This window comes from Musca autumnalis, unplaced genomic scaffold (genome assembly GCF_047663935.1).
Source record: "Musca autumnalis isolate F117 unplaced genomic scaffold, ASM4766393v1 scaffold_3, whole genome shotgun sequence".
NCBI classification, from domain to species: Eukaryota; Metazoa; Arthropoda; class Insecta; order Diptera; family Muscidae; genus Musca; species Musca autumnalis.
The window spans coordinates 36,632,390-36,739,342 of NW_027411866.1; the positions used below are offsets into that span (position 1 = coordinate 36,632,390).

Consider the following 106,953-nt stretch of genomic DNA (forward strand, 5'->3'; position numbering starts at 1 on the left):
CCTATTCTTATACTACAATACATTTTATGCCAAATATAAAACAGAACTTGCGATTTGTAGGACATATACACCAAAAATGTCATTACATTGCCTTAGCCGGGATTACGTTTCGTTGCATTTCCGAACGCTGACAACATTTATTTTCCTAGGAGACCTCAAATATTGTTGCAGAAGGACTGCTATTAGCTGTTTTCGTTCAAAATTAGAGAATAAAATACCATAGTTAATCGCATCTATCACATTTTTTCTAAGTATTTTGGATTTTCGTCCGACTTTTTATTCATGCAAAATATTTAATTAAATTATCGTTATTTTTACATTTTTCTACAGCAAAGGCACCTTATATGAAGAAAACAACAAAAATTGTTGGCATTTTGCCTCAAAAATCCTTAAATACCACAAATATATAGAGCTTCTAGGTGTACGAATACGAACTTTGCCACCCACACAGGCGCCATCTATACGTAAATGATGGAATAAATTAAAAATTTGTTTTGTTATTTTTAAATCTTTCTTTGTTATAGTAGTCCCTATCAATTGCATCATATTTGCATATAAAATATGGAATTAATAACGATTTTATTCATTTTTGAAGTTTGTACGAATATGAACTTTGCATACTGTATATCAAATATTTACAATTTTTTCTAAAACTATATAAGTACACTTTCACTGGATCAGGCAAGAGAAGTTTTCATGCTTAATATGGTTGGTGGTCCTATATCTCTAAAACTATAGACAACAATTACAAGTAACAATAAGCGAGATACTTATCTCTAAACTAATGTAGACAATTCATGCAATGATATGCTCGTGATATTGCTCATATCCAGTGTGGGTGGTAGGCCAGGACTAACGGAGCCACTGGCTTCTCGTGCCGCCGCCGCCGCACCCATTGGTGACAAACAATTGCCATTGGCAATGGGTTTAGGAGTGGGCGGTGTGGCCGTAGAAGGACGCATCATAAACGAGGAACTTAAGGCCGTCAGGGGATTAAAACTACCATGCGAATGATTGGGTGAGACTGGGGTAATCGATGTGGGATGCAAGAGATTGCTTATAGCCGATTGATTAAAATTCAAGTGCTGCGGATGATGATTTAGGAATTGAACTGGTGGTGTTAGGGGACCAATTTGTGATATCAATGACATGTGCTGCATTGCGGCTGGACTGCGATAGCTAATGGTTTTCTCCTTCTGCCAAACGAATACATTATGGACCATGGCAGCACCGCAAAATATGATGCCAATACCAATTAAGATACTGGTTATTATGGCTGGTGTTGAGTGGAAATGATTGAAGGTGTACAAAATTATGCCTGTAAGGGAAGGGAAAGGAAAGAAAATTTGAGGTTAAGTTTTTAAGTTTATATTTAAATTTTGCCGCACTTACCAGTTAAGAAAATGGGTATGGATATAAAGAAACCACCCACCGCACAAGTGCGACTTGTACTAGACTTTTCCAAATAACGATTGTCCCTAATAAAGAAGAAATAAAATAAAGATCGGGGTTAGGTGTTGTTTATTTAAAAAATCTAACTTCATTTCCTTACCTTCCATCAAACATCGGTGATCTCACCAACTTAACAGCAAACAAAAATTGTATTGCACACACCAACAGGCAACACAAGTTCAAAGAAAGCGATAGGGCACACAGGGCCAGCGTTACATCGTAGACAATAATAAAATCCTCTGGAGAGCTTCGTGTTAGGGCATCTTCTCTGGCATTTGGAGAAATTTTAAGCAGGAAAATTAAGGACAACAAAGCCAAAAGCAATGAAACTGCAAATATTAGAAATAAATTAGTTTCTTAAAACTTAACATAAACTCAAATCCACTTACCCAAACACAAAAGACCCAAACTTGTTAATGCCTCCCTCGGACCAGGACCATGTTTTGACTTATTGTGCATGGTTGTTACATTAGGATTTGTATAATTGGTGTAGTTTGTGTGTTGAGTGGTATTGTGGAGATTTGTGTGGTTGGCCAAGCCATTAGCACTGCAAGTTGCAGTAGCTGCGGCCGAAACACCCCCACCACCGCTACCATTATTGTTGTTATTGTTGCTGGCAGCAACATGAGCCAAGGCAATATGTTGATTTGTATAGGTGTGTAAATTGTTACCAATACCGCTGAGACCATTTGGTGGTGTCAAATGACTATTGATGGGGGTTACAGGTGTTGGTGCAGTGGTATTGCCATTACCATTTCCGGTAATTGTAGGTGGTGGTAGCAGGGGTGGTAATGGTGGTTGCTGCTGACCAGCAGCAGCACCAGATGCAGATGTTGTTTGTTGTATACCACCATTATTTGTAGTTGCTACCACCGATGCAGATGTAGGTGGTGGAGGTAACGGTGGCAGTGAGGCAATATTCAATAACGTCGATAACCTTGGTCCCCCATTTGCATTGGTGGTATTTGTTGGTGTCCCCGTTTTGGCAGATGTCTGTAAACTTGCCGAGCTAAGGGTTGAAATGTTTAAAGGCTGTTGTGGCCTTAAGTGTATACTACGTGCCGGTCCCGTTGATCCATTGTTACCGTTACGCACTTGACCATTAGCAGGTCCGCCGCCGCCGCCAGCATTTGAAGTATGTTTCAGCATTTAGAATGAGCACAGACGGGAGAGAATGCAATCTGGAATGGTTGTTTTCTTATTTCTTTTTTACATTGTGAGAATGGTGAACGATCTGTAAGACAAAAAGATTGGTTGGAGGGGGAGAATGTGAGTAAGGAATATAGTTTAAGTAAGAAATATAAAACAAAGTAGAAATTCCTTGATATCCTTAACATGTTTACATAAGATATTTTTGTCAATGAATTTTATATGACAATTCCATTGAGTGTATGTCAAATAAGAACTCAACTGAAATCCACAGGATTTCGTAAATGTAAACGTATTCTTCATTTTTTGGGATCTATTTAATGTATATGCAATGTAATTGAGAATTTAAACCCACTGGATTTTCAAAATGCAGTAAAATGTAAACGTAATACATATATTTTATTAAAAGGGTATGTTCAGTGATATTACTTCTTTTGATTAGACGCCAAGACGTTCATTAGATCAGTAATATTAGGGAAACACTTTGGGGGACCTTTTCTAAGCTTCGTCTAGGAAATTTCAAAAGACTTATAGAGCTCTTATGTAAAAATTCTTACAAATATTTACTTTTGTGCTGGGGTATGTTCAGTAATATTACTAATAACACTACAAATAACATTGTTATTGAACACGGTAGTGACGTTGAACATTGAGTTATCGCTAATATTGGAAGAAACGTTCTTTGGAATATAAAGACCCACTGGAGTACCATTGTAGTGTCAATACACACATCTTTGTTCCAGAGATCGTTTCATTACAACATTGGGTGTGTTCAGTAATTTTAACGAAACCCTTTGGAGAGTACTATTTAAGCCTCTTCTAGGTAACTTATAGGTAAATGATTGAAACAGATTCTCCTTTTTCAATGAATTTCCAGCGATTTCCAGCAACTTTTATTTGCAATATAAACCTGTATCGAGTGTTATTATAGGTTGGTTTTGGAACTCCTTTTGCGTAATTTAAGTATATTTGCATATTTTGACGGAATATTGTTTTGGGGACCAATAGCAAGAGATTTGCACAAACAACCGTATAATTTTTACATAATTTGTTGCCATAATCGAACAATGAATATGAAATTTTTTGCAATTTTGGCCTTTGAAAAACATTTGTTGTCTAACTGTACATACATTTGCCGTTTGTCTCCCAGATGTCCATCATTTTTGCACAGAAAGTAGGGTTAACAAAATTTTGACATTTTTGTAAAAATTAGTGAGATAATAATTTAAATGTATTGAAAACAAAAGAACATGAACAACAATAAAATATGTGAATGGAAAACAAAAAGAAATCGATGATTTTCATTCATAATTTTACAACTGTTTTTGCAGTTTTCGGGATGGCTAAGTCACACAGGCAAGTTTTGGTTTTTTGACAATCAATATATGAACTCAACTGTCCTGTCATGTGTAAACGCAGCGTTAAGGAATTCATCGATTTGCTCAATCTAGTCTCAATGGAAATTCTAGAGCCTAATGCCTTGTTCATACTGACGGTAATTCGCTCTCTATTCGTTGTTCTTGCCAAAATCATGTATTAATTACTTAATTTTGCATACAAAACCTATTAATTTACATCTACGGAGCAGACCGACAAACAAAGATTTTAGGAAATTTTGGATAGTGTAAATATAAATCTAGTTATTAAACCATCTGCCTTAAATCTCGTATGTAATTGTATTTTCTTTCATCATTCTCCACTTTTGGCATGTAAACTCTTTGTAAGGACAGACTACAATTTGCGCTGTGCACGACAACCATAGCTAAAATGGCAACAATTAAAGTCGTCGGCTGGCTATATTGCCTTCTATGCAACATGCTACCGTTTTGTTGCAGTTTCTATTTTTTCTTTATCTTATATTGCCATAGGCTTGAGATTAGATTTTTGGCAAGGCTTTTTGTAAGTTAGTATGATATTAGGGTGAAATGAGATTATCCGGGCAATCACGAATACTTCCCTCGGAATTTGTTAAAAATATTCCCTTTTTGGACATAAATATGGAAATAAAAAGTTTTGAAATTGGGGAAAGGGACAAAATTTCGCATGGAATTTTTATTTAAGCTGGGTACTCATTATGAGTTTTGAATGACAGCTTTGTTGTTGCTTGCTAGTGTGGCCGTTCATTTTTGTCATTCATCATGCAACCGCAAAATGTTTTGTGGTTGCTGGACGGTTTGTCAGTTATCGATAATTTCGAAATATCGTCATTCAAAACTGACAATGGGTACGCAGCTTTATGCTGGAGTTCATTGTGAAAAACATAGTATATTACAAAGACATAAATACAACAAGATAAGACATTTCTTTTGCTATCATTCTTCAGTGAATGGCTTTTGAATTTAACATAATGTTATGTTACGATATGGTGATATAACATTTTTTTCTTTTATACATTTTTACGTATTTAACCGAATTTACCGATCCAATTGACATGGAATTATTCTTGAATAGATCCTTGAATTCATAAATTTCGTTTCTGATACCATTACATGAAATGTGCCTCCTTGGTTGCGATTTTGAATTAACTGCAACCTGTTAAGGGTAATGTTTCTATACAAAGTTTCGTAAACATTTTTTTGTTGCATGCATTTTGTCAGGTCTTTATTACTTTATGTCTTTGTATATTATGAGATTATAGGTCTTTATACCACGTTTACATATAACAGGATTTAATAAACACACTGGATTTCAAATGGGGTGACGTAGGGGATGGAATATACCAAGGAACGGTCCTGAGCGGTTTTAACATGGTAAAGCCCAGGATTTATCATGGTCCCCCTTTCATCTCAAGTGGACACTGACCTACCGGTGGTGTCACCTGGGGAAATGCCTTAAACACCCGATAAAGGTAGTGAGCTAAAATGTGCCGCGCATTCGCCCATAAGAACGTTAAAAACTTGGGTTTACTTTTTTTTCGGTTTAGTAACCCTCCCCTAGAAAAAACAGCCTACTATGAAAAAACTAAAGAAAGGAAAAACATACCCCTCTAATGTTGACGAACCCCGCAAACGTTTTAAGGACCATGATCTACGAATCTGCACCTGGAATTTTCGCACTCTTTATAGAGAAGGTGCAGTCTTCGCATTGGCAGACGTACTTGAAGAGTACAAGGCCGATATTACTGCCATACAGGAAATACGATGGATTGGGAAAGGCGTGAAAACAACACCGGAAAGGCGTCAAAACAACACCTAAAGGTGACGCACTGTATTAAAGCTGCCATGACGTAAAGCATGAGTTTGGTTGCGGATTCGTAGTTAGTCGGAGACTTAAACATCTGGTATCCAGATTCACCCCAGTGTATGAAAGACTTGCTGCAATTCGAATAAAAGCTAAATTCTTCAACATCAGCTTTATTTGCGCTCATGCTCCCACTGAAGAAAAGGACGAACAGACCAAAGATATATTTTACGAGCGCTTAGAAGCAACATATGACCGTTGCCCTGCTCACGGCATTAAAATCATTCTAGGCGATTTTAATGCCAAAATTGGAAAGGAGAATATCTTTGGCCCAACAGTCGGGAAATTCAGTCTCCACAGTGAAACATCTGACAATGGTATGAGGCTGACTTTACAGCTGCAAAAAACATGGCAGTTAGCAGTACCAGATTTATTCATCTCGATATTCAAAAGGGCACCTGGCTGGCATTCATTCTCCAGATCAGAAAACGAGAAATCAAATTGATCTTGTTGTGATAGATAGAAGACATTCATCGAGCGCGTTGGATGTACGATCGTTCCGAGGCGCAAACATTGATTCGGACCACTACCTTGTTGCAGCAAAGGTACGCACCCGCTTAAACGTAGCAAACAAAGTACGAACAGACAAAACGCGGAAGTTGGACATCGATATGCTGCAAACACAACAGATAGCCACAGCATATTCCACTCAACTAGCCCAATTGCTTAATGAGAGCACTCCTTGTCCCGATAACATAACACCATGGCAAAATATTGCCCACTCCATGCAAACAGCCGCAAAATCCATACTTGGATACCAGAGATCTCCACAAAGGAATTCATGGTGTGACATGAATGAATGGTACGGCATATAGCGCTACTTTACAATCAGTAGCAACACGTAGCGCTCGAGAGAGATATCGGGAGAAAAGGACAGAAGAGAAACGTCTTTTCGGCAAGAAAAAGAGAGAAATGGAAAAGCGGGAGTGTGAAAAAATCGAGATGTACATGAGCCTGAAGTCCGAAAATTCTACCAAAGAGTCAAGCATCAAACTGATGGCTTTGGTACAGTCACATCCTCCTGTAGAAACCAGCAAGGTAATCTGGTAACAGATGCTGATAGCGTGCTCAGGATATGAAAGGAACATTTCTCCTATCTGCTGGTATCCAATAGTAGCGAAGACGATGATACCACAGATCCAATCCCAGAAGATGGTATAGAATGTATACCACCCGGCCAAGTTGAGGTACACGCAGAGAAAAAAATATGATTGATCCAACAATATTCGAAGAGTAAAATATGTATTGTAAAGATATTGTTAAATTCCAAATGTAGTATTGTGATTCCAACAATTGGGTTTTGTTAAATCCAAAAATTGTTTTTGTCAACTGGACAATAGTTCTCTCTTTTCTTCGAAAATTTTTTTCTCTTCTCTCGCTATTCGATGCCGTGTTGAAAAAAACAATTGTGGTGAGTTTTGTTTGTATAACATGATGCCTTTATCTTTGTTTTTGTGTGTATATATATCAGTGTTAATCACCACTGGGCTCGCGAGCCGTGTCTGTGTGAACACATACAATCTCAATTGTGGTGAGTTTGAACGCTACTCTCCCCAGCGATCATCTTCTTTGTTTTAGCAATGAATTAACGCACACGATGTTTATCTATAGAGGGAAATATAATCTCGTGTGTGTGCCCAACACAAACGCAGCGGTTGAATTTGTTGTTGCTGGTGAACACTGATATATATCAACAAGGAGACTCTTGTTTTTATTTGTTTCTGCTTTGTTTCATTCTTCTATCTTCATTGAGCTTTGAGGTTTGGTGTTATACCGGAGTTTGTTATGGTGTTTAATTATTCCTTATGTTGTGGTGGGTGCTTGTGGCTTTTTGTTTGTCTTTGTTGTCAGCCAATGCAGCAAACTATGTATTGTGTTCATCAATAATTGCAATATTATACGCGACATTTATATCCAAGTTATGTGAAAAGTGTATATGAGAAGTATATACACTCAAATCAAAAATTTCTGGGCTGGTTTTCTGGGTTGACAATAGTTTTTGTAAACAAAATTAGATTATGATAGTTCCTACAATCGGTATTGTTAACGATTTTTACAATATTGCGCAAATTCGAAAGTTGTTTTTGTTTTCTATGTTTGGAACAAAAGATGATATTTTTGGATTTGGATTACAATGTTTGAACAAAACAAATACATTTTTGGAACCAAAACAGATATTTTTGTTCCAACAAAAGCTAAAAATATTTTTTCTCTACGTGTAAAGACAGCAATAAACCGGTTGAATAATAATAAGGCAGCAGGAGCTGATGGCCTACCAGCCGAGCTGTTTAAAACCGGAGGCGACACGCTGATAAGGTGCATGCATTTGCTAGTTAGATCCATCTGGCAGGAAGAACGAGTACCCGACGATTGGAACCTGAGTATCCTGTGTCCCGTCCATAAGAAAGGAGATAAGACTTTATGCTCCAACTATAGGGGCATAAGTCTTCTCCCTATCGCCTACAAGATAGTGTCAGGGATATTGTGCGAACGACTAAAGCCAATGATCAACGAAATAATTGGACCATACCAATGTGGCTTTACACCTGGCAAGTCCACCATTGACCAGATATTTACCCTGCGGCAAATCCTGGAGAAGACCCAATCGATTATAAAGCAGCATTCGACAGTTCCCTCCGATCAAAGGTATTCCATGCAATGTCTGAATTTGGTATCACCGCAAAGCTCATCCGGCTTTGTAAGATGACTTAAACTGATACTAGGTCCTCAGTTAAAATTGGAAAGAACCTCTCCGAACAGTTCAGTACCAAAAGAGGTTTCAAACAAGGAGCCTTTCGTGTGACCTATTCAACATTTTGCTGGAAAAGGTAAATTCGAGATGCAAATGTCAAAAGAAATGGCACAATTTACACCAATAGCCACATGTTACTTGCCTATGCTGATGACATAGACATCATGGGACGATCAGTAAAGGAAGTAACTGATACCTTTAGGAAGGTCGAAGCAGAATCTGCGAAAGTGGGTCTGGCGGTAAACGGCGAAAAGACCAAATTGATGGTGTCGACGCGCAAAGCGTCCATAGAGTTCGGACCAACTGTGAAAGTTGGTACCTATAATTTTGAGGTAGTTAAAGACTAGGCCATATCATAAGAATGAGCGATGATGAACCCGCTAAAAAGGCGTATGAATACATGCCACATGGCGGTGCACGCAGAATCGGCAGGCCTAAGCTTCCATGGAGCATACAAGTGGATGAAGAAATGAAAAGGCGCGGTATTCCAGAAAGCGAAGCGAAAACCAGAGAGAATTGGAGATCTTTTCTTAGTTCGGTCTATGGAACAAATGTTCTGTAATGGGTCAGCTAAGTAAGTAAGTAGGATTTCAAATGTCAAACCCATTGCATATACGTCAAATAAAATCTCATCGGAAATCCAGTACTCTTAGTTCCGGTCCACACCATGAAAGTTTTTAATGAAATTCACTCTAGAAAACTTTTACACAACAAATTTGGTCAATTCAGTGCAAAAAAAGAAAAATGCTATAAAACCTAAATGACTGTTTTTGCCTTATCAGTAATTTATTTAACAGATACATATTCAATGAAATTGAGAACTTAAATAATGCGTTTCATTACAACTACTACTTTGATGTAGTCTTGCTCTTTTATTCTTTTTTCAGAAATGACGCCCAACTTCACTGAAACGTTGGATGTGTTTTCAGATTTACAGATTGTTTTAATAGCGTAACTTATGTTATAAATAAAAAAGACTTTGCCTCCACCCTATTCTTCTTCTTCTTTATTTGCCGATCCGCATTCGGATTTTGGCGATCATACAATAACAAATTAAGTATTTTTAGCTGTATATATATATGTTTATGAATATGTTGTGATAAATTATTCAGCAATGGTGATCTCTCTATTCCTCGCATCGTTGATAAGGCTTCTTTCATCTGGTTGATTTGTCCACTCCAAAATGTTTTTAATCCAGGATATTTCTCTTCTTCCTCTTGGCTTCAATTTGATGATTTGATTTGATGACATAATACTTTTCGTTTCTCATTATGTGCCCCATATAGGATATGTTCCTACTTTTTATGACATCAAGAAGTTGTCGTTTAGTGTTCATTCTTCTCAGGACTTCTTCATTTGGTACTCGGTCGGCCGAAGGAATTTTCAGAGTTCTGCGATAAATCCACATTTCAAATGCGTTCAATTTTTGTTCGTCTATTGATTTTATTGTCCATGTCACGGCAGCATATAGTAGAGTGGACCATATATAACAATTTATGAAGCGCATTTTTGTTGTAATGTTGACGTCATGACTTGTTAATATTTTGCGATGGTTAAAAAAGGATTGCCTAGCTACTTCTATACGGCATTTTATCTCTCTCAAGGCATCCCATGGTCATTTATAACGACCCCAAGATATTTAAAACTCCTTACCCGTTCTATTTCGTCATTTGTTATTTTCAATGATGTGTTGTTTTCGTAATTTTTTCTACTTATTACCATATATTTCGTTTTCTTAATGTTAATCTTAAGACCGTATAATTCGCTTTTTTGAGTGAGTTAACCAGTATCTGTAGACCGTATAGGCTAGTGGCAATTAATGTTGTGTCGTCGGCGTATCGTATATTGTTTATTAATTCAGAGTAATTCACCCTTACGCCAATTTGCTCGTTTTCAACAGCTTCTTGAAATATTTTGTTGGAGTATAAATTAAATAACAGAGGTGATAGGATACACCCTTGTCTAACGCCTTTGGATATTGGGATATTGTCAGTGAGTTCTCCATCTACTTGAATGCTTGCAGTTTGTTGCCAATAAAGGTTTTTTATGCATCTTATTTCCTTTTCTGTTATTCCGGTATCCATCAAGATATCCATAATTTTTTCATGTCTGACCGTATCGAAAGCTTTTTCGTAGTCGACGAAACATAAGAATATATCTTTTTGAACATCTCTACATTTTTGAATAAGGACTTGAATACTTAGTAGTGCGTCTCGCGTTCCCATGCCTTCTTTGAAACCGAATTGTGTTCTCCCCATATTTGGCTCACACTTAGGGTAGATTCTTTTATGTAGTATTTTAATGAATATTTTTTGGGGCAAGACACATTAGTCTAATTAGTCTATAATCACCGCATTTTCTGGCATGTGCATTTTTTGGTATAGCTATAAATGTAGATTTTAACCAGTCGTCGGGGTATTGTCCTGTATCGTAAACGTGATTGAAGAGTTTCAACAGTAGTTGTATATTGTTTCCTTCTATTAATTTCAAAATCTCTGCGGGTATTTCATCAGGGCCGACGTTCTTCTTATCTTTCATTGACTGAATTGCCGATTTGACTTCATCTTCCGTGATCGGGTTTCCTGTTATGTCTGATTCAGTATTTGTGTTATTTTCTGGCCTTTCATCATCAGTGAATGTTGTTTTGATATATTTGTGCCAAACACTTTTTATTTCTTTGGTCTCGAAGACAGCTTTACTGTTTTCGTCGACAAGTAGAGCCGGATGAGTTTTGCGGCATATTCCGGAAGCTTCTTTTAATTTCTTGTGTAGGTTGAAATCGTCGTGTAGTCGGTGTAGCCTTTCGATTTCTTCACATTGTTTGTTAAGTTGAGCGTTCTTTGCAGCTCGTGTGGCGTTTCTAAGCTCTTGGTTTATTTCCCAGCAAATTTCATAGTTGGTATTTTTGTGTATTTTTCGCTTTTGGCGAATTTCGAGGATTTCTGTTGTTATCCAAGGTTCTTCTTTTCGGGTGGTTTTTGTCCCTAATATAGTTGAAGTTGTTTTAAAGACAGTTTTCATTTCATTCCACAACTGCTCAGTGCATTGTCTGTTGGCGTTATTAACTAGGCGTTTACACCAGACAGTTTGTCTTCAAATACAACTCTGATGTACTAACACATACATACATTTGTCGTTTTTCTCCCAGCTGTCCATCATTTTTTCACAGACAGTAAGGAAGACAAATTTTTGACATTTTTGTAAAAATAAGTGAGATAATAATTGAAATGGGTTGAAAACAAAAGAACATGAACAAAAACAAAATATGTAAATGGAAAACATTTTCATTCAAAATTTTACAACTATTTTTGCAGATGTCGGGACGCCTACGTCACACAGGCAAGTTGTGGGATTTTGACAATCAATACATGAAGTCGAGTTTGTCTTCGGACGGCTCACAGCACAGACATAAATTTCTATTGAATTCACGCCTACGGGCATAAAAAATTGACAAAATGCCGGTGTTAAGTTCTCGCTTGGCACCCCACGTGTTTTAATTATCAAGGATTTATTCCTAAATATACGATTTCTTCGCAGAAGAAGACTTCGTAGCTTCCAAGTGCTATAAAGCCGACTTTTACAAAATTCACTTAACTATTATATAAAACAACGAAAATTCGTAAAGAAATAAAATCCGATCGGATTAACAAAGAAAAGTAGACAAGGTCTACATAATTGGTGATGGCTTTAAACTCCCGCACAACTAGGGAGTAGGCCAAGGAGAATTATCTCTTAATTTAATTCGGAAAAAAATACATGAAGTCAACTGTCCTGTCATTTGTAAACGCAGGGTAAGTTTGGCGTTTATAAATTCTTTTACCCTTTCTTTTGTGGATGGGTCCTCTAGTTTTTCTAGATTAAGTTTAGTTTTTGGAGTCTTTTTTCTTGGCATTCCAAGTCTTTTTCGCATTTTGCATAATAAAAGATTATGGTCGGAAGGGACGTCCGCTCCGGGATATGTGGAGCATGTTACAACACAAGAACAGTAGCGTCGATTTATTAGTATATAGTCAATTTGATTTCTAACTGGATTTTCTGTACTATCTTGTTGCGTTCTAGGGTGATGGCAAAATAGAGTATTTACTATTTTCATGTTGTGTTCTTGGCAAATTGTATGAGCCTGTCCCCTCTTTCATTTCTGCTGCCTAGTCCAAATTTTCCCGTCATATCCGCTGTTTCTATATTTCCTACCTTAGCGTTGAAATCGCCTTGAACAATCCTGATTTCGTGAGGTTTTGTCATTTTCATGAGTTGTTCAACATCGCTGTAAAATTTTTCTATTTCCTCGGTATTTGAAGCACACGTTTGTGCATAGACTTGGATAATATTCATATTAAGTGGTTTTGCACATATTTTTATCATCATCACTCTATCGGATAATGGGATATATCCATTTATGCAGTCTGCTATCTTATTTTCCACAATGATTGCAACACCTCTCCCGTGAACGTCATCGTAGTTTCCCGAGTGATATATTTTAGTATGCTGTGACCTAAATTCGGTCCGCCATGTTTCACTGATTCCTAGTATATCTATATTCAGTGTTTTCATTTCATCTATGCTGTTGTTTAGTTTTCCAGGTTCGTATAGACTACTTACATTCCATGTTCCGATATTTATATTTGTTTTATTTTTTCCTCCGGGGATTCTTAGCACCCTCGTTTTGCCGGAGACTGATACTATGTTTACATTTACGAAATCCACTCGATTTCATCTGTCAATTCCTTTGTGTATACGTCAAATGAAAACTCATCTGAAATCGATTGGATTTCATTTGACATTTGAGCAATGGAATTGACAGTTGAAATCGAGTGGAGGGTTTCGTAAATGTAAACATAGTATGAGGGCCGTATATTATCTATTGTATTCATTGCATTTGTATGATTTTTCTAGGGATGTTACTTTAGTGGTTTCCCGTGGCCTTTTAAAGGGTTTATAGTTTTCCTTCTTTCGTTCAGCCGCTCCTATGAAGTACAGACGATGTTTGCAGCCGCCAAAACTTGGACAGACGCTGCATTTTTTCTTTTTTTTTTTTTTTTTGGTCCACTTCGCATATTTTATTTCTGGGGTACCCGCCATATCTGATGAGCATTCCCCTATCCACCAAGGCGTCCGATGGGAGAAAAAAGAGGAAAAAAACAACTCCGTACTCCACCCTATTACACACCCTAAAGTGTCGTTGTTGTGTTACACTTTGATTTAATGTTTTTAATTAACTATTTAACGTTACAATTGTAATTTTCTTCCGCTACTCTTTATTTGCAACGAAGACGACGACGACGACGAATACAACAACTACAATCACTTGCCTTAGCATCATTTTCTTTTTTTCTTGGTAAAAATCTGTTTCTTCATCGTTCAATGAGAATGTTGTTACTGTCTCCTCCTCTCCATTGACTTTCATTTGATTTTTCCTGGTAATTTTCCAGTTTTTCCATTAAACCATTTTTTTTTGCAACAACAGCAATCTTGTTTCCCTTTTTGTAGTTGTTTAGTTGGATTTGTTGGGAGAGTGAGAGATTGTTTTTGTTCCCTTCTATGGCATTGTTGCAATTCAACAGGTAATTCAAATGTGTGGCGAAACCAGATATGACTTAACAACAACACCATCAATAACATCAAACAGTGGTTACAATGATCTACCGGTTACGGCGGCGGCGGCGGCTCGGTTATGATCAAACAAGTGCATCCTATATCACGTCTCTGGTTTTGTGCGTGTTTTTTGATATTCCACAGTCAGTCAGGCGTAACTAATTTATATGAACTTGAACTTCAGCGTGAAAATGTGTGGAATCTGTTGTCATATGTTTCCGGTATGGTATGGAATGCATAAAGTACAATTGTAACTTGTAAAGTAGGTGTGAAAATGTGTTGTGTGTGTTTTTGACATGTCAAAATGAATTTCACGCATTCATTTAGTTGTTAGAAGTATTTGTGTCATGTCAATCATGAAGAGACAAAGGAGAGAAATTTTGGTACAAAGTTACAAAGATTCGAAATCTTATTCAGCTTCATACTCATAATTCTAAAGGGCAAAACTCAATGGATCTTTTTGCTTATTTCATCCGCTTTGCTTTCTTGACTAAAGCCGAAAACACAATCAACGTTTCAGTAAAGTTGGGGGGTTATATCTGATAAAAGAATAAAAGAGCAAATGCAATATAGATCGTATTTCTATGTATTCTTTTATCTGAAATGACGCCCAACTTTAATGAAACGTTGGATGTATTTTTGACTTAAATCATTTCTGGTAAAAGAATTAAGAATGACAGAATCAAATTCGAACCAGGTTGCCCATTATCTTTCAGTCTTTTACCAGCATTTACTTTAGGAAATTTTCTTTCCAACAATTGTCAGTTTGTTGGAGAGAGAGGGGGGTGAGGCATATGGGAACCCTTGACCTATTACAAAAATCACTCACCGAAAAACTCACAAAACTGACACAAAGAAAATTGCCTTCAACAAACCTGGACTTTGATGTCAGTGTGAAATGGCGCTTGCATTAGAACTTGTTGCTGCTGGCTTATACACCGTTTGCACTTAAACGGCGTTGGCATTAGAGTTTTTTGCCGGGTTAACCTTCTTTATGAGGATTTATTGACGTTGGCGCTATGGAATTGACATTTGATCCGGTTAAGTGCAAACGGAGTATAAAGACGTTTAAAACCTGCAATATACTAATAGCGCATTTACATGATGTGGTCATGGCTTATGTTGTATAAAGAATGTGATTGGGGAAGGAGGATGGATTGTATGAGAGAGAGGAAGATCGGTTTCGCACGAACTAAAGGCTACTTCTATTCTATAGAAGTCCCCTAAAGGCGACTTCTATTCTATAGAAGTCCCCTAAAGGCGACTTCTATTCTATAGAAGTCCCCTAAAGGCGACTTCTATTCTATAGAAGTCCCCTAAAGGCGACTTCTATTCTATAGAAGTCCCCTAAAGGCGACTTCTATTCTATAGAAGTCCCCTAAAGGCGACTTCTATTCTATAGAAGTCCCCTAAAGGCGACTTCTATTCTATAGAAGTCCCCTAAAGGCGACTTCTATTCTATAGAAGTCCCCTAAAGGCGACTTCTATTCTATAGAAGTCCCCTAAAGGCGACTTCTATTCTATAGAAGTCCCCTAAAGGCGACATCTATTCTATAGAAGTCCCCTAAAGGCGACTTCTATTCTATAGAAGTCCCCTAAAGGCGACATCTATTCTATAGAAGCCCCCTAAAGGCGACTTCTATTCTATAGAAGCCCCCTAAAGGCGACTTCTATTCTATAGAAGTCCCCTAAAGGCGACTTCTATTCTCTAGAAGTCCAATAAGGGCGACTTCTATTCTATAGAAGTCCCCTATAGAAGTCGTAAATTTTTAACGACAAATTAAATTTACCGCAACTTGTTTTAAACATTTATGTTCGATCAGCCGCACATATGCATCTACCCTGACTATTGTGATATGTTTGAAATCAACAAAAAATAAGTGTAAACAACTGGGTGTTTTTCAGGATTTGGTTAAATCCAGTGGATTTCGGAACATGAATGCAAACCAACTATAAGACCCATAAAGACTTTTATTCTATAGAAGCTCCCTTCTACCTAAAGGCCATTTCTATTTTTTTGTGTGAATGCTATTTGACCACACACGTTGTGTCTATTGCATGAAATGCCTTTAATAAAAACAATGCTTGCCATCTTCCGTTCAAACTGTCCAGACCTCCTATGGCCACATCACAATGTGTTTGTTGCATGTATTTACCTAACTTCTAATCAAATTAATTATCAACTAATTAAAATGAAAACTTTCACTTATAAACAAATAACTATGCATGTATATCCAGCGTGAACTGCTTCCCATCATGCACTTGTTGTTTTTCTTCCGAAACAACCTCACCGCAGGTTGTGTTCATCTTCATTCATCAATGGATAAGCTGTTTCTTTACATTTCCCTGTCTCTTTGTTTGCGTGTGTGTGTGTGTGGGAATTGGGAAGTCAGGTGTTATTGATGCTAAATCACTGTTTAATCCAACATTACGGGATGTTGTAAGAGATTGCTTTAAAAAAAGCGCAGCATAACTACAACAAAAACTACAAGGTAGCAGTAGTTTGATAATGCCACAATAAATGATGAATGGAAGTGGCCACAATGTGATGTGTTGTTGTGCTGCACTGTGTGATGATGATGATGCTGCACTTTCAAATTCAACCAAATGGGTGAATGCAGAATAAAAAAGATGTGAATATTCTGCTGAATAATACCAAAGGTTCGTTTTTGTTAATCTCAAGATTAATGTGTCTCTCGTCTGTTTTGCAGCTTCGGAGTTACAAAGGAATAGTTTTTTCTGCTGTTGTTGTAATTTATTTATTTAATAAGAAATGGATCCTTGTTTTTGTATTAAATGAAGTATACAATTGATTACCTGCTTTAGTACCTGATTAAGATAAGGGAATGAGAGATAAAAAGGGAACTCTTTTAAAATACTAGTCCTTGAGCTGATGTTGTATTAACCAAAATTATCTTGATTTGTTAGTTACATATTTCTATATGCACATGCATGTTGTTCTATTTTGCATTTGAAGAGAATTGGCTATTGTCTTATTATTAACCACTCCTTGGGAAGGAAAGGACTATGTACCTTCAATGAGCGAATGAAAATACTATTGAAATATATTTTCAAAGTTAAACGCATTTTACATTTAAAATTTCTTATAAAACATACATCATTTAAGTTGTCAATTTCATACAACATCTGTCAAATAAATGACTACTTAGGGGCAGCAATCAAGGATACTTCGAGAGTTAATGGTCCGTGACGTGAGAGCCGCTTGCCTATCGACTTATATAGTCACCGGTTCTGTAGAAATACCTGCAAGCCCTTTCACAAATGCTACTGCTTTTCTGATAACAAGAATCTCTGTCTAAAAAACGCGAGTGAGAGGAGGGAGATCGTTCTATGACGAGAGACCACAGAGAGATTGAGATTGATTTATATGTCCTGCAATCAGGTTCCAAGAGCCATCTTTGACGTGCCTTCTCCCTGTAGATCTCACGAAGTTTGCCGAGGTGGGTACATTGGTGGCAGGACTGTTTCATAAACTGGTAGATCAATAGACTCTGAGCCGCCTCGAGCTAGTGCCGAAATCCAACAAAGTTTAACGATATTGCGTATGATGGCATGTAGAGCTTTATTGCTATCAAGGATAGTTCGAGAGTTAATGGTCCATGACGTGGACCCTTGACGGCCGCTTGACCTTTCACCAATTCTTCTGCTTTCCTGACAGCAAAAATCTCTTGTTTGGTTTCAAGAGCCATCTTTGAGGTGCCTTGTCTCTGTAGATCTCACGAAGTTTCCCGATGTAGTAGCACATTGGTGACCGGACTGTTCCATAAACTGGTAGGTCAATAGACTCTGAGCCACCTCGAACAAGTCCATATGCCGAAACCCAACATAGTTTAATGATATTGCGTATGGCATGCTGAGCTTTCCTGCAATCAAGGATAGCTCGAGAGTTGATGGTCCGTGACGCGAGAGCCTTGATGGCCGCTTGACTATAGACGTATAAAGTCACCGGTTGGATTAGGATGTCCAGAGACAGACGGCAGCGTTAATTTGCATTAAGAACTGCGTTTAATTTTACCGTGACAGACGGCAGTTTCTGCATTTACGAAACAGCTGATTACTGGTAATCAACTGTTTTGTTGTTGTTTGCTTTGAAAATTGTGTCTCAGAGCATGAATATGCTCTCTCCCTTACATAAATATGGGCTCTCTCCTACAGTATTGCCATATTGAAATGCCTAAATTCAGTTTAAATTCACTTCGATTTTGTGCATTAAGAATGTGGATAATGCACGAATTACTTTGAATTAAAGCAGTTAATGCAAATTAACGTTGCCGTCTGTCTAGGGTATAATGCTTTGTTCCCCAGGGCATGCCACCAAACAAGTCCCCAGTAGGTTAGGATGGGTAGGACAACGGTTACATACAACCAAGGCGAATTTAAGAAGGTGATCCAAAAGGCGAATTCAGGCCGTTGTTGTTGTTGTAGCAGTGTTTTTATTATGTTTATATGTTCGTTCCTCTGTTCAATCTGGCTCTGGGTCTATCTCCAGTTCCAGAAAAATGGCTGCTTCGATGGGATGTAGCCACAGATCCACTGGAGTTAGATGGGTAGGTTTGGCGTGGCAGTTAAAAAGGTGTTGTGTGTCGTGCGGGATCATGCCGCATACTGGGCATATGTCTTGCACGGCGCGATCGATTTCCGCCCATTACGAATTTAGGCGACTGCAATATCCCGAGCGTAGTTGAGCCAAAACTACTCTGGTTTGTCGTGGCAGCTGACGCTCCTCAGCTGCGATAGATGGACGATGTACTACGAGTACTTTATTCATACTATAATTTCTTAAGGCCTTGGCAACTGCGTCCGTGTGAATGCTATTCAATCCTGCTTGATATGCTTGTCCTTCCTGATCTCCCTGAATGGGCCGGGCCTACCCACAAGATGGTGATTGGGATGGCTCACACGATAACATCCAAGCAGGTACTGCAACGAAAGCATCTCATTGTGTTGCTTTACAGGAAGAATTTTTGCCTCCTCATGTAGATGGTCCACTGAAGATTTGAGGAGGCACCCTGTCGCTGTTCTCAAGGCGGCATTCTGGCAAGTTTGAATCTTTTTCCAGTTTGTATCACACAATCTCGGGGACCAGACCAGACTATCGCGTTATACGTGGCCAACAAGGTTTCTTTATCTGCACCCCAAGTGCTGCCGGCAAGGGACTTGAGGACCTTGCTCCTACTTTTCAACTTGTCGCAGATAGCTGTGGCGTGTGTGCACGTCGTGAATGTAGTGTCGAATGTGACCCCTAACATTTTAGGGCAGTTTGTGGTCGGAATTCTGCTACCGTCGACATTCAACTCACGTCCAAACTGCGCTGTCCATGTGGTGAACAGAGTGGCTGTAGATTTTGTGGCGGAAACCTGCATATTCCTCGAATGGAAAAAGGTGGTAAGATCGGTTAAATCGTTGTTCAGTCTCTCGGGTAGGTACCCGACGTCAGGATCGTGCAATCATCCGCGTACGTCACGATCTCAATGCCGTCTGGAGGGGGTGGAATACAGGAGAGGTAGAGGTTAAACAGTTCCGGAGATATCACCCCACCTTGGGGAACTCTCCGTTTCACTATACGGGGTTTGGACTTCTTATTCCTGAATTCCACGTACGACTGGCCTCCACACATATAGTTGACTATCCAACGTTTCAAGCTTGGCCGGAGGGTTGTCTGCTCAATGTCCTCAAACAGCGTGGAGTGCCTGACTGTATCAAAGGCTTTTGATAAGTCAAGCGCCACCATCACTGTTCTATCGCACGGCCGTCTCTGGTTGTGTTCTTTACAGATATATGTGGTAATGGCGTGCAGCGCTGTTGTTGTGCTGTGCTGCTTACGGAATCCATACTGATGATCGGCTACTTGATAGCTATTTCTGATACTGGGGAGGAGCAAGGCCTCAAGTATCTTTGCTACGGGCGACAAAAGCGAAATCGGTCTGTACGATTCACTTTTGCTGGCATCCTTGCCTGGCTTCCGTAGTGGGACCACCCTGTCCATTTTCCAGACTTCGGGAACAACGAGGGTGGCTAGCGACAAGTTGAAGACTTTGGTGAGATACTCGACTCCCGGCTCATCCAGCTGCTTCAACATTACCATTGAGATTCCATCAGGGCCCAACGCTTTGGATTATTTAGCGTTCGTGATGGCATTGGCAACATCATCCATTGTAAAATGTGGTGGTTCATCCTCGGCAGAAAGAGATCTGATGTGACGTAATACTCTTCTCTTCGCCCTGTCACTCTCGGGATGCTCGACAAACTGTCGATTGAAATTACTTGCGCACCTCTTCGGGTCAGTCAACGTAACGTCGCCAAACGTGACTGAGGTCCTATCTTCCCTTCTTCCAGGGTTCGAAAGTGACTTAACCGTTGCCCACAATTCACCTATACCGGCTCCAATGTTGCAGCTCTTCAGATGATTTAACCATTTGTTCCGCTTATGCTCGCCGACCAGCCTGTTAACTTCCAGTGTCAGCTCCCTGACTCTGGGGTCATTGGGGTTAATACGACGAAGCTCATCACGTTCATTTGCTAATCCCGTCGCCTCTGCTGGGAAATTTGGTCTTACTTCGGGTATTCGACCAGCAGGGATATGGCGAGCGGCTGCTGCAATGATGATGTCCCGGAACGTCCTTTCCGCTACCCGAACATCAGAAGGATTGGGCAATTCTCTGAAGCGGTGATTGGTGAACTCTCAGAAACACGGCGAATCAGCTTTTTTATGATTGACGAACGTGCGGCATTCAGAGGTGATGAAGTCGGGTGGTCTGCTAATGGAGACAATTATGGGGAGATGATCTGATCCAAGGGAAATGACGTGTTGCCAGGCGAACTGTGACACTCTCCTCTAATTCTGGTAGGGCGTCCTCATTGACCGTGCAAAACGTAGAGCTATCAATCTGCTCAGCCAGCGCTGTACCCCTCTGGTCTTTTCCGAGGGCCGAATGCCACATCTCATGATGCGCATTAAAATCCCCCAGGACCAGACGATTATGACCTTGCAAGAGCGGGCTAATGTCAGGCCTATAATCAGGGATACAGCTATTTCTCGGCGGGATGTATACATTCAGCAACTCTATCTCGGCAGCTCCACACCTGACTGCTACCCCCATACATTCCATGTACGGGTCATTAGAGACAGGCTCAAGCGAGATAGGTCTGTATTGGACAGACTGGTGCAATAGGAAAACCAATCCCCCACCTCCACTTCTGGTGCGATCTTTCCTCAAAACATTGTAACCATCACAATGCTCTAAGCTGTGGTTGTTGTTCAGCTTGGTTTCCTGCACCGCAGCGACCTTGATGTTCTTCCGACTCATAAAATCTACTATCTCCTCGATCTTACTTTGGAGTCCATCGCAATTCAATTGCAAAAAGGCTGCATTTTCGGGGATTGGGACAACAACGGCTGGTGTGAAAGGCTGCGTGCGGTTGTTGTCGAGGGAACTGCGGGGGAGTTTCGTACTCAGACGACGAGGGAGTCTCGTAATCCGACGACGACTCACTGGGGACTGTGTTCACGCAGCATGCAGCAACTAGTCCCTGTCGTAGTCCCTCACGTGGACGAGTCCAGAGCAACCCCTTAGATGCACCCACTCCTGACATCTATTGCATTTCACCGAAGGTTGGATGTGGGTGAAGATGCGGATGTGACAAACTGAGCACAGATATATTGGGGCAGTCGCTAGTGGAGGGACTGAGATCGACCGTGAACTAGCCTCATTACCATGGGTTTTTTGGCCCTTTGTTGATGACTGAATGAAAGCATTTCTGGCACGATTTCATCAATTCATGCTGATTTTTTGTTATTTAAGGATGATATGGCATGGCATATTTCGTGTAAGGAAGGAGGTGCTGTGCTTATGTCGTCCTAGTTTCGTGATGTTTGCACCTGCAGATAAATTAATTCTAATGATGTACCTAAAGGCGGCTTACCCTTTGAAAATGTTGTATTTTTTCCTTCCACTGAGATTCCTTTTCGATTGTGACATTTCTTTAGTTTGTTGGGTGTTGCTGCATTCTTCGCTTGTCCTGCAATATCATCGGTCCAACATCGTTTGTGGCATTTTTTTAACTTTCTTATCCCGCTCCATGTACTGTCTGTTTTAGGCAAGTTTGGTCGATCTTTTTCTAGTTGGATATATGTATGTAGTTGTGATTTTATGTTTTTCGACTGTTGGATTAACATTCACCTATCGTCGTCTGATATCCGACATTTTCTGGGTACTATTTTCTCCGGTAATAAATTTTCTGATTTTTTTTTGAAATAGTGGTCTTAGCCTTTTTCCAGTATTAATCTACGTTAGTAATTATGATGGTTTGTAATTCGGTTTATTTTACAGTGATGTCCCTCGAGTTTCTGCAGCGCACGGCTTTCTCTAGTAGTTTGGAAACTTCATACCTTGATCTATGTATGATTCTTTGTCCTGTCTGTTTTTATTTTCGCTACCTTAAATGGAAAGTCTCTATAGGTTGGTTGGGCGCCACTTTGGCATCATGGTTAGCAGGCCCGCCTTCCACACTGTAGATTATTGGAATAACCTCAAACAAGAACATCAATACCTTCTGCGATGGGTTTACTTCTAAAAGACTTTTCCTTATCTCCATGGTTTTGAAAGTCTCGATGTTATGATGGTTGGGCGCCACTTGGGTACTATGGTCAGCAGGCCCGCCTTGCACACTGAAAATTATTGGAATAACCTTAGTCTTAAACATCAATTTCTTCTGCCCCCATTCTACTCATCAGTGTAATTATCGGTCATCACTCTTTGATATGAGCGAAGTTCCCCCGCGTCCCTCTTGGTATGCTCGTGGGAAATATGCCGAATGCTAAATCGTGATATAATGCTTTATTAAGAAAGAAAATTATTCCATTAACTTAATTTCAGTTGCAAACTTTTCTTTCTTCTTCTTCATCACAGCTTTGAATACCAAATGTCAGATGGTTTGCAACAATGTTTTTGAAAATTAAAACCGGTACTTTCAACAAAATAGACGCTGCTTTATCTATGTTAAAATGAATGAAGTGGAAGAAGATTGATAGAAAGAGAGAGGGAGAGAGAGAAGCAGTAAGTGACATAGAATGTAAAAAACACAAGGTGCACTCAACATAGTAAAGTGCAAGGTGAATTTATTTTCCCACCCGCTGTAAAAAATTATGCAAAAAAACAGTAATAACAACAAATGTGGAAGGAAGAACCGCAAAAATGAGGGGAAACCATCAAATAAGTATACAAACCAGCCAAGTAATAACACGAAGTTGTACACCTTCCTTACCACCAAAAACTATTTGCTGTTGAGTCCAAAGCTGTTATTATTGTTTTTGTTGTTGTTCATAATAATACAGATGTTATTCAAATACCTATAACGTCGTCGTAAAACAAACAACTTGCCCAAGGGGTGGAAGGAATGAATGAACGAAAGAAATTCAAGACAGACGTTATGGCAAGAAAAAAAAAAACGCGCGCAAATCAACATTCATTGAAAAATTAAGTTTCTTCTTCCACCTTTTCTCCCATAAAAAAAACCTTGTTTCATTTCTTTCACAAAGTTATTGAGGTTCTTTTGACAACAACAACCACAACAACAATTCGCAAAACGTAATAAAAACACAACAAAAGATAACTGACATTTTTGTTTTCAAAAAATTCACAAAGTTCTTTTCAAACATGTTCGAAGTAGGTAGGTTTGGAGAAGGAAAACTGCTGGCGTTGCAAATCAACCCTGTCGGCTAGCTACCATCAAACCCAACACATAGACGCCTATAAACAGCAGCAGCACGAGAGCAAACGACCAACAACCTGAAAAACCAGCAGATTGGAATTTCAATTATATTTTAACTTACCCGCACGACCCGGCTTGTCCTTCCTACCTGCCTTCATGTCTGTCTTGTCTCACCTTCCATCCTCATTCACCATCATCATTCCAATTTCAATTCATTGGATTGTTGTTTCGCGTAAAACTTTGCCGTTTGCGGCATATTTTGTGATGATGACGAAGATCACGATGATGACGGCAACTTGTGTTATTATCCACCATCCCAGAATATAACAACAATAACAAAAGATTTCTTATGTTTGGTGGTCTCCAAAGTATCTCCTCTCTAACATGTCTACATGCCATTGATGCGGTCAGTGTGGTTCCGATTATTCTGCAATAAGCCACCAATCACAGACACACAATGATGCTGTGACTGCGAGGAGAGGTCGTTGTTATTAAAGCTGGGCTGGATGTTGAATGTACAACATTCACCAGGGTTGGGAGGTGAGAAATGTTGCTTACAAAATGTTCTAGCGGAATCAAAAGTTGAGGGAACCCCAACTGTGACCGCCGAAGATACTGACAAGAGATATTTATAGTCAGATCACAAACTTTGAATCTATAATAGGCAAACACGGCTTATAGTACGTTTATATATAACCGGATTTAACAAACCGAATGTCAATTGCATTGCTTATATTTCAAATAAATCCTCATAAAAAGGTTATATGCTGTTTATATTAGAGCTTTTTGCAGGGTTAACCTTCTTTGAGAGGATTTGTTTGAAATATAAGCAATGGAGTTGACATTTAAAACCCAGTCGGTTTGTTAAATCCGGTTATATATAAACGGGGTATTAACCCTGCAAAAGGCTATAATATAAACATGGCCTTATGGACAATGAACGAACGGTGGTAGAAACCTGCGTCAGCATCGCGCTTGTGATAATAGGTACACTATTGTCTCACAAGAAAATTCACAAAGCCACGTGGGTTTCTCTGGATTTTATAAGGAAAAACCAGATAGACTTGGCGAGGGTCACTGTTAGATGTATGTATGTGTAAAAAATGCTGATCTTTTGATAGGAACAGTGAGAGGAGAGAGAGAAAAAAACGATGATCGAGCTACGAAGTTGTCAACCTACTAGAAGAAACCGTTCGCAACAGTTACTCGTGGCTCCTCGCTGCAAAATATGACGAATTACACTCCAAATGAATTACTAACTTATAGTAAGTTTACATTTACGTAATCCACTCGATTTTAACTGTCAATTCCATTGTTTAAACGTCAAATCAAATCCAATGGATTTCAGATGAGTTTTCATTTGACGTATACGCAAAGGAATTGACAGTTGAAATCGAGTGGATTTCGTAAATGTAAAACAAATATTAGATGTATAATTGAAAATGCTAAGACCCCAATTTTGGAAACTGGCTGTCAAAGATTAATCAAATGTGTAGTGCAAGGCGGATATACTAACCAGAGTACCAAAGTGGCGCCCAGGCATAATATAGAGACTTTCAAAACAATGCATAATATCATGGTAGAACAAAGAAGGTAAAGTAAATACTACAACAAATACAACTCAACAAGAACCACAAAGGAATTTGTTTTTGTTTGTAACGTTACTGTCACCGGTACATGTAAACAAAACAAGGAAATGACTATAAATTTTTGGAATTTATAAAACTAATTGCTCTGTTCCAGAACCTGCAAGAAGCTACTATTTTTTACTGCGATAAATTTTTTTCCTTTATGTTATCGGTAAAAATAGTAAAAAATAGTAGATTCTTGCAGTACTGGAAGTACTCAAAATTGCTCTCTGAGAAAAGTAAAGGAACGGAAAAATGGTAGATCTGGTAGCAATGCCAAAAAGAATCATACAAAATCAATATTCGTCTTTTATTTCACAGTTTTTTATTTAGTTTTGTCAGCGTTCGATTTTTTCTTCTGTTTTTCGCCCATTTTTTCTTCATTGTGAAATAATCGTCAAACAAAAGTCGAAAAATCAGTTCTATCATTTTTTACCTGCAGAAATATGTCGAGTAGCCTGTGGTAAGGATCATGGTATGAAGTTGCCAAACTACAAGAAGCCGTGAGTAACAGATAATTGAAGAACCTTGCAGTAAACTATGCCGAATTATAAACCATCAGAATTTCGGACGTATGTAGATGAATACTGGAAAAAGGCTAAAGGCCTGCGTACATAAGCTGCCTCGCCTGGTTGCCTTGCTTTCCTACTTCATTTTTGACATAATAAAAATAAAAGAATAAAGAAGGCCGAGCAAATTTCGAACTGGGTTGCCCTTTTCTTTTTTATTCTTTTATCAGAAGCAAGCAAGGTAAGCAGGCAAGGCAGCTTATGTACTCACCCCTTAAAGGCCTGGGTACATAGCTGCTTTGCCTGGTTGCCTTGCTTTCATGCTTCATTTTTGACATAATAAAAATAAAAGAATAAAGAAGGCCGAGCAAAATTTCGAACTGGGTTGCCCATTTCTTTTTTATTCTTTTATCAGAAGCAAGCAAGGCAACCAGGCAAGGCAGCTTATGTACGTAGGTCATAATGCCGGGCATACACTATGGGCATGTAGGACAGCATTTGTAATAGTATTAGTAAATTTTGAAGTTTTTGTCAATGTATTTGGGAGTAGTTTTGGCAGGATTGAAATCAAAATAGTTTTGATTTTGTAAATGAACCCCTTTAAATCCGATGAATTTTGTTTGTTTTCCAAGTAACCAACAAATAATTTTTAAAAAGAACAAATATTATTTGTGAGGAATTAGAATTTTGGAAAACTTCAACCCAAAATCGAGTTCTGGAGGAAAATTCATCATTTTTGCAATATGGATTGAAGGAATGCCACACACTATTCAATCACACACTTACACAAGGGTTCATGGGTTGCTGTCCTGCATGCCCATAGTGTATGCCAGGAATAAGGCTACAATTTTTGAAACAGCCGTGGAATATTTGACTGTTAGGAAAGTACCCAGAAAATGCAGGATATCAGACAACGATACGTTGATGCTCATCCAACAGCGGAAAATAATTAAGTCACACCTAAATACGGCCAGAAGATCGCCAAAACTTGCCTTCAATAAGTTCGATAAGAAAAAGTGTCAGACACGTACAGCAAGAAATGTATCAATCGATAAGGAAGCTCAGTGGAAAAACCAACATTTTCAAATGACTCGGTACATAATCGACTGGCTTTCTTGATTACGTTATTTTTGATAGAAGTCTAACCCTGCGTTTACACGTGACAGGACAGTTGAGTTCATGTATTGATTGTCAAAATCCCAATACTTGCCTGTGTGATGTAGGCGTCCCGACAACTGCAAAAACAGTTGTAAAATTTATGAATGAAAACCATCGATTTCTTTTTGTTTTCCGTTCACAAATTTTGTTTTTGCTCATGTTCTTTTGTTTTCAACACATATTTTGTTTGCTGTTCGAATATGAAATGTCAAATCCCTTTATAAAAAAATAATTTTGTTGTAATTTCCCCAACAACATAAAGAACATTTTGACATAACATGTTCAAAATTTTACGATGCCACTACCTGGGTAATTTTGCCATGGGTACTACTACTGAGCAAGCAGCCAAACAGCTCATTAAGTGGCACCAGTTATTACAAACATTGAAATGGAATTTCCCTTAATGTGTATGCTACACACTGGACAAATTCTGATACCAGGACCGGGGGGATACTCTGTATTGCGATGCGTAAGAAAAATTGTACCGAATCAAGTAATTGGTACTCTCTAATGCGTTTTCGCATCTAATTTTCGCAAATCTGGTATCACAGCACTCCATAATACGAAAGCGTATGTCAAACTCGTGCGATAAGCGCAAATATCTTGCGTTAACAAAATATCAAACGCAAAGGAAACAAATCATGTAAGTTAGCACAATTAAATGCTTGTATTTATACCACAATTGTTTATTCTTTTAAGTGGGGGTACACACGATCATTTTTGACTGTCAGTTTTCCTCAAAAAATCGTTTGCTTGCCAGTGTGACCGTTTATTTTTGTCAGTCATCAGGCAACCACAAAATATTTTGTGGTTGCTGGACAGTTTGGCAGTTATCGATATTTCCGAAAAATCGACAGTCAAAACTGATCGTGTGTACCCCGCTTTAGGGAAATGTTGTTTAATAATTTAATAAATTATTATTAAAAAAATCAAATTACCTACAATTATTAATTACTTGCGGCTTTGGAAAGTACTCTTCGTCTCATATTTCATAGGTTTTAGTAATAATGATAATACAAGTAAAAAAAGTTAAGACCCATATCTCGGGAAGTATAGACCCATACGAGGGGTGCTTCTAAACGACACTTGTTCCAAATTCTTTATTTGTCACCCAAAGTAGTAGGCAATGCTTATGTTTCACTGTTTTTTTTATAATTCGTAAAAACACTTTGTATAGTTAAATGGAATATTAGCTGTGTCTTTTTACGTGATAATTTGTAATAATTATTACTAATGTTGCAGATTTTGACAGTAGTATAAAGCAAAAGTTGCTGAAAAAATTGTTTCAGCAACATTTAGTAAGTAAAAAGACACACCAATTGTTTGGATGACCAATAGCAAGAGATTTGCACAAGAATTTGTTGCTATAAACGAATAATTAAAATTAACATTTTCAAATTTTGGTTTTTGCAATACATTAGTTGTCTAAATGTACATAACCGCATCTTTATTGAGATGAACAAATTTTTTCTCCTTGTAATCCGTTCCGCCACCGAATCCATAATTACAGTAATTTCTATTTACCTGCATCATTCTTACCTGCGTTTTGGATTTTGCTGACCAACAAACATTTTTTAAGCTACTATTTTCTTTATTCCTCTATATAAATTGCATTTTAGTGCGTAATACATAGCTGCGCATTAGGCATAGCTGCATCGAAAATTTGGTCGTTTTATTTAAATTTGCTTGTACAATTTCTATTTATCTGCACAACAATTTTTTTGCGAACCTAAAATAAAAATAACGTTCAACCACTCTCTTTTTTTGGTATGTTTTTGCACATGAAAAGAGCAGGGAAGCCAAGTTGGTGGTTTTGCCACCACTTGTGGTGTTTTTGATGTACAAAAACCACTATTTAAGCAAGGATGCGCCTTGTTTTGGGTAAAAATCGCTACCGACCTATGATCTCAGTAGAGTTGGCATCCCTGGATAAGAGAATTCAAAGTAGAAAACATTCTCGCATTCTCTCGCACACTCATCGAAAACAAATCTAAGAACACAACAATATAACACATATCTCCTAGACAATATATATATAGAAATTAAAAATGTAAATAAGAAAGACATATGCTTGAAATATACCCAGCAAAATTTTATGGAAGTGGTGCCATGAGATGCCATGATTTCACTGGATCTTTTGCATTGGTTCAAATGAAGTCGTGATAGATCCGATCTTTTCCTCAGCATTTGAACGAATTCCACGAATGATAAATCAACTCGTGAAAGATCCGATCTTTTCTTCAACATTTAAACCCATTCAAAGGAAGTCGTGGAAGATCCGATATTTTCATCGGTATTTGAAACCATTCCATGGATCCAATTGAGATGAAGTTTATTTTTAGGTATATTTTCTTTTATTTATTACACTGTGCAACAAAATGGATGTGAAAATCTGGGGCACGGAAAATTCCTCTTGGGGAAGAAAGGCCTTGATGAGTATATTAAGAACCCCGAAGGACAGATCCGCCGTGAGTCGAACTTACGCGTTGTGGCGTGATGAATTTTTTGCTAGAGGCCCTGTAGGGCATCAGGAATTAGCGTTGTATCTTTGTTCACTGATGTTTTAGCTCTTAAAATAAAGGACAAAAAGGACATTGAAGGAAGCGAGTTAGATTCGACCTATCTCAAAAATAAGCTAAAACAACAGTGAACAAAGATATAACGCTAGTTCCTGATGTATTACAGCGTCTCTAGCAAAAACTTCCTCACGCCATAATGCGGAAGTTCGACTTATGGCGGATATGTCCTTCGGGGCTCTTAATATACTTACCAAGGGCTATCATCCCCAAAGAGAATCGTCCATGCCCCAAAATTTCTGTTCACAGTGTTATTTATAGGAAGTCCCCAATATGGAGCCAAAAATAGAATCGAACTGCACTCGTTGATACTAAAAGAGTTTCCTTGTCTGTGCTAGGATCTTATTTGTAAATACATAAGTATATTTCATAAAAGGTTTTAATTAGTAGTATATCCTTATGCATTTCTTGCAAATGTTTGCTTGAATCCTATTTCAAGTACATAAATATATGCAAAATCTGTTAATTGGTTAAGATGTCATGCCAAAGGGTTGGTAAAGATGACATGCCAAAGCGTTTGTGAAAATGCTATTCAAGGAATTGGTTAAGATGTCATGCCAAAGAATTGGTTAAAATGCCATTCCACGGGGTTAGTGAAGATGACATGCTTAGGATCTGAAAAGGAATTGCATCTTTTGGGGGTCACGCTCTTGTAAAAAGAATGAATGAAGATGCTAAAAAAATGACATTCCATATCACTTGTACCCATTCTTGAATAGCTTCTTTGGCATCGAACATTTTGCTGGGTAAGTGTTGTATTAGCACGGTTAACCGTATATTAAAGAACAAAACTGAAATAAAGAGAGATGCCGCAAGATGCTCTAATTTAAAACTGAAACGCAAACGAAAAGGGTTGTACGATAATACCGAAAAGGCACTTGCAACTTGGTTTGATCAGCAAAGACAAAAAATGCTGTAGTTAGTAGCCTTGTCTTATTGAATAAAGCTAAAGAGTTTTCTATGCATTTTGGTGAAAGCTTTGAACCAGATGCCAGTTGGTTATTCAGATGGAGAAAACGTCAAAATATTAAAGTTGGTAAACTCCATGGGGAGAATACAGAAAACAATAAAGAAGGTGCCAGTGTCTATATTTCTAACATCCTCCCTGATCTTATAAAGGAATACGATCCACAGGATATTATGAACGCTGACGAAACCGCTCTGTATTACAAGCTTTACCTACAAGTACATATTATAGACCAAATGTTCCACCGGTCGGTCATAAAAGCCAAAAAGTTAGGTTTACTTTACTCTTAATAAGTAATTCAACAGGATCCTTCAAAAAAGTTTACGTTATTGGGAAAGCAAAAAATCCTCGTTGTTTGAAGAATGTAAAACCACCAATTCCATACTTTTCTAATAAGAAGGCATGGATGACTACTACTCTGTGGCAAGAAATTTTACAATCGTTAAATGAAGAAATGCGAAAGGAAAATAGAAAAATTATTCTATTTGTTGACAATGCTAGCTGTCATAAATCTAAACATCTAAGCAACATAAAACTTGAATTCTTACCACCAAATACTACGGCGATAATTCAACCCTTGGATCAAGGAATTATATCTTGCTTCAAAACATATTATCGGAACGAAATATGACCATTAAAGATTTTTACAAGTCAATTACATGCCTTGACGCCTTATATTTTATTAAAAGAGCTTGGTGGTTGGTTCAACCTTCGTGCATTTCGAACTGTTTTAAGAACGTGAGAACTTGATTTCGTTTTTTTTCAGAATTTCAAAATTTTAGGCTGGGTTTTTGCTTAATAACAACATCGTCACTGATGAAGTAACATGTCAGGATTTTGACATCATAACAACGGTCGAAGATAGCGCATCATACATTCATTGCGATGATGATGTTGCATGTTACGGGGATTTGTCTGAGGGTGAAATAGTTGCAGCAGTTACTTACAATTCATCAAATGCAGAAAACGAAGAGTTAGAAGATGAGGAGGATGTGGATTCTATAGAGCCACCAACACGTAGCGAAGCATTGTCAGCTCTAAATATATTACAACAATATAGTTTTTATCAAATATTGACGTATCTTTTGATCAGGCAGAAACAGAAATAATAAAAGGTTCGGCAAAGATAGCAAAACAAAAGACTATAACAGACTTTTTTGGAAAATATCTATACTATGTAAATGATCTCATTCCTATTGGATACATATAAACAATATTATGTTCCTTATTTGATTTTAATTCCTACTGAGAAAGTACAAATATTTATACAAATCAATGAATTATTATTTTTTATTACTTTTAAAGTGAATTATTTATTTTATTTTGAATTGTTTTGTTTAATATAATCAAATTACTTAAATAAACGTATAACATATGCAAAACATTGAATAATTCCTCTATAAAATTTTTATTTCAACATTACTTTTACCTGCCCATTATATGCACGTATGTAAAATTATAGATACCTGCTTCGTTGTGCAGATAAGCGAATTTAAGCTTCGTGCATTTTGGGCTTTCCTGCACAAGATGTCGTGCAATTTTTAAATGTGCAGGTAAACAGAAAATACTGTATTTTCTTTTTGTTATAAACGATTAGCAAGTTTTAAAAACGCACGTACCGAACAAAAATTGTTTTAAAATGTTTTTATTTAAAAATTTTTGACATTTCTTTTTCTCATTCTTCGTTATTGTTTACATGGTGCAGCCAGCGTTGCCATATTTTAGGTTTATTTTGCGAAAGCGTTTGCGTTTGTGATACAGAGTACCATATTGTACTCTTAACGCATTTAACTTTCGCATCGCAATACAGAGTAACCCCCCGGGATTTTGTTCAATGCTGGCTCAAATTAGGAGAATGGAGAGCAAAGTTGTTGTAGTCATGTTGTTGTAGCTACTGGTTAACCTTATGTATTGCATCATGTCCATGCTGATTTTAAAGTCTACTAACATTCGCGTACTCCCATCCCTGCTTTGTGAATAATCGTGTTTCGTTTTTTTTCGCATACCTTCTTCTTCTTCGGCACAGCATGAATTTTTTTCTTTCGTGTGCTATTCTTGGTTGTGAGAAGAATGTAAGAATCCCCTTTGGCTATTACTTATTACTTATCATTATTTACTGGTATTTGTTGGTGCTGTTGTTGCTGTTACTTTATCGCGCTGACGATGATATTTATGAAAATGAAAATTTCATAAGAACAAAAAACTTAAGAAAAAAATAATAATAAAGAAAATTATAATGAACCAACGTTTACATATCATAAGAGAGCGAGAGAAAGGGAGGCTGAGTGGTTTAGTTTTGGATCCATATTATGAACTCCATAACTACCTATGAATATTTAAGTAAACAAGCACAACAACAAAAGAAGGGGGACTCCGGTTAATGGGTGGTGACGGCGTTGTGTTGAAGAAAAGATGTAAAAGAAGCTTAGAAGTATCTCAAGAAGTATGGATACTTTTAGAAAAAAAGAAGCAGCATCATCATCATATTTATTTTCATTATGCATATTCGTTGTAAGTGAATTGTTATTGCTTTTTTAATTTTCATTACAAAAACATTATGTATGTTAATGACTCTTATTAAATATTTATATTTTCAGATACCAAGCCGAAGCCTGGCATTTCATTCAATTTAAAGTGTAGCTTAAAATACAACATTGTTGAATCTTATGGTCTGTTCCTTTACTTTTGAAAATGGTAAAACCGGCAAAAGTAGCAAAAGTTGTAATCTGCTTCTATATGAATTGTATGGTGTCTGAAGTAAAGGAACGCTTTTCGAGTAAAAAGTTGTAAAACTTGAAGATTCTTGCACGTAAAGGAACAGAGCTTTAATGTTGTTTATATCAGACAAGTTTGGCGAATTCTTTTGTGGCCCATATTAACGATAACGCTAAGCTACATATAAGATTCACTTTGCAAAGTGATTTGGAACGGAGTCATTGTTGCATTTCCAGCCAAAAGAGGAAGATGGAACACAACCAAAGGCACTTGAGCAATTAAAGGAATTTGTATTGCCTCAGATAAGCCACTATGTCGCAGAGAAATTATTTCTTTTCGTAAAAAAAAACAACCTGACATTTAAAAATTCCGTTGATTTGAATATTACTATGATTGGGAAATATTATGAAAAACTTTATACGATAAGTATATGGAATCTTCCATTGGGAGATGTTAAACAACATTTAAAGGTCTCGGTACATAAGAAGCATGGCATTTTAGCACAAGTCATTTCGTAAAAAAGAATAAAGCACGGTCAAGTGATAAAATATATTTGGTGAAGGACTAAAGGCATGCGTACATAAGCTGCCTTGTTTGATTGCCTTGCTTTCGTGCTACATTTCTGACATAATAAAAATAAAAGAATAAAGAAGGCCGAGCAAATTTCGAACTGGGTTGCCCTTTTCTTTTTTATTCTTTTATCAGAAGTAAGCAAGGTAAGCAGGCAAGGCAGCTTACGTACTCACCCCTTAAAAGGCAAAGAGCAACCTAGCTCGAATTTGGCTCGGCCGTTATTTATTCGTTTACCACAATTGGCGTATACCTCGTTTGTACTTAACCAGATTTAATGACCCACTAATACCCCTGTCAAAGCCACTGATCAAGAAAAATTATTTCTTTTTCATAAAAAAACCAACAACCTGACATTTAAAAAATTCCGTTGATTTGAATATTACTATGATTGGGAAATATTATGATAAACTTTATATGATAGGTATATGGCATCTTCCATTGGGAGGTGTAAAGGCCTAGGTACATAAGCTGCTGCGCCTGATTGCCTTGCTTTTCTGCTTCATTTCTGACATAATAAAAATAAAAGAATAAAGAAGGCCGAGAAAATTTCGAACTGGGTTGCCCTTTTCATTTTTATTCTTTTATCAGAAGCAAGCAAGGCAAGCAGGCAAAGCAACTTATGTAGCTAGGGCTTAAAACAACGTTTAAAGGACTCGGTACATACGAAGCATGACATTTTAGCATAAGTAATTTCGTATAAAAAAATAATGGACGGTCTAGTGATAAACTGGATGAAGGCTACGGTTCAAAAGCGGCTGGCTTTCTCGCCTAAAATATTTCTGGTGAAGGCCTAAAAGGCAAAGGGCAACCTAGTTTGAATTTGGTTCGGCCGATATTTATTCGTTTTCCACAATTAGTATAAGCAAAAATGCTATGCTTCTTATCTATCGATAACCTAAAGGGCTGCCTTGCCTGCTTACCAGTTCGAAATTTGCTCGGCCTTCTTTATTCTTTTATTTTTATTATGTCAGAAATGAAGCAGGAAAGCAAGGCAACCAGGCGAGGCAGCTTATATACCCAGGCCTTAACACCCTATGCTTCAGTAGTGGAATTCTTTAACTCATTTTTCGAGTTACCTACAACTATCGGTAAAAGCAAAAAGCTTGTAATTTCGGTAATTAACAAAAATTTTCGGTAAGTTAACAACCAAAATAAAGTTGTGGCTAACTCCTACCGATATCAACAGTGTTGTCGGCTTTTATTGATACTTTTCATTCATAATTTTGGGTTTTAATTTTACCAATTTTTCTCGGTAACTCAAAAAATGAGAGGCTTGTAACACGCTTGGCTACCTTATAATTTTCACCTTTAAATAACTTCAAAAAAGAAATCTAACATTCAACTTTTGATATTTATATTCAATAATTAATGTAAATATCTATGAATATGTATATGTTTGTATCTTCTATATCATCAAATTTTTGATGTTTGTATTAGTAAAAATTGATAATTATTTAATGCTAAACAAGTAGAAGAATCTCCGCCATTTATACAATAACATTTTTATTACATACCTATATTCCGTCGTTCGTGTTTTGTTTTGATGAAAATGAAAATCAAAACTTGTTTGATTTTTATTGCTATTTAAGAGGTTGTTTACATGTTACCCCTGCTACCCCTCCGACAGCTAACTAATTTTTGTTCAAAATTAATTATTTAACACTTTCAACACCATAGAATTCAAATAAAAAATCTAACATTCCACACTTAAAGCCCCTGGTTGGATGGATGGATGGAGCCAAACAAATCTTCCTCCATTCATAATAGCCAGTCACAACAGCTTTTATAGCGGTTTCAAACGGTTCTAAAACACAATTAATTTTTATTTTCATTACAGCATTCTTGTGTGTGAGTGGCTGTCTGTCTGTCCGTGCGTCTTTGTGTCACTCTTGTGCCAGAAGACAAATGACTTGTTTTTTAAATAAATTCCCACAGATCAATAGTTTGGGAAATGCTTTATGTTGCCATTCACATCTTTACAAGAGTTTTTGTTTGATTACTGATTGTCTTGGTAAGAACGTCAAAATTGAAAATGAAAATTGACATTAGAATGACATGACTTGAGGAAATACCTTGAAAATAATCTCTTTACATCTTAGATAAGAAATAAGTGAGTGGGAGAAATGTAATTTGGTTTAAAGTTTTCATTACTTAATAAATAAAAAATAACAATTTCGATGCCATGTAAATGATAAACGGTATATTTAAGAAAGATGAAGTAATAACAACTAAAAGGTACTTTATGTTCCCGAAACTATATATCAACTTCCCACAAATTCCTTTTCATTTCACAGCATCCAACATCGCATTGTGATATACGCTGTTAAATACTGTCTGAGTTTCCCGGTCTATGTAAAAAGGTAAAGGCGACATACATCCCCACAGCAGGGGCTGGATTCTTGTTCTATGAAAATTGAAATGAAAAATAATTCCTTAAAGGCCTGCGTACATAAGCTGCTCTGCCTGATTGCCTTGCTTTCCTGCTTCATTTTTGACATAATAAAAATAAAAGAATAAAGAAGGCCGAGGAAATTTCGAAATGGGTTGCCCTTTTCTTTTTTATTCTTTTATCAGAAGTAAGCAAGGTAAGCAGGCAAGGCAGCTTACGTACGCAGGCCTTTATAATTTTTTTCATTTGACAGTTTTCTCCTTTATAAAAGCTTTCATTTCAATTTTTCATAGAACAAGAATTGAGCCCCAGGAAAACCGAGTCACATTTGCAGCTCATGGTAGAACAAGAAAAGGTAACAGCAATACCCAGCTGACTGAACTTGGCTGTAATGTTAGTGTCAAATTCCATACGACATTTTATATATTTATTTCTATGTTCGATGTATATTAGGGATATATTTTTTTAAGAAAAAATTTATTCATCAGAAAAAGAACTATTTTCCATAAATACTTCTTCATATCATTGACATGTGACCTCCTTCAAGTCCGAACGACGTGCCGCAAACTAAAACACCGCTTATAGAGGCGGCACAATGTTACAATTTGTTTATATGTGTGGTATTTTGTTAAACTTGAAAAAAAAAAAAATAAAGCCCTAATAAACGTGTGCTATTTTGATGGAAGCAGCTTCTCCTTTTTCGATGAATTACCAGCGACCCCAAACATTTGCTCTGTTCCAGAACCTGCAAGAAGCTACTAATTTTTACTACGATAAAATTTTTTCCTTTATGTTATCGGAAAAAATAGTAAAAATTAGTAGATTCTTGCAGTGCTGGAACAGACCAATTTTTGCAAGAATTCTACTTTCTGCGAGAAATTATGCATTTAGTGGAATGATATGGCAACATTCAAATTGAAAATCTAACGAGTTTTCATTCATGTTTTTCACAATATTTAATCAAATAATTTATTGATATTTCCTTGTTTTGTTTACATTTACCGATGACAGTAGGTTAGGTTAGGTTGAAAAGGGGGGGCGAATATAAGAATCGCCACATGCCCGTATGGGACATACACGTAAACCAGTATAGGCCTGTTGTGCGCTCTAATTGCGGAAGCCTAAGGGGAATACATTTCTTTATTGCTTAATTTATTAAAAAGAAAATAAATTTATCAGTTAAGAAATTCTGTGCCATTGACATAATCTCTTAAGTTTTTGAACTAGCTTGCCCTAATTTGGTGGAGTTCTAGTATGGTGTTATTTCCTAGAAATTGGTTACTTAGCGTCGCGAAGGCTGGGCAATGACAGAGATAGTGTTCCAACGTTTCGTCGTCCTCTCCGCATGCTCTGCTTTCTGCACAACAAATTTTGTGCAGGTGTGCTTGTAGCTTGTCTGCTAATGTCTTTTTTACTCATTTGAAGGAGTTCCTTTGTTTTATCCTCGTCTGAGTTTCCCCAGAGGATTTTTGTATTTTTCCCTTTCTCTTCAGTATTCCAGAGGGATGTATGGGTGTTTTCTGTCCATGCTTTTAAATCTAGACGCGCCGCTTTTAAAGGCTTATCTAGGCTTATCGTAGTTTGCTCTCTGGCTTGCCTTGCTAAGGAGTTGGCTATCTCCTTACCCCTAATCCTTTTATGTCCTGGTACCCATATAATGTTAACAGAACCATGGTGGGAGTGGTCGTTGATTGATTTTTTACACTGCAGGACAGTTTTTGATTTCACCGTCTTGCTTGTTATTGCTTTAATTGCTGCTTTACTGTCCGTTAGGATGTTTACAGTGATTGACCTGGTGTTAGCTTTAACCCAGTTCAGACACTCTGTGATCGCTCGGATTTCGGCCTGTAGAATCGTATTATGATCCGGCAGTCGAAGGGGGATTCTAGTTTCCTGGTCTTCGATATATAGACCCAAACCCGTTCTCCCCCCTAGAACGGCCCCATCTGTGAAACCACAGCTTACAGTTGGCATCCGTTCCAGGGTTCCATCGATCCACATGTCCCTGTCCGGTAATAAAATTTCACACAAGGCGGATTCAATTGTTTCAGGTATACGGTCTGATACAATATGATCTATTGACTCACCCGTTGTAACCTGTAATATGCCTTGGTGGTATGTTTGGTGGTCTCTTACGATCCATCGACTTAAGTCTTATAGCTGCGATGGCTGCCTCATACCTTACCTGAATTTCTATTGGTTGGACAAATAAAATTGTCTCTAAAGCCCTAGTTGGTGTAGTCCTCATTGCCCCGCTAATACTTAAGCAGAACGTTCTTTTGACTTTTTGCAGTACTTTTACGTTGCATTTCTTGTCCGTAGTTGTCCACCATACCACAGAAGCGTAAGTTACAATCGGTCTAATTACGCTTCTGTATAACCGGTGTGTCATCCTAGGATTGAAACCCCATTTTGAGCTTATAGCTCTTCTGCAGGTTGGCCAACAACTGTGGGCTTTATTAGCCCTTTCCTGAATATGGTCGCTCCATTTAAGTTTCCTGTCTAGAATTACTCCCAGGTACTTAATTGTTGGAGAAATGTTTATCATCTTATCTAGGAAAACGGGTTCTTCGTAAGCTACTATTTTCGATTTCCTAGTGAATAGACATAATTCTGTTTTTTCCGGTTTGACATTTAGACCTCTCGGTCTAGCCCAGTTGTATGCTATTTTTAGAGACGTTTCGGGCCTTCTACAGAGTATATTTGGATACTTTCCCCTAAGAAGTATTATAACGTCGTCTCCATAGCAGATGAGTTCAAATCCTTCGTCGGTTAAGATCCTTAGTAGACTATTTATGGTGGTAACCCATAGGAGAGGTGATAGTATTCCTCCCTGTGGCGTCCCCTGACCAACTTTGTATCTTTTTGTTACGTCTTGCAGCGCGCAGCTTATCCATCTATTCCTTAGCATGTGGTCTATCCAGTGCCTCAAGGCCCGGTTTACCTGAAACTCGTCTAAGGAGTGGATTAGCGTTTCGGTGCTGACGTTGTTGAACGCTCCTTCGATGTCGATGCAAACTGCGAGAGTATACAACTTCATTTACCATTTCTTTATTTTATCCATCTTGGCTTGAGTTGCCGTTTCGCTCCGATGGAGGTTTATCTGGATGACCTCAATCATGAGTCATCCAGTAAGCGGGCTTCTTGGGAGTCGCTGATGGCTTCGACCCCCTCTTCGGTATTGCTCGGTGGTTTGTCCTCCTTGCTGGTTTGGTGGGCATCCTCTTCTTCTTCCCCGACTCGTGCCCTTCCAACTTTAAAGGTGACTGCATTACAGATGTAATACGCCTTGCCCTTTGCCTTTGTAAGACTGGATAGTGAGAGGTCGTCAATTCCAACCACAAGGAGAGTGCCATCCTCTTTCTCCTCCCTGTGGAAGACTTCCCACCTCTTCACTTCCAAGGTCTCATTTTGCTTGCCAAAGACCTCGAGCATGCGTTCTGTCTCGAACTTGCAGTCATACCCTTTTGACGTAAACCGTCTCTTTAGTCAGATGTGGTATCTCGTCCTTTCTCACCAGATTCAATTTGCCGCCTTCCCAAGGAGTTGTCACACTTTTGATCACTTCCTCGAGAGCGGCCGGGTTCGCGTGCTGTCCCAAGTGGTATACTAAGAGGTCCCCTTTGAGCTCGCTGCTGACAATTTTTATTTGCCCACTCTTTAGAATGTGTTCCAGTATTTTATCGCTGACCATATTTTCGATGGCCTGCTGATGTTCTTTAGGTAATCTGCCGGACCCTCTACTGGTATCGATCACTGCATAGCACCTCTCGTCACTGTAGTTCTTCCTGGCCACCTTGGCGTAAGTAGATGGCGGCCTAGCAAATTTCGAACTGGGTTGCCCTTTTCTTTTTTATTCTTTTATCAGTAGCAAGCAGGCAAGGCAGCTTCAGTACCTTAAAGACAGAGCAGAATCAATCGTCGCTTGCTTTGCTTGCTTCCCAAATGTCAAATTATAAAGGAATTCCAGAGCCTCCTAAAGGAGAACGCAGGCGGATTTGCAAAGAGGCTCTGGCATTCCTTTATAATTTGACATTTGGGGAAGCAAGCAAAGCAAGCAACGATTGATTCTGTTCTGGCCTTAAAGGCCTGCGTACATAAGCTGCCCTGCCTGATTGCCTTGCTTTCCTGCTTCATTTTTGACGTAATAAAAATAAAAGAATAAAGAAGGCCGAGGAAATTTCGAACTGGGTTGCCCTTTTCTTTTTTATTCTTTTATCAGAAGTAAGCAAGGTAAGCAGGCAAGGCAGCTTATGTACCCAGGCCTTAACTGCCACTGATAGTGCTGCCACAAATGAGTTGAGGACTGTTGTGGTTGAACAAGCTCTTTTATCCTTAAATTAACCAAACTGATAGAAGCGCAGATTTAATTTTTTCCCAGAGCTATACCTTCTTTAATTGTTCATTAATATTACAATGTATGATAAGTATTCGGGCTTCCTTTAACCACACATTTACATTTATAAAATGCAATATTATTTTAGCTCTGTTCCTTTGCGTTCAAGAATCTTCAAGTTTTACCAATTTTTACTCGAAAGCGTTCCTTTACTTCAGACACAATACAATTCATATGGGAGCAGTTTACAACTTTTGCCGGTTTTACCATTTTCAGAAGTAAAGGAACAGACCATATATGCGTTTGAGGTTATAGTATGTTTACATTTACGAAATCGTGTGGATTTCAACTGTCAATTCCTTTGCGTATACGTCAAATGAAATATCATCTGAAATCCATTGGATTTCATTTGACGTTTAAGCAATGGAATTGACAGTCGAAATCGAGTGGATTTCGTAAATGTAAACGTACCATACATCTCAATAAACATAAAACCAAAAGAATAACAAAACAGTTGATCATCTTCACCATTTGTGGTATTGACCAAAACAACACTCCACACAAACATTTATTCATTTCAAATGATGATTATCCTTAATCACATTAAAACTACTCTGCACCTGTATATTTTCAATGAGTGTTTTAGACCATTGACAGATGCTCTCTACCACTCATAAAACTCTCCCCCTTTTTTCATATTGTCAGGTGTTTGTGTAGAGAAAACATAGAAGCGCAATTGCATTACACACGTTATAGGCACGCACGCACACTTACATAAAGTAAACAATTGTGAATTAAAATTGCATAAGGATTCAAAGTGACCTTCTGTCTTTTTTTTTTTTTTAATTACAATATAACAATGATTTAGAATAAAAGATAAGAATTACCATCTTAGCGGCATATGGCCATGAAAGAATGAATGAATGAAGTACTTTTCATAAATAAATTTTACGCAGTAAAAGGGAGAAGACGAAATGTCTTTCAAACAATTTATCTATTCACTTGTGGCCTTGATCCTTTATTTTATATGACCTAGTTTCTGTTTACTCTAAGTCAAAATAATGCTCTGTTCCAGAACCTGCAAGAAGCTACTATTTTTTACTACGATAACATTTTTTCCTTTATGTTATCGGTGAAAATAGTAAAAATTAGTAGATTCTTGCAGTTCTGGAACACACCATAAGTTTTCTTTTAATTCACTTTGTATAAATACCTCAATTTGAGTATTTTATTTCATTTGAATTACTAAGTTAAAAGTTCCCCATTACAAAATTATTGCATTTGAATCAATTCGAATTCGAAGGTTGTCGGTATGCTGAAGAAAATATGCTAATTTAAATGGCATATATTATGTGTGTTCGTTTACTCGCAATTTGTACAAATTGCTACTGGATGCTGTTCGCTTACTCTTCAGTACAATGCAAAAGACCTTAGTCGTTTACAAGAAGTTACTGGACTTGTACATATTTGTACAAATTATTGAGTAAACGAACACACCTATTATTGAGAACATAGCTGGTGCCATTGACGAGGTAATAGCACGTTTACATTGAGTTGGATTTAGAAAATCCAATCACGAGAGTGTTTGCGAGTTCACTGGTTAGATGTAACGGGTGTTTTTTTACAGGTTTGTTTTTCGAATAGAGATAAGTGGCATTTTGTGGTCAAGTCTGGAAACTCTAATGTCATTTATGTTCAGTTTGGTTTGCCATTTTACCATGAACAGGTTGACAAAAGAACAACGCTTGCAAATCGTGCAAATTAATTTCGAAAATAATGGTTCAGTTCGCGAAGTTTACCGCAAGCTCCGTCCATTTTATGGTCGACATAATCGTCCATCGGAGCAATTAATTCGGTTAACCATGGATCGTTTTCGCACTACGTTTACTCTATATGATAATACGCAGAGACGTCGAACAGTGCGCACCGAAGAAACAATTGCCGCTGTAGAGCAAAGTGTTGAAGAGGACCCGAATGAATCGATTCGCCACCGTGCACAGCAATAGGAGCTTTGTCCATCAACTTTATGGAAGATTTTGCGCAAAGATCTTGGCTTGCGACCTTACAAGATCCAGCTTGTGCAAGAATTAAAGCCGCGAGACCATGCAATGCGTCGTGATTTTGGTGTATGGGCCGAAAATGAGATTGATCTCGATGCTGATTTTCATCGCAACATTTTGTTCAGTGATAAGGCTCATTTTTGGTTCAATGGCTACGTCAACAAGCAAAATTGCCGCATTTGGAGTGAAGAGAATCCACATAAGACCCTTGAGACACCATTACATCCACAAAAACTGACTGTTTGGTGTGCTCTATGGGCTGGTGGAGCTATACTTCTTCCGAAATAATGCTGGAGAGGCAGTTACCGTTAATGGAGACAGGTATAGAGCCATGATAACCGACTATTTTGTTCCCGAATTGGATGGCATGAATGTGGATGAGTTGTGGTTCCAACAAGGCGGCGCTACATGCCACACAGCGCACGTCACAATCGATTTATTGAAGGAAACATTCGATGTGCGCATAATTTCGCGGAATGGACCTGTCAATTGGCCACCAAGATCGTGTGATTTGACACCATTGGATTATTTTCTTTGGGGATATGTGAAGTCGGTCGTCTACGCCAACAAACCAGAAACGTTAGGGGAATTGGAAGCCAACATTCGTGGCGTTATTGCCGACATACGGCCCCATATGCTCGAAAATGTGGTTGAAAATTGGACCTCTAGAATTGGCTTTATTCGAGCCAGCCGCGGAGGCCACATGCCCGAAATCATATTAAAACATTAATGGCATGAAATTATCCTTCCAATAAAGCCAAAATGATGGACATTAAAACGATTTTTTGTGTTTTATTTCAATTCGAAGTTCTATACCACTAAAAAACACCCGATAGAAGGATGGTCATACTACTCTGATCTGAACCAGGAAAATCACTTATGATATGACCTGCTTTGAAGTAAAGTTATATGCTCAGCAGTCTCTGAAAACCTTCGAGTTTCCCAAAAAAATGCATCGCAAAACTCACAAATAAAACAGCTGTCAGGGGCTCAAAGAAGAACCAGGCGCGGCTAAATAAAAACAGTCGGATGCTATTAGGTTAGATTAGAGGACGCCCAGCTGTTGTAGTAGACAGCTACTTCACTCCAAAACCTTTTGGTCCATTATGTTCATCCCGAAAAAGGCGTCGTGGAAGTACATTGGGATTTTGTCCACTGAGTATTGTCAGTATGCGGGGTCCACAGGGGGTGGTGACATCCATGCTGACAATACACTTCTATAGGGGATCTCCTGTAAACTAACAGTCGACTGCACACTTCCCAGAGTTCTCCAAGGTCATCTATCTATTGTGTTGCAAAGGAAGTCAAAAAGGAAGCTGTTTTTCAGCAGATAACCTTGATTCCTCAGTAGGGGGAGGTGCTACCGAACTTCGCGCATTTGGGTGGTTCCCCATCGATTGTCGCTGATTTTGCCATCAACTACTCGAAGTTCATCTGGCAGACACCTTTTGGCTCGAGTTAACTTGTGAGGCTGACTTAGCTGTGATTTCTTTCCTGCTCTCCTTCTTATAGTCGGCAGAGTACGTAGAGAAGGCTTGGAGTCCTGGCTTAGGGTGGGTCACTTGGCCTTGGGGTTTGGTTCTTCCATTGATCTGACCCACTTTGTCGTACTTTTCGATGAAGAAGTTGGTTGTGGTAGAAGCCACACGCCCAGATACAGAGGCCGATTCCGAATCAGACTTAACAACCCTCTGCGTCCTGGGTTTCTTTTGTCTTCAGCTCCCTCGACTTTGAGAGGAAGTCTGTTTGAGCAGAATCTCCCTTTGGAGAGGCAGTTGAAGTTAAGAGAGGTGAATCCTTCGCAAGGCTTTGAGTCAAGTCACTATCGCTTCAAATTTGACCTTTGGTGGCTATAGGGGTCGATGTTGGCGTTGAACCCAGCATGGCCTCCTAGGTCATCGGGATGAGTGAAATCTTATTAAATTCAAGATTTCTCTTGGGAAAGTCAGGATGTTTTCTTTCAAACATGCTTACCACCCTGAGGTGAATCCTAAATAATTTTGCTTTCCCTCATCGAGATGGTCGAGCGTTCTATGCCGATAAACTTCCTGAGGTCCTGGCTTCAAGGAGACCTGAGACCAAGGTCAAATTATCGTCGACTACAGTCGCTGGAATGGCTGTGGTGTCCATTTCGTTGTTGTTGTAGCCGCCTAAAAACCTACGTAGAAGCATAGGTTTGATGCTGGGTTGGCAGCCGCTGGCCGAAACACTATGGTTTCGGGTCAATCCGGTACGAAAAAACGCGCTGCCATTTAGTCATCCGATATGCTGTGCTCGGGCCCTTCAGAAGCACTAACCTGGCTGAAACTTTGGACCAGCGTCCGTTAAAATAGGGCTAGGAGTTGCCGGTTTTGTTCAACCAGACTATCCTTTACAACATCTATACCGGGTACATTTTGTCCGCCCCCACTCGAAACAACCGTCCCATCTACCATAGGCTAGGTTCCCCAAGTCCTGGTTTTTACCATTTCGTTGTCCGTGGACGTTGCGGAGTTTTTGTCGTCGTTACATTTTGGTGTATTTGTTTTGGTTAAATTGTTCGAATCCATGTGTCATTGTTTTAATCACTAATTCGTAGGAGATCGCTACGTAGGTTAGGTTAGGGGATGGGCAATCACTAATTGTGACTGCGTCACTCGGAGACCTTCCGGTCCATTGTGATCATCCAGTAGAAAAGAGCTGCAGGAAAAAGGAGGTGAAAAAAGGGAGGATAGGGGAAAAATAAAAAGAGAAAGTTGTTAGCGCAGTGAAACAACGTGTAGATTACAAGAATGTTTAAGAGTAGAGTGATAGCTTTAGAGTAGGAGAAAAAATTTATTTTTAATGGTAGGCAGAATAGTTGAATTTATTTACGCGTTCAGGTTGCGCTGTCCCAGCCACTTCAGATTTTTGATGATGTTGTAGATCATAGCAGGCCCCACAGTTGAGTAGAAAGTTAGACACGGTGGGAAGTGAGCACCTACTAACCTATGCCGTCTACCAGTCATTGCTGGGCAACGACACAAGATGTGCTCGATCGTCTCTAACTCCTCCTCGTCCTCACAGAGTCTGCAGTAGTCAGTAACATCCTCATCCCATTTGTTGGTATGGGCCCTGATGTAGCAGTGTCCAGTAATGACTCCCGTCGTTACTCTAACTTCAGCTTTACTCAGGTTCAGCAGAGAGTTCGTTCTTTTGACTGACAGAGACGGCCATATGGATCTTGCCACAATGCACCTAGGTTCATTATGCCACAATTCACTGGCTCTTTCGTCAGAGAACGTTTTAAAATTTTGAAAGAAATGACAAATGGGTGGTTTGATTGAGTCAGCGATAGCTAGGTCTGTGGACTGCGATCCTCGCCTAGCTAATTCCTCTGCTCTTTCATTACCCAGATAGTCGCGGTGTCCTGGTACCCAACATAGCCGGAAGCCGTTAGTTAGCGTTCCCAAGGCTGATCTACACTTAAGGACGACATGTTGCTGGATTTGATGGCTTTAAGAGCCGCTTGGCTATCCACAAAGATAGTCACCGGTTCAAAGATTTCTGCATCCAAACTTTTTATCAATTCCGCTGCCTTCCAAATCGCGAAGATTTCAGCCTGGAAGACACTACAGTTGCTGTCTAGCCTGTAGGTGTACTCAAGAGATAGCCTTTCACAGAAGACGCCAGCCCCGGTACCTTCCTCCATCTTGGAACCGTCTGTATAGAAAGCCAGACCGTCCAGAGGGGTGTTACTGCGGTTCCAGTCATCTCTACTAGGTATAACGACGTCTATATCGTCGAATCTTAGGACTGGTGATATATAGTCGCTCAGTTTTCCGCGTTGGTTCACATTTATGCCTGATTCGTTCAGGATACAACCATGCCCATAGGTACAACCGCGCCAGAGATCATGTTCATGCAGCCGTAGGGCACTGCGAGTTTGCCTGACACTTAATGCTGAGACTCAGTGGTTTTAAGTTCAGCATTGCGTCCAGAGCAGCCTGTGGTGTGCTCCTTGTGGCTCCAGTTATGAGGATCGAGGCTGCTCGCCTCGGCTGTCGATTTTTGGCGCAGTGAGTGCCACCAAACAAGAGAACCATAGGATAAAATGGGTCTAACCACGGTGTTATACAACCAGTGTATAATCGATGGGCTTAGGCCCCAACTTTTCCCAATGGAATTCTTGCATGAATAAAGTGCAGTCAATCCTTTCTTCGCCCTTTTCTCAGCATTCCTGTTCCATCGCAATTGACAGTCCAGGATAGTGCCGAGGTACTTTGCCTCGGGCGAGAGCTGAAGCTGCACTCCATCCAGTGTTGGTGGTACAAATACGCCGAGCTTACGCTTTCTCGTGAACATTACCAGTTCTGTCTTGGTTGGGTTTACTCCAAGGCCATTGGCCTTAGCCCAGCGCGACAGCGTCGATAATGCTCCTTGCATAAGCTCCGAAATGTTTGACGGAAACTTACCGGAAATCAGTAGTACAACTTCGTCCGCATAGGCGACAACTTTTATACCTTGATTGTCCAGGTCCGTCAAAATATTGTTTATAACAAGTAGCCACAGTAGCGGTGAGAGCACCGCTCCTTGGGGGTGCTCTAGTTACTGTTTTCCTAATCTGTGTCTCCCCAATGCTGGAGTTTATAATTCTGTTTTCTAGCATATTATTTATCCAGCAAGTTAGAGGTTCAGGTGTGTTAGCTTTCTTAAGTGAGAGTTTTATGGACTCAAGTTCTACGTTGTTAAAGGCTCCTTCTATGTCCAGAAAGGCAGCCAAGGTAAAGTTTGAGTTTTCCATATTCCTCTCAATGAAGCCAACCACCTCATGCAAGGCAGACTCCACAGATTTGCCTTTAATATAGGCGTGTTGTGAGTTGCTTATAGAGGCGGTGTCTACATGGAGTCCTTCGAGAGTCTTAAGGAGAAAGGATGATAAACTGATGGGTCTGTAGTCCTTTGGTGCAGAGTGACTAGGTTTTCCCGCTTTGGGAATGTAAGTAACTTTTACCTCTTTCCACAGACCCGGTACATATGAGAGAGCCAACTACGCCCTATAGATCTCCTCCAGAATTTGATATAAAAGCGGCGCTGCAAAATTGAAGCATCGCCGGCGTTATACCATCCGGTCCAGGTGACTTATATGGCTTGAAAGTGTTGACAGCCCATTTAAGCTTATTTCTGTTAACCACCTTATCAATGAGATCCGAATCCATAGGCTCTTGAATTTGGAGGTCGTCATATTCATTATTGACGGTGTCCGCATCCTTACAGCCTGGGAAGTGGGTCTCTGCCAGGAGGTTAAGAGTCTCGGTAGCAGAGTCAGTCCACGCACCATCTTGCTTCTTGATGCTTCCAATGGATTTAGGGTCCTTGGAAAGTAACCTTCGAAACCTAGCTGCATCGTTGACTCCTTCTACTGACTCACAGAAATTAACCCAAGATTTTTTCTTAGCTCGCTTGATCTCACTCTTGTATTTATTGAAACTCACCTTGTAGGAGTCCCAATCAATGTCGAGTTTAGTCTCATGCGCCCTGTTATACAGTCGCCTGGTAGTTTTTCTAAGCTCGCCAAGTTCCTTGTTCCACCACGCTGGCTGAGATTTCTTCCCAGGATAGGTTAGTGGACAGGATTCCTTATGGCAACGGAGAAGAACGTCTGTAAGATTTTTTACGGTCATATTAAGATCCTCAGCTGTTTCTACATTAATATTAAGAGCCAGTTGAAAATTCGTTAGTTCCGTGTACTTATCCCAGTTTGTTCTTCGCGGATTCCTATAAGGCATTTGGCGACCCCCGCCCAAAAAGACATCAAAGGATATCTTCATATGATCCGAGAAGGAACATTCTTTAGATACCCTCCAATTACATACGGCGGAGTCATCTAGATTAGAGAGGGTTAGGTCGATGACCTCCTCCCTCCCCGTTTATTGGAGGACCTATGATTGAAGTCATTCAAATAAACCTCCGTAGAAGAGAAAGGGCAACTGTAGCTCTGATGGAGAAAATCTATAAAGGTAATAGACAAAACCTTGGGCTTTACAACAAGGTCTCTGGACTAAACCACATACATTTTTCTCAAGTGATTTTTTAATCCATTTCATTCCGAATTCGGAAATAAATTTACTTTCCGAAATTCCCAAGGATTTTCTTCGAATTTCGTTTTGAAATGGGACAGAATTGAATCCGATGTTGTTTCGAAATTATATCAACTTTCGTTACGATTTCGGATCTGAGATGGGAAGTAGCAACCGAAATTCATACAGATTTCGTTACGTTTTCGGAAACATTTTTTGCATGATCAGAGATTATGAATCGTAGGGATACGACTCATATGGGAACATCTTATCACCACATTTACAGTTTTTCGATGCGAAAAGCGAAGCCTTCGGAATCTAAAAAAATATCCAATTGTGAAATTTTCTTGGTCAAAAATGTTAACATTTCGAGTTGTTTACATTGTCAGCTGATCAGACTTGCAAATTTTTGCGGGACAAATTTTCCCAGCAAAAATTTGCAAGTTCTCAGTCACAAAACTCTCCAAAAACCTCTCCAACCTCGCTCTCTTTTGCTGTATAATTTTGTTATCGAATAGCATTCAGTAAAAATGTGTACGAATTTGTACAAATTATTGGGTTATCGTACACACCTATTTATAGTATTTTTCCACGAAAATAAGATAAACATTGAGCAGCTTACCATTTGCAGATGTTAAAAAAACAGCTGATCGAACTTGCTAAATGTTGGTGGGAAAAATTCTTTCAGCAACTTTTAGCAATTTCTCAGCAAACAACTGTCAAAATTGTTCTCTCACTTCGCTCTCTTTTACTGTACTTTTGTGTAAAAAGACAGCATTTAGTAACATTTCGTAAAAATTATTACAAATTATCACGTAAAAAGACACACCTATTAACATTTCAAGTTGTTTACATTTAACAGCTGATTAAAAGTCAGCTGGTCGAACTACAAATTTTTACGGGATAAATTTTCCCAGCAAAAATTTGCAAGTTCTCAGACACAAAACTCTCCAAAAATCTCTCCAAACTCGCTCTCTTTTGCTGGATAATTTTGTTATCGAAAAGCATTCAGTAAAAATTTGTACGAATTTGTAGAAATGTTTGGGTTATCGTACAAACCTATTATATCCCACTCACATAACCTCACTTTCGGGTATAAGCGCTGTTCTTTTAAGACATTTTTGATAAATTTCTCCAGCTAATTCAGTACTACACATTTTCTCATATATAAATAAATATTTTTTATTAATTTTTTGTTAATTGTTTAAAAAATACACTGCTTGTCATACATTTAACCTCACTTTTTTAAGAAGAGTTTTCAAATATGCTTATGAATGTAAAATCATATGTACTTAATTTTTTTATTTCAAAATAATTACACACAGACTTACATTATTTGCATTTCGTGTTAATCCAAATGTAATTCGATGATAATTTTCCAGCTAATTTTCATGATTTTCAGCAACACTTGAGTGGGTCATGCTGTTTTTTTTGCATTCTTCGTGGTTTTTCATTTCTTGGAATTTGTTTAATTTTAGGAATGCTCTACATTATTCCGTGGTGGTTGTTAAAACGAATATACAATTTCTATGCAGTTGTGAAGAAGATATTGATGGGTGGATAAACTTTGGAACACTTTCAACACTGCAAACATAACATAACGTGTGGAAATGGGTGGGAGAAGGTACAATTTTTATTGCAAATAATTGCGCGATTATTGAACACTTGGTTGTTATTGCTTTTTGTATACAATTTTGTGTGTTTACATTAACATTTTTTCAGTTTTGAAATACTGAAATAAACAATTTTAATATTTTTTAGATTATTTTATTTATTTTTGTTTTTTTTTATTCTAATATTTGTAAAGATTTGTATTTTGTACTATGATCGAAACAAGTGCCTTTATAGGTCATGCCTTTCATTCACTATTCAATTTTCAACTTGCATTTCCTCTGCAATTTTCGTTGGGGATAGAGAATTTCATTTCCCCATTATCCACAGATTTAAAATTCATTTTTTTTGCATCATTTTTTCAACTGTGCTTTAGCTGGTAGCTGGTGGTGGCTCCAACTACCCAATAAACTTGTTGTTGATTCCAAAAATTCCTCTTGCATCACCCCAACCAACCAACAACAACAATGAACGACACACTACAACTTTATATTTGGGAGCCTGGCTGGTTTTGTTTCAAGGAATCTTTTTAAGGCGTTGTGCTTTGCCTTAACTTTTTTTAGTTAGAGACTTTTTGAACCCTCCCTTTATTCCTCGCTTTTTGGAATTTGCAATGAATTGGATTGTTACCTAGCTGCCGTTGCTTGTTTGTCTTTTTAGGCGGCCGGACTTTTAAAACCACTTTTTTCGTTTTAGCAGGCAGTTGAAAAAAAAAAAACAAACAAAAATCCGCCAATATTCAATTGCTGTACACAAAAAACTCACGCGCGCCTTTTCTTTAACCAATTTCCGTTGTGTTTAATTCACGATCGTTCCAACATGACTGAAGTAAGGTAATCGACAAATGTATCTCCACCATCAATTGGTGGCGATGTTTTGTGTGTGTGTGAACACAACTCAGCACCCAACATGTTCTATTGTGTTGTTTGTTTTGAAACACGTTGGAGGGGTTGTAACAGAAACATGTTGCAGAGAAAATCAATTAATTTATTTAATCAATTGGAGGGGGATACACTGGAAAATAATTTGCAAGGAAAGAACTATAAGAGTATGTTTACATATGGAAGTGTAAACAGCTGTTTTGGGAAAACGTGTGTTTACCTTAGAGCAATTCCATAAGATCGCGACAATCTGCAGAGCCTGCCTAATGGCTCTTTTCACTTTGCAGCGGTGTAATCTACTTATGACCTCCAGGGCATCTATAAGGACGACCTCATTTTAATCTATAAAGACGATTCCAGGCCCTCTATAAAGACGACATCCAGACTGTCTATAAAGACGACGTCCAGTCCCTTTTTATTGACGACATCCAGTTCCTTTATATAGACGAACTCCGGGCCGTCTATAAAGGTGACGTCCAGGCCGTCTACAAAGAATACCGACGACCTCCAGTCCGTCTATAAAAAAGACCTACAAGCCGTCTATAAAGACGACCTACAGGCCGTCTACAAAGAATACCTCTATACAGACGACCTCCAGTCCGTCTATAAGAACGATCTCCACGCCTTCTATTAAGATAAGGCTCACTTAAAAGTTTTATAGCCTGGAGGTCGTCTGTATAGACAGCCTGGATGTCTATAAAGACGACCTCCAGGCCGATATCCAGTCTGTCCATAAAGACAACATCCAGACATTTATAAGTTTTATAACCACTTTATAAAGACGGCATCCAGCCCGTACAAAAATACGATATCCAGCTTGTCTATAAAGGCGACCGCCACGCCGCACGGTGGTCGAAACCACTGATCTAGAGGAGCGAAATTAATAACATAAAAACGAATTGAGATATGTTACTGAAATTTTGCACAAAACCAGCCTGTATCTGTGGGTAATAATGTGTCAAATATGAACAATATTGGCTAATGTTTTGGTATAGCCCCCATATAACGGTACCTTATGATTTTCCGTATTTGGAGGATTTAAGCCACAATTTCGTTGCAAATTAGATGTAATTTTATACTTAGGGTTTCTAGTGGTCACAAAACATTTCCACCAAAAATTATGGACATAGGTGAATCAACGAGTAACGAACCTGTTCTTCTGTCAATGCCCTTACCGTGGTAAGTAAATTATATAGCTCATGGATAACAGAACTTAAAAAAAAAAACCCAAAAAACAAAAACCCCGACTGATGTTGGTGTTTAGGCCTTGGCACCCTCAGTCTTCACTTCCACAAGCGCAAATTCCTCTATCTCGTTGACGATTAGGAACATGGACACGGACAACTCTCATTTAATCTCCCCCTCCAGTTCGCGTGGTACCCCAACCAGGGGTAAGGTCGACAGCCCTACTTTAGACATTATAAATGACAGTCTAAATAGACAGAGTAGGGTCCTCCTATCCAAGATAAATGAGAACTTTCTCACACCAACAAACTTAGATGACGAACAGGTCGACGAGGTGAATGACTCAACTCTAGCCAACGAGGAAGAAATAATGGAAACTACCATTATTCCCTCCACAGGTCAAGCTGAGTCGTCACCTCTGTCCGACAAAATCGTTCCTCCAATTTGTTCAGGAGAAAAACCCTCACAACTTCTTAGACAAACTGCGGTAGATGAAGTTGTCGGAGAGTGTGACGCAACCATGGAGGTCATGGATGAGTCGCAAAAACCCTCAACCTCAAAACGCGCAAGTAAAGAAGCTATGGATAGGAAAGACTATCGTTTTGCCCCCAAGACCATCACCGAAAGGGAATTAAATTAATTAGGATAAACCTAAAGTTTGTGAGGAGGTTCGAAAGAAAATATCCTGACTTAATGATTAAGGATTTCCCAATTAACAAAATTCCCACGTCGCGTGAGGGAGGGTATTCTGCCGTAACCCGTATGGAAGTGACGACAGACTACCCTCCTACTACTATACCCGCCGGTGACCTGGCAAAATCACAGTCCATACAGACTGTGAAGAGGCCAACAAGGTCAAAAACCAGGCCCAAAAAAATCCGCTGCCTTCCCAAACCCCTCTGCTGCCCCTTCTTCTAAGCCCATAAATAAGGTGATGGAGGTGGGTCGGCTGATGGGCAGGGGGAAGCTCGAAAAACGGGATGAGAAGTCAGCGCCAGCGACGACTTCTTCAAAGCCCAGTGGTACCTCTAAGACCAACTCCACCGAGCCCGTAGTGGTGAAGAGGATGAGGTCCTCTGAGGAGCAACCACCGGCTGCGAAGAAATCATCGCTGTCACGGCCGATCATCTCGCAGACCTCTGCCGCACCGGTAATCAAGGTGAGTGCAGGAGCCAGTAACTGTGGGGCTATACACTCCGCCGCGACCACCACCATGCAAAAACCTTGTGAGCCGAAGGTGATCAAGGAGAGTGTGAAGGACAACACAGAGAAGAGCAACACTCCAACAGTCGCTGTCCCTTCACAAAAACCTTGTGAACCAGCCAGCGGGTGTCAAGAGAAACCTTGCACATCCAAGCAGGGTGACAGTGCGATGCGACGGACAGTTCCGGATGACCTGAGAGTGGCCATCATTGACAGGGCAGACCCTAATGGAAGGATCAGCACAAGTCACTGGTTGCAAATCGAGGGTCATCTTAGAGACGTCCTCACCTCAGACGAGGTGGATCGCAGTAAAGTCAGACTCGGTCAGTCTGCCCCCTATAAGGGGATAATGGTTGTTAACTGCGAGAATAAGGAATCTGCAGATTTCCTTAAATCTACGTTTAACAACCTTGATCCTCTTTGGGAGGGGAGCGATCTGGCTGCTGTCAGCATTGCTGAGATTCCGCGTGGGATGGTGACTTCAGTATGGGTCCCCCCTCCATCTATGGAGCTGGACAAAATACTGAAGTTAGTCGAGAGGCACAACGTCGGTCTTCAGATGGAAAACTGGAGAATTCTCAGTTCCTATCCGAAGAACGGCGGTCTTATCATTCGTTTTGCAACGGATGTTAGCGGGGAATCTTACCTACGCAGTCGAGAGGGGTTGCTTAACTTTGGATTGGGAAGGTTATGCTTCAAAATCCCACCAAAGCAACAGTAGGAGATAGGCGACAGCAGCACAGTGTGGTGCAGATTAATCTGCATCATTGTAAAGCTGCTGCTACCGAGCTCCTACTTACTCTCTCGACTTCCAAAATTGATATTGCTCTAGTCCAGGAGCCTTATTAATACAATAATAAGGTTGCTGGACTGAGTAATAACAACTACACTGTCCTCGCTGCCTCGAACGGAGACAAATGCTTCTCTCTAATTTCAGCAGAGGAGACATCACCACCATAAGGATGGACAGAGGGCATGGAAAACCCTTTATAATGGCCTCTGTCTACATGCCCTATGAAGACCCCGACCCACCCGGCGGCATCGTAAATACTCTAATGGACGAAATGGGGAGCAGAGGCCACATCATTCTTGGATGCGATGCAAATGCTCATCACTTCCATTGGGGAAGCAGCGATACCAACACTAGGGGTGAGTTAATTTTCAAATTCATTTTGCAAAATAATTTAAGAATTGGTAATAGGGGTACCACACCCACTTTCCAAAATAGAGTTAGAGGCGAAGTAATTAACATCACCGTAACCAATTTGGAAGACTCCGAAGTTATGGACTGGAAGGTATCTGAAAATTGCTCTGTTTCAGATCACAAGATGATACTCTTCAAAGTCCCCATAAGTTCGGAGAAAAAAACACCATGCAGGAATCCCAGGAGGACAGACTGGAACAATTACAGCTTACAAACGACTTCGGTGTTAAGCAATCCTCAAAGATTGTCTACAGCAAAGGAAGTCGAGGTTGCTGTAAATGATCTAAGTAAGTCCCTCCTGAGGTGTTACGAGGATTCCTGCCCAATAACCTACCCTGGGAAGAAATCTCAGCCGGTATGGTGGAATAAAGACCTGGCCAGTCTTCGCAAGGGGGCCAGGAAATCATACAACAAAGCCAGCAAATCTTCACTCAGTACAGATTGGTATACCTACAGGGTTAACTTCAATAAATACAAGAGTGAAATCAAAAAGGCTAAGCAAAGATCTTGGGTTTGCTTTGCTGAGTCTATAGAAGGAATTAACGAAGCTGCCAGGTTTCGTAAGATTCTATCCAAGGATCCCAAACCCATGGGTAGCATCAAACGAGGAAACGGCACGTGGGCTAACTCTGGTCTAGAGACTCTAAACCTGCTGTCAGAAGTTAATTTTCCAGGCTCTATACTGGTCTAGAGAGCGACTTGCAGCATACGAATCACAATCTGGGCTGCACGGCACAGGAGGAGGAACTGATCGACAGCATAATTAGTATCCCAAGAATAAAATGGGCGATAGACAGCTTCCAGCCCTATAAATCTCCTGGACCGGATGGCATTATACCGGCCATGCTGCAATACGCAGCTGATGCGGTACTGGCAACCATAAAGGAAATCTACAGGGCCTGTCTGCGTCTATCGTACATTCCTAACCCATGGAAGGAGGTAACGGTGACTTACAAAGCTGGGAAGCCTAGTCACTCACTACCTAAGGACTATAGACCTATTAGTCTTTCTTCCTTCCTCCTCAAAACTCTAGGGAGACTACTTGACTACGACATCCAGTCTCATCTAGATTCCAAAATCATAAGTAACTCGCAGCATGCCTATATTAAAGGCAAGTCGGTGGACACCGCCTTACACGAGGTGGTTGGATATATTGAGAGAAATATGGAGGGTTCTTGCTTCACACCTGCAGCCTTTCTCGATATAGAAGGAGCCTTCAATAATGTGAATCTGGAATCCATTCATATCTCACTAACTAACGCAGGAGTTTCCTCTGTCCTTGTTAGGTGGGTTGATGAAATGCTGAAAAGTAGGATCATCAACTCCCATCTAGGAGAGAGTTCCGTAAGGAAAAGGGTTTGCAGGGGTACGCCGCAAGGAGGAGTTTTATCACCCCTCCTTTGGCTCCTTGTAATAAACGAAATTCTTGTGAAATTCAATCAACTAAGGACGAAGGTGATAGCCTATGCTGACGATGTTGTTATCCTCATAAGCGGCAAATTCTTGCCGACCATATCAGACCTAATGCAGCGTGCTTTAGTGCAGCTGTCTCGCTGGGCTCGCGCCAATAGACTGGGTGTGAATCCAACGAAGACTGAGCTCGTACTCTACACGAAGAAGCGCAAAATTCCCGATTTTCCGCTACCAAAACTGGACGGTGTTGCCCTAAAACTTTCATCGGAAGCCAAATACCTCGGTGTTATCCTGGACCAAAGTCTTAATTGGAAAAGGAACACTGAAGAAAGGGTCAAGAGGGGTTTTATGGCACTCTATTCCAGCAAGAACTCCACTGATAAAAGTTGGGGTCTGAGACCAAAGATCGTACACTGGCTGTTCGATACGGTGGTCCTCCCTATTCTTACCTATGGTGGGCTTGTCTGGTGGCATGCTCTCGGGAACAGTGCACTTCTGTCCAAATTATCAAGTGTTCAAAGAGCCGCATCTCTGCTAATCTCTGGCGGCATTAGAAGAACACCTCAAGCCGCCTTGAATGTGATACTTGATCTCCAACCTTTGGACATCACTATACACTTTCAGGCGGCGAGGACGGCTTTTAGGCTTAGAGAGGCAGGTGTGTGCAGTGCTCACGTTTTGGACATGCTAAGGTCCTCTCCACTTTCACTGATTTACTTGAGTCTAGTGGTTCCAATCACATCAGTGATTATATACCCACTGCACTCAATTTCAGCCAAATAAAAATCACAATCCCAAGCAGAGATGCCTGGTCTAGTGGTAGCCCTCCTCTTGGCGGTCTGGCCATCTACACAGACGGCTCTAAGATGGAGGATGGCACAGGTGCTGGCGTCTTCTGCGAAAATCCACAAATTAAACAATCCTTCAAACTCAATGATAATTGCATCGTTTTTCAGGCAGAGATTTTTGCAATTAGGAAAGCAGTGGAGATGTCAAAGAACTTGGGAGCAGCCTTATAGTCAAGCGGCCCTCAAGTCGAGGACCATAAATTCAAAATCTATCCTCGACTGCAAAAACGCTTTGCTTGAAGTACGTGATATCGTTGGCCTTTGCTGGGTTCCAGGACACAGTGATATAGAGGGAAACGAAGAGGCGGATGAACTAGCAAGGGGTGGATCTCAGTCGACTGACTTACCAGTTGAGTCATCTATCAGACCACCAAAGTGCTACTACATCCGGAAACTTCGCGGTTTCTTTCTTGAGAAGGCAGGGCAAAGATGGCACAGGGAGCCTGGTTGTAAGGTATCCAAGGCAATCTGGCCTAGCTACTCTCAATATAGAACCAATTCTCTCTTCTCACTTAATAAGTTAGGGATAAAGACCACTGTAGGACTCATTACGGGTCATAACATGGTCAGGTCCCTAACTTCTAAATGGGACAACAATAGTGTAGACTATTGTAGACTATGTCAAGACCCAGAAGAAACAGAGACGGTCGAACATCTACTGTGTAGGTGCCCCTCGCTACTCACGAGGAGACATCGATTCTTCGGTAGACATGAGATAAATACTCTGACTTTCTTCTCCGACATAGATCCCATCTACATTTATCAATTTGCCAAAAATCTTAATTGGCTTGGCAAACAAAACTAATCAACCACTTTTCTATTCTTCTTCACACAAGGGGATAGAAACCGGCTCAGCTTTAAACCACATCCATACTACATCACCTCCACTGCATCAACACATCTTCAACTACATCAATACATCCTCAACTACAGCAGCCACACACCCACATCCATAACTTCATCACATCCATATCTTCAACTTCAGCAGCCACACACCCACATCCATAACTTAATCACATCTATAAAACCAAAACTCTACCTCATCAGAATCAGCAATAGACAAACCACCGCATACCATCCACCATATACACCAGCACACATCACCATCACAACCTGAACAAGCAATACTTCAAACTCTACAATAGACCTACCACAACACTCAACTTTTTTCTAAGGATGATCACAATGGACCTCAAGGTCTCCGAGTGAAGTAGCTGCCAACAACGGTAGCTGCGCGTCCTATAACCAAACCAACCGTACCTCCCGATTTAAGGTATTTGGAATATCATGACCACATTTTTCAACCGACTTGGCTGTTATTTTGCATTCCGTGTTATCACTGCGTGTAAAATCTTCTTACAAAAAATTTTCAATGTGGATTTATGTTTTGATGTAGTCCCCTTTTATGCTACCCCCGATTCACTGAATTCTTATTTGTTATCGCATATTTATTACCGGATTTAGCTATAATATGGTATTTTAGGGTCTCCGGGGGTAGAATTACACATTGCAAAAATTTCTCATGATAGGTCCATATTTTGATATAGTTCACATACAAATGCTCAAATACAAATTAGTATTAATTTCAAGCAAAATCCCATATTTTAAAAGTGCAGTTATCAGAAGATTTGCAAATATTTGCAGCCCTAATGTGGTTATTCCGCATCCAAAGAGTCCAAATTAATTCTCCAAAAAAATCGAACCCAAGTTCGGCCAAGTTTACAAGATGCACTCTATGGAAAAAGCGCGTAAAACCAATAAAAACCCTATATATTTTTTTTGTTAAATTGATTGCTATATAACTATGTACCTCCTGACACAAAACTATTTTTTATAATTTAAGTCACACCCTCCGCTATAATTTAAAAATAAATTATGTTCAGTTTTATTTCGAATTTATTTAAAATTGATAACATTGAAACAAATATGAAGAAAATTTTTTAGCAACAAATGTTTTAAAATCTGATGCAGCAAAATTTCTTGTATTTGATAGTAAATAACTGAGTGAATATTTGCAACAACAAAAATGAAAAAAACAAAATTTTTGTCAGCAAAGTGTCTGTAATCGATACAATGGAAAATATTTCGCAATTTTTTAGTTTGATTTTTGGACTTTCGCGCCGCTAGATCAGTGCTTCGACCAGTGTGGGCCGTCTATAAAGAATAACTTTCAGGCCGTCCATAAAAATTAATTTCAGTCCGTCAATCAGTGGAGGACCTTTAATTTGCCATCGACAACCTCCTATCAAAGCAAGATAAAAATGAAAAAAGGACAAGTGGATCCTGCTGACTAAGTATAAAACAGTGGGGTGTGGTAGATAGTGTTATGACGTTTTTTTATCCCTGTATGATATTTTGATGAGTTTTTACCTAAGATTGCATAAAATCTTAATTATAAAGTGATTCGATAAAATGTTTCCGCCCAAAAGTTTTTAAAGTTTTTAGAACTTTTGACAATCACTACAAGCAGATATTTCACTGAAAACTATGTACATATATATGGGGACACACGACATAACCAAAATGACATAACCGTTTGTTTCTCACTAATTTTATCATCGTTTTATAACATATATATCATTTAATATTATATATAACTTTATTTTATATATCATAAAAATTAAAAGTGGTTTGTGCGGGACCTTTTTAAAAATTTAAATGGAATAAAAGTTATTTTAGTCATTAATAGGCAAACGGCCATTCAATCGTGCAAAAGGAAATAATTTTTTGAGTAAAAAAATTTTCATTTCATAGAATTTTTTCAACAAAAAAAAATTTCAAAGTGATTTGTGCGGAACCTTTTTTATAATAAAATGAAATAAGTGTTATTTTAGGCATTAATGCACAAAGTTCATTATCACTACAGGAAATTTGAGAAAAATGTCAAAAAGTCATAAGTCTAGTGGTCAACGTTTTCAGAGGGGAGTTTTGCAAGCAACACAAAACAATGTCCGGATGTCGTGTGCCGACAATTTGCATCAGGATCCAAGGAGGTTGCATAATCGGCTGTTCACCTGCTAGCATATCAAACAACTATGGCATCCTAACAACGACATACGTAGTTCAGCACCCATTTCACTAGAGTCTGACAATCTTTCTATTATCGACACCATCAGCCCGATTTTTTCAACTCTTGTAGCCGCGCACATTCGTCAATCGTGAGAAACCCAACTGACTTTCCGAGAATTGCACAACTCTTCCGATGTTCGAGTAACTGAAAACATTTCCGGGACATCATCAGTAAGAAATGAAGACCAATGGGTCGATTCCGTATTGCGACGCGAGTCATGTCGCGTCGTCAATCGTCTCTGCGACAAAATTTAAAAATTGTACTACGCAAAGCGGTAAAAAAATAATCGTCATCGATAACAAGTTATCGGTGATGTAACGGAGCGTTTTTTGTTTTGATTTGAATAAATCAGAAAAAATATCAAATATCAAGTTGTACACAAAAGTTAATGTTTTCTAAAATGAGAAGGTCAGTGGAACTATTTTTTGATGATAGTGAAGAAAATATATGGCCTGTTCCTGTACTTTATAAAGTGATAAAAATCGTAAAAGTTGTAAAAGTTTTAAACGATTTTCATATAAATTTTGTGTACGGAACATGTAAAAGTGGTAAAAATTTTAAAAACTTTTTAGTTCTGGAACAGTGCTATAGTTAACGTAGCATCTATCAGGCCAGACTTAAGAGATAAATCGAATCCTTTGGAATTATTTTTTTAGGTTTAAAGCAGAATGCGGCACCTCTTTACTCGCGAGCAAGCAAAGAGAGCTTCTCTCTCCACTCACTAATTGAAACACCATGCACTGACAACAGTGTTTGCTCAAATTGTTGTTGTTGTGTGCCGAATGCTGGTTTAAAGCCTACTTTCGGCTTCCAAAAGACGCTGTTATTTATATAGTAGAGGCATTAAAAAATGACTTAAAAAACCCACAGATCAACAGCAATACAGCCACTACTTAAAGTGTGTGCTGCTTTAAGATTTTTGCAGAAGGAAGCTTTCAAAAATCTCATGGCAATGACTTTAACCTCGGGATGGCTCAACCCACATTGTTAAAGGTATTAAGCGAAGTTCTGGAGTTAGTAGAGGAAAAACTGTGTACAATTTGGATTGTTTCCAAATTAAAAGAATTTTTCTCAAAAAAAAAAAATTTTATTCAAAAACAAATTTACCGGGCGTTTTCGGATGCATTAACGAAGTACTGAAACACCAATATAATATTAAATAAATTCACTTTAAATAAATGAAAATGTTACTTACGTTTCAATTTTTCGTTTTTGAATTTGACGTCGTCGGGCGACTTTAGCCATACGTAATGGAAAAATTGCAACTGGCAATGCGACAGAACTCGCGTCGCAATACGGAATCGACCCACGAATTTGCCAGAAGTGGCCTCTGGCACACTGGTATCTGCCACTCTCGGGAATAGAACCAACCAAACTTCACTTTTTTGCTATAAAGTGGCAGCAATAATCTTTGGGATTGTGGGAGTGAACGGATGGAAGCCAAATAGTGGAAAGGCATGATTGTTGAACATTTTCATAAAGTCAGCTGCTTTGTTGTCATGAAATAAATCTCATGAAATTATGCGCTCTTATTTCGAGTTCCATACTACAGTAATTTTATGAAATTGCGGTAGTGTCCCCACTTGATCTAATAACGCCTAATGTCATGAGACAACAAGGCATCTGACGATACGAAAGTCAGCCTGTGTTTCTACACTTGGTTCCTTTACCACTTGGATCATTACAACTAAGTTTATGTAGCACATAACACACTATTCAAAATTCAGTCACCGTCGTTTTTATGAAATCTAGATTTTATTGGCATTAAAAAAGATCTCCATTAATTGAAAAAAACAAAGCCACGATTCTTCCCTCCAAATAAAACACTATTTTTTATAATTTTACTGTTGTATATATAATTTTTTCTTTTTTAATTTTTAAAAATAAAGAACAAATCTTCATTTTCTTTCTCTCTATGTATGCGTGTGTGTGTATATATCCCATTATCGTTAAACCTATAATGAATGATTGAATGTTTCAAATATAAACCCCATAAGATTTTTTGTTTTTGCACCAACAAAATTAGTACATAAATAAAGGTTGTGTGTATGTGTTTGGGTTTGCAATAAATTTAAACAAAAAATGTTTAATTATTGTTACTTTATATACAACTACAAAGTTGGCAACTAACAAATAAGAGGGATTATAATAAACTGACCAATAAAACGAAAATGGGATTCGGGTTGTGTGATGACTCAAAACAAACTTATTTTGTATGATTTAATAGTATTTAAAACTGAAAATCAGTTATGTTTTATTTTCATTATACCATAGAACGAAAATCAAAATACATTTAACAATCAAATTGTTTTTTGGAATAAAGAAAGGAAAAAGGAAAATATAAAAATTGTCACCCTCATCTGAGCGCTGAGGCTTAAAGAAATATTACATTGCAAAAAAAAGAACAAACAAAATCAAATGAAAAAGTCCTTTTGTTTCCCCTTTCTATTTATAGCGTTATAAACTAAACAAAACATGTTATTGAAATATACCCATATATACTTAAACATATAAATTAGAATTAATGAAATTATTCAATACCAACAAGCAAAGCAAAGTATAATTTAGAATTTCTAATCAACACCACCCAAAACGAATGTTGTGTTGTTGGGGGGCAAAACTCAAAAGCAAATGACGAGAAAGGCATTTCATGGTATTCTCTTGCTGCCTTCCTCCATTTTTATTGTTATGTGGTTGATGCTTATTAACATTTTGCAAAGAAAGCAAATGTAAACTATTATTTAAAAATTTTAACCTCAAAATCCATTCTATGTAAATTTAAACATTTTTTTGTTTTTGCTATTTTTGTTTTGTTGCAATAATCTATGTTTTGTGTAATTGTGAATTCCGTCTTTTTTGTTGTTCTTGTTGATGTTGTTTTATATATAGTACTGTTGTATATATTTATATATAGAATTTTAGTTATATTTATATATAAAATAATAATAAGAAGAAGAATGAAGAAAAATATGGAAAAAAACGCTCACATACACAAACAGGGTTGTATCATATTTTTTGTTTTGTTTTTGTTAGGAAAATTGTAGTAGTTGTAGGAGGCGGGGTTTAGGTTTGTTAACTTAAGGACAATTGGTTAAGCGATAACAGTCGTTCAACAGCTGCATTGATGTCTCCAAAAGTGGCAATTAATGCTGAAAGAAGAAAACATTTTAGTTTACGTCTTTAAGTAAAAAAGTGCAAAATCATCCAAACTACCTTGCAAATTAGCTTCACGATTACCAAAACCCATTGCCGTCAATTGTTCCAATTGCGATTGATAACGCACCTCTGGTGGTTGTGTATTATCCGCTGTGGTAGTCATGCCGTTTAACATACGTGTCATAAAATCATTGAATAGCTGGGCATTGGGTCCACCACCGGGAGCTGTGGCAGGTCGACTATCCGAGGCCGTTGTATTGCTAGTTGTGTTTGTGGTATTTGTATCTGTATTGGTGTTACCAGGTGGTGGTGGTGGCACACCCAATGAACCCATTAATCCTGGGGCGGCAGAACGCAATGATTCCATGCCTTGTTGTATTTGCATAATGGCATTGATGGCCTCGGGATTGGAAAGCAAATTCATTACCTCGGGATTTTGCATTTGTGCCATAAATTGTGGCATCATTTGACGTATTTGTTCTTGTAGCTGAGGATTATTAGCCAACATGGGACTGGTGCTTAGCAAGCGTGCAGCCATATCGGGATCTTGATTCATTGCTTCAAACATAGATCTGGTGTAGGGAGCATTCAAGAGGTTTTGCATCAATGAAGGATTCTCGGACATTTGTTGCATTAAACTTTGCATAGCAGGGGTATTGAGTACACCACGTGGTGGCAAGTCGGGATTATTGGCACCAGTACCAGTGGTATTGCCACGTCCACCCCAGGGATTTGGTAAGGGTTCACGATTCTCAGTGCCCATTTGGGGATTGTTTCCTGGAATAAAGTAAAAAAATGATAAGTAAAGTGACAACGAACAAAGTGGCGAATAAATGGGGCAACTAGAGGTAATCTTTCAGGGTGGGCAAGAAGGTCATTATTGATGACCTGTAGTCTATAAAGTCGGATTACAGAACTTTCTATAAAAAGCACCCCCTCGTCATCTATAAAGACGACCTCCAGGACGCCTATAAATACAAAGTCCAGACCATCTAAAAGATGACTTCTATTACGCTTATAAAGACAACCTTTAGAATGCCCTAAAGCAGCACCAGGCAAGAGAGTGCACACGTGCTCTCAGTAAACGGTTCTCTCTCCACACACACAATTCAACTAATTGAAAAAGCATGCACTCACACAATGACACCCCAAAAGTACGCAATAGAAGTAGATGGTGCCTATCGCTGCCATAAGGACGACCTCCAGACAATCTACAAACACGACCTGCAGGCCGTTTATAAAGACGACAACCAGGCCTTCTATAAAGACTATCTCAATGTCGTTTATAAACACGATCTCCAGACCGTCTATAAATACGACCTCCACGACGCCTATAAAGACAACCTCCAGACCATCTAAACGATGACCTCTAGGACACTTATAAAGACAAAATCTAGGATCCCCATAAAGACGATCTCCAGGGCATCTACAAAGACGACCTGCAGGCCGTTTATAAAGATGACCTCCATCCCGTCTACAAAGAAGACCTCCATGCCCTCTGTAAAGACGACCTGCATGCGGTTTATAAAGACGACAATTTCCAGGCCGTCTATGAACGACTTCCAACCCGTCCTCAGGCCCTCCATAAGACGCAGATAAAGACTATCTCAAGGTCGTCTATAAACACGATCTCCAGGTCGTCTATAAAAGCGACCACAGGCCGTCTATAAAGACGACCTCCAGACCGTCTATAAAGACGACCTCCAGACAGTCTATAAAGACAACCTCCGGCTAACAACCACCAGGCCGTTAATATAGACAAAATCCAGGCCGATTTTATAACGACCTCCATCTGTCTATAATAACAACCCCCAACAAACTCTAGCTGTCTATAAAAATAACCTCCACGCCGTCTATAAAGACAACCTCTAGCTGTCTATAAAAACAACCTCCAGGTCATCTATAAAGACGACCTCCAGTTGTCTATAAAAACAACCTCCAGGCTGTCTATAAAGAATAGATTCAGGCCGTCAGTAAAGACAACTTCCAGGCCATGTTTATAACGATCTCCAGACCGTCTATAAAGACGACCTCCAGCTGTCTATAAAAACAGCAACCAGGCTGTCTATAAAGACAACTTCCAGGCCAAGTTTATAACGATCTCCAGACCGTCTATAAAGACGACCTCCAGCTGTCTATAAAAACAACCTCCAGGCTGTCTATAAAGACTACATTCAGGCCGTCTATAAAGACAACTTCCAGGCCATGTTTATAACGATCTCCAGACCGTCTAAAAAGACTACCACCAGACCGTCTACACATGGGCGGAAATCGACCGTGCCGTGCAAGACACCACCGCCAGGCCGCCAATAACGACCACCTCCATGCCATCTACATTCGACCTTACGTTTTACATTTCTTTGCTTTTGAATTGTATCAAAATATATATCCACAAATGCGTACTCACCTCCACCATTATCAACTAATCCAGCAAATGGATTGCGTGACAACGACTCCGTTGCTGCATTCATCATTGGCTCTTGAATGTCACGATAAATACGCTGCAAAGCATTATAGCCACCAGGCACCGATTCCAAATTAGACAAAGCACGATCATGTGAACGCATTAACTCCTGCAACATCGAAGGATTACGGGCCAACTCCATAGTTTGACGCAGTAGCTCAGGATTATTTAACATGTGTGAAATTTCTGGATTGCGTTGCATTAAATCTTGCATTTGAGGATTTGAAGTGATCAACTGACGCATAACATCAGGATTATTCATCATTTGTTGCACCATGGGATTATCCAACATGGTGCGTAACAAATCACCATTATTCATTAGTTCACTTTGCATGCGTGCTTGTAGATCCATAAAAGTACCAGAACCAGCACCCAAAGCTTCCATGCCTGACAGACCACCCAAAGTATTCAAGCCAAATGGAGTTTGGCGTACATCGGCTGGGGGACGTTGGGTCGTCTCATTATTACGTGTTTTGGCTTTGATTACCAAATGTACCGTTAAACCATCCTTGATGTTGTGCGTTTGCAAGGTGTCAGTGTCCTTCATAATTTTACCGGCGAAAATCAAAACCAGCTGTTCCGGTTCTGCTTCAAATTTTTCAGCAACCAAGGCCTTGAACTGTAGATGAAACAACAAGAAAAAGAGAAAACAATGTGAGAAGAAAAGCAATACGATTTTGATAAATAAACAAATTAAACTTGCATGTGCTACTTGTTTGCGTTTTAATGGTTTGAGTTAGCTAAGGTCAATAGAGGTGTTAGCAGCAGATTTATTCTGGCATTGACATTTTGCAAGAACACGTCATGATTGTTTATCTTGCACATTGCTTTCTGGGTCATTGTATTTAAAACAAGTACGAAAAGAGAACTTTTCCAATTGCATATCTGGTAGCATTTCATCATTTCAGGTGATGATGGTTGTGTTTTGTCGTCATTCAGCACGGTTGGTTGGTTGGTGAATGCACTCACTGTACTTTGACACACATGATATGTTTTACCGCCACCTTTTATTCTCTCGGTAAAATCCACATTCACCCTCCCCTACTCGACCTTACACCCCTCACTTCTTCCACCTCACCCCTCCCCTTGACAAACAACAATTTACTCTAATCACACACACTCAATAATCCACTAAATGAGAATCATTCACAATCACCATCATCATCTACTTTTTAATTCATTACAAATTCTTTCCGTCCGGCGTAATACGCGTAATACCGCCACCTCTGCCTGCTGCCTGAATGGATGAGCTGACTTCCTGACACTTTACAATCGATTGTAAAACCAAATGAAATTCCAAGTTTCATCTGAATTTCTTTACTTTTTGACTTACATCCTTAATTCCAGAATCTTCATCCACTTCTATCATTTTCTTTTCTTTTGGTGTTTTTACATTAACAATAATTCTTCTATTTCCACCTTCAGCCATTTTGCTTTGCCTCTTTTTGCTGAGTAACTTTTACTTGGGACTTGAATTCACTTTCTCGTGTTATGCGGCGCTTGTATTCTTTGAATCTTTTTAATTTCTCTCAATTAAATTGAAAAATATTAATTCGTATATCCGCGAAATAATCGAAAAGCAAAAAATGTAATTTCTTGATGAATTTAGTTTTTTTCCCAATCGAATAAAAATAATTCGTCACTTTTTCACAGTAGTAGGGATACGCAAGTCAGTCAACTTTCGATAAATTGAATAGTCGAATGTATGGTTTGAAAAGTCTAGTAATCGATGATGACTTTTGGTTAATCGAAAAATCTATTTTCGACTTTTCACAAGTTTGGAAATGACACCCTATATTGGGTGTGTTCGTTACTCAATAATTCGTACAAATCATGGCAGAACTACCAGGTAGTGCATGGTAGAACAAATAGAAGGTAAAGTTAATACTACAACAAATACAACTCGAACAACAACCACAAAGGAATTTGTTTTTGTTTGTAACGTTACTGCCAGTTGTATTTGTAAACAAAACAAGGAAATGTCTATAAATTATTGGAATTTAAAAAACTAATAATTTTTCACATTTGGTTGAATATTTTGGAAAACATGAATGGAAATTCGTTACATTTTCAATTTTTATGTTTCCACATCATTCCACTAAATGCATAAATTCTCGCAGAAAGTAGAATTCTTGCAGAAGAGTTTCGGGTCGCTGGAAATTCATAGAAAAATGAGAACCTGTTTCAATGTTTTGTTTTAGAAATCAAAGAAGCACATGTTTATTAGGGCTTTATTTTTTTTTAAATTTTAACAAAATACCTCACATATTAACAAACGTTGTATCGCCTCTACAAGCGGGGATTTACTGCGCGGCTTATCGTTCGAACTTGGAGGAGGTTACATATCATTGATATGAAGAAGTCTTTCTGGGAAATGGTTTTTTCCGAATGATATATTTTTTCCCCCAAAAAATATATGTCCCTAATGTACATCGAAATAGAAATAAATGTATAAAATGTCATATGAAATTTGACACTAACGTTACAACCAGTTCAGTCAGCTGTGTATTGCTGCTACCTTTTCTTATTCTACCATGCAGGTAGTGGTATCACACCAGCTGATCGAATATGAAAAGTCAAATCCCTTTATAAAAAAATATTTTTGTTGTAATTTCTCCAACAACATAAAATAAGTTTTGGCATAACATATTCAAAATTTTACGATGCCACTACCTGGGTAATTGTGCCATGGTACAAATCCAGTAATTTCATTCGTTCTATCTTCGATTTGCTCTAGTAAAAGAATAAATGAAAAAAGCAACCTATTTCGATTTCGTCTCTTTATTCTTCTACCAGAAATGAAGCCACGCAAGCAAGAAAAATCCATTGTATTTCTACCTTAAAAGAGCGAAATGTGAAAAATGAGAAACACATAACTTTATTCAAAAAGTACGGGAACGGAAAAATGAAAAAAAAAAATAGATTAGCGCATTCGTTTTACGAAATCCTAGAAATAAATGAAGTTTATTTATGCCTAGTTCAGACTGACGGCATTTCGCTCTCTATTCGTTATTCGACCCCAAATTAAGATATAATTACTTCATTTCCCATACAAACTTTTAAGAACGAACAACGATTTTTGTACATTGTTCAATTTAAATTACTCCCCGAACGACGATAAAACATGTCCCATCTCTAACAAATGAGAGAATTTATCGAAATAAATTAATTAGTCGATGGTCAGACTAACACGATTTCAACATGGCGACGTCAAGTTTATAGGCGAGGGGTATGAAGTAGTGAAACCCATGTACATGGTTTTCTGTGTTTGTTGTGTTGCCTCTTCTTGTTCTTCGTTGCAAGATTTTTTCTTCAATTTTCTTTCTCAAGCAAACGTTAACAACAAAACAAACATAAATATATTTAATAAAAACATTTAATTAATGAAATAGTGAAAATTTAACTATTAATATTAATTTAATTATTAATGTTAATTATTTTGTGTTGTTTTTTGGTTTATTTATGTCTTTTTTTGTTTTTATTGGTATGAGAAACACAACAAACGCGAATGGTAAAATAAAGAGGGCACGCAAAGATCTTAAATTTCACGTTAACGTGTGTGGACATTAAAGAAATTTGAAAAGAAACTTTAACGAAATTGGTTTCATGAAACCTTGCTAGTCTGACCATCGACTTATGTCAGAAAAAATATAAAATTTAAAAATTTATTTTAAAATATCGATTGCTATCGATATCATCGTTAATGCCATGTTCACACGGGCGTTTCAATTACGTTGTTCGCCTGTCGAACGACGTACACGAATTAACCCGTATCCACGACACCATTCGTAATTAACAGAAACATAAACAAAATTTCCTTCATTTTTGTTTCCTTGTTTTCACGAAAATTTGAACCGAAAACACATAAAATATACATTAAATGAATAGGAAAAGCAATAGACTTTCCTTCAAATGTATCTTTTATATTTAACTATACACATTTCATTCATTTTTTTCCATAAATTCTGAATAATTTTGTATTTTCAATATATTTTTATATGTTTCTATTTTCAAAATTAAAGAGAGAGAGACATGTCAAAACAATATTTGTGTATACAGACTTTCAGTTATTTGTTTCCTTTTTGTTTCTGATTTTTTACGCGATTTTGAACTAATGGACAAGAAATGTGTGTGGAATTAAGAAGGAAACGCAACCATCTTCCTTCTGCATCTATATAAAATGTTTAGTTCATTAATTTTCATTCATCTTTTTCCTTTTTTCTAAAAATTGTTGTGTTTTCAACAAATTTTTCAATTTTGAATTTAGACACGTCATAATTAATTTTTTCGATAAATTCTCTCATTTGTTAGGGATGGGACATACTTATTCGTCGTTCAGAGAGTATTTCTAATCGAACAACGTAGAAAAATCGTCGTTCGTTCATAGAATTTTGTGTGGGGAAATAAGTAATTTATTGGTAGTTATGGGTCGAACAACGAATAGAGAACGAACGACGTACCGTGGAAACGGGCTATAAGTTATCAACACCATTTGGTTTGTTCCAGTACTCACATTTCTACACATTTTTACTATTTTTTTCGATAACATAAAGGAAAAATCGGTTATCGGAGTAAAAATGTGTAGAAATTGGTCTGTTCCTTTACTTTTGAAAATGGTAAAACCGACAAAAGTAGTAAAAGTTGTAAACTGCTCACATATGAATTGTATGGTGTCAGAAGTAAAGGAACGCTTTTCGAGTAAAAAGTGGCAAAACTTGAAGTTTCTTGCACGTAAAGGAACAGAGCTAGTGTGTAGTACTGGAACAGAGCAATTATTAGCTCTGTTCCTTTACGTCCAAGAATCTTCAAGTTTTACCGTTTTTTACTCGAAAAGCGTTCCTTTTCTTTTGACACCATGCAATTCATATGGGAACAGTTTACAACTTTTACTACTGTTGCCGGTTTTACCATTTTCAAAAGTAAAGGAACAGACCAATTAATTTGGAGATGAAAATGGCGGAAATGTCAATGCTTTTTTTGACATTTTGCACAAGTAGTCCACAGATATGCAAACGAGAACAAACAATTGCTTTTAATTTATAAAAAATGCATTTTACTTTTCCGAAAAATGTGTACGTGTAACTTCGGTCTTTCTCACACACACAAAAACCGAAAAGCAGCGAAATTTCTATTTATTTCAATGAAATTTAGGTTGCGGATTTTTGTTCCGATAATATCGATAGGCAAAACTATCTATCGATATTTAATTTTTAAAAAAATAATCGATTTTATCGATAGTGCCATCGATTTTTTGCCAGTCCTATTGTGGAAACATAAAGCTGGGTACACATTGTCAGTTTTGAATGACAGCTTTGTTGGTGCTTGCTAGTGTGGCCGTTCATTTTTGTCATTCCTCATGCAACCACAAAATATTTTGTGGTTGCTGGACGGTTGGACAGTTATCGATAATTGCAAATAATCGTCATTCAAAACTGACAATTGGTCTGTTCCAGTACTACACATTTCTACACATTTTTACTCCGATAACCGATTTTTCCTTTATGTTATCGAAAAAATAGTAAAAATGTGTAGAAATGTGCAGTACTGGAACATACCAAATGTGTACTGTACTGTCGATATTTCGCAGTTATCGATAACTGTCCAACCGTCCAGCAACCACAAAATATTTTGTGGTTGCATGAGGAATGACAAAAATGAACGGCCACACTAGCCAGCAACAACAAAGCTGTCATTCAAAACTGACAATCTGTACCCAGTAGAGCTGGCAAAAAATCGATGACGCTATCGATAGTATCGATTATTATTTAAAAATTCAATATCGATAGATAGTTTTGTCTATCGATATTATCGGAATAAAAACCCTTAACCTGAAATCCATTGAAATAAATAAAAATTTCACTGCTTTTCGGTTATGTGTGTGTAAGAAAGTAAGTCTGTAGTCACACGTATACATTTTTCGGTAAAATAAAATGTATTTTTTACATTTTTTATAAAATGAAAGCAGTTGTTTATTCTCCTTTACATTTCTGTGAACTACTTTTGCATAATTTCAAGAAAATCATTGCCATTTCCGCCATTTTCATCTCCAAATTAATGGCGATGACAACTTAACGATAATATCGATAGCAATCGATATTTTAAAACATTATATCGAAAATATCTAATGTTGGGAATATCGATGGTTTGGCAGCCCTATATAGTAGAGCTGGCAAAAAATCGATGGCGCTATCGATAATATCGATTATTATTTAAAAATTCAATATCGATAGATAGTTTTGCCTATCGATATTATCGGAATAAAAACCCCTAACTTGAAATCCATTGAAATAAATAGAAATTTCGCTTCTTTTCGGTTATGTGTGTGTAAGAAAGTTAATCCGTAGTCACACGTACACATTTTTCGGTAAAATAAAATGTATTTTTGTTACATTTTTTATCAATTAAAAGCAGTTGTTCATTCTCCTTTACATTTCTGTAAACTACTTTTGCATAATTTCAAGAAAATCATTGCCATTTCCGCCATTTTCATCTCCAAATTAATGGCGATGACAACTTAACGATAATATCGATAGCAATCGATATTTTAAAACATTATATCGAAAATATCTAATGTTGGGAATATCGATGGTTTGGCAGCCCTATATAGTAGAGCTGGCAAAAAATCGATGGCGCTATCGATAATATCGATTATTATTTAAAAATTCAATATCGATAGATAGTTTTGCCTATCGATATTATCGGAATAAAAACCCCTAACTTGAAATCCATTGAAATAAATAGAAATTTCGCTTCTTTTCGGTTATGTGTGTGTAAGAAAGTTAATCCGTAGTCACACGTACACATTTTTCGGTAAAATAAAATGTATTTTTGTTACATTTTTTATCAATTAAAAGCAGTTGTTCATTCTCCTTTACATTTCTGTAAACTACTTTTGCATAATTTCAAGAAAATCATTGCCATTTCCGCCATTTTCATCTCCAAATTAATGGCGATGACAACTTAACGATAATATCGATAGCAATCGATATTTTAAAACATTATATCGAAAATATCTAATGTTGGGAATATCGATGGTTTGGCAGCCCTATATAGTAGAGCTGGCAAAAAATCGATGGCGCTATCGATAATATCGATTATTATTTAAAAATTCAATATCGATAGATAGTTTTGCCTATCGATATTATCGGAATAAAAACCCCTAACTTGAAATCCATTGAAATAAATAGAAATTTCGCTTCTTTTCGGTTATGTGTGTGTAAGAAAGTTAATCCGTAGTCACACGTACACATTTTTCGGTAAAATAAAATGTATTTTTGTTACATTTTTTATCAATTAAAAGCAGTTGTTCATTCTCCTTTACATTTCTGTAAACTACTTTTGCATAATTTCAAGAAAATCATTGCCATTTCCGCCATTTTCATCTCCAAATTAATGGCGATGACAACTTAACGATAATATCGATAGCAATCGATATTTTAAAACATTATATCGAAAATATCTAATGTTGGAAATATCGATGGTTTGCCAGCTCTACTATATAGTACCCAGCTAAAGGTCAGCCATGGTACAATTACTTAGGTAGAAACATCGGCGAATTGCTACAACAAAGCAACTTTTTTTGTAATGTAAACTGTCAAAATTTTCGCCGAGTGGTTTCTTGTTGTCTCTTTTTATCGCTTGTGTTTGTACAGTGAAGTGAACACATGCTATCTCTTACTTACCGAATCATATGGTTTTTTGTTTTGATTTTTCATAGCGAATTCCTAGTTTTTTTGACGTTTTAGATTCGATCAGCTGGGCTGAGGCATCTACCTAAGTAATTGTACCATGAGGTCAGCTGATCAAAATTTATCGAGACTGTCGATAACGTATGTCATCGATAGTTTTGCCATCACTAGCCAACACGTTTTTTATTGGAGAAGAAGAAAATAAACAAAACACACGAAAAACATTTTTCCGCATGGAAACGTCAAGATTTTTTGTGGCAAACTTGCCAACCAATACCAAGGAGAAGGATCTGCGTCAGCTCTTTCAAGACTATGGTGAAATCAAGAATATTGAGTTGAAAACCAAGGAGAATCTTGTGGATCCAAATGATGTGAAGGTGATTGCCTTTGTGACACTAAATATTGGAGCTGATGATGCCAATTATTGTGAGTTGATCATGAATGGAACCAAAATAATAAGAATTTATTAAAAACGTTGTATCTCTTGTTGCAGGTTTGAAAGACCTTAACTGGCAAAAGGTCCATGGCCAACAGATAAAAGTATCTGTGGCCAAGGAGTCATTTTTGGAACGTTTGAAAAGAGAACGTGAAGAGGCCAAAGCAGCTAGTGATGGCAGTCAGTTGATGACTCCAAAGCCTGTAGAAGAACAGTCGGAATTGTTAAGTGCTCCCAAATCAAACAAACGGAAAACATTTGATGTTGATGCCGAATTGGATGATGATGAAATTCCAGCGGATTTGATGATTACCAAGAAGAGGGCTGCCAATTCATTGTATAATGGGAGAATTTTTATACAACAGAGTCAGGATGTCCAACCTATACATGTTATTGAAACGGCGACGAAGAAGAAGAACGTCAAGACACAATTGGTGGATGATAAGTCCATTAGTGCTGATCAAAAGCGCAAGGAATCATTGAATAAAATGAAAAATCAATATCAGCAACAAAAGACGGCTATACAACAGGCTCTGCAGGGCATGGTAGGTATACTTTACAAGTATTAGGTGAAATTAAGTCTAAAGACCTGTTTAATTTTAGGATGCAGGTAAAAAATCCAAAAAGATTAAATTTAGCGATGCTGAAAGTGATACGGAGGAAGTGAAAAAGGAACCTTTGGAATCCGTAAAGAAATCGAAAACCAATATCTTTGGATCCGATGATGAAGAAGAGGATGACAATATTGAGTTTAAAACCTTGCCATCGGGAAAGAAAGGTGAAAAGTTAGTTAAAATGCAGGCTCATCAAAGTTTAGATCCACGATTCCGCATTGATGCCAAATTTGTGGAAGATGATGAGGAGGAGGAAGAAGAGGGGGAGGGTGAAGGAGGAGCTCACAAAGCAGCCGGACAAAAAGACGGAGACAATGAAAGGGATTGGCAAATGAATATATTGGAACAAGTGGTGGGCACCAAAATAGACTCTGGCAAAAGATCAGATAAGGATCACAAAAACAAGAAAATGTTACGTTATGATCCCTCCAAAGATGAACATCAAAAATTCGAACGCTCCAAAGAAGAACAGGCTGCAAAGAAGACAAAACAAACAAAAACTAAAGAGACCACCGCTGGCACAACAGCTACCGCTGAAACACCTGCTCCAGAGGTGTCCAAAGAAGTTTTCTATGTGGTCAAGGATAGTTTACATGAATCCCTGCGTACCCGTGGTGAAGGTTTCAGTTTGTTGAGTATGTTTGGACAAAATGACCAACTTGAGGAAAGAGATGAAAAACTCAAACAATTGGGTACTGAAAAGATTTTGGTCAACAATAAGCTGGATAAAATGTTCTCAGCTGCTGCCAATCCCTTTTCCTATGACTCTTCTTCAGAATCAGAAACGGAGGATTTGCATGATCAGGAAAATTCCACAGCCAAAGCTAATGAACAAGCAGCGCCAGAGGCTAAGAGCAAAACGAAAAATAAAACAAAAATTACCGTCGAATCATTTTTTATACCCAAAACGGATGCACGCCTTAAAGAAGGTGCCTCGTTCTTCATTTATAAGAAGGCGGATGATGCGGCAACTGAAGAGAGTTACATGGAGGTGCGTGAACGTCTGAAACGTATTATTAAAACTAAAATTGCTAAGACGAAGAATAGTTTAGCCAAGTCAGGCTATAAAATCAAAAAGAAGGTTAATTAAATTTAGTGGCAATTTTAAAAAGGACTTTTTTTGTTTATTTTAAACTTTAAGTTTGATTTACATATTTGAGGATTATGTTTACATTTTAATGTAAGGATAATAAAACTGACTACAAAAAATTGATTTAAAATCGTGTTTTTCATGGAAAGTGGTGCTCCACATGATCTAAAAAATTTTTAACCGGTTCTTTAGACCCTTTATGAAAGAAAGTGTGCTTCTGTAGACCCTTTATGAAAGAAATGTTGCTTCTATAGAACCTTTCTGAAAGAAAGGGTCCTTCTTTAGACCCTTCCTGAAAGAAAGGGTGCTTCTTTAGACCCTTTCTGAATGCATGGGTGCTTCTTTTGACCCTTCCTGAAAGAAAGGGTGCTTCTTTAGACCTGTTCTGAAAGAAAGGGTACTTTTTTAGACCCTTTCTGAAAGAAAGGGTGCTTCTTTAGACCCTTCTGAAAGAAAGGAAGCTTCTCTAGACCTTTTCTGAAGTAAAGGGTGCTTCTGTAGACCCTTTATGAAAGAAAGTGTGCCTCTAAAGACCGTTTCTGAAAGAAATGTTGCTTCTATAGACCTTTCCTGAAAGAAAGGTTGCTTCTTTAGACCCGTTCTGAAAGAAAGGGTGCTTCTGTAGACCCGTTCTGAAAGAAAGGGTTTTTCTGTAGACCCTTTATGAAAGAAAGGGTGCTTCTGTAGGCCCTTTATGAAAGAAAGGGTGCTTCTGTAGACCCTTTATGAAAGAAAGGGTGCTTCTGTAGACCCTTTATGAAAGAAAGGGTGCTTCTGTAGACCCTGTATGAAAGAAAGGGTGCATCTATAGACCGTTTCTGAAAGAAATTGCGCTTCTATAGACCCTTCTGAAAGAAAGGAAGCTTCTTTAGACACGTTCTGAAAGAAAGGGTGCTTTTTTAGACACGTTCTGAAAGAAAGGGTGCTTCTTTAGACCCGTTCTGAAAGAAAGGGTGCTTCTGTAGACCCGTTCTGAAAGAAAGGGTTCTTCTGTAGACCCGTTCTGAAAGAAAGGGTTCTTCTGTAGACCCTTTATGAAAGGAAGGGTGCTTCTGTAGACCCTTTATGAAAGAAAGGGTGCTTCTGTAGACCCTGTATGAAAGATAGGGTGCATCTATAGACCGTTTCTGAAAGAAATTGTGCTTCTATTGACCCTTCCTGAAAGAAAGGGTGCTTCTTTAGACACGTTCTGAAAGAAAGGGTGCTTCTTTAGACACGTTCTGAAAGAAAGGGTGCTTCTTTAGACCCTTCCTTAAAGAAAGGGTGCTTCTTTAGACCCTTCCTTAAAGAAAGGGTGCTTCTTTAGACCCTGTCTGAAAGAAAGGCTCCTTCTATAGTCCCTTTCTGAAAGAAAGGTTGCTTCTTTAGACCCTTTCTGAAAGAAAGTGTGCTTCTTTAGACTCTTCCTGAACAAAAGGGTGCTTTTTTTAGACCCGTTATGAAAGAAAGGGAGCTTCTTTAGACCTTTTCTGAACGAAAGGGTGCTTCTGTAGACTCTTTATGAAAGAAAGTGTGCTTCTTTAGGCCGTTTCTGATAGAAATTGTGCTTCTATAGACCCTTTCTGAAAAATGGTGCTTCTATAGACCCTTTCTGAAAAAATGGTGCTTCTATAGACCCCTATGGAAAGAAACAGATGCCTCTATAAACGCCTTCTGAGAGAAAGAGTGCCACTATATACACTTTCTGACAATTCTACTATTAAATAAGTTTAAACAAAAAGCATTTTCAAATGTTGGGATTTACAAAAAATGAATATTTTTATTTGAGATTATATGTTTCATTCTTCTTTCCTTTTCATTCCATTAAATGAAAATATGTTTATAAAAATTTGTAGGTTATATTTAAGGCACACAATGGACACAACACACAAAAAACTATATTGAGAAAATTTAAGTATTACGTTTGTTTTTCCATATAGTTTTATAAAAATCATACTTAGTAAAATTAATTTTTCTTTTCTTGCAATTAATTAATAACTAACAAAACACATACAACTTAAAAATACATACATATGTATATAAAAATATTTGGCATTCATTATAAATAATTAAGTAATTGTTTGGCACTTTGATTCGATTTGGCATAGCTTTAAAATAGGTTTGTTTTCTTTCCAATATCTTTGGGATTCGCTGTTCTTGTTTTTGGTTCTTACATAATTAAAATTAAGAATTACAACTTAAAAAAAAGTTACTGGGTTTAAAATTAAAAATAAATCTCATTTATAGTAAAAAAAAGTTTGTAGCAATCTTTGGTTCCATAATTAAGTCATTTGATTCGTAGTTTTGAGTATTTGCATTTTAAAGTTTCATAATGGCACTTTAGTTTTGGTGTTTAAGATTTCTTTTCATTTTGCAGGTCGTCTTCTGGCATTTCATGGTCTTGTTCCTCTTTCTCGGACGATTCTTCATCACAATTAACTGTGGCTGTATCTGTTGCAGCAGATATTGAATTATTATTATTTATATTGGTGGGTGGCAATTTCACTTTAAACGCATTGCCATTCACCAATTTATTTTCCATTAGTTTTTCTTGTTTTTCAACCGGTTTGGGAGTTGATGATCTTATGGGTGCCGCAGGTGGCGTTGGTGAATTATGTGTACAACGTGATTGTTGTGTTAAAGCCTCTATGGCCACCACTGTCCTTTCCAATAAATTCAATAGTCTCTCTTCTCGTGCATCCATACGCCTCAGCAATTCTTCATCACGTTTCTCACGTCTCTTTAGATATTCGATTAGTTCATAGTTGGTACTGTCACCGTCGGTTGATGTGGAGAGCTTACGCTTGGTTTTCGGTGTCTGACCACTGCTACATTCTGTTAAATTGTCAGTATCCACAATGACATCAGGATGTAGAATGTTGTGATCCATGTTATTAGGGTAGAAATTTTGGGAGCTAAAAAGTAAAAAAAAAAAACAATAAAATCATTAAAAATTCTGTAATAAAATATAATTTTTGTCAAAATTTCGTTAATTTATCCGTTATATTCTTTTATTTCCTAAAAAACTAAACATTTCGCGTTTTTTTCACTTTAATTATCCGTTACAATCTGTACGTTACGTTATTGCGGTATGCACTAATTATCTGTTATTAATGTAATACAAAATCAACTCTGTGTATTGCTGTACACTTAAGCAACATGGTCACACGTCAAATTGTTCTTTTCTTTGGTATTATAATTGCTTGGTCTGTTCCTTTAGACCGCGTTTAGACATTCAAACTGGAAAGAAAATTTTTCTTCTCAATTTCTTTTAAAATTTCCTTGTTGTTTAGACACGGAAATCATAGCTCCGTTCCCGTACTTTTTAATAGTAAAACTCGTAAAAGAGAGAACTGCAAAAAATTTGTTCTCACACACATGTTTTTTGAAATAGTTCGGGAACAGAAAAATGGAAAATACGTCAAAAAAGCTGGAACAAATGTCAAAGTAGGCGTATCAGCCAATCAGACGGCGGCAACCATGTTACCATTTTTTTACTCGCCCAAATTTGTCGTGTAAAAAGTTTTTAAAGAGAGCGTCATTCAGCGCCATTTTTGTTTAAAGAGAAGTGAACATTTTACAACTTTTTTGTGTACGGGAACGCTTTTTCGAGTAAAATATGTAAAAGTCGTAAAAATTGTAAAAACTTTTTAGTTCTGGAACACAGCTCATGTTTGTGTCAATTTTTCTTATTCTTCTTCACACTCATTTTCTCTTGCTCCGTTCAAAACCAAAGCCAAGGCAGAATTGTAATGAAAAGTAAAAATGGACGTGAGTGATAAACAATTAATTATTAAAGGAACCCTTGAATTGCATTTTCATTTTGATATATCCACTTACTTCGAATTGTTTTTGCTTAAAAAATAGTTTTTCCTCCAAAAGGTTTTTTTCAATTGTCTTCGCTGTTGTTTGTTTTTCGACAGAGAAAATAAAATTAAAGAAAATGCAAAAACAAATCTGCAGCCAGCTTCAAGTTGTATACGAAGAAAAACGAAACAAAACAGAATTTGCCAGTACAGAGGTGTGTGTACCCCCTCTTATTCCTCTCTACTCCCTCTCCCATAAACTCAATTTTCTTTCCCATTAACTTTCCCTGTATAAACACGGACTTACTTTTAAAAATGGTAACAGTGGCAGAAAATGGTAAAAGTGGTAAACTGCTATCATATAAATTGTATGCTATTAAAAGTAAAGGAACACTTTACAGGTTAAAAATGGTAACCTCAGGCATGTAAAGGAACAGAGCAGCTGTTGTTGTAACAATTCGGTTGTACTCGGAAGCATGGTATAATTAAGAGGTAGATCTAGACGAAAACCAATTATAGAACACTGGTTTTTCCTGAGTTCCTAAAACGTCAAAATTACTAAACATAAAAGCAACAAGTGGGTTTGTTAACAACATATTTTTTGAGCGAAAAATGAATGAAATGTCAAGGTTTCTCCACCTAATCGAGTTGTGGATATCATTAAATGTCTATTCCAATGCAAAACTGAAGAATTCCTTCCACACAAATGAAAAATCATAGAATTCGAATGTTTTTAAATTGTTTGACGTATTATTCAAACAGTACACACCCAGCTAGCAATTTTTGCCGAAGGCTCTGATATCAGATTTTTTTCGAGATTCTCTAACGTTTTTTCCGAAAATTTTCCGAGTAATATGCACATACTCACTCTAAAACAGGGACGCGCTTCTTTGTATAGTGAGGGCGCCCACTGAGTTGTTTTTGCATTTGCTTCTCTCTCTCTCTCTCACGTACATTGTACGCGTACATAAACAAACGATGAACAGCATGTGGTTGTTGTTTTTTCACATATGCATACACACAGGCTTTACAGCGTGTTTTTGTAAAAAGTTTTTGCCCATTCGTTCGTCGATTTCATGAACGAAGACACAATTTGGTTTTCATAGCGGTTGACGTTTGTATTCGTGTGACAAACAAATGAAAGCTTTTTATTTTCGTAATTTTTTTGGTTTTTGTAACAAAATCAGACGAACGAATACGTCAAAAATAAACGAATGGAAAAGACCCATCGTTTTGAATGAAAATTAAATAATTTGATTAATAAATGGCACAAAACACACGAAAACTGGAAGGGAATGCAATTTTATTTATTTCCATAGAAGCACACGCGTATATGTATACATTCGTTTCTTCATATTATCACAATTATTTTTGGACAATTTGATTAAATTTTTTTCTTATTTTTTGTTTTTCATCTGTTTATCGGGGTTGCCATCAAGTAACACATTTTACGTGCAGATGCCTATGCAAAATTCACAAAATAAGTATCATGGAAACCCTGAAATATAAAAGCTTTTATGAAATAGACGAAAGCTTTCAGATAAAAACGAATGGTTCGTAAAATTTTACAAGAACCAAATTTTGAACGTATACGTTTTAGTACGAACGGTTCATGTGACAGGCAGTCATTTTTACAAAAACACCCTGTTAGTATTGATGGAAATATTATGGGCGACACTGCTCTAAAGGGAAATTTTGTGTTTGTTTTTGAATGTTGTGTTCAAAAACAAATGACAAGGGAAAATGGATACACATTTTTTAATAAGTTGTTTATAACAATTAATATTGTTAATTCTCTTTTAGATAAGTCTAATAAACAACAACAGCGTGATGGCATACGGAAACTACGGTTAGAACAGCTATGTTTTATAATTTTGCAGATATACAATGTCAGCGAGCAGCAGCAATTAATACTATTTAATCCACATTATAAAGTTCTACAAATAAATGAAGAAGTTAATTATTGACGTATTTACATCAAATCCCCAAAAATGAACTGTATTTCTGATTGAACATCCGATTTTTTGATTGAACATCCGATTTGTTCCCATTTTCCGATTTAAAATTTTGACCGAAAAAAAATTGAATTTCGAATCAAACATCCGAAAAGTTTCCGCCTTTTGGACTAAACAATCGATAATTTTCCGAATTTCGAATCAAACATCAGAATTTTTTTCACTTGAAAATTTGCCTTTTTAGGCGAAGATCATTTTTTAGTATTAATTTTTTAATCGAGCTTTATGATCTATGATGCAAGCGATTTTTTTCGATGTTCTGAAAAAGCATCCGAAAATCATTCTATTTTCTGCTGATTTTCAAATGTTCCTTCAGAGTTTTTTACGAAGTTGTGCAGATAATCAAAAATTCCCTTAAAATTTCCCTTTTTCACACGAGTTTTTTTACGAATTCGTTTAGAATTCGGAAAGAAACTCTAATATTCCTTCCCACAAAACTTTCCGATTTCGTGGGCACCTTTGCACAATTTCGTTCCAATTTCGGAACGAATTCGGCATCAGAATCGAAAACTTGTGCAGAGTTTCGTTCCGAATTCGGAAAAATGTTAGCTGGGCATACATACACAGATTGTGTATATACATTGTTGTGAAGTTTTAGGAACACTCGAAAGAAAAAATTTAAACTGACAGAAAGCTTTAGCGAACTTTTCTAATTAAACCATGCTCAGAAGTTTTTCCTGGAAGTTATAAACAACAAAGTGGACACAAGACAAAAAGATATATGGATATATAAATTATACTGCCAAGCCAGCGTCATATGCTGCAACAACAACAATAGTAAAGGCCTGGGTGCATAAGCTGCCACGCATGTTTGCCTTCCTGCTTGATTTCTTACATAACAAAAATAAATTAATAAAGAAGGCCGAGCCAATTTCGAACTATGTTGCCCTTTTCTCTTTTATTATTTTATCAGAAGCAAGCAAGGCAAGGAGGCGAGGCAGCTTATCTTGCTTGCTTCTGATAAAAGAATAAAAAAGAAAAGGGCAACCAAGTTCGAAATTTGCTCGGCCTTCTTTTTTCTTTTATTTTTATTATGTCAGAAATGAAGCAGAAAAGCAAGGCAACCAGGCAAGGCATCTTATGTACGCAGGCCTTTACCATGTTGAAATGAAGCAAGGCGGAAATTCTGTTTCAGGGATGGAAGTAATACTGATTCTAAAACATTTGCTACAGGTGAAAGAAGGGAGATAATTCCCCTTTTGTCTGGCTTTAGAATGGGAATTATGCGAGCCACATTCCAAACGTCCGGTCTTACCAATCGAGAAATTTATAGTTCCAGGACTTTTTTCAGCTAGCTCAAACCTACTGCTCCCAACTTCTTTAACATTACCATGGATTTGCCGTCTGGACCAATGGTTAGGACTGGGAGAAAATGCTCTCAACTTCACTGGGTGCTAAAGAGAAGGGCCGTATATCACGTTTAAGTGACTTGCATCTCCGAAATTGCTTACTCGGACCTTTCTATAAGAATGGATGCTCAATAAAATTGCAATATTTTCGGCAAATTAAGGCCTAGGTACATAAGCTGTCTCGCCTGCTTTCCTTGCTTGCTTCTGATAAAAGAATAAAAAAGAAAAGGTTCGAAAATTTGCTTCTTTTAACAGAAGCAAGTGACTTGCATCTCCGAAATACGACTTGCTCGGACCTTTCTATAAGAATGGTTGCTCAATAAAAAAGTGTGTTAAAATATTTTCGGCAAATTAATTCCTAGGTACATAAGCTGTCTCGCCTGCTTTCCTTGCTTGCTTCTGGTAAAAGAATAAAAAAAGGAAAGGGCATCCTAGTTCGAAAATTTGCTTCTTTTAACAGAAGCAAGCAAGACAGGCAGGTTATGTATCCAGGCCTTAAGCTCTACCGACAGAAACAGTAATGTCTAATTTTATTTAAACGAATGTTGTATCCACTGGAAACGCCTTTGTTCGAGAACAGGATTCTCATTTTCTGCGATCAATTGCACAGTTTAGCCATGCCAGTTGGCTTTATTATAGTTCAGGAATGTTCTCTGTAGGGCTCAATGAAATCGCTATGTTTCTCCACGGTTGCCAGGATCAAAATGGTCAAAATTTAGTGCGACATACATTTGCCAGGATGTGAGTAGAAGGAGTGAAGGACTTACGATATCAATGTCCGGAGATCTCAAACGGCTGGTTGTGACTCATTATCATTACTCATTAATGGAAGCGAAGTCGGATTCGTCTATGTGGTTCGCTATAAGAACACCAAGTTGATCGGCAATTGGGAATGCCATATCTCGTGATGAGCATTAAAATCGCCAAGGACAGATCTATTATCCCCCTGCAACAGATGGATTATGCTAGGTTGATTACTTGGCCCAATGCTGTGGAATGACGGGTGGAATGTATACATTGATGATCTCCATATCAGTGTCATCTGAATGAACTGAGATGTTCATGACTTCAAGCAAGGGGTCGAAATGGGAGGGAACAGGAAGAAGGTGGCGACAGACAATATGTGACGCTGGATAATGAATGCGAGATCACCTCCCTGATTCCTTTACCTATCTCCCATGAAGTGGGTACGAAGAATTCAATCTATGGCGGGTCTTTCTCCGTAACTTTCTTCTTAACTACTCTTACATCAATGTCATGTGTCTTTAAACTTACCCATTATAATTGGTTTGCATTAGCTGAATATCATCGGGATTAAATTCACCATCTGACATTGGTTCTGATCTGTAAGAATCCGCATCACTTAGAATTAGTTCCATTTATTTTCCGCTCATTACAACTAAATAATCGATTACTTACTTCATTGACACGTTGTTGTTGTCGTTTGTCTGCAGATTCAGTGCCCCATTACAGTCTTTTTCATATTGCTGTGCTAAAGCCTCCTTTAGGTTGTTGGCTGCCGCGGCAGCAACAGCAGCTGCCGCCACATTACCACTAAGATGTGCTTGCAGCAGTGTCTGGGCCGCCGTTTCGGGTAAATCTCCAGAGATATTGTGTGAATCATGTTGATCTTTACGTGATATTTGCAGAGGTAAGGGTGAGGGAGATTCATCATATACACTGCCATTTGCACCTACACCATTTACATTGCCAGGAGGACCACTAGTACCATTACTACTACCCCCGCCACCACCTCTTTCTCCACCGCCTCCACCATTCATGGTGGTTGTTGCACTATTATCATTTCCCAGTTGAGCCTCTACAAAATGATTGGGTAAAAAGCGTTCCAATTTTGAATTCGAATTTGAATCATTGGAATGAACTGCTGCCAGGCTTTGTAGGAGATTATGTTGGGCCACCACCGCGGCTTGGGTTTGTTTGTCCAGCAACGCGCCAAATTCTGCCGCCTGCCTTCTACGATGATAATAGGAAAGTTCATCTTGATTTTTGGCCAGCAAGGCAATTCTTTTGCTATTCGAACCCCAACATTCACCCCTTTGCTCTTCGATTTCTTTAAACAGAAACATATATGGCCAATTGCGTCGAACATGCCGCTCGGGATTCTTTTTCAGCTGGGTGTAGATCTTTTTGAGATTTTCATAACGATTGCAACACTGTTTGGCCGAACGTTTGCGGGCACTATAACGATTAAGTACTTCGGCGACCATTTCCCAAACGCTGGCATGATTTTTACGATTCGATTGAAATGCACTTTGGATACGTTCGGATTTGACAATATTCAGCAGGGCTATTGATTCGGGAACATTGAAATAACTTTCAGGGGTACGCGGCGCCCGATGATGATGATAGGAATTTATGGAGGTTTTGGTTTCCTGAAAAAAAAAACAGAAAGAAAAAGAGAGATTAGAATTTGAAGAGGTATTTTTTTGAAAAATTTGAAATCTTACTGTTTCGGAATTGTTGTGTTGATTTTCATCTTCTGTTGAATTTGTCATGGGATTGTTTTGTAAACGTTCCGGTTTAACAATATTTATCAGAGATATTGAATCTGGAACATTGAAAAAATTCTCAGCTGCCCGGGTATGGTGATGATGCTGGTACGAATTTGATGCTGTTTCTGTATTCTGCAAAAGGAAAAAAGGAGAAGCGGATTAATTTAATATTCGTAAGTCTTCCAATCTGAAATGAAAAGGAGAAGTTGGAGTTGGAGTTGGAGTTTCAACGTTGCAGTATGATTCTCCGGCAGACCATATGAGCTCTGTTCAAATACAAGCAAGAATCCTCAATTTTTGCTATTTTTCACACATAAAGCTATCACCTAAACCGGAAAGTATTTAAAAGGTAATGAAACAGAGCTATGGTCAACTTTCCGCTAAGTATTCAATAGTACCACCAAAGGAAATTGTTCTGGACATTAGTTCTGCTAAGATAAAACAAATTAATATTATAGCCCGTTTCCACGGTACGTCGTTCGTTCTCTATTCGTTGTTCGACCCATAACTACGAATAAGTTACTTATTTCCCCACACAAAATTCTATGAACGAACGACGATTTTTCTACGTTGTTCGATTAGAAATACTCTCTGAACGACGAATAAGTATGTCCCATCCCTAACAAATGAGAGAATTTATCGAAAAAATTAATTATGACATGTCTAAATTCAAAATTGAAAAATTTGTTGAAAACACAAAAATTTTTAGAAAAAAGAAAAAAAGATGAATGAAAATTAATGAACTAAACATTTTATATAGATGCAGAAGGAAGATGATTGTGTTTCCTTCTTAATTCCACACACATTTCTTGTCCATTAGTTCAAAATCGCGTAAAAAATCAGAAACAAATAACTGAAAGGCTGTATACACAAACATTGTTTTGACATGTCTCTCTCTCTCTCTCTTCAATTTTGAAAATAGAAACATATAAAAATATATTGAATATACAAAATTATTCAGAATTTATGGAAAAAATGAATGAAATGTGTATAGTTAAATATAGAAGATACATTTGAAGGAAAGTCTATTGCTTTTCCTATTCATTTAATGTATATTTTATGTGTTTTCGGTTCAAATTTTCGAGAAAACAAGGAAACAAAAATGAAGGAAATTTTGTTTATGTTTCTGTTAATTACGAATGGTGTCGTGGAAACGGGTTAATTTGTGTACGTCGTTCGACAGGTGAACAACGTAATTGAAACGCTCGTGTGAACATGACATTAGGAAGAGAATGGCGCCCAACACTAATCAAGGTGTGCAACATGAAATTTATCATAATGGATTTAAGTCACTTTAAAGAAATCCGCAAGGACTTGGCGTGAAGAAAAAAGATGCAACACACCTATGCCAATCTGGCCACAATTTAAGAACTGTAGCTTAGAAATTCTGACAATACAATTACTTATGCAGCAGTGGTCGGTGAGGACCCCACCACTGCTGCATAAGATCTATGACCAGCAAGTGGGATGTCAACAATATTGAATTCTGTTGGATCTGTCAAGTTAGATTTTATATATTTTCAGTATGAACACAATGGACCGTTGGTTGGACCTTTGGACCTTAATAAAGATCTATTCTGGGATGGGATTTGAGGATCAATACAAAAAGTCAACTGTTTATGATCAAAAAGCCTCACATGAGGATAAGAGAAGATTGTCACAGTTTGTTAGACAAAGCCATTGCTGGACTCGAGTCTGCAGGACTCTGATAAGTAATGTGTCGTGGTAAACACGTCATTTCTCTTGACTTAGATAACCGTCCGTAAACTGACAACCAGATTTCATTATCTCTGAAAACTCAATTCCCGCCGGCGGGTTCTTCGGTACCGGATTGTCCCGAAACCACACACGTGTTCCGGCCAGTGTACACATGTTTGGATTTGTATCGTTTTTCTTCTCCGGAATCAGAATACATATACTTAACATCAGCCGTTGATACGGCAAGCCCTGAAAATTAATCCATTTTGCAATTTAATAGCAATGGACTCCGAGTTAAGCTCGAGGAAGTAGTGAATTTCATGAATCGGAAGAAAATCATGGTCGCGGCGGTACAAAAACTAAGCTTCACAACAACTGCAGCTTACAGCGTTGTGAGGGTTACAACATACTGAGGAAGGATAGCACCAGAAGTGGAGGTGGGAGTTTAGCCTTCCTATAGGACCAGTCTGTACAACACATATGTACCTACCACGCTTGAGCCAGGCTTTAATGATCCGTAAATAGAATGTATGGGGGTAGCAGTCAGTTGTGGAACACATTCAGGCGATAAATAGCTGTACCTCAGATTATAGACCCAACATAGTCCGCTTTTGGAAGGTCATAACCGACTGGTGACTTTAATGCTCATCATTCAGTTCTCGGCAATGTCCACGTGGTCAATGAGGAAGAACCTATCAGAATTAGCGAAGACTGTCATAGTTCGCTAGACGTAATCATTGTGTCACACAGTCTGACAAATGAGATCACCTGGCATGGTCAGACCATCCCCATCAGCAGACTTCCCAATTTCATCACCTCTGAACGCGGTGCTTTTAGCTGACCTATTTTCAGAGGGTTTCCTAATCAGCGCTTCACAGATCTGCCCAACCCTTTGATGTTCAGGTAGCAGTGAGGACTTTCCGAGACATCATCACTACTGCAGGCGCTCCCCATATACCTGCTGGTCGAAAACCCGAAGAGACGTCAACTTTCCCAACAGAGGCGAAAGGATTAGCGTGATGACCTTGGTCGTGCCAAGCCCAGTGAACCCAGAGTCAGGGAGCTGACATTGCAAGTAAACAGGTAGGTCGGTAAGCATAAGCGGAACAAGTGGCTAAATCATCTGAAGAGTTGCAACATTGAAGCCGGAATAAGTGAATTGCGGGCAAGGGTTAAGTCACTCTCGAACTCTCAAAAAAAGAAGGATGATATGACCTCGGTCACCTTTGGCGAAGTTACGCTGGCTGATTCAAAGAGGTGCGCAAGTTATTTTAATAGACAGCTTGTCGCGAAACCTCGGGAGTGACAGGGCGAAGAGAAGAGTACTATGTCGCATTAGATTTCTTCCTGCCAAAGATGAACCACCACAATTTACAGTGGATGATGTTGCGAATGTCATCAGGAACGCCAAATAATCCAAAGCGTTGGGTCCTGAAGGAATCTCCATGGTAATGTTGAAACAGCTAGATGAGCCGGGAGTCGAGTATCCCACTAAAGTTCTCAGCCCGTTACTAGCCACCCACATCGTTCCCGAAGTCTGGAAAATGGGCAGGTTGGTCCCGCTACTGAAGCCAGGCAAGAAGATCAGCAAAGATGAACCGTACAGACCGATTTCGCTTTTGTTGCCTGTAGCAAAGACCCTTGAGGCTTTAATCCACCCCAGCGTTAGAAAAGGCTATTCTTCCCTGATGTAATTTGTGAAAGGCGGAAAAAATATCCAAACCTGTTAGAGTACCGGCTTGAGAACTGCAACATGTCGTCAGTGGACCATCTACATGAGGAGACAACGATTCTTCCAGTGCATCAACCCAATGGTATACTGTCGTTGCAGTACTTGTTCGGGTGTTACCGTGAGAGTCATCATAATCACCATATGGTGGATAAGACTTCCCCACTAGGCAAGACTTCTGCAATGATAAACCTGAACAGTTTTGGCTCAACTACTAAATTGCTGTAGGGCAAGGATCGATGACATAGCGCAAAACATCTGCCCAACATGCGGCGCAGGTCCGTACGACGCACTACACCTTTTAAAACGGTCTTGCCACACCTATTGAACTAACTCCAGTTGCTTTGTGGTTACAACCAATCGAAACAGTCACATTCCCAGACCTGGAGATAGAGCCAGGATGGATCTTCATGATCTAAAGAGACGTTACAAAAGTTAACGCCTAGATCAGTAAGCCTATCATGCAGGTTTGAATAACATTCACACAGATGGAGTTGCAGATGCCATAAGCAACTACCGTGTGAATGCGGTTCTCGGAGAACGTCTCTTATCTATCGCAGCTGAGGAGCGTCAGCTGTCACGACAAAGTAGTTTTAGCTCAATTACGCTCGGGATTCCTCAACCTACTCAACTAACTCCAGTAGCTTTGTGCTTACAATCTATCGAAGCAGCAACATTCCTAGAACTGGTGATAGTCTTTAACCAGAAATAATTTAAGCAAAAAATACCTTGGTGGGAAACAGTTCACCAGCAGTCCAGCATGGACCCGGAAAATTCACAGGTCTGTCAATAACTGGACGATACCCTGCAATTCTATCATACCTTGCATTTCTTTAATTATCCAACTAAAACCTTCCGATGTAACGCTGATAGAAGAAAGTCGACTCCTGATACACCTATTTGTGTATAACAAAACTGCCTCGTAAAAATTAAGCCCAAACTAATTATTCTATTCTACTTTTCTTCGCTCTCCTAATTACCAAAAACAAAATCATGTACAACAACAACAAGGCAATTTGTTTTGTTTACGACCTATAAACACCCACAGTACTTTGCACGCATGTAAAGCAACGACTCGGTAGTTCTCTGCGGGGGTAATGACATTAAATCATTGGCCAATAGATGACAATTTACTAGCCACAATTATCGTCACTGTTGTTAAGACAAATCACCGCACAAATCCCACACACAAAGATGTGGTGGCAGTAATGCCTGGATGCAGAATGTCATAAAGAGATTTGTATTCCAAGGGGAGCTATGTTACAATAGGTCTGTCTGGTTACTTTACCAGCAAGAATTGCCCAGCAAGAACTTTATCGGAGAGTAACTCTTGTGCCAGACACTGAAAATAACACATGAAAATATTTTAGCTTTTAGGAGAGAGCGGCGGTGAAGGAGCTCCCTTTCTCCCTTCTTACCCATGGTAGAACAAATACAAGGTAAAGTTAATACTACAACAAATACAACTCGAACAACAACCACAAAGGAATTTGTTTTTGTTTGTAAACCTTAGTGTCAACGTAAATGTAAACAAAACAAGGAAATGTCTATAAATTATTGGAATTTAAAAAACTAATAATTTTTCACATTTGATTGAATATTTTGGAAAACATGAATGAAAACTCGTTAGATTTTCAATTTGAATGTTTCCATATCATTCCACTAAATGCATAATTTCTCGCAGAAAGTAGAATACTTGCAAAAATGTTTCGGGTCGCTGGTAATTCATTGAAAAAAGAGAAGATGGACCTGGAGGAGGTTACATGTCAATGATATGAAACCGTCTTTATGGGAAATAGTTTTTTTTTCTGATGAATAAATTTGTTCTTCAAAAATATATATCCCTAATATACATTGAACATAGAAATAAATACATAAAATGTCGATTGGAATTTGACACTAACACTACAACCCAGTTCAGTCAGCTGGGTATTGCTGCTACCTTTTCTTGTTCTACCATGCTTCTTACCCATAAGCTCAAAACATTTTCATGAAAATTTTCATAGTCTGGCACAAGACTAAGGAGTTTTTTATTCTCTTTTGCAAGAAAAATGTAAAAAGTAAACAGACACCTTCCCTGCAAAAACCTGCAAGCAATCAGCTGATTTGTCAAAACAGAAAAATTATTCGCCATTAAAGGCACCAAACAAGCAAACATGTTGTATATTATTAAAAATAAAAAAGAAAATGACCCGAAAAAAATAAATTTTCCATTAGGCAACTTGCTTTTCAAAAAAAAAAAAAAAAAAAACAATTGACCTGCTTATTTCCACATAAATCAGCGAATATGTAATTAAAAACAGCTGATCTATTGTTTGCAGGAAGAAGAAGAGTTGCAAAGCGAGTTTAAGAAGGTGATCCAAAAGGCAAATTCAGGCCGTAATCTTCATTTGCTGTCAAAATTTTTTTCTCGAAATACCCACAAAACGGTAAGATTATGTTTATATTATAGCCTTTTTGCAGGGTTAACCTTCTCAATGAGGATTTATTTGACGTATACACAAAGGAATTGACATTTGAAACCCAGTGGGTTTGTTAAATCCGGTTATATATAAACGTACTATAAGGCCATGTTTATATTATAGCCTTTTACTGGGCCACCCTTCTTTATGAGGATTTATTTGAAATATAAGCAATGGAATTGACATTTGAAACCCTGTGGGTTTGTTAAATCCTGTTATACATATATAAATGTAGTATAAAATATTCTTCGCGAAGCTTAAATAAAGATGCTGTACACAGATATTCTTTAGAGTTTTGACAGGAAATGAAGAAATCAGTTGGTATCATGGCACAATTAACCAGGTAGTGGTATTGTAAAATTTAATATGTTACGTCAAAATGTTCTTTATGTTGTTGAGTTGAGATCATAATTTTGTACTCATGGTGTGAAACATAAAGTAATTTCAATTCATCAAAGTGATATGATAATACACATGTACTTTTTACGAATAGAACGCGCTCTACTCTCGTCTGTACAACAGAAGGAAACAGCTGTTTTGTTTGTTCGCAATATAAATAACGAAAACAACAGAAAACGAATGAAAAATAAAATTTTGCCGTGCAGAAGGAATTGCATATGAGCGAAAAAAGTGACTGTTGATATGGATAAATATGTTTGTAAAAGGCAGACCGTGTAAAATCCGCTTTAGCAATAAACGCCAGTTACATAGGGCAATAACATGATAGACTTATGTACTTTTTACGAATAGAACGCGCTCTACTCTCGTCTGTACAACAGAAGGAAACAGCTGTTTTGTTTGTTCGCAATATAAATAACGAAAACAACAGAAAACGAATGAAAAATAAAATTTTGCCGTGCAGAAGGAATTGCATATGAGCGAAAAAAGTGACTGTTGATATGGATAAATATGTTTGTAAAAGGCAGACCGTGTAAAATCCGCTTTAGCAATAAACGCCAGTTACATAGGGCAATAACATGATAGACTTGTGCGTACCTAGTTTGATTTTACATAAAATGTGCGGGAATAGGCGTCAATTGAGTCAACAAAGGGCAGTGCTCATTATAATATGTGCTAATGTAAATGTAGCATTAGCATATTATGATGATAGCTATGCGGCCTGGTCACACATCAAATTTATTCCTTAAAATATATTATAAAGCTATACTAAAAGGAAACTATACTTACCATTATAAAACAATGATGATGATGGTCCAACGAATGTAAAACTAACTAATATAAGGAAGCCCCAGTTATGGGCTTCGAAATGTTTAGTTATTTACAGATTTTTATACTGCTGCAAAGTGATGATTGGTTGATGATTGATGAGATAAGGCATATAGTCTGAAGTCTAGTTAACTATATGAATCCACACAAGCATACATAGTACAGATAGTTGTGACAACAACAAAAAGTTCCGCCGCTTAGTTAGGTTGTCAACTTAAAAATTCAAATTTCAACAAAATGCCGTTCGTTTTACTGCAAAGGAAGGGAAATACAAATAAAAAGAGAATCTATTAATATTTAGAAGTTAACCTTTTAGCCTTGTTGTTTTATTCTTTTTTTTTCGTTGTCCACTGTATACTCAATATTCTTGTGAAATAATTATACAAGAACAATAATAACAACAGCTGCAACAACAACAAAAACAAGAGCGACTACGACGAAATAATTAAATAACAACAAACCATAACATTCTACTTAAGAAAGTAGCTACAGAATTAAAAAAACAGTGGTATATCATTGGCTAGTCATTAAATATACTACTTATAAATCTACATACAAACGTATATACACAGAAACCTAGAAATGTATGTAGATATGTATGTTATTTACGCAAATGACAATGTTAATGTTTCACTGCAGGGTTATAAAATTCAAATACGACCAGAAAACAACAACCATTACCGCACCAAATACACAAAACTGACCTATTTGAACCACAAAGCAACGCTTAACTCGTACTCAAGTTACGAATTAATTCGAAATCTAACTATAATAAGAAATAATCCATAGCTTAATACAATTCTATTGAAATCGTATCAGTAGACTATCTTTTTGTATAACCAGTGTGTAGGTCATGCAGCGTACACCCTTATTTGACTGCATGGCATCCGTAGACAATCGAAAAAATAAAAACAAAAACTTCCAGAACTAAAAACCAGTTGTTCGTTCTTATCGCAAAATACATACTTTTCAAAAAAGAAAACTCACAAAAAGTAGTCATTTGAAAGATTTTGTTTCGAGGAGTTGGAGTAATAGCCTGTTTATATTATATCATTTTGCCGGGTTAACCTTCTTTATGAAGATTTATTTTATGTATACGTCATGGTTACATAGCGGAATTCTATGCAAATGCATATATGGTTAGGATGGTCGTAGATAAAATCTGATTAGACAGAAACACGTTTTATCACAAAATAAAACGAATTTGGCCCAGAAATTTTTGCATATCGTGCATATTTTGACATATTTGCATAAAATTAGCATATGCAAAACCATACGTAAATACATATGCAAGGATTTGTGGCCTGATGTCTTCGTTGCGGGTATGAAACTTTACATCTGAAATTTCTCCAAATAGGTCCACATCTTTATATAGCCCTCATAGAACGGAACCTCCCTATTTCCTATATTTTTAAGGTTGTGGCCTCAACATAACATTGAAATGACTGAAATTTTGTATTAAATCTGCGTTGGGGGTATAAAACCTTCCACCTGAAATTTGCCGGTATAGGTCCACGTATAAAACACAAATATTTTTGTACCTATTACACTATGCAACAAAATGGAGGTGGAAGTCTGGGGAAGAGATAATTCCTTTTGGGGATGGATGTCCTTGGTGAGTATATTAAGAACCCCGAAGTACAGATCCGCCGTGAGTCAATCTTCCGCGTTATAGCGTGATGAAGTTTTTGCTAGAGACCCTGTAAGCATCAGGAATTAGCGTTATATCTTTGTTCACTGTTGTTTTAGCTTATTTTTGAGATGACATGTCTTCAGTCAAATCGATTGAGGATTATTTGCGTAAAGCACATCGACCTTCTAACTCGCTTCCTTCAATGTCCTTTTCGTCCTTTTCGCTAATTCATGATGTCATTTAAATCCTCAACTGGATTTAATAAACCCAGTACAAATCTCATTGCATTTCGATATACATTTTCGAGGATTTAAATGACAGTCAGCTGAGTTTTGTTCATAGCACAATTACCAAGATAGATACACCAGCCCATTAAAATGTTAGCACATTATGCTACTAATGCTAACTGCAATTTACCGATGCATCTACCTTGTTTCTTGTGTCAGCTTGCAACTTTTTGTATTTTCTAGCAACATGTTGCAAAACACAGAGTTGTTTGTATACGAGGATTTATGCCGGATTTAAAACAAATGCACTCAATACGAGGATTTAATTTTGTATGGGAAATCTGGTAGATTATCGCCGGATTTAGCAAATAAATCCTGATAATGCGCTAAATCCGGCTAATGAGGTCATATCTAAATGGCCTATTATTTCCACAATATAAATGTTTTCAATTTGCACAAACATAAATCACCGAATAATTAAAAACAGCTGATTTATTGTTTGCAAAAAGAAGAAGAGTTGCAAGTGCTTGCTAGAAAAAATTTGTCCAGCAAAAATTTGCAAACTCTCAGTAAAAGAACTGTCAAAATGTCTCTCTCGAATCCCTCTCTTTTGCTGGACTTTTGTGTTAGTAGACGACTTCCAGCCAGCGTTGTCAGTATTGGGGATTTTTCCCCAAATTGGGGAATTTTTATTTGAAATGGGGAAAAAAATTTCGACTTGGGGAATTGGGAAAATGTTGAGGAAATCTGATAAATCTTTGGGGATTTTTGGGGAATTTCTTTTTTGACTAATTACTTCAGATTATCTGATCTTTTTAATTTCAGTACGTGAATAGTAGTAGCGCACGCGTGATGCACAAATTATATGCATCATATACTAACTGGTCGCAGCTGTAATAATTTATGACAGATTTGAAAAGTTATCATGCGGTTCGACGACTGACAGCGTACTAGAAGAGTGGGTTGAATTGAAATAACATTTTCCATAATTTCTACTGCGGGGACTTAACTGCAGAAATGATTTCTAGATTGATGGGCAATGATGAAATTAAACTTTATTTAACATTCATGGTTACAATTATAATTAGGCCCGTTATTATATCCTGTTTTGTAGTTAAATGTTAGCCGATATCGGACAGATAACCCGTTTTATATTCCTACAAGTTTGCTTTAATAATAAGTGTCAGATAAATTAAAAGCAACTTTGTGTTCCTTTTAAAAATTAAAGTGCGCCCAAAAACAAGAAAAAATTGAGAGCAAATTCAAATCAAACAATTCGATTTGAGTAAATTTTATATATACAGACTGTTTTGCTTGAAATGGAATGGAAGATGTAATAACAAATTCCTGGTAATGCGAACTTTATTCCTTATTTTTCTTAAAGTAAGGTATAACAAAAAGGGATTTTAAAGAAAAGATATAAGAACGGGCCTTAATCTAAGTTTTTAAACCGATGCACACTGCTAATATGCATTTTTCCCTGTGCACACGAATATTGAAACCATTTATAAAACAATTAAGAAGATATTGAAAAAATAGTGGAATTGATCGAAAACGACTCGGCATATTTACCATGAGGAGCCATGGACCTAGGCTTTAATTTTGACTTGTACTTTTTTGAGTAAACAATTATTAAAGCTAAAAAGACCAGTGCCGAATATCTTAAACGCTGTTAATACACTACCAATATGCAATTATTAAACATACAAGCAATTATACCCCTATATTTGCAGCAATTCACTGGGTTAACACAATTTTAGCTATATACGAACCTTTTTAGAACCAGTTGTCAACACAAGTCTCCACGATTGTTTAGGAATCGCAATGGAGAAAGTTATAATTCGTAAACATGGTAGAACAAATATAAGATAAAGTAAATACTACAACAAATACAACTCGAACAACAACCACAAAGGAATTTGTTTTTGTTTGTAACGTTACTGCCAGTTGTATTTGTAAACAAAACAAGGAAATGTCTATAAATTATTGGAATTTAAAAAACTAATAATTTTTCACATTTGGTTGAATATTTTGGAAAACATTTTCAATTTTTATGTTTCCACATCATTCCCCTAAATGCATAAATTCTCGCAGAAAATAGAATTCTTGCAGAAAAGTTTGGGGTCGATGGAAATTCATAAAAAAAGGAGAAGCTGTTTCAATGTTTTGTTTTAGAAATCAAAGAAGGACATGTTTATTAGGGCTTTATTTTTTTAAATTTTAACAAAATACCTCACATATTAACAAACGTTGTATCGCCTCTACAACCGGGGATTTACTGCGCGGCTTATCGTACGAACTTGGTGGAGGTTACATATCATTGATATGAAGAAGTCTTTCTGGGAAATGTTTTTTCCGAATGATATATTTTTTTTTCTCAAAAAATATATGTATGTCCTTAATGTACATCGAAATAGAAATAAATGTATAAAATGTCATATGAAATTTGACACTAACGTTACAACCCAGTTCAGTCAGCTGTATATTGCTGCTACCTTTTCTTATTCTACCATGATTCGTAAATTGGAAATGGTATTAAGTCCCGGGCCACACTAAGAGTGATTTCACTGAAATTTTGACATGAAAGTAAAATAAAATGTAAAATAAAACGATCTGTTTGTTTCATACGAATATTGCAACAAAGCAAAACTGCAGAACACATGAAACCGTGTACACTAGTTTCTTGAAATTATGCATTTTTCCCAAAAAATGCAAAGTTTCATGTCAAAATTTCATTGAAATTACTCTAGTGTGGGCCGGGACAAAATAGGCTTTCCGTTCCAACAAGTAATTCTTAAAATGCAGTACGAGTTACTAGAATAAATAATCAATTTTCTAACAACTCCATTTGTTGTATAAATTTTGACCCACCTAAAGAAATGTTACAACTCTTTTATGTATGTTTCAATATCGTTAATTTAATTCATATATAAGTGTATAGAATACTTTACAAGTTTAATGATATGAATTTCAATAGTAAAATAAAACTACTTTCGATTTTTTTTTTTTTTGCAATTATTTGTTTAAAAAATTTTGGGGATTTTTTTGAGGAAATTCAATAAAATCTGGGGAATTTTGGGGAAAAGTTTTGGGCAAGTTGGGGAAAAGAGTCTAAAAAATACTGACAACGCTGCTTCCAGCAACGATTGGTACAAATTGTAGGGTATCCAGACAAACCTACTATAAGTAGCCTAAAGATTACAACACAGACAATTTTGAGCAGACAATAGCAAAGTTACAAACCATTTCCCCAATACATTCATACTTTAAAGGTAAAGGTATTGGTGGAAAAGGTTTGTAGTTTTGTTATTGTCTGCCCAAAACTGTCGTTTGTTAACACCGGATTTGTGTATTATTTGGTTGCTGCAAGCTTTCATTACTTCAAAGACATAGAATTGTAAAGACTGGAAAAGGTGCATAATGCAAATATGTTTATGAAACAAAGTATATAAACATTTTATCAACAACAGGGGTATGTTAATGTTAAAAACTCCATTAAAGCGCATTTTGGCTTATACGAAGTGTAGGAAAACAAAAAGTTGGACTTAGGATTGTATTCCTAGGCAGTTTCCAGTTCATTGAATATGAACCAAGCGGTTAAAACTCCTGAAATAGTTAACTACTTAACAGAATGTTGTTATGATATCTTAACAATTGACTTTTCCCACCCAGCAAAAAGTTTGCATCCGCGGATGCAGTTAAATCACTAGAACAATTGCCGCAGGAGTACATCTTTTCCTATGAATTCACCTATGAATTTTACAAGAGAGCGCGCAGCTAGGATGCACTCAATTTTGCTTCCACGGCACACAGCTAGGATGCACTCCATTTTCGATCCAAATCACAGCCTTTGATGTAGTGTTTTGGATTGAATTTAAATGCAGTCTAAAGATGCTATAAAATGCAAGCCATTGCAAATATCCCAAAATAAATAATATACATTGCTTATTCGTGTAAACAAGAATATTAACTTTATTATACTAATACAAATGATAAAAACTCTCCATTAAATTTGATCATAACTGAGTTTAATTCCTCTGCTCTGCTTTTTGTGACACCGCAACTGATATTGCAAATGGTTTTTCATTTTTCCTGCAACTCCAGTTCAGATTTCAAAAAAAAAAAAAAAAAAAACTAACTCTAATTACAGCAATGTTCGTATCTTTAGTTTGTATTTCTTTATTTTTTTTAACAAATTCTTATAATTTTAGACACTCTTGTGTTCAGAAAAAAACTGCGACTGTAGGGATCAAAAAATTGGCTTGCTTGGCCAGGGATCTATAAGCGAGTGCTTCTAAAATGTATCGAGCGGAGTGCATTTTTCATAACTCCGTGTGGACTTCATCGAAAGATGTATTGAAATAATAACTCTGCATTGCACTACTTCCAAACTTTTTTGCTTGGCATCTTAGTACATTTACATCTTTGATTACTTGGTGTTTACAGATTTGAAAACTATGTAATATTAAACAAAATGTATAAAATCAATATTTCTACTTATGATATCAATACTTGTATCCCCAACAATGTCACAATTACAATTGTTATTTTTTTGACAATCAATACATGAATGCAACTGTCTCGTCCTGTGTAATGGCAGGGTAATAGAATGTTTACATTCGAGATTTTTGCCGGGTTGATCTCCTTTGTGAGGATTTATTTAAAACTGAACTGTCAATTCCTTTGTGTATACGTCAAATGAAATCTAATTTGAAATCCATTGGATTTCATTCGAGTGGATTTCGTAAATGTAAACTTACTATAAGCTCACATCATTTTTTACCTTTTAAAACGATTAATAACAATTAATTTGACAGATTGTGTGAAATCAGCAGGGGCTGGATTCTTGTTCTATGAAAATTTTAAATGAAAAATATTTCCTTTATATTTTTTTCATTTGACAGTTTTTTCCTTTATAAAAGTTTTCAGTTCACATTTTCATAGAAACAGAATTGAGCCCCTGGGGCTGGATTCTTATTCTATGAAAATTTGAAATGAAAAATATTTCCTCTGTAATTTTTTTCATTTGACAGTTTTCTCCTTTATAAAAGTTTTAATTTCACATTTTCATAGAAACAGAATTTGAGCCCATGGTGTTGTTACAATACTAACCCGGCGTTTACAAATGCCAGTATTGGCAAGACAATAGCAAAAATACAAACCTTTTTTCACAAACACATTTATAATTTTTTAAATATGTATAGAGAAAAGTATGAATGTATTAGTGAAAATGGTTTGTAACTTTGCTATTGCCTTGCCAATACCGTCTGTGTGTAAACGCCTAGTTATAACGGTTTTGTCTAATAGTAAAACCATGGTAAAGTAGATAAATCCTAATTAAGGTTAATCTGGCAAAAACTCTAATTTTATTCTGTATTTATAGAGCTTTTTTAAAAAAGGCGTTCGATTCAAGTGTAAATTTTTTTGTTCTTCAATACCTACTTTTTATCGCCGAGTTCGAACGGCATGTCTTACAACACCACGGGTTGAAGCGCAGACTTTCTGAGTGTAAGGCGGACGTGCATACCGCTGCACCACGTTTCCTCTCCTTCATCTGTCTAATATAGAAGACTAGAAAAGGTCTTCTGTCTACTTTAGAAGACCTTAAAAGGTCTTCTGTGTACTAACGAAGACCTTTAAAGATATTCTGTGTACTAGAGAAGATTTTAAGGCCTGGGTACATAAGCTCCCTCGCCTGGTTACCTTGCTTTCCTGCTTCATTTCTGACATAACAAAAATAATAGAATAAAGGAGGTCGAGCAAATTTCGAACTGGGTTGCCCTTTTCGTTTTTATTCTTTTATCAGAGGCAAGCAGCCATGGCAGCTTATGTACCCAGGCCTTTAAGACCTTAAGCACTAAAGAAAACCTTAAAAGGTCTTGCCTACTTGGGATGACCTTAAAAGGTCTCCTGTCTACCTGGAAGACTTTTAAAGGTCTTCTGTCTACCAGGAAGACTTTGAAAGGTCTTCTGTGCACTAAAGAAGACCTTAAAAAGTATTCTGTCTTCTAGTGAAGATCTTGAAAGGTCTTACGTCTACTGTAGAAAACCTTAAGGGGAGTTCTGTCTAATATAGAAAACATTAGGACATATCTTTCTACTATAAAATACCTTTAAAGGTTTTATGTCTACTGGGGAAGACCTTAAAAGGTCTTGTCGTATATTTTTGATACAAATTCAATTTACAACAACTTTTTTGAACGTTTCAAATTCGATCAGATGGGTTAATGCATCTACCTTGGTAATTGTGATATGAACAAAAATCAGGTGAATCCTCCAAAGGTATATCTAAATGCAATGAGATTTGTACTGGATTTATTAAATCCAGTTGAGGATTAATGGCTAGTCTAAATGAGCTATTAGTAGATTCTTGCAGTTCTGGAATAGACCAAAGGTATTCTGCCTACTAGGTCTAAAACCTAGACCCTGCATTTACAAATGACAGGACAGTTGAGTTCATGTATTGATTTTCAAAATCCCACAACTTGCCTGTGTGACGTAGTAGTCCCGACAACTGCAAAAACAGTTTTAAAATTTTGAATGAAAATCGTCGATTTCTTTTTATTTTCCATTCACATATTTTGTTTATGTCCATGTTCTTTTGTTTTCAACACATTTCAATTATTATTTCACCTATTTTTACAAAAATGCCAAAAAATGTGTCTTCCTTACTGTCTGTGAAAAAATGATGGACAGCTGGGAGACAAACGACAAATGTATGTATGTGTTAGTCCCGGTCCACACTACAGTGAATTTCATTACTACAGCATATTCATGATTTTACTCTACTATGTAATTCAATCTAGAGACGCATAATTTCATGTCAAAATTTCAGTGAAATTACTCTAGTGTGGCCCGGGACTTAGTAAATCAGAGTTGTATTTGAAGACAAACTGTCTGGTGTAAACGCCTAGTAAAATTCTTGTTTTACACATATACGGTCTGTTCCAGAACTGCAAGAATCTACTATTTTCTTCGATAACATAAAGGAAAAATATGGTCTGTTCCAGTACTGCAAGAATCTACTAATTTTTACTATTTTTTACGATAACATAAAGGAAAAAATGTTATCGTAGTAAAAAATAGTAGCTTCTTGCAGGTTCTGGAACAGATCAATTGTTATCGTAGTAAACAATATTAGTTTCTTGCAGGTTCTGGAACAGAGCAATAATAAATTCATTTTATTTATTCTGGGATATTTTGCAACGGCTTTCATCATGGTAAAATCATTGCAAGGTAAGGCACTTGTACTAGAGATTAAACTGCATTTTTGGATGCAAGCTTTGCTTCCTGCTGGGCAGCTTTTGCTACTTCGATTTTTTGTTGATTTCCAGACATTTCATTGAGGCAATAACTGTATCATTAAATATTGCTAAGATATCCATCCGCAAAAAGTTGTTTTAAAACTTCTATCACAACAAAAATCAGGTGCAAAAAAACATCACTTGTCACCATTGTTAAACACCTATGTATACTCTGTGTACGTGTAATTACCGCGCTATATTCATTGCAAAAAAACATGTGTTTTCTTCCGATTACTGCGTCTTGTGAGTGTGCAAAGTGATTGTCTTCTATATCAATGGGAAATAGCAAAGAGCTGAGCATTCTGACGCTGAATGAATTGCCGAGGAGCACATGTGACAAAAAATGTTATTGTTATTTTCTCTCCCTCTGTGTGTATGGCATGAATAATTTGTATTGCGATTTTTTGTGCAAAATTTCAGCAAAAAATATAATTATGATGAAGATGTTGTTATTGCTGTTGTTATTATTATTAATCATTATTATAATTAAATGTCACTGTTATTATTGTTGTTCTTTTTGTTTTCATACAAAATATTTTTAAATATATTTTTAGTCTATGAGGATGCTCTTCATTCACGGATTTTGTTCTCATTCTGGGAGAACGCTAACCAAGAGCATCATTGAAAATTGTTCAAAATTTTAGAGAAAAGGTACCTATTTAAATTTTTAATTTTTGAGACACCAGGGGATTAATGGTTCGTGCAAATGTTGAGCCTTTGTTATTATTTCGTTGTTGTTGTTGAGACTTAAGTACATTAACTTAAATAGAGAGCTGTTTGCTGCTTATATTCCATACATTTGAGTATTATTATTGTGGCACTCTATAGCTCACCCAATGTGTGAGCGGTTTCGGTGGGAGGAGATTTTACATTAGAATATTTTTTGATGAGCTTGCGGTTTTGCAATGTTTCTGCTTTGTTTTTGCTTTTTATTTAATGGTTGATACCGCTTTTCTTAACAAGATGAGCGAGTGCAGTTTTTGTCGTTGTATAAAGATCACGTTCTGATAATGCAACACATTGGCTGCTGCGACTGGGACTAGATGAGTTACACGTTATATATTTTTTTAATTTTGTTGATTTTTTATTTTTCTTCAATCACTTTTACTCTTCCTTTATTTTCGTTGCAGATTTTATTTATTATTCCAAAAATTTACCGCTTAACCGACGTCCAATCTCCGAACCGTTCAAAAACCATACGATCGTTCTATTTTCGTATACCCCGAAAAAGAAATAATACAAAAAAATAACAACGAAATCCGTTTCGGCTTTTCCTAACGTAACACAGATTCTCGACGTAACGATCGTTAGCTCACATATCTATCGACTGTGACTGGCTACGAAACGATCGTTGTCGTTTACCACTACTTTTGCTAGCCTACTATTGCTGCTACTACTACTACGGCTACGACACTACCAACAACAGTAAACAACAACAAGAACAACACTACTAATGCACACACACACGCTCACATGCAAACAGAAATAAGTATGGCCCCCTCACTGTATGAAAATGAAAAGAAAAGTAGCAGCAACAACAACAACAATAAACGGTTAAAGTGTATGTATATTTTCGAAACAAAAATTATAACTACATCAAAAGCAACAACCAACAGCTATGGGGCAACAGAACAACGACGAACGACAACAACGTCGTCGGTAAGAGCAGCAGCAGTAGCAGCAGAACGAGCAACAGTCATTCTCACTGACAACAGTACCCCGATCGACATACACAAAAAAAAAATAAGTGTATCCCAAAAATAACCCCCTGCACATTAATTTCCTTTCGGATTTTTGTTGATGTTCTTGGTTGGATGCTCTTAGTCGTAGTCATTCACGATTTTGCACAGTGGTTGGTAAGGGGATTGTCAATTTAATTAAAAAATAAGAGAAAATATCAATTTTGCCGAAACGAAAACCTCCTTCACATCCTCTATTCAGGATACAATCTGGAGACAGGAAAAGTCCCTATCCGTGAAGAAAGAGCAGGTTTCAGATCTTTTAAAGAATAAAAGTTCGAATTTGAGAGGTCGAGTCTTTATTCTTTTGCCAGAGACGCAAAACATTTCTCAAACGGTTATTGTGTTTTCGGCTAAATATTTAACCAGGATCTGTTGGAAAGTTGTTGCTTTCAGTTCATTACAATAAAACAAACAAAAAAGCCAACTTTACGCCGGTTCGTTTTCGAATGGTGGCAAGTGTTGTTTTTCGCCTGATTTTTGTTGTGATCGAAGTTTTAAAAAAGTAATTTGAGGATATCTTATGCTAAGTTTACATTTACGAAATCCACTCGATTTCAGCTGTCAATTCCATAGCTCAAACGTCAAATGAAATCTCATCTGGATATCATTTGATGTTTAACCTATGGATTTGACAGTTGAAATCGAGTGGATTTCGTAAATGTAAACCAAGCATTAGCAATCTTTAAGCTGTAAACACTTCCAACGTTTGATTAAAATTTAGTGTCATTTCTGGTGAGTAAAATATTGTGTAATTTCTGGTAGATGAATAAAAGTGAAAGTTCTTTTTTACCAGTTTTTTACCCGTATTGTTGCTTCATGAGCATCTAATCATGCTTGCTCTTTTTGCCAATTTTTCTTTATTCTTCTACCAGAAATGACACAAAACTTTACTCAAACGTTGGGGCTTTAATGATAAAGCCCCAAAGATATGTGTGCTTTTCCAGACATATAAATTAAGCCGAAAACACAGTAACGTTTGGGTAAAGTTTTGCGTCATTTCTAGTAAAAGAATAAAAGACAAAGTTCGAATTTGGCATGGCAATTCTGTTGGAAAGTTGTCCTTTTCAGTTCATTACAATAAAACAAACAAAAAGTACACTTTCCGCCGTTTCGATTTTGACAAGTCAGGTAAAGCTCGATTTCCGATTTTTCTGGCCAAGAAATGTTTACATTTAAGAAATCCAACGTATCTACCATGATGAAATTATAAATTGGCGTAAAACGCCAGCGTCGTGCTTTCAATCTGTAAAATTTTATAGTTATTGTGAATAAATTGAATAAAACATTGTAAGAAAAAATTTTGACATGTTGAAGAATTTTCGGTCAAAATAAAGTTGTTGTTGTTGTGCTACTTAAGTGACCTGGTAAATAGATCTTGGTACATGCAGTTGAAATCTACTGAATTTAATAAAAGTAAACATGCTTCAACTCAAATATTAACTAAAATCGGCTTCATAATCTATTTTTTTATTGCTGTTCTGATAAGTACTGATGCCAACATTGGGCGCCATTTTAAAATGCTGGAAATCAAACTAATGAATTCTAACATTGGAAAAGTCAGTCACCAGTAGTGGAATTCTGTAACTTATTTTTTTGACTTACCGACAAAAATCGGTAAAATTAAAATTCTTATAATTTCGGTAATTAACGAAATTTTTCGGTGAGTTAACAACCAAAATAAAGCCGTCGCTAAGTTCTACCGATAGCAACAGTGTTGTCAACTTTTTTCACACTTTTCATTCATAATTTTGCGTTTTAATTTTACCGACATTTGTCGGTAACTCAAAAAATGTGTTACAGAATTCCACTACAGAGGTATCCCACAGGGAGGAGTTTTATCTTCTTTACTATGGCTCCTGGTGGTGAATGTGATTAATACTCAAGGAGTTTGATAGACTATGAAATAGGGTAATTGCCTATGCAGATCACTTAGTCATACTAATCACTGGCAAATTTTTGTCTACGCTGTCTGAGCTCAGAGACAATGTTGGTATTATTCGCCAGAAAAAGAAATATTGCCGACTTTGTGTCGCTTACACTGGATGGTGTGCAATTAAACCCCTCTACGGAAGCTAAATACCTGAGAGTGGTCCTTCACCATCGCAACGGAACTCTATAGGTCTACCTCATCTTAAACTATGGCTGCCTCATGTGGTGGCAGGCCCTAAATAGTACTTCGAACCCGTCCAAGTTAGCTACTGTGCAACGAGCTGTGTCAGTTCTCATTATTGGAGTAGAAAAAAGCACCTTTAAAGTAACGCTAAGGGCTATATTGGATATCAAACCTCTAGATATTCTAGTTGAGTATCAAGTATCCCCATGTGTCTTGAGGCTAAAAGAGCTTAATATGTGGCGTTGTTCGCGGCGATTATTCAAGGTGACTTTAAAGCCAAAATTGGAAGCGAGAAGGTATATGGTATAACAGGAAAATATGGCTTGCGAGAAAGAAATGATAGAGGAGATAGGCTAATAGAGTTCTGTCAAGAAAATAATCTGACTATTACCAACACACTTTTTCGATTACATCCCCGAAGGCTTTACACATGGAAATCGCCACAAGATAATAGAGGAAACATAGTACGGAACCAAATCGATCTTATAATCATCAATAGACGTTTTAGATCCTCTGTGACAAATTGCTCAACCTATCCAGGAGCGGACGTACCCTCAGATCACAACCTACTGATGATGAATATGCGAATAAAATTGGCAGTAATCCGAAAAAAGAAAACATCCCGTAAATTGAACACAGAGAAACTCAACAATCCAACAACAAAAAATGAAATCAAGCACCTCCTAAACCATAAACTTGAAGATATTGATGTGAACAATATGGATAATGTATGGCATAACGTCAAAGAGACAATTGTAGCAAACAACTCCATAGGAAACAATATAAGAAAAAATCAAGAGGAATGGATGACAGATGAAATCATAAAACTTCGAGAAGAACGAAGCAAGTATAAAAACGTAGATTACGAAAAATATTGGGAAACTAATAAGGAAATCCGCACTGCGACACGGGCTGCAAAAAATGTATTACTTAATCAAAAATGCCGAGAAATTTAACACCTTCAATACATGTATGACGACTTCAACCTACATAAAAAGTTGAAAGAAACGGCAGGAATTTTCAGAAAAGTATCTCCAGCAATTCTCGAAGATGAAAATAACCAGCCGATTTTCGAAGCAACTGAAAAAAAGAATTTATGGAAAAGATATATTAAACAAATGTTCACAGATGAAAATCGATTAGAACCCCTATAACGAGATCTGAGGTGGAACAAGCTCTAACGTCTCTAAAAGACAAGAAAGCTACAGGGCCGGACGAAATCCCCTCAGGAATACTGAAATTAATAGATGGAAATAATATACTATTGATAGTGGAATTACTTAATCACATATATAATACAGGACAATATCCAAATGATTGGCTAATCTCAACCTTTATTGCAATACCGAAAAAATCAAATGCAAAAAAGTGTTGCGACTACAGACTTATTGGCTTGATATGCCACATTCTAAAATTATTTCTTAAAA

General features: G+C 37.5%; 4 protein-coding genes and 1 long non-coding RNA gene across 10 annotated transcripts; 2 read left to right on the top strand and 3 right to left on the bottom strand.

Moving 5' to 3' along the window:
* Positions 1-252: 252 nt before the first annotated feature.
* LOC141397512 (uncharacterized) lies at positions 253-51,285 on the bottom strand. Of its 3 annotated transcripts, XM_073973882.1 has the most exons (6): positions 51,108-51,237; positions 50,198-50,450; positions 1,842-2,686; positions 1,553-1,781; positions 1,393-1,478; positions 253-1,318 (listed from the first exon to the last, which is right to left on the bottom strand). In XM_073973882.1, the coding sequence occupies exons 3-6, from the start codon at positions 2,599-2,601 to the stop codon at positions 777-779; spliced, it is 1,617 nt and encodes a 538-aa protein (XP_073829983.1). In that variant the 5' UTR covers positions 2,602-2,686; positions 50,198-50,450; positions 51,108-51,237; the 3' UTR covers positions 253-776. The 3 variants fall into 3 exon arrangements, with proteins under 3 accessions (XP_073829983.1, XP_073829984.1, XP_073829985.1); XM_073973883.1 differs by lacking the exon at positions 50,198-50,450 and having other exon boundaries at positions 51,108-51,285; XM_073973884.1 differs by lacking the exons at positions 50,198-50,450; positions 51,108-51,237 and adding an exon at positions 3,031-3,123.
* Positions 51,286-60,647: 9,362 nt separating this feature from the next.
* LOC141400019 (uncharacterized) lies at positions 60,648-61,483 on the top strand. Its single transcript, XR_012412057.1, has 2 exons — positions 60,648-60,689; positions 60,938-61,483. It is a non-coding gene; the product is annotated as an uncharacterized lncRNA (long non-coding RNA).
* A 1,004-nt stretch (positions 61,484-62,487) lies between these two features.
* Positions 62,488-67,608, bottom strand: Ubqn (ubiquilin). Its single transcript, XM_073979421.1, has 4 exons — positions 67,235-67,608; positions 65,845-66,520; positions 63,495-64,214; positions 62,488-63,430 (listed from the first exon to the last, which is right to left on the bottom strand). The coding sequence occupies exons 1-4, from the start codon at positions 67,328-67,330 to the stop codon at positions 63,354-63,356; spliced, it is 1,569 nt and encodes a 522-aa protein (XP_073835522.1). The 5' UTR covers positions 67,331-67,608; the 3' UTR covers positions 62,488-63,353.
* A 6,141-nt stretch (positions 67,609-73,749) lies between these two features.
* LOC141400043 (probable RNA-binding protein CG14230) lies at positions 73,750-75,852 on the top strand. The gene is made up of 3 exons (XM_073979449.1): positions 73,750-74,015; positions 74,083-74,570; positions 74,629-75,852. Exons 1-3 carry the CDS (start codon positions 73,823-73,825, stop codon positions 75,727-75,729), a joined length of 1,782 nt encoding a protein of 593 aa, XP_073835550.1. The 5' UTR covers positions 73,750-73,822; the 3' UTR covers positions 75,730-75,852.
* Positions 75,853-77,452: 1,600 nt separating this feature from the next.
* Positions 77,453-103,017, bottom strand: meso18E. Of its 4 annotated transcripts, none has more exons than XM_073979446.1 (6): positions 102,327-103,017; positions 92,469-92,759; positions 85,347-85,523; positions 84,298-85,271; positions 84,154-84,222; positions 77,453-78,623 (listed from the first exon to the last, which is right to left on the bottom strand). In XM_073979446.1, exons 2-6 carry the CDS (start codon positions 92,469-92,471, stop codon positions 78,062-78,064), a joined length of 1,785 nt encoding a protein of 594 aa, XP_073835547.1. In that variant the 5' UTR covers positions 92,472-92,759; positions 102,327-103,017; the 3' UTR covers positions 77,453-78,061. The 4 variants fall into 4 exon arrangements, with proteins under 4 accessions (XP_073835547.1, XP_073835546.1, XP_073835548.1 ...); XM_073979445.1 differs by having other exon boundaries at positions 84,154-84,240; positions 102,327-103,003; XM_073979447.1 differs by lacking the exon at positions 102,327-103,017 and adding an exon at positions 101,862-101,940.
* Between the last annotated feature and the right edge of the window lie 3,936 nt (positions 103,018-106,953).

Excerpts from the sequence above, each read along its gene's own strand:
- LOC141397512 (XM_073973883.1), bottom strand. The coding sequence starts at position 2,601 with ATGCTGAAACATACTTCAAATGCTGGCGGCGGCGGCGGACCTGCTAAT. Across the intron at positions 1,782-1,841 it reads TTTGGGTCTTTTGTGTTTGG|TTTCATTGCTTTTGGCTTTG; the intron begins GTAAGTGGATTT and ends TAATATTTGCAG. Across the intron at positions 1,319-1,392 it reads CATACCCATTTTCTTAACTG|GCATAATTTTGTACACCTTC; the intron begins GTAAGTGCGGCA and ends CTTCCCTTACAG.
- Ubqn (XM_073979421.1), bottom strand. The coding sequence starts at position 67,330 with ATGGCTGAAGGTGGAAATAGAAGAATTATTGTTAATGTAAAAACACCA. Across the intron at positions 66,521-67,234 it reads AAGATTCTGGAATTAAGGAT|TTCAAGGCCTTGGTTGCTGA; the intron begins GTAAGTCAAAAA and ends TTTCATCTACAG. Across the intron at positions 63,431-63,494 it reads TCGTGAAGCTAATTTGCAAG|CATTAATTGCCACTTTTGGA; the intron begins GTAGTTTGGATG and ends TTCTTCTTTCAG.
- LOC141400043 (XM_073979449.1), top strand. The coding sequence starts at position 73,823 with ATGGAAACGTCAAGATTTTTTGTGGCAAACTTGCCAACCAATACCAAG. Across the intron at positions 74,016-74,082 it reads AGCTGATGATGCCAATTATT|GTTTGAAAGACCTTAACTGG; the intron begins GTGAGTTGATCA and ends CTCTTGTTGCAG. Across the intron at positions 74,571-74,628 it reads AACAGGCTCTGCAGGGCATG|GATGCAGGTAAAAAATCCAA; the intron begins GTAGGTATACTT and ends GTTTAATTTTAG.
- meso18E (XM_073979445.1), bottom strand. Across the intron at positions 85,272-85,346 it reads AACACAACAATTCCGAAACA|GAAACCAAAACCTCCATAAA; the intron begins GTAAGATTTCAA and ends TTTTTTTTTCAG. Across the intron at positions 78,624-84,153 it reads ATGCAAACCAATTATAATGG|CTCCCAAAATTTCTACCCTA; the intron begins GTAAGTTTAAAG and ends TTTACTTTTTAG.